Consider the following 142,520-nt stretch of genomic DNA (forward strand, 5'->3'; position numbering starts at 1 on the left):
TTAGGAACCGCATCTGTGGAATTCCGTATCAGCTCTCCCGCAGCCAGCTGCTGCGAGACTCTTTCACTTAAGTTGATATTAAGAACAGATTTGAGGGCCCTCTACCTGCTGTGAGGTTCTGACGTAGTTACCCCAAACTGCAAATGGTGAGAAAACGTGCCTGCAAATCGCTGGGACTGTTAGTCCCATGATGCTTTTGCCTCAATTCTGAATCGGCACGAACGCTCTGACCGAAAGTTATTAAAGATATCTTTGTCATTAACCAAAATCGGCGCACAAGAGTAAAAGAGAAGCCGTGCTGCGTTGAGAACAGGAGTAGGGGTCATCATGGAATTTTCCTCTGAGCAGAAAACCAGGACAGATTGTTAAAACGGCTGATTCCCTGGGAAGGTTAGGGTTTCTGCCGTGGGGAAAAATGAGGAAACCATTCTCTGTGTCGCGCATATGGGTCCATTTTGCACAGATCTGGAAGAGACGCTTTGCTGATTATTAAACTATTGAAAAATTCAGGTATGGCTTTTAAGGTGTATTCAGACTCGGACGCCACGGAGAGGTGAAGAAATCGTCACGGAAGTCTTTCAAACAACACGCAGGTTTCCACCATGACTGACTAAGCCTAAAGCCCAGACAGATTGACCCAAATTGTCAAATTTACACAAAAGACGGCACCAGAGAAAGCTGCTCGGTGAGAAGCTAGGAGAATCTGGACATGGATCACATTAGAGGTAATGGTGTGTGTGTGTGTGTGTGTGTGTGTGTGTGTGTTTAGAAGAAACGTATAGTGTCTATTTCACTACTACAGTATTCATCACCTTCCATAAGAATTAAAATTTAAGAAACAACTGAGATAGTTTCCTACACCACGATTAAAAATATTCTGTTGGTTAACTTCAGATTCAAGCAGCCTGAAACCATTTTGTAAAGACTATTTAAAATATAATCACAACTTTCCCTCTCATCAGGGCAGGGGGTCACCATATGTTAAATTCCATACTGAATCGCTCACGCTGATGGGCTGTTTTCCCTTCCTCCGTAATCTAAATACAGCGGATTCTCTGAGTCTCCAGCCTCTAAGGAAGGGAAAGAGTTTAGGAAAGAACGGCAAGTTAGGACTGCGGTAACGTTTTTGAAACCATCAGTGACTAAATAAATAGCCAATTTCCATTTATACGTGAGATTGCCACCTACTCCAGACAGTATAAATGCAGCAGCAGCTGTGCTGCTCTTAAAACAGCCTTTACCTAGGGATACTGGTTGACAATTTAAATCAAATGTATCCCCAATCCACTCTGAAATCTCTAAATTTAAGTTAGTTCAGAGAGCTAAATATTTTATACCTGGACTTAGGTATATGATGTCATTCTCCTTTCTCAGATATAATTTAGAAAATCCTAAGAAATTCTCACAAAGACTTAACATTAGATATTTACTAATAAGTAGTGCACTTAAAATTTTGCGCATGCATATTTAATAAATATTTTTAGTTTGTCTTCGATTTCACACTATAGTTTAGAGAGTTTCACTTCCAGCTTTCAGACGGACAAGGCCTTTTTTTTGGTATCTGTTTTTCACTTCTAACTATTCTTTAATGGAATCTCTTAGGAACCTTTCTGATCTAAATGCCCAATAATCACACACCATTGCCTGACTTATGCAGACAAGCCATTCAACACTGTTTCATTAAAATGCCATTTTCCTTAGCTTGAAGGGACAGAGTCCCAAATCCTGAACAGATAATTCATTAGACCAGAACAAGGGAAAATAAGTATTTTTTTCTCCAACTATTTCATGAACCAGAATTCTTTTCTGTTATAAAATTATAAATACCCAATGTATATCCAACCATTAATCCATCAGTCTTGCTGATTTCTCTCCACCCAAATGTTGTAATTTACCTAAACATTTCAAAATAGGAGGACTTCTTTTGGGGGATTTCAGGGATGTATATTTTGTGCAGAAGCAGTGTCCTTAATCTCTAATGGGGACTTTAAATGTCTGAAGATATTAAACAGTTGAAATTTTGACCATGCTGAATATATTGTAGGAGTAGTACGAGAACTCATATATTTTGTTTTGATACCATTTTTAAAATAGTGTGTTGACAAACGAACAGTAATGTAAACACATCCGGCTCACGAAGGGTGCTCTCACCAGTAACAAAACCGAGCTGGTCCTCAAGCTGCCATTCCCCAGGATGTAACTCTTACGGCCTCTCAAGTTACATTCTCAGATTCTGCATGCATTGTAGAGAAACAGGGAAGAAAAGCACACTATTATTGTAGAACCCGCGTGGCCCTGAGTGAAATCACATGTGGGTGATAAGCAGGCTGGAGAAAGAAGGCAAGTCATGAAGCTCACAGTTTTATGTGGAGGAGTGTGGAAGCTTTGCTCACCGATTGTTGGTCTAACTTGTCAATTTTCCACACATGGAAGTTATTAGTGCAATCCTGTAGTCTTAAATAGACCTAAGAACTTTTACCATGGACTCAAATCCATTCCAAAATACTACAAAAAGTATTAAAGTTTCAGTAGGCAAATTTTAATCTCTTTGGGGGCGCATACCTATATATGTGATAGTGCGTCTCTATATGACATTTATATCCATGTAATCAGTTGCAACAGGGGCGTACTTTTATTTGTGCATTTTTACTCTGCATTGTAAAGAATTGTGGGCACTTCAATACTTTTCTGTGAATCGGGCTTAAATTTGATTGTTCAAGAATACATCGCACTCAGGCATTCAGGCTGAAACCAGCAACAATCGTCAATGACCTTTACCATGCCTGCTCTCCGAGTTAGTGCAGATCATTAATCATATTTTATGACCAGGAATCCTTCTCGCAGAGGTTCTCGGCCGTCTTGCTCCCTCCCTGTCTCTCTACCCCCCACTCCCTTGCTTCGTGGAACCGCACGCACATGCACACACACGCACACACATCACACCCCCTGCACTCACGTCGCACACATGCAGAATGGCCCACTGGCTGAGAGTCCAGCTTTGCAGACACAACTCCCTTCCTGGGTGCTGGTCCGTAGTGGTTTCTGTTGTAAATGCCCTGAGCTGGAGCGGGCCCCCGAGCTGCTGCAGCAGCCGTGAACATTAGCGAACGTTAGGCTCCGAGAGAAATGCCACCGCGGAAGGTAAGGCCTGGATCGTAGCGCGGCCTCCACAGCAGAGCCACGGCCGTGTCTTGGATGGAATCCATCTCCACTGCAGATCGTCACGAGGTGAGCAGAACACGGCCAGGAGCCTGGTGGGAGAGGGCAGCATTACTCCGCGCAGGCCACCGCTCCCTGGGTCTACGTCACCCCCGGCTCGAGCGTGCGGGGGGGGGGGGGCTCCCGCTCCCACAGCCTCCCCCCTTCACCTCTCCTCCTTCCCCTCCATCTGCCCCCTCCCGCCCCTTCTCCTCTGCAGTCACCCACTCCCCGTGAAAGATTTCTGGAGTCAAATTGGGATTTCCATTCTCAGACTCGACTTAGTGCAACTAACTACGGCCCACGGAGAGTAGTAATTGGGGTGAGAAAGTGGAGTTTGAAAAACAAAAATTAAAGTGGAACTTTTCAAGGATAAAAATAAAAAACAACAGGGATTTTTAAATTGCCAGACAGCAGAATCTTGTTCTGAAGTCTTTCCAGTGGGACCCCATCTTGATTCCGGACTTCATCTGCAGATACCCTGTGTCTGAATACCCCCGGCACCTTTATCAGGAAGTTAGGTGAAACGCACACCCTAAGCGGCTTGTAAACCACGCGCGGCTGGGACCACCGGAAGGATACCCGCCTGTGAATCTGGATTCCAGGCTTAGGGCTCAGGTGCCCGAGCCGGCTGAACATGCATTCCCGGCACGCTTGCACGTATGGATGCGTGCCTGTGTGTGTATCCGTGTGTGCGCGTAAACAGCTTCCCGTAACTGGATCTGCGGCAGCGCTAGTCCTTGGGAATAAGGGGCGACAACTAGCCGCTGGGATCGGGATTCAGTGCTATTAGGGGAAGAATTATCAGTGTCTGAGTCATCGCGAGCCTCCAGACTTTCCCCGCAGTGTGGCAGAACTTTGTGCTGATGAGACAATAGTGGAGCGTGTGCGTTTCCTACAGGGCAGACCATTCCGGGGCTGGGGGAAGCCTCGGGCCTGCGCCGGGCCGCTGGGGCCCGGTCCCCTCCCCGCGCCGCGCAACCCCCGGAGCCCGGCCGGCGCCGGGGTCCCCGCGGGGCGGGCGCGTCCGGGGCGCGCGCGGGCGGCGCGGGGAGGGGGCCGGGCGCGTGGTGGGCCCCGCGCGCCCTCGCGCGTCCCCCGCGCCCGGGCGCAGCTGGCGCGGTCGGTCTAGTGCAGCGCTCGGCTCCGCGCCTCGGGCGCTCGGCTTCACCTTCAGAGGCGCGGGGCGTGCGCGTCCTCCTCTCCGGGCCGCCCGCCTCCCCGCCAAGGTAGGGGCCGGGGTGTAGGCGCGGCGGGGCCCGCGGGAGGGCGGGGGTCGCTGGGACCAGGCCTCGACGTGTGGGGGACCCGGCGTGCGCCGCGGGGGTCGGGGCTCCGGGAAAGGACTCCGGGGCGCGGGGAGGGCGGTTCGCTTTCCCGGTGGCTAGTTGCTCCGCTCCGCAATTCCGGGAGAGGGAAGATGCAACTTCGGGCGGCCCAGCGAGCGCCCGGGAGGTGGCTTTTACCGCAGTGGAGGGGCGGGGTGGGAGCGCGGAGGAGGCTCCGGCTTTGTACACTTCGTCAAAGGCGACGCGGGAGGAGGGGAGCTCGGATGCGCTCTCCATCCATTAGGAGACAAAGAGCAAATTGCCTTACTTTAAAGTAAAACGCTCCGGCTAATGAAGGTGGGTGCTGGGGCCTCGGGGCCCGAGGAGCCGCTTCAGTTATTAAGGGTTTGGTGGATGGGGTCGATGCCAGTGGGCACCGAGCGCTGCTGCCTCGGGGACGTGCTTGCGGGGAGGGGCGTTGTTTCCCCCCTCCCCTGGCTGCGTGCCCATCAGCTGGGAGCGCATAAGTGACCCTAACATTAAAGAAGTGAGAGCCCGGAAGGGAAGTTAGGGCCGGAGTGGGGTTGGGGACGAGGGTTCTCGCAGTGACTGAGGCGGGGTGGGGAGACGGGGTCTGCGTGGCAGGGGCTCCTCGGAGATGCACCCAGCCTGGCGTGGCGGGGGGCGGAGGAGGTATTGATCGCGCTGTATACCCGCGTATATACTAGAAAAGAATACTTGGGGTGTGTGTTTGGGGGTGGTGGTGGTGGTGGAGAAGCGCCTCGTCTGCCATTTCCAGGGGGAGCTAACCTACTGGAGTGTTAAGATCAGTATTTAGATCGAACCGCCTCGTCGAGTTTTAAAGAAACTTTGTATGAATAAGTTTGTTAAAAGACAGCCGAGTTGGGCATTTAAAACAGTGGTTCATGAAGGAAGGTTGGTGTGCGGTGACAATCAGCCGTGGTGGGCTGGGGAGCCGGTGGAGCTTTGCTATTAGGGACCCGAGAGACCGAGCCTTGGATCCGAAAAATGTGGGTCTGTAAGTCAGCCTCGCTTATTATCAGCGTTAATAAGCTCCCCGCAGCAGACCGGGATGTGACCAGGGGCTTCTGGGGTTGTGTGTCTGTGTTTTACTCATTCCGCTGGGCTTACTGATAAAGAATTACTTGGTCTCCGGGTGTGCAAAGATCAACTTGCTCAGCCCTCTTTTAAAATATATTCATTCTGAGCCTTATTTAATCCAGATGCACAGAAAGCCATTTGCTGCTTCATTGTTGGTTTACATTTTTTGAAAAGGCGACTGGTGTAACCTGTGGAATTTGAAATGCAAATAAAAGCCTGTGGGAGTCGAGGCAGAACAAATCAGCGTTTATAAAGTGGAAAAGATTTAATGTCTTTGAGATCATTGCGGAGGAAAAAAACTGGAGAGGGGGAGTGATTTTTCAGGGAGTGAATTGTGACGTCAGGTCTTTTTGGAAAAGATGTTATTTTTAAGGTCTGAAACCCGGGTATGTAAAGTGCTTACAGGAAAAACAGATTACAAGATTAACATCTGTTAACATGATCGTTTATCTCCAGCCAAAAATAGGTCAGTTCTTTCTTAAGGAAACACGATTGCTGGCGCATGCTTAAATAATAAAATTAAAATAATGAGTTCATAAATTAGGACCAGCGTTTGTTCTAATCTGACCTGTGAAGAACATTTTTTAATTTCGAGATCAATGAAAGGTCAGAGTCCCTTTTGGGTGTTGAGAACAGCTTCACCCTGCGTCCATCCCCTCCCGGATGACCCCCTCCTTTTCACCGCGCTCTCCCTGTCCTCCCCCACCCCGATTGCTAATTTCCCCTTTCATCCATTGAGGAAGTACAAAATATATTTAAACGGATATTGTCTGACGCCCCCCCTCGTTAACGAAGGCAAACTCTCTCTCGGCGCAGATGGCTAACTTTCAGACCTCTGCTGTTGTTTTACCAATAAATGAAACGGTAGGGAAGGGGAAAAAAAGGAAACAGCCTTGCGAAGTCTCCCTGCCCCCTGGGTGTGAGTGACGGCTCTCCCGGCCAATCCGCAGCGGCTTTCTCCATCCCGGAGGTAATTTGGGGTGTGAGTGTGTACGCGCGCGCGCGTGCATGCGCCCATGTGTCTGCACACTGTTAAATCCGACCAGCCCCACGCGTCCTCAGGCTCCTGATTTGCACAGTTGAGAGCTGTAGACGTGGACACGCTTTTTTCTGAGTCTTTGAAGCTAGGTGGGCACGCGGCAGTCCAAATGGAGACCCTCCATCCTCCGAGTGTCCCCCCGTAAAGAATGGGCGTAAGAAGTGCTTTCGGATTCCAGTCGAAACCTGCAGACGGGGAAGAAAAGGAGTGATGCGATTGTGCTCCTCAGAGACTGGGGAATCGAAATGTGTGGTTCCTTCCGTCACGTTCCCACGCGGCAGGCGCGCCCTGCGCTCTTGGGGTCGGAGGGAGGGAGCCCACTCGCCGGGCGCTAAGCGTAGCCAGGTCGAGGATTGTTGAAACTGGTGTTAACTGTAAAAGTGAAGGGCAGCGTGGACCTTCCAACTTCACATTTTATTTTCTCACTGGCAGTTGATCCTTAGTCCATGGCAAAGGCTAGAATGTGACCTGCTTATGGTCAGAGTTCTGCTGCCCACCCGACTTATGAATGCGAAGGGCTGGCCGTGGCTCCCGCGCACAATGGGCACATTCACGGGCGGAGCGCGTCACGGGCCGCCACACGTTTCCTACGGGTTTAACCCGGCACCAACTTCCCTAGGAATACTGGTAGTGTTGTGTGTGGACACATGCTACTAGCCATGTAGCATCTCTGTTCCGTATTGGAGTGGCTGTGCTGCTTCGCCCTGGGACGGATGGTAATGCTGCAGGGAACGGGTTAGGGACCCACATGTGTCCCCTGCTTCCCCGAGACCCCTGGGAGGCACCCTGCTACCCGACCTGGTCCACGCACGGTGTGTCCGGCTGCAGAGCCGCGCGGAGGTCTGCCGGAGGGTCCACGGGCGACCCCGGGCGACCTTCGTCCTCTCCCATCAAGATCCTAACTCGGTTACAAGGTGGTGTCCAGAGCCCCGCGCCTCCCGCCCGGGCCATTTCCGCCCCCTAAATCCGAGTACGACTCGATTCTCTTCCCCCCGCCCCCCAATCTCTGTGAGCTCGCGGATTGAGGAATGGGCAGAAGGGGGAGGCGTCGCTAGATTAAATCATTCCTATTTCTGTTTCTCCCGCTGGTGCGGCGCTGGGCCTGGGGCGCCTGGGGAGGCGGGGGCCCGGCGGGGGCGGGGGCATTTACCTGCCCGCCCCGGGGGCGGTGGCCTCTCGCGGCCCGGCTAACTGGGGGAGGGCCGTGGGCGGGGCGGGCGGGGCGGGGAGGTGGGGGAGGGCCCGGCCCGCCCCCTCCCCCCGGCGCCCGCCCCCCGCCCCCGTCATGTGGAGCGGACGTCACACGCCTGCACTGTAACCCAAGAAGTGAAAGAGACGGGGACCCACGGCCCAACTTCGCACCGTAACAAAGGCGGGGGTCCGTGCGGGCCGGAGAGGGTCTAACTGGGGAGGGATCGGGCCGGCGGGAGGGGGCGGGGATGAGGTTGGGGGTGGGGAGTGCAGGGCCCGGGGCTGCTCTGGGGCGGGAGACTGGGGGGCCCGGCCGGGGGGTGAGGGCCTGGTCTGGGGCGGGGTCGGCGCGGGGCGGGGGAGTGCGGGCCGGGCCGGGCCGGGCCGGGCCGGGGCGGGGGGCGGGCTGCGCTGGGCCCCGGCTGGGGCGGGGGTGTGAGCGGCGGCGCGGACCGCGCTCCGGGGGCCGAGGCGCGGCGGAGGCCAGGTAATTGGTTTCTATTTTAAACTTCACTTTGTCCTGGCGGAGGTGGGGCGGTGGGAGAGGCGTGGCCCCCGGGCGATTACATAAGTGTTCATACCTGACCTGGTGCCGGGCCGCGGGCAGCGCGCGGATTTGTGCGCGAGGGGCTGGTGGGCACCGGGCCCGGGCGTCCCCGTGTGGGGCGTCCGCGCGTGGAGTTGCTGCGTCCTGCTCGTGGGACCTGGTGCGTGTCGGCCGTGGGGACCCCGCGTGCCCTCTGGGCTGCGGCTGGAAGCCCCGGGGTGTCCGTGGTTGGGGGCCAGGCCTGCCGGCGGGGTCCACCGCGTAACAAAGGGCAGGGCTGCGGGACCCTGGGCCGCGCACCGCGCCGACCTAACGGCAGGTCACAAAAGTCTTCATTAAACGTGCAACAGACCTGCATTTCCCCCATGAACCTGCCCGTAGGTCTCCAGCCTTGATTAAAGATGACTTAAACATTGAAGTGCTCCCACCCCGTGGCGGTGTGATAAATACCATTAAAGGTCTGACCGGAGGAGAAGCAAGGGTGGTTATTCCCCCAACAGGATCTTCGCCAGATTATTTTTCGTGCCTTCCTGTTAGTATGATCGGAGTATTTTGGTTTAGGAATGTAAGTGCTACTTTAAGGAACTAGGCATGCATGCTATTCGGTAGGATCTTTCTACTGCCGCGCAAAAAAAGAGCTCGTTTTATCATTTGTTTGTTCCTCCTTCATTTTCTCTTGCATTCTTTGATTGTGGCGTCAAAATAGCTGTGTTATTTATATTGACACAGACTGGCCGGAATTAACTATCCCACATACCACTGCCGCGCAGTTTCCCCGCCTGTGTGCGAAACTGGAGGGTGCGGAGCTGGCCGGCCGTGCCTGGGTCTGGGAGTTCGGGTCCTGGAGAAGGACAGACAGTTTCACGAGAGCAATTCCCATGCCGTCTTGAATGGACTCTGGGAGACCCTGAGCTCTGAGCGAGACTCCAGTATTTTGGTAATGGAATTAGAATTTTGATGTGTTAAGATACAAATATATTATGTCTGGTATTTTTCTTAGTTCATTAGTAAGGCTTTATTTTGTTAAATTTGCTAATTTGAATAAAATGAAACGTTTAGAGCACATTAACATTCTAAAAAAATAACAAGCCCCAGGGATGCGCCAGAAAGCTCACTGAGAAGAATGCGAACGTCTGTAAAATGAAACAGAACAGCCAAGGAGCATAGTTGGTAGGTGCAGGATTCAGCAGTGGAAAAAGAGAGAGGAGTTTTGCTTCGTTTCATTTCCGAAAGCTTTTGTTGTCAGCGTAATCTTTCCAAATGGCTTAGTATACTGAAACTTGCTCCATCAAGGACTTTTAACTTTTGGACGTGTAACTGATACTAGTCAGTGATGATTTGAGAATAGTTTTCATCACTGGTCTTAATCCCATTGTTATTTGTAGAGGACCTTGAAAGTTGACTGACTCATTTAGAGACTAAAGTTTCCTTGGGGCTCCGAAGTCCCCACATTTCTAACTTGATGAGACATCTCAGAGACCAACGCAGAGTGAATAGAATGGGAGATGTCTGTGAAAACAGGTCGATGCTGAAATCACCTTGTCTCCACTTCCGTGAATTAAACTTTAACTTCATTTACCTTACTTGCTCCTACGTGGAGATATTTGAGTCTTACAGGTGGAGCGTTCAATGGGGAGATTAAGTTTAGCAACAATTATGTGAAAAAGAAAAGGAGACTTCTTTAAAGAAGAACTCAAAGTGGGGTCAACTCGAACAGATGGTTTTCAGCGTTACTAAACAGGGAAAAATGATAATGTGACCTAGGAATTTAAGTAGAGTTTAGTCATGGATGGTTCTTGAAAAACCAGTGCTCAGTTTATTGGGTTGCTGTGGAGTTTTATTTATTCCTTTTCCAGGATACGTATTGGTCTTATTCATAATTTACCAGAAGGACTCTTATAAAGAATTTTGTGGGAGTGGCTCTAAGTCTGGCTGGAGATTGTGTTTAGAGTTTCAGCTGCATTATACCTTAATGGCATAGAAATAGGAAACTGAAATAGAAGCTGACTCTCTTCAGCGGGAAGGAGCTTGTCCAGACGTGTGTACTTTCCTTTCATAATATATTTGTTTGCAGTGTGCAAGAGACTGCACTCTTTTGGTTTTTATTCCATGTTCGACATTGCTTTCAGTTATATCATTAAAAGTGGTATTTTGCTTATAATGTAGCTGAATAAAGCAACTCTGTTGTGCAGGAAACAAATAACTTTTTCATTGGCGTTTGATGGCCAAATTTAGCTGGAGACAGCTAACCTTTCTCGGTGACAAGGCATAGATTTCAGCTGAAGGCATAGAGCTAATGGTAGAAAGCAGAAGAAAGTGAAATGTATTTGATCAGATATCTGCAGTTATAAATATTTGAACGTAACATTCCTTCTTCAAAAGCAGACATCTCACATGCTGTAAATGTTTATACCTTTTAGCACTTGGATGGACTTATTCTGACGCAGTCAATTCTTTCAAAAAATGCATCTCTTTGCTGCCCTAACCCCTCCCCCTCAAAAGCTCTAGAGGCTGTGGGGAAAGTTCCATTAACTCTCTTCTTACTGAACGCCGTCCAGAGGATACTAGTGGGCCTGTGTGCTGCATTGCCCTGGCCCCGCTGCCTGTGTCCCCCTCGCTGTACTTACACCGGTAGAACTGGCACCCAGCACGTGGACCTGCCTTGGCTTGCTTAGCGCTGGGCACCTTTGATCTTTTCTTCCGGAATTATTAATGTCTAAACAGGAAGAATTCATTGCATCACTGTCTTTAGCTCCCAGACCCTTATGCTCTTGGTAGGAAGCCTCATCTCATTTGGGTTTGCATTTTTCAATGAATAGCGCCGTGTCAGGAGTGGATTTGCTCTGAAGTCTGATCAGGTGGTGTTTGGGATACATCTCCATGTGTGGTGGTGTAGAGGCAGGCTAGCGGGATGGAGCTCTGAGAAGGCAGATGTGAATGTGGAGTGTGGGTGTGCATCCCTGGGCTGCCATTCTGTCTGCTCCGGAGTTTGGGTACCAGCAATTTTTCGACTCTTGTTCTGCGCTGGGCTTGGTGCTAACTGGCGGCATGAGTCACACAGGTGACGGTGGCTCTCTTCTCCTTCTTGTCTTCTCCTTGGGGATGTCACCCCCAACCTTTTCCGTCTGATGACCAACAGTATGTTGGCAGCAGCCTGTTAGGGTTTGAATGTGCCTTGGGACCACAAGAGTGACAGCATTTTTTAGATTCATGCCTTCGCTGCCATCCTCTCTGGACCCAGGAACAAGTGAATTGTGTGTGGGGGGGGCGGTAGGGAGGTGGGACATTTCTCTTTGATGGAGGGGTGACCTCTGCCCTGAGGGAGCTGAGATCCCGCCCTACCTCTCTCACCAGAGGGGGGAGTGACTTATGGGAGGGCATATCCTCTTCATCCTCTGACTCTAGCTATGAATACCTTACAGTTTTCAGAAATTTCGACAAATTGTCACGAGCCCATTTTAAGAAAGGGGTCACATCAAATGTTTATTTAAGAAGAATTTCTTAATACAACAAACCTTATGGGAAAAATAAAGAAAAACTTTCACTATAAGTTTAAAATGTCTCATCCAGTTCTTTTAAAAGCATCTTTATTTTAAAATTAATTTTCTTCAAGAGAGGACTGTTTGAGGGTTATGACTTAAATAGTCGTAGGGAGGATACATATATAGGCACTGTAAATGCATTGCTTGTATTTGAAATTTACACTATCTGCTAAGGTACATCAAGTATATTTCAGACGGACTGGTAACAATTAGCAGTTGCAACTGTCTGTTTTGTGTATTCTTTATCCCTTGCGTCTGGCTACACGTGATTTGAACAGCTGAAGCTTTTCTTTCCAAAGCTAGTGCTGGTTGGAATATTTATGTCCGGAATGAAATGTTTTCCAGTAGCATACATCGGAATCGTAACGAAGTATAATTCTGTGGCTTTCAATATCCCTTAAAAGTAGTTTCCTGAAAAAGAGTTGGCATGTAGTCTTCAGTGCCAATGGTACTGAAAGTTACAAAGCGGAAATCATTAGAAACACAACTATTTTTAGAACCCAAACATGTAAATATGTGTAAAATGATGAGTAAAACACCACACCGGTGAGTCGAAAAGATAAACTTAAAAAGCAGCTCCCTTGGGTTTAGATACGTTTTGCAAATATATTTCAAACATACGTTTTACAAACATATTTTACAAGTATATTTCAACTGTGTGTGTGTTCATTCGGTAGATTTTCTTTCTCTTTCTCTCTGTTCTTTTGTTGTTGTTGATGATGCTTTGCTGTCAGGAATGTAATCAAGTCATCGCATTCCAAAAACTGACTTTAAGAGACATGTATTTTATGTGATCGTGAGGTTCAGACACCTCAATGGAGTGTTGAAAGTCGGTTGAGATATTAATGTATTTTATTTTCAAGACTAAAGTAAGCTGGTGTTTTATTCCTTCAAAAGCAGGTAGGCTTGTCTCTCACCGTTTCTGGCACCCGGAGGACCGCTGTTGTCAGCTCAGCCCTCGGGTGCAGCTGTCTTGTTACTTCTTGCTCATTTAGGGTATGGGGAGCTAGGCTAACTTGTGGTGTTAGCTTTCAGGATGTAGTTGAAGGGAGACTCTGAAAAACTGAGGTTCTCTGGTAAAACTCTAGTTTTTTTCTTAGGCTCTAAGAATTAAAGAAAAAGCTTTTTTCGGCATTACTTGGTCTCACTTGAAAAACCCTCCCGTCTTCACCTCCTCCCATGTGAAAAGAAAGGATATTTGTTTAGGAATTTTTGTCCTTTGTCTCAGAAAAGGGCAGCATGCGCCCGTGTTTGCCATATGGCACTGTTTAACCTATGTTGCTCGGGCTGACTTGGGCTGCATGAGGTACTGATTCATTTCAGCATTCCAGAATGTTCTTCGAAAGTGAGGGCAGTGAAGGATGCAACCAGAGATGTGCCGAGGGCTGTTCCTGTCTCTAGCAGCTTCTCATTCTGTTGATATTTGAGGGCTGTGAGCAAGTGTCACTTTTTTTTCCTGAAATAATTTTTGTGGAAAAGAGTTTGACATTAAATGTTGGCTGACTGTGTTGGTTCAGGAAGACACACAGCCCAAAGTGAGCAGTTAAAACTTCTGCTGGTTGTAAATAGGCAGAAAGTTGGGCTAGTGAGACAGGACTTTCCCTGTTTCGTTACTGATTATTCTGGTGACTTTAACCTAGAGCTAAAAAAAAATGTGTGTTTTTTTTTTTTTTCCCCTTAAAGAATTAGCTATTCTTTTTTAAATGGATGGATGAACCAATGGACAGATGGGTGATCCTGTTGTATAATTTAAACTTTTGTGGTGCTGTTCTGGGATTATCTAGATGTTTTCACCTTGTTTAGTTTACATGTGTTATTTTGAATTTTCAGATAGATGTGGATTTAATCACAAGGGTAGCTCCTCTGCTAGATGCCATGTCTCAGGAAGCTGTGGACGTGGAGAATCAAGATTTCTGCCTCCATTTTTAAGGTCCCGTATGGCTATGGGGTTGCCCACCAAAGCTCACGTGTGTCCAGACAGTCTCCTGCTGAATCTGTCTCATTCGTTTTAACCATACAGTGTTTCCTGTTTTAAGGAGAGGAGTAAACACATTTATACTCATGCATGTGTGTTGCCTGTAAAGCGTATGTGGGCATATGTGGATGGGAAGGTGCCTCTCAGAGAATCTGAGTGGTGTGAATGAAGGCTGCTTTGGGTGACATCATGTATATTGACACCGTCAGTGACCCGGGGCGATTTTTGTGCCAGTTGGAGAAAATCATTCACATTGATAACCATAGTCCCACCAGATGGAGATTCATCATACCGGAGCTTTTTGTGTCTTTAGCATGACCGTTAGCAAAACGGTGATAATTTGTTCCTTTGAGTAACACCACGCGTAATTTAAATTAGTGTTACTGTGATGACCCAGCCACGTGCTCAGATGGCTTCCTTAGTTCAGACGTGGCTTTTTATGTTTTAAAACAAGAGGCAAGGACGATGATCTCATTTCTAAAACCAACTTGAAAAACACAACTATGAGTAAATAACTGAATTCCTGATGTAAGAATGCTTGCCATAGCAACGTAAACTTGGGACAGTTCTGCAGAGTCATGGGATTAGTGGTTTAGTGGTAGGATTAAAATTGGCCTCAGTAAATTACCCTGGTGACAGAAAAGCAGAATCTGTTCAGGGTTTTACAGGAAGATTGGCTTATCAGTTATTTTCTAGGTTGATGAAAGATTATGGGCTGCTTAAAATTTGAACTTTACAAAGGAAGGTTAATTTTCCTAATAGCTACACGTTTTCAAGTATCTGTAGGGATTGGTTAAAAAAAGAGGTTACAGCAGTTAGAATTTGGGATTTTTTGTGCGTGTGGGTGTCCATTGACCATCCGTGTTCATTTAGCTACAGACGTTCAGAGGGCAGTTGAGAGTGTGCATTTCAGCCCCCGGTTAAATTAGGTCTTTCCAGTGTCCATGGAGATAGTAGACTATTCTGGAAAGTGCATTAGATCTTTGGGGCCACAAAGGCACCATTTGGACGCTTACTGAGCTGTACCTTCGTGGCCCGAGCAGGTTACGGGGGTGCATCGCTCCAGAGTAGGGTTTTCATGTCTGTCGGGAGTTTTCAATTGATACTACAGGATGACCATGAAGGGAAAAATTCACTTTGCTGGTTATTTACCTTTCTTTGTACATTTATGTTATTTCTATTTGGACTTGTTTAAAAAGGCTCATACTGAGAGTTATATGTGTGTTATTTGCGGCTGACTTAGAGATGATTTGGGGGTGAATCTGGGCATTTTACAGGTACTGAACGGCAGAAGGACTTAGTGATTCGCTGAGGCCACAGTGATGGAGCTGAGCTCAAACCCAGGTTTCCTGAGTCACAGTCTGGTCTCTTCCTGGTACCCCGTGCTGAGCGCACAGAAGAAAGTGCGGTCGCAGTCTGAGGTCAAGAGGAGCTTGTTGAGAAGGTGCAGGGCTGATGGAGCTCTGCGAATGTAGACCCAGCAAAGTGGTGGGTTATTTAGGACAGGAGGGAGAGGGCTCCACTTCAGTTTCACTTTCTGATGCTTAAATCTGTCTCCAGAGAGAAGAAAAAATGTTGACTAAATTTTTGCAGCTCTCCATGGGGATATCGTGTTAGTGGGAGAACTGGATAAACCGTCCTACTTCAAGGCCACCCAGCATCACCGAACTCAGACTGGGAGGAAACGGGGAAGCCCCGTCGTCACCCAAGACCTGGCAGCTGTGGGCACCCGTTCCCAGCTCGGCACGGGGCCCAGGTACAGATTTTCTTGGGAAACCCAATGGTAACACCCTACTCTCATCACTTTTTATAAGAGAGTAAATATAGAAAGCAAATCACCAGCAGGGGATAGAAAGTCCTAGAAGAAAAGAGCCAGCAAAACAGGCAGGGAAAGGGGTCCTCGAGGACCAGCGGTGGCTGAGATAGACCTGCAGTCTCTGGTGGGCCTCCTGTCTGAGGCCGCGGCAGAGGTGAAGCGCACGCTGGTGCAGAGCAGGGCACGTGCAGGGCCAGGCTCTCATCGCGATGGAGTGGGTAACTGCCAGGTGGGCTGGGGAGAGCCACAGGGGAGACCAGAGCAGGTGGGCACCTTCCCTTGTGCACATCTTTGGTGCAGGTGGACAAGATGGCAAGGAAGAGGAAGACAGGTGGGGGAGAGGGGCAAGCTGACCTCGGTGAGACCACACTTCCCTTTTCCCTGTTGGCGATGGCAGCTCAGACAGGTGACCACGGCACCCATGGGACGGGCCGGCGGGGTCTTGCTCTGCTCCTGGATGCTGTATAGGGGATCCGTTCCCTCTGCCTGCTCCGGCAAATTTGGGAGCTGGGCCAGGGTGCAGTGAATTTGTCTTCATCGTGCAAGAGCCGCTTAGAAAACCTGTCTCCTTTGCGTTCTCCACGTGGGCAAACATAGCCAACATTCTAGGTTTTCCCTTCAGGGGAAAAATCAGTAAACTGAGACCCAGATTTTGCATTTTGTTTTCCATTCTCTGAAGAAGTTAGTGCTGAGTACTTCCTCATTATTTTCCTGACACTATGCCCTAGGTAGTTTGCTACCTTTCTAGACATTTCTCAAAATACGTAACGGCCCATGTAAACTCGGATTGTAGAGGTTTATTTAATCGGTGTATGGACATCACCCTGTATTCCCTTCTGTGAGGATTTTGGCAGAGGCTTGTGGGAGAATCTGGTGATTGAAATCCTGTTATTCGTCTGTTGGTAGGAAGAGTTTGCTTGTTTCTCCCCATTGCATAAAGGGTGTGAGGTACACACTTGAGGTCTACATTAAATATAGAGTAAAACTTAAATAAAAGTCAAGAACAAGGAAGTGGGATAATAGGTCCTGACAAGGGGAAAATAGGATTCCATATCCAGATCGTTGTGTTCCCTCCGGTGGGTATACTTGGACCAAAATTTATAATCTGAGCTTTCTGGTCACTAAAACAAGAGTGAAACAGGGCCATTTACATGTCGAATTGACAATACAGGCAAAACTCACCGGTTCTGTGAAAAAGAAGCCTTTTCTAGCCTGGAACCCTAAAGGAGACTGCTCACGTTGATTTGTGTGTGGACCTCGTTCACAGGCCACGTGTTTTCATGTAGACGGTCTTCAGTGATGCTCTTAGGGTGGGTCTGCGGTGGCTTTCCAAAGGTGGTTCCTTGGAGCTGCCCTGGCACAAGGAGCCGAGGGCATCAGAACGCAGGACCCTGCACTGAGAGCTATTTTTTGAATCACCATGACAATATGATCCCAGGTATTGAGCATTAACAGTTTCTCTCTGTATTAGAAATTGAAGTTTTACTACCAAGGACTTATAGACGTGAATCAAATTGGGCGAATGCCTGAAAAACCAGCCCCCCCCAAATAAATAGCTCATAAATGCTCTACCAAGGCTCATTTCCTTTCCACAAACATCCATCTCACACCCGCTGTGAGCAAGGCTCGCACATTCTGTGTGTATTTTGTTTAGTGTTCATAACAGTTAGGAAGTCATTCTGGTCCCCTTCCCCCCACTTCCTTAACCACTGAGACTCTCGCGGGTAAGGAACTGGGGTTATCTGAGCAGAGCATCTTCTGGGCAGTCACCTTGAGTTTGACCTTCCTCATGCTGTTGAAGCCTAGAGACTTTGAGTCTTGATCTGCGCCCTCCGGAGTTGTGTCACTGTGGAGATCATGTCGTGGAAGGCCAGTGTTCCTCTTCCCAGCCCCTCCCCCTTTCTAGGCGGCCGGGGTTACTGATGGATCCCCAGGAGGAGCTGGGAGCCAGTGTCAAGGGTGCCCTGAGCTGGGGCCGGCCACCTGAGCGTGTGGGCCCCCGCTCAGCACATGGCCATGTCTGCTGTGAAGGTGAGCGGAGGCTTCGAGTAATCAATCCATCAAGAAAGAGAGTGGGGCTTCCCTGGTGGCGCAGTGGTTGAGAGTCCGCCTGCCGATGCAGGGGACACGGGTTCGTGCCCCGGTCCGGGAAGATCCCACATGCCGCGGAGCGGCTGGGCCCGTGAGCCATGGCCGCTGAGCCTGCGCGTCTGGAGCCTGTGCTCCACAACGGGAGAGGCCGCAGCAGTGAGAGGCCCGCGTACCGCAAAAATAAAAAATTTAAAAAAAAGGAAGAGGGTGGTCTGCGGATTTGAAGCAGGGAAACTCCTGCATCAGCATCCAGCAGTCCAGCCAGCTAGCGGGGCTTGGCCCACCTCAGCTGCCTTCTCTCCTGGTCGGCTTAGCGAGCCTGCACCAGAGCCCAGAGGGGCCTGAGCTTGGGAAACAGGGGTCTGTATTTGCAAATCTCTAGGGCAGGTGTCGGCAGCCTTTTTCTTCCTCCCTCCTTTCCTCCCTCCCTCCCTCCCTTCCTTTCTTTCTTTTTTAAAATTTTTATTAGAGTATAGTTGATGTACAATGTTGTGTTAGTTTCAGGTGTATAGCAGAGTGAATCAGTTATACATATATATATATATCCACTCTTTTTTCTTTTTTTAGCTTCTTTTCCCGTATAGACCACTACAGAGTATTGAGTAGAGTTCCCTGTGCTGTACAGCAGGTTCTTATTAGTTATCTATTTTCTACATGGTAGTGTGTATATGTCAGTCCCAATCTCCCAATTTATCCCTCCCCACTGGCAGCCTTTTTTTTGTAAAGGGCCAGATAATAAATATTTTGGGCTCTGTGGGCCAGAACTTCTTGTTAGAGCTAATTCACTCTGCCTTGTAGCAGTTATAGCAGTTGTAGCAGCCACAGACAACACGTCAGTGAGGAAATAGGCTTCCTTTGTGGACACCGAAACTTGAATTTCATGTCATTTCATGTGTCGCAAAATACTGTTCTCCCTTGGATTTTTTTCCAGCTACTTAAGAATGTAAAAACCATCCTCAGCTCACCAGCCACACAAAACAGGTGGCGGGCGGGCTGGCTTTGGCCTTGGGGCCGCCGTAGGCTGACCAGCACGTGAAGATAGTGCTGCCTGGTAAATAGAACGCTGCTGTCGTTTGCAATTTTCCAGTTACCCCATGGAAAATGGTTAAAGAAGTGGGTAAAATGAGTCATGTGTTTTATTTAACCCAGTAGGTCCAAAATGTTCCTTGAACACGTAGATGACATAAAAGTTACTGCTGAGTTAGTCTTCGCTCTTTATTTCACACTAAGCTTCGGACATCTGGCGTGGATCTTACACTAGGGCTCAGCCCGATGTGGACTCGCCCCTTCAGCCCCCGTGGAGATGGCGCGGCTGCGGGGCTGGAGGTGCTGCCCGTGCAGGCGCCCCTGCCGTCAGCCAGGGCCTGGCGCTGAGGTCCGTGAGGAACCTCCGCTCCTCCAGTTCAGCTGTTTGTAGACAAGGACTCTAAGGGGAGATAACGATACTTTGGAAGTATCTCAGTCGAATCCGAGCAGCTTAATTAAGGGAGAAAAAGTTCTTTTTTACCACTCTCAAGCCAGGAGCCGGGGTCGGGGGGCGCTGGGCGCTGAAGGGAGGCTGGGGCCTGACGCCGCATTGTGTCTGTCCCTTGGCGAGTCCCTGGTAAATGGGCCCAGCACGCTGGGAATCAGGAGCCTTCCTGTCTCCCTGTTCCCTGCTGCCGAGCCCCGCCTCTGCTGTAGCATCCAGAAACTCAGAAGTGTTAATCCCGGCTTGCAGGTGTGTGGGAAGGAATTGTAGTAAGAGGCAGCCTCTGGCTTCCAATCCAACATCCAGTCGTGGTGCCTTTTGGCCGGTTCTGGAGCCGGTATGCCTTTACTTGTTCATCTGTGAAATGGGGTGAGATGCTGGCCTCCTCCGAGGGCCAGTTAAAGGACGATGTGCCTTGTACCCAAAAGAAAGGGAGCGGAAAGCAGACTAAATTACAGATGAAGGTCACTTACCCGAGAATTTCAGAACACAGAAGGATGGTTCCAGTGTATTCTCTGTCACATCTAGTGGTAATATGTAAACGTATAAACTTTACATCCAGCATAAAAAAGCATTTGGTTCTTCCTACTTTTTGCACATTAAAAAAAAAATCACCTGTTTATGTTACAAAGGAGGTGAGAATTGTGGTCTCATTCAATTAGATCGATGTACCTTATATGGAGCATATTAAACCTTAAACCTGTTTTATCCTCATTTGCCACCTTTTTGCTTTGTTAGCCTCACAATATAAAGAGCAACTTTATAAAATAGAGAAACTGTTAACTTCGCTTGGGGGCTTAAAGTGTATCTGGAGTGAAAACCCTGGGCAGAGTTCATTGATTATTTTGTACATCGTTGTTGCAATGATGGTAGGACACCAACAAAATGCTCTTTGTTGGAGGAACAGAATATTTTCCTGAGATTATGCTTTTGCAGGGCCTCTCCCTGCATTCTTCATGGATGAACTCGTGCCGATCTCATTTCTGCTCCCAGGTCCTGGGGATGTGAAATACAGTTGTTGGATGAGAGCTCAGTACACTTTGAGCTCTGTATCAAAGCTCGTGAAAGTGCTGACGTAGGGGGTTTTCACTTAGGAGGGCCGTGTGGATGGAAAGGCCAAACTTCTTTTCCTCAAAATGGATCTGGAACCAGCGTGTTTCATCAGTCTTTTTAAAGTAGGTCATTTCCATGTAATACTATTAATAATAAGAAAAATGAAGATTCTTTCCCCCCCAAATGGGTAACAATAATGTTCAGAAAAGGTGTTTCTCAGAGGGAAGAATAAAGTAAGTAACTCAAAGCAAATGATCTCCTTTAAAAGATGCTTCTGGGCTTCCCTGGTGGCGCAGTGGTTGAGAGTCCACCTGCCGATGCAGGGGACACGGGTTCGTGCCCCAGTCCGGGAAGATCCCACATGCCGCGGAGCGGCTGTGCCCGTGAGCCATGGCCGCTGAGCCTGCGCGTCCGGAGCCTGTGCTCCGCAATGGGAGAGGCTGCAACAGTGAGAGGCCCGCGTACCGCAAAAAAAAAAAAAAAAAAAAAAAGATGCTTCTTTCAAGGAGCTGAGGGTTAAATACAGTGTCATGAATTTGTGTTCCTTCATGTCAGCAGTATTTTTGACTATGATTTGTATATTATTCATGTGCTGTTAGGTCCTGCCCTGGAGGACTTTACAGTGGGCCATTTTGTGAGTGTTGCAGAGTACGCTTGGGGATGGTTTGCCAGCCAGCTGGAAGGGGATTTCTAGGTATAAAATTGCAAGGGAGTCACATTGTGTTGGGATATTTATTACCTGCCACAGGTAGGCACAAAAGCCTGCCGTTTTAGAAGACGGCGCAAAGCTAGTCTGTATCCCCATGTGTCTCAAGACTGCTGTTCCGTGTGGTTATTAAGTTTTGTCACGTTTTGAGGGTGAGACCTGGTGGAGTTGCTTCCTCATACTGGGGCTGGCCCTGTTCTTTGCCACGATGCTGCGGTTTACCTGCTATTCCTGCCTGTAAATCCAGGTTCAGGTCAGCAAGTTTTTTATTTAGAGTGAAGGTCACGTTCCATATCTTGCCCTATCCATCACTGAAATGCTTCTTTGGATAGTTAAATGGTGTCGAGACAGGCTAGAATTCTGTTTACTCTCTTGCTTGTGGACTCGTAGTATCAGTGTTCAGGAAACTTACCGGACTTAAAAAAAAAAAAGAAGATCGACTAGCGTTCAGGTAGGATAACAAAGTCCAGATCGACATTGTTCAGCTCTGATAAAAAGCACTGTTTCTCTTTTTCTGTTTCACTGGCCCAACAGAACAGTGCTTTGGAGACGTGTGCACGTTTAGGCAAAGGGATGCTTCCACTCCAAGGAGAAGTGAGAACTTCTTAGGGTCACCGTTCTTTAGTGTGTGGGCCTGACATTCTTCGCAGAGTTTTCTAAATTCACATGCATCTCGAGTTGGATTTCATAAGTTGGCTCTTATCTAGGGAATGATTGAAGGCCCCAGAGCCAGTCACCCCAAGTTGGCCGTACAGCTGGGGCACTCAAGAGCTTAGGCAGTTTCTACCCAGGCACGTGACATTTATGGGTATTCATCTGCCTGGGGATCTGCTAGTCAGATGGACTTCAGTATGACAATAAATGCAAGTGCTCTGATTAAAGCATCCCTTTCTTAGACAAACCATGGCTGGGTTTGGAGGTCAGTGGAAAACAGACACAGGACTGCAGGCTTACATTGAATCACTCAGGGCAGAATTTCTTTCCTGTTCACTTGCAAGTCACTTTGTTTAATTCACTTTAAGATGTCTGAAGTTGGAACTACGAATATGAGCTCTGTCTTATTTTTTTTTAATAAATTTATTTATTTATTTTTGGCTGTGTTGGGTCTTGGTTGCTGCGTGAGGGCTTTCTCTACCTGCGGCGAGCGGGGGCTACTCTTCGTTGAGGTGCGTGGGCTTCTCATTGAGGTGGTTTCTCTTGTTGCGGAGCACAGGCTCTAGGCACACGGGCTTCAGTAGTTGTGGTTCTCGGGCTCAGTAGCTGTGGCTCGTGGGTTTAGTAGGTGTAGTTGCTCCGTGGCATGTGGGATCTTCCCGGACCAGGGCTCGAACCCGTGTCCCCTGCATTGGCAGGAGGATTCTTCACCACTGCGCCACCAGGGAAGCCCTGTCCTATTTTTAACTGAGAGGAATTGTAGCAGCTGAGCACAAGTGGGGTTCCTTTCCCGTTACCCCTTAACTTTGTTTCTTGTGTACCATCCCATTTGCTGGAAGGGAGTTGATCTGAATGTCATTATTCCAGGGAATTAATATGAAGCTATACATTTAAATTATTGAACCAGAATTAAATGTGGACAGCTGGGACCCGAGGTCCTATACTGTATTTCTCTTGCATAAGGGGGTAAAGACACACAGTACTTCACTTTGAAGACAGAGATTTTCAGAAATAAATTATGTAGAAGTTCACAAAATGCTACGAAGACACAGCACTTTTCCGTTAGGGGTGGGTTGTGTGGAATTCACGGCAGATAACACGTTAATTGATTTTCAACCACATAGTTGAGGAATTGAGTTATAGCCAAATACTTAGGGTAGCGTTCCACTTGCCTAAGTTAAACTATTCCTTTTCAGATAAGTATACAAAATGCAAAGTTCGTAGACTGCAAAGACTCCATCATCTTTGCCGGCAAGATATTTACCATCCAAAGAGGAAATTGCATTTTGAGAAAAAAGAACGTGTGAGAGATTTCACAACATGAATGTAATTTTATTTTATGCAGGCTACGATTTGTTGAATGCCTCCTAGATGCCAGTTGCTGTATTAGGCGTTTAAATCCAATAATAGCTTAATCAATATATGTAGATTTTTAATATACATATATAAACTTTAACTTAAAAATTAAAATCTGACCATGTTATGTGAGTTTTCCTGCAACTTAAAAAAAATCATTTTCCCAAATTAGTCCTTTTTTAAAAAGTGTTTTATTTTGTAATCTTTATTTATTATTTTTGCCCACGCTGCACGGCATGCGGGATCTTAGTGCCCCGACTAGGGATTGAACGTGTGCCCCCTGCAGTGGAAGCACAGCGTCCTAACCACTGGACCGCCAGGGAAGTCCCTGCAACTTATTTTTTTTTAACATAACCTCACAACTTACTCTTTAAGGGATGGGTGGAGTACAGATGTTTGCACACCCCGTCTGTGGTTTCCAAATGCCCAGTACCCAGTGTGGTCCACTCTGACCCATCAGAAGGGAATTTGGGGTGAGCATCGGCCAGTGGGAGCGGGCCAGCTCCCGCCAGGTGGATGTCGCCCCGGGGAAGCTGAGCTGTGTTTGTCCCCGTGGGGGACTTTGTGTTGCTACCCATTTCCTAGTGTGCAGTATACCTCTGTGATACACAGTTTTGTGCGCGTGTGAGAATGTTTCTTTGGGCTTAGTTCCCTGACACGGAATTTTTGGCAGGAAGGGGCATTTTCATGGATGGATGTGGACGCATTTCCCAGCAGGATATCAAAATGCCATTTCACAGCCCCGGCAGCAGTCAGGGACCTGTGGCTTTCTCTTTGTCAGCACTTGGTGTTATCAGTCTAAGTCTTGGGCAACTTGATAGGGAAAACACCGCATTGTGTTTTAAAAATTTAAAGCCACATTTAGCGTTTCTTAACGTTTGTTGACTATTATTTCTCTTGTGAACCACCTGTTCACTTACTCGGTCGGTTTTTCCACTGAGTTATTCACGATTTGCTGCTTTGTAGGAACGTTTTGTTTATTAGGACAGTAGCTTTGTGCTTTGTTGTTGCTCCCCAAACATTCAAATCGCCTACATCTGAGTTGTTTCGCAAAAGGTGTGTGACTGAAACTGATTTTTTTTTTTTTTGCATTTGAGTGGGTGAAGGAGTGTGTAACAATTGTTTTGATTTCTTACCTGATTATTGTAATGGTTACTTTTTCTCTTGATTCCTGGATAGATTTTGGGCATTTATATTTTATTAAAAAATTAGTAATTTCTTTCAATATTATCACACTTGTTAATGTTTTGAAGAACATTGTATTCTTTTAATTTTCCTTCCTTTGGTGGTCAGTAGACCTAATTTTCCCCAGCCCCTGCCTTTTTTTCTTTTGACTAGGCCAGCTTGTCATTTTTCTCCTTCATTGGGCTTATCAAAGAGCCAGTTATGGACTTCATTTATCAGTTTTGCTGTTTTTTTCTGATTTGTGGTTACCTTTTAAAATTCAAATTTAAGGATTTTAATTTTTCTTTGTTACTTTTTGATTTGAATATTTCACTGACGTATTTTCTTTATTTTTAAATCCTGCAGCTGGTTATACTTTCAGCTTTCTGTGTGTCCCATAAATTTTGACACAGAGGAGTTTCAGGAGCATTTTGCAATTGCCCCGTGATCTCGTCCTGCCCCAGCAGTTGTTACAGAGAGTTTAAAATTTTCCAAATGGGTGGACTTTCGTTAGCGTTGTTTTTGCTTTCGCTTGTTAGTTTTTGGTATCACAGTACTATGTATGGAGCCTGGGAGATCTGTGCTGTTTCTGATTTAAGGAACTGTTAGAGCCCATCTTTGTGGTAAGCATGCAGCCACCTTACCTCCTATTGTCACTTTAGCAAAGTGGCTGGTGTGGGGTTTGATACTTACATACTAGATTGAACTCTACTTTTTAATTCAAGGCTTCTATTGTTTTTACCTCTTTAATCTGCCAGGTTTAAGAGAGATTTGTTAATTCTCCCAGATCCATTTTCTCTCTTTTGATCTTTCCATGTATTCACTGGGGTGTTTGCTTTGTGTATTTTGTTCTCTGTTATTTGACTTTAAAGGTGTAGGACAATTTTATTCTTTGTGATTTCTTTTCTTTTTTTTTTTTTTTACCCTTAATCATTATAGTATGACTTTTGTGCAATTGAATGCCTTTTGAACCATGAATTAAACTTTTCGTGATATTTCTGTCTTCACTGTTGTTTTTGTTTGCATTTTTCTGGTATATTTTGTCTGTGTGTCCAAATTTTCTGAGTTCCTTCATTTTGGGTGTCTTCTGCACAGGGCATAGAGTTGGATTTAGTTTTTAACCCTTTCATTGAGTCTTCTGAATAAGTAGATTCATTTATATTTTTTGCTGAAACAGATTTCTTAGGTGTTCTTTCCTAATTTTTAAAAAAACTTTTACCTTGTTTTACGCTTTCTTCTTTGTTCTCTGTTTCTAGGTGTATGAATTACGCTTCCTCTCCTTTAATCCTTGAAATCAGAAGGTAGATAGAAAGTCCAATGTTTTCAGTTTTACTAGTGGTTATATTTATAACTTTTGCCTAAACCCCTGTTTCTCAATGTATCCACTTCAGTAACAATATAATTCGACTTCCTCTTTGGGAAGGGTGAAGAAATGAGTACTTCTGTTACCTTCCTCCCTTTCTTTATCTCTTCCCCTCTCGCCACACGGTATGGTAATTCCTTTTTTGGATGTTGTTTTAGTCTGTTGTTAATTTATTAGTTTACATTGTATATGCTGTCTTGCAAGAAATGTAATAATGACATGTTCATATGTGTGTCACAGTTACTTAGACTTGATTCTATTTATACTTATTTCTTTGCTTATTGGGTTTAGTGATCATTACCAGATATTTTTCGTTTTTATTTTTTTGCCTGTGAGTTCTTTGAATGTTCTTTTGTTTGGCCGGATTCCCTTTCCAAGTAGATGGGAAAGGATGGTTCTGGGGAGGACAGGAGTCCTTGCTGGAGTTAGCTTCCTGAGCAGGAGAGGGTGCTGGGGAAGGAGGGAGCCTCGAGGTGCTCGTGTGTGTGTGCGCGCGCGTGCGCACGTGTGTGAGCACGGCAGGTGACGTCTGAGAGGTTGTTAGGGGCTGTGGGTGACCTTGAGGGTGCTAGGCTCTGTCCACAGGGTAGTGGGCGTCCTGAGGGCTCTCACCAGCGGTGAGGTGATGGGTTCTGGGTGACCCCTCAGTGGTCTTCAGCAGGGGGCTCGCCGGCGGGGGGACTGAAGAGGGGGCTGTTTAGGGAAGACGGTGCCGGGCAGTGCAGAGGGAGGGTGGTGCTTGGGGCCAGACCCGTGGCTGTGAGACTGGAGAAGGGGGACCCGAGAGGGGCATTGGAGGGTGTGGTCCTGGAGACGTGGTGACGGATTGGGCCAGTGGGAGATGGAGGGAGGCCCAGTGTAGACGTGGTGAGTGCGGGACCCGGGCTTCCAGGTCTGGCCCTGGTAGAGGCTGCACCCAGACAGTGTGGTCCAGCTTCCTAAGACTGGCAGCGTCTCCTGCGCTGGGCCAGGATCTCCGTCCAGTTACATCATACGATCTGTGAGGCCATCAAATGTTCGGGAAGAGGCCTGACTGCTCCTGCGGGAATGTTTCGACAGCAGTGGCCTGGGCCTCCCGGATCCTAGAGATACTTGTGTTCCCTGCTCCCCCGACAGAAGTGGGCAGGTGACAAAGCACTCAGTCCACACACGGGCACAGTAAGGGCCAGAGAAATGATGCAGAGGCCACACATCCCGGTACAGAGAAGGGGGCTGAGGCCCAGGAAAGCTCCCTGCGAGGGGTTGCTTCTGTCTCATGCCAGGTGGCGGCGGGGATGCAGACCAGCCTTCTCCCCTGTCCCACCAGGATGCTGGTGGCAGAGCACGCCTGCCTTCTGAGTTCAGGAGGTTGAGGGTTTGACGGCTGTCATAACCTCTGAACTGATGATACATTGCGCATGCTTGTAGAATTATCCTTTAAAAGTTCTTAATAGCAATAGTGTTTTTATCTGATTCTAATTTCTTCTGGCCAGCAGGTTGGTGAGGGAGACTGTAGGTCATGTCTTTGATGTGGGTAGAATAAGGCATCTGAAAGTTGTCTTTTAATTAATCAGCTTGCAAGAATACTTTTAAGAAAATTACTTGGGAAGGAGAAAGGAATATAGGAGGAATTTTAAAAATCACGTTTATTGAACTTTATGGAAACACTGTCAAGGGAAGGGTAAGCCGTTGCAGTGTGTAGGATTTACATAAAATCGCAGAGAAGAAGTTCTTAATGTGAATTAGGTCAGAGCTTCAGTGCTTTCGGCCGAGGATGGTTGTAAAATATTTGTTACCAAAAAATGAAGTGGATTAAAATTCTCAGAATAAACCAGAGAGCACAGAAGAGGATTCGTATGGAATTTCCAGCCCAGGAAGAAGTGGGACATTCCAAAGCTGACTTATAAAAGGGCCCCTTGGATCAGAACACTGCACAGTGTCAGTTAAATGCCGCATCTAAAATAACCTGAACTTGGAATTTCTCAAGCCATGAGTGCAAAAAAGAGTCACTGTGGGAAGCATATTGTGCTGGATAGAAATATACCCTTTACGGGGCCCTTCTTTCCATATTCGAATTAGAATTGTATTCTGAAAACTTCTCATTTGCTCCAGAGCTAAGTTAAAATGGGGGGGGGGGGAAGAAAGGGACTCTTTTCTGTAAGTTTTTGGCCCAGACAACTCAGCAGAGAGCATGAAGTGTAACAGGGAGTTTAAGGCTGTCCCAGATTCAGCCCATGAAACCTGGCTGCCTCGTCTAGAAAAAAATTTTTAAGCAGTTGGTGGATTCTAGTGATGACCTCAGACATCTAGAGGTCTAATCCTCATTTGAGATAATACTGTTTCCAGAGCAACGTATTTTAAGTAATTTTAACAATGGATTATTGACCTCATAAGGCCTGTAAATATTATTCACTTATGTCTTGTCTTATGATCTTTAAGCGAGTACAATATTCAAGCATTTTAAGTGATTTTAAGCATTTCAAATCCACATTGTTTTGGCTTTTTACTGTGGTAAAATATATATAAGGTAACATTTGCCATTGTAACGATTTTTAAATGTACAGTTAGTGCCTACGTTGGTTTTTTAAATTAGTGAATATTAGTTGAAAGGAACATAAGACAACACCGTGATGTTTCTAGGTACAGTGTGACTTAACCTTTCAGATTCCAGGACTTGAGAATAAAAGAAGATAAAAATAGACAGTGAAGTCTCTGTTTAGTCCCAACATTAAAATTGTATTTCTTTAAATATTAAAGTTTCTGGCCAGGAGACTAAAGTTACCAAAATCCCTTTTATCTGAAAAGCGAATCTCCTCCCTTGGCCCAACTCAGTAATTTTATTTAATTTCTTTTTACATTGAAAGAAAGCACTTTGACCCTGAATGCGGTCGTGGAAACCATTACTAGGTTTTTGGTTATTTCAGTGTGGACGGGAAAATATGTAACCTGAAATCGTGAGTACTTTCTTTCAACTGTCCGCTCTGTATAATACACACATTCATAGACCTGTACTAAAACTTATTTTTAAAGAGCCCTCCAACTAGAAGGAGGTAATGAGTGTAGCTTTCTTAGTAACATAAAAACAGGACAGCAAATCCCTAATAATAATAAGTTTGGGTGTCGTTTTGGGCCGGTGACCTCACTGTGCTGCACAGTTTACTAATTTTACATTTTGCAGGGAGAAGGTACAAGCTTTCTCCAGGGCAAGGGAACTTCAGCACAGCCTGACTTGACTACATCAGCTATTTATTCAGGCAGACGGAGCTAAACCTGTGGAAAGACTATAACTTCGTTTAAGAAAAACTGTTCAGGAATGAACTTTAAATGCCTCTAAAATCGATATGGGAGGTTGGAGGCGTGAGACCTGGACGTTTTCTTTCAGCGCTGTGTTCCTCCTTGGCAGTGCTATACTCTGATGGTAAAGGATCTTTCATGGTTGAGGAAGCATAGAAAATGTGAAGCACTGCTGAATGCAATCTGTACACCCCAGGCCCTCTGCTGAGGTCTAAACAGGGTAGGTAACAGGGGAGTGTGGATCGAGGTTTCCATTTATTCCCCCGAGTGAGAGTTTCTGTCTCACAAATACCTAGTGTGGTGGGTTTTCTTATTGAGTGGACGTGGGCCTGTCCCCAGTCCCAGACGCTGAAGGACGCCGCCAGTCTTAATTCTGCCGTCTCTAATTTCAGATAAATGAACACATTTCTGCGAAAGTGGGAAGCGGAGATCGATGGCCCGTTTCTCGACCTTTCTGGTCCACGAGAGCAAGTCTCAGTGTCGTCACATATGCACCAGGAGACCTCCTCCAGCTGCCTGTCAGCATGTCTGGAAGTGGCGCTGAGGCCTCTATGTGCAGATGGGCACGGGCTGGGCTGCGTGTACGGCCGTCCAGGGTTACTCAAGGTGTCCCCTTGTTCTCAAGCTCAGGTCTGGAAGAGGCTATGGTGCCTCTTGGGGAGAGGCTGTCCGGCAGGACAGAGGGAGCTAGAGATGACCTGGCAGTGGCCAGAAGCACTCAGACCGCCCTGCATCTGTTCTTCCTTTTCTGTAGTTGCCCTGAGGGTCTGTGATGCATGTGGTTACCTTATCCAGGGAAATGCATTTCTCTGGTAACAGAAAAATCAGGAATTGAAGGTACTTACAGTTTGAACATGTCTGCAGATGCAGGAAGTTACTAAACTTCTGCTTTGAAAACGAGGCTGCCCATCAGATTGCAAAAGACTTTTGAGGCTCAGACTCTAAATTGATTTGACGTGTCGTGTCTTTCTGAAGATCACAGCCAGCCCCAGGGCCAGGACCTGGCTTCACGTCCCCTGGCCAGCACGCTCTCTGAGCCAGTTGTAGCTTGCAGTCCCTGGCGGAGAGGGGTCACTTCTGCCCCCGGTGCTCAGAGGGGTGGGCCTGGGCAGAGAGACTGGTGGGAGATGTTTGCTTTCACCGAAGTTGTTTGTTCTCTGAGGCGAGAGAAGCGGGACCAGCGGTCCTTCCATTCCTCCCGGCCCCAGGTTCCAGGTGACGCTCCCCGAGACCCAAGGTTGCTTCTCATGGACTCTACATCCCGGACCCCAAGGCCTCACGTCTGAGCCTCCGGCAGGCCCTGAACTGGCCTCTGTTTTAGTTTCTCCTTGGAAATCCAGTCCTCGGGCCCTGCCCCGTCTGCGCAACTGGCGTGTCGCTGCAGGGCCCACGGGCCGGGCTCTGCAGGTTCCCTGGGCCTCCTCCCATGGCCGCAGCACATGGTAGCCTCCTGTGTCCCTGAGAGTCTGACCTCAGGTCCTGCCGGCAGGGAGGGCCTTCATCACCTTTGCCTTGTTTGCCCACTTGCCCCCTGTTCCCCCATGGTCCCCTCCCCTGGGGCCCGCTTCCCTGCCAGGGCCGCCTTGCCAACTCCGGTCCCCAGATTCGGGGTGCTCACCCCGAATGTCTCCCGCAGCCTCTGGCTCTGCCGCAGCATCTCCTTCTGGGCGTCTGCGGGAGCCCCTCCTCCATCCCTGCCGCCACGGTCTTGATTTCCCTGGAACCGACCGCATGCACGGCCCCGCCTCCGCCCTCCCGTGGGCCGAGCACCTGAGCATGCAGGTCACCGGGCGGGGTTCTCTTTCGGGTCCTCCTCACGCTGCCCGGGGCTCTTAGGGTGAAGCCCGTGTGAGGGGGAGGGTCCGCGTGTGGACGGTGGCCGTCGTGCAGGAGACTGGGTGGTCTGGGCTGGGCGGGGGCCAGCTGCGCCCTGGAGCCGCAGGGCAGGAGTGTCCCCCGGGTGATGTCACCGTCCCTGAGTCAGCTGAGAGGCAGCAGGGCCCCGGCGGGGGCGGGGGGGGGGCAGCCACACAAACGTGCACTGTGCCCGTCTTTCAGCAGGACCCTAATAGCAATTAATGTAATCAGTGTCACACATCAAGGATATGGAAGGAGGGCTCCCCTGATGGCGCAGTGGTTGGAAGTCCGCCTGCCGATGCAGGGGACACGGGTTCGTGCCCCGGTCCGGGAGGATCCCACGTGCCGCGGAGCGGCTGGGCCCGTGAGCCATGGCTGCTGAGCCTGCGCGTCCAGAGCCTGTGCTCTGCAACAGGAGAGGCCACAGCAGTGAGAGGCCCGCGTACTGCAAAAAACAGCAAACAAACAAAAAGAATATGGAAGGAGCTTGAATTAATATTCGCTCCCAAGGGACCTCGGCAATTTTCAGCAAGGCTTAGACGAGTCACAGGGGACAGGGAAAGTCCGAGAAGCAGCGGTTGGAAGCCCGGGTCTGTTTTGAATCCAGAAAGCCTCTGCGCTTCTAAAGCTGGAATCCGGGGTGCAGTGAGCACAGGAAAGTATAGGCAGAACCGGGTCTCTGCGGTCCTCCCCGCTGCTCAAGCTTGTCACGTGCCCCCAGCTGTGGAAGCCTCTCCCTGCCTGGTCCTCCGTGGGCCTTCGCCCTCCCACCCACATCTGTCTTCTCCGTTTCATCTTCTCTGTTCTGCCGTCTTTATTTCCAAGGTGTCCTCTGCAATATCCCAGTGTGGAGCTCCACCCTCTGCCTCTCCCCAGTCAGAGCGAGACCCCCAGCTTCCCTGCCCGCCCAGCCCTTGCCTGGCCACCTCCGTGCTGTGTGACGTTAGCAATGTGCTTGCCTTCTCTGTGCCCTACTTGCCTTATTTGTAAAGTGGGGAGAATGACCATAATTACAGGGGAGATGGCATATGTGCTGAGCTCATGCCTGGTACCTGGCAAGCCCTCAAAACATGTTAGCTGTTGTCTGTCCACTGAGTGGCAGCCTCCGTGGGGTGGTGTTCAGGTGCCTGCAGGGAGATCTCGGAAAGAAGCCACAGGGACCCTCATGTTGCTCCGTGGAGGCGGGTCCATCGTGTGGTTGGCTGGACCACACCAGGGGTGCTCGCATCTTCCTTTGTTTGGAGGGACCTGTGTCTTCCGCCTCTCACACGCTGGCCTTCTCTTTACTCTCTCTCTAATTTGTTTCAGTTATTTATTTTTTTGCAGATAGACAACATTTCATTTAAATGAGACAGCCTTTGTAACAGCATATGCTCTCTACTAAAATGTTTTATTTTGATTTTCATGGGTGATTAAATGGTTTTCTGCACAGCATGCAAGGCAGTGTAATTTTATTTTAAATTTTGGACTAATTCTAGATTTGCAGAAGGTTGCGACAATAGTTCAGAGCGTCCCATCTCCCCTCCAGCCAGCTTCCCCTGATGCAACACCTTAGACAACATCAGTGCTTTTGTCAGGCGGGCAGGAACTGCGGTGGTGTGTCACTAGGGGCTGACTTCCGGGCCCTGTTGGGATTCACAGTTCCGTGAGTGTCCGCCTTCTGCCCCAGCCGGGTTCCCCGCCGCATCTGGTGGTCACTTTTCTCCGGTTGTGACGGTTCCTTGGTCCTCCTTCGTTTCTCCTGGCCTTGGCAGTTTCCAGGAGGACCCGTCCGCTGTCTCGTAGTTTGTGCCTCCGATTGGGTTTCTCTGATCTCCTCCTCCCCGTTAGAGCTGGGGACGCTTAACATCACAGCACGTCAGGGGTCAGTCTTTCAAAAATCGACTCATGCTTCACGGTCTTTCCGGCTCTGCTTCCTTTGTCTTTTATTGCTTAATGGATCTACAGATGTGGGTGCAAAGCGCCTGCCATCAGGGCGCCGGCCCTGAGATGCTCCCCTCTGACCGTGTGTTCAGCCGAATCTGGAACTTTCCTCCCAGGTGCCACGGGGCATCACAGTCTCAGAGCCGTCCTTGATGTGGACTGGCTCCCTTGGCCCAAGGGAGACGCTAAATAGAGTTTTTAAACGGCCTCTTTCTTCTTTGAGTTTCCTTGACTAATGAATCATAGCCAAAGAGTAAAATCTTTTATGTTTCCTCTCCCTGTTCACCTGCTGTGTCCAGGAACAGGGAGTTGTCTCTGAACACATGTGACTTTGAGATATTCAGTCAAGGAAAAACTGTCAGAAAAAAGTTCATGCTTAGTTTTAAAAACTCAAACGTTGAAGACAAGTCATCCAGCTGGTGTGAGATAATGAAGAGCCTCTGGGCACCTAGAGAGCCTGGTCCTGGCCGGGGCCTCTGGGCGATCCCCTGATGGTGAGGCAGCAGTGAATACACCACCGAATGTCGTTCGTACACCCCGTGCTGCTTCTCTGTATTGCTGATGCTGCTTAGACGATATCATCCTTTCTCACTGGCCCTGCTGCATCGTCCTGAGGGGCCCAAGATACATCTCAGGTCTTAAAACATACGGCCACTAAGTAATTTCTTTAAAAGGGGAGAAAGGAAGGGAAACGTCTCAACCTCTTCATGAGTGAAACGACCAGGTCTGGGGTGCAGGAGCGGCCTTGCAGGCCCCCCATCAGCTACCCTGCTGCGGGGCTCTGCACTCCTGGACCCCCGGGACCCTGGTGCCTCCCAGCAGCCCTTCCTGGACGCCAGCCGCTAGCTTGTGGGATGTAGTCTGAGTTCCGGCTCCTGAGCCCGGAGATGCCAACATGTTACGTGATCATGTAAAGAAAGGGAAATTACCAGGAGCTTTTATTTCCAGGGATCCTCGCCTGCCTTTTTTCATTTATACAATAGTATGTTTAATTTATGGTTAAGAAGATCGACTTGCATGCACTGCTTGTGGCTCATGCAGCAGAAATACCTCATTCTAGACGTTACAAGGTGTCTGCGAGTGGTGTTTTTAAAGCTCGCTGTCAGCCACCCACTGCAGAGGTCTTTTGAATGCAGTGAGGACAGTAGCACACCCCAGTCAGACTCCCGATCCGATGCTCTGCCTCATCAGCACGGACGGGCAGGATGAGGTATGCAGATGCCCTGAGAGCCGAGGTCCAGGACAGGCAGCCCCCCGGGTGCGGTGTTTCTGGTGGGGCTCAACCTGCAGGGAAGCACAGTGTCGCCCAGGAAAGCACGTCCTCGGGTCTTTGTTGGTGATGTGTGACAGCCTGCATCGGCGGACAGTCAAGGTTAGGAAACGAAAGGCCCTGTGCATTTGCAGCAGTTTATTTCTTTCTTAAAGAAAACCAATAGCAAACTTTTCTTAAAAAGGTAATTATTGATACTGTAATACCAACCGTTGATCATTTCAGACTCTGAGAGGCCGGGAGAGTCCTGTCTCTTCCCCAGAGCACCAGCGTTAGATGAGGGGGCTTATTACTTCATTTAACACGTTCAGGGCAAGTCAAATTTGGTTCAATTAGAATTCCTTCCTATTTAATCCGTCGGACTTCTGTTTCGCAGACCTGGGATTGAGGGCAGGCTAAGCACCGAGTTGTTACTTTGACCTTGGTGTGGGACCGCTTTTCCCGGCTTAGCTGGAAACGTGTTAAAAGGAGTTTGATGGTAAATAGAAAAGTAACCGAGCATGAACACCTGATTGCGAAGCCCTTTTATCACCTCCTTTTTTATTAGGACCAATTCAAGAGCAAAACTCTTCAAGACGTTTTCCCTGAGAGGCAGCTGTGTAAGCAGATCTGCAGAGCGTATGAGGACTTTCACTTTTATTATCTGGGAAGGCGTTGCTGAAGGACGTTAGTTTGCATATGAGTAAGATTTTTTTTTTGCCCACATTTCCACAGCTTGCTGCTCCTGGGACGGTATTTTTGGGCAGAGCGCTTCCGAGATGCAGAGAGCTGACCTTTCCCTGCTGGGAGGAGCCATCTCAGTGCGGAAAGCAAGAATGCGATCATTTGTAGACTTTGGGGTGTTCCTGTTTCCATCTTTGGTTTTTCGGGTGGTCTTTAACGAGAGGAGCTGTAGGTCTTTCTCTGCACCCTGTGTGCCCCGACATGCGTGGACTCGTGCCTTTGTGGCTTCGGTGTTTCCACCTAAACAGACATTCTAGACACTTAAGTGTGTTGAGCCTGCGGTTCCTGATAAGGAGATGTGCGGTGGTGACACTCTTTTTCCTCTTTCTCCAGTAATCGTGTGGATTGTCCTTTGATGAAAGTCATGAAATGGTTTGATTTGAATTTGTACGAAGGAGTCTCTGGGTTTGAAGAACGGAAACCTCAGGTGACGTTCCTCCCCCAGGAGGATCCCACGCGGTGCCTGGCGTGGCGATGGGCACGTGACTCCGTGTGGCCACGGCAGGCTCACCGGGGAAGCCTGGATGGCGCTGCTATAAGTTTAGAAGCCCGAAGGAAAATACTAAATGTGATTTTAATATGAAAGATATTACGATGCAAAATAGGAAAGGGAGAGCTCATACGGTTTCTTTCTGGATTTGGGGAAAATCACTGCATTTTCGGTGTCAGAGAAGGAGGGAGCAGACGTGGGATTTGCACGTGGAGCCCTTGGGGGCGGGGCGGGAGGAGGTTCCTTCTGGCGTCTGTGTGCCTGGGGTGAGGGTGTGGGCCCGGAGCGGGGAGCCGGTGAAAGCACCTGAGCCCCTGAGAAAACTGTGGACCCTTGTAACTCAACACGACGCAGATTCTCTTTTTGAAAGTTTCTTTCGGCGTGGCTTTTCCGTAAGTGCTTGTGACATCAGGAATCAGAGCTACAAGGGATAATTCGCTAAATGATCTATGATTGAAGCATCTGGAGAATGCGGTCCTGCACACGTGGAGAAGTGCAGGGTGCACACGTGCTGGGTGAAACTGACCCAACATCAGTGGGTATCCTTTCAAACAAATAGCTGTGCTGAACGTCGGGACTTGAAGGTGAGTGAGAGGTTTACCTCCTAAGAAGAAAAGTGAGATTTCCTGTTTGTTTCCTAGCGGAGCCGTGTTTTCAGAGCGTGACGTGGGGAGGAATTATCCTGATTGATTGCAGGACAGGATGAGCTGTTCTTAGGAAAGGAGCCTCCTTGTGTTAAAACAAAAAACATGTTGATTATTCTTCTGCACATCACTCCTTAAAGAGAGCATCATGGTCTTACTCTCGGTTCTAATTTTGAAGGGTCTCCTGTCACTTACTTAGCTTATTTAGTATAGTTTCCCTTGAGAGACTGAAGAACTAGTTTGAGAAAACGCCCATTAACTGAGAAAGCAGTTAGGTTTTGCTTCTCTAAAATGCAGGCAGGTTCAGTTTAAGGAGAAAAAGCTTAAGTGTTTACAAATCCTGCAGCTCCTTACTGAGACCTTGCCAAGGAGAAAGTTCTAACGTACAAGGAACTTATGCAGATTTTTCTTGGCCCCGCCCCTCCCATGGTGTACTATGCACTTACCTATGAATTCTCAAATATAAGCATCTTTTGTTGCGTGTGTGGCACCTTGCCGGCAGGTCTCCGTAACCTTCCCGTGAGCCCTGCCGGCTTAATTCAGCGGAAGGACAAGTCTAAAGCCCGAGTGTGGTGACTTTACCTCCCCGTGGCCTTTGCAGCCCCCGTAACTGGGCACCCTTAGAGCGGCAAAGCCGCTTTGGAAAAAAATAAAAAACAAAACTCAGAGTAAATGTAAAGCAAACCGAAAGCAGTTTTATGGTGTACATCTGTACGAATCACTTGCTCATATGATTTTAAGTGTAGAGCTGAGAAGCCAGCAGTACTGTAGACTCAGAAGTCACAGCCCACGACTTCCCTGGTGGCGCAGTGGTTAAGAATCCGCCTGCCAATGCAGGGGACACGGGTTTGAGCCCTGGTCCGGGAAGACCCCACATGCCACGGAACAGCTAAGCCCGTGCGCCACAACTACTGAGCCCTCGCGCCTAGAGCCCGTGCTCTGCAACAAGAGAAGCCACCGCACTGAGAAGCCGACACACCGCAACGAAGAGTAGTCCACGCTCACTGCAACTAGAGAAGAGCCCGCGCAGAGGCAACGAAGACCCAACGCGGCCAAATAAATAAAAATTAAACAGAAAAGAAGTCACAGCCCGTATCCACCCCGCAGTGAGTCAGTGAGTGGTGACCGTGTGGGGGTGTGTAACTAGGGTATAACTGGTCCATGGTTCTGAGGGTCCCAGTGAAGATGCTTGCACATCCCGGGGCACCCCTGGCTGACGTCACGATATGCCTCTGTGTGTCTGAGGGCCTCGAGGCCCCGGGCTGGTCCCTCGTTCAGGGGAGCGGTGGTGCCTGGGGCGGCAGCTGAGGAACCTGGCAGTTTACGTGACTCGCCACCAGACATCTAATCGTCCTTCGATTTTGCAGCTGACCAGCTTGCACTCGGCTATTTATGGATAGAAAGAGGCTCGAGCTTTGGGCCTGTAGTTGAACGAGACCCCAAATGTGTTTTGTTCCTCTTGCCTATGAGTCCCATGCGATGGTCCAGACCTGGCTTTGGAGCGCGGTCCCTGAAATGGTACAGCTGCTCGTCGCGGGTCCAGAAGGGTGGAAGGGTGTTTTTTTTTGTTTGTTTGTTTTTTTGTTTTTTTTGCGGTACGTGGGCCTCTCACCGTTGTGGCCTCTCCCGTGGCGGAGCACAGGCTCCGGATGCACAGGCTCAGCGGCCATGGCTCACGGGCCCATCTGCTCCGCGGCATGTGGGATCTTCCTGGACCGGGGCACGAACCCGCGTCCCCTGCATTGGCAGGCGGACTCTCGACCACTGCGCCACCAGGGAAGCCCCTGGCGGAAGGGTTTTGCTAGATGGAGGCTGGCGAGGCTGGCTCAGAGCGGGAGTTAAGGGAGTCGTGCTGTTGGCTGTGAGCCCGCTCCGGAGGGGAGGGGAGCCAGAGCATCTTCCTCCAGGAACGAGGGCCTGTGACTGGCATCTCAGGTCACTGGGACCTGCGTCCTCCTCGAGTGAGGCAGGAGCAGACTTCAGTGACCCGCGTGCCCCGTCTCTGGTCGGGAGACGGGAGGTCAGGGCGGCCTCTGATCATCAGCCGTATTTGTCTGGTGACATGACAGAAGCTCCTTCAGACGACTGAGCTGGAAACGCGTACTTCAGAGCAATTGCATTTTGTTTCGTTTCATGTGAATTCTGTGGGCAGGCCATGCATGTCCCGTCGTTTTCTCCCCCAGGTCTGTGCTCACGGGACACCTGTGTGTAGTCACGTGGCCCTGTTGTGCGACAGACTTGTGTTGACCTGTGTCCTGGGTAAACGACACGAAGTTTATGGGTAACTGTCTCTTTCACCAAACAGGTGTTGGCAGGGTTTGTGTCGGTGAACTCTAGGGCCTGAGTAATTGTCCCTAACCTGGATGTCACAGCCCCTGAGAACACGAGAGCCGCCGCCCTGGCTTTTGGGTCACCTGCCTTCACCCCGCCACCTGTGCCCATGCGGCCCCTCACCTTGTCTGTTGCCGCGATGCCTGCAGGGCTGCTCACAGCACCTGGTGGAACGGGGCAAGAAGGGCTTCTGGGGTTGGATGTGTAGCAGCCCGTGGAGGTGGGGGAGTGAAGGGAGGGAGGGGGCACCGGTGTGACGGAGAGGGCGTCCCCAGCACCCTCTAGTACGGCCCTCGTTCCGGGCCGTAACCAGACACATGATCCAGCTGTGGTCGCCGAAGCGGGGTCCTGGTGTCTGGGTTCCTGGAAAATGTGCCCACTGTTCCCTCTCCATTCACCGCAGGCCCGCCCTGGGCTCATAAAGCGCGACACTTCCCAAATAATCCAGGCTGGGCTGCCGGTGGAGAAATTCGATTTCAAGTTCGATATCTTTTCTCTCCAGGGACGGAGGGGCCAGGAGCTAGGAGCTTTGGAATTCAGAAATGTGCCTGGTTTTATTTTATATTTACTGTTTCCAAAAGCTGTTTCTGGGTAAGATGCTGTGGCTTAGAAAGAGCCCATCCTCTTTTCTTGCAAGATCATTTAGGATCACTTCAGGTGCAGAATTTTCTTAGCTTTAGTAGCTGAATCACACAATAATGTTATTATGGGAAATGAAAGTGGAATTTTGCTTGTTTATTCTTTTATCTTTGCAAGGAAAGTATAGATAGTCTTTTATCTTCAGAAATTAGAACTTGCAGTGATGTGTCATTAACTGTGCTTGAAAATATATTTTTAGACAAGCAAGGCAGAATAAATCCTACAGCCATGTGCTATCACGTTCTTGTCAAGAATTGCTCTTGGTAAACATTCCCTGATAGATCACTCTCCTTAAGAGGCTGAACTACCCAGCTGCTTTCAAAGGCGCTGCTTGGGTTAGTGATAAACCAGGTCATGTTACAGTAGTTATTGCTAGTCAGGGATCTGGAAAATTTAAACTGATTATGGTGTGTGCGCTTTATCTAGTAAAGCATTTGGGGAAGAATTTGTCCTTTTATAATTTTGATCCTCTTACAGTATTGATTGGTGTTGGTACAATGGCAAACAAAGTCTTAAATAACTTCTTGCATGATATATACCTTTCTGCTGTCCTACCAGAATGGATTCAATTCAGTCAATCCCTGTATTCTTACCGGAAATGTTTGGGAAGCTGCTGCTTAGCATTTATTAAAATTGATTCTTGAAGAATTTATCCGCTGTGTCCTCTTCATGAAGGGATTTCTGGGGCCTGAGTTCTCTGCTAAACAGAACTACCTTGGAGGGTAATGTTTAACAGAACGGTTTATGGTTTACTGCACATAATTACCTCCTTCTGTATTCCTGGACACAATTCTTTCTTTCACTTGGTGGTGGGGACTTCTAGGTGCTTTCACAAAAAGCACAGAAGAAAGAGATACTATTGAATAGGTGTTAATTGCGATCTGTTTTCTTATACTGGGAGAGAAATGTTGGTTTTAGGTAAGAGGCTGGAAAAACAGGTCGGTGTATGCATGTTGGAGGTGAATATTGCCCTTTGCTGTTGATTTACATGAAATGAAATACAGCTTATTTCTAGAAACAGATTTCAGTTAAAATATATTTACCGTCAGCTAATACACATTTCAAGGAAGTGTTCCATAGGAAATGCAATGCAGTGTTTCTGCCCATGACTCTTTCGTTTTCACTGCTGGTAATTTCTAAACAACCAAAAAAATTAAAAACAATTTAAATTGGACCCCGAATTGGTGGCAGTTTCTACACGTTTGAGGTTAGGCTGAGTAAAAACCTATAAGCCACTTTCAAACGGGATTTCTCCCTGCCGTTTATCTAAGGCCTTCTGGTGTTCCATGTTTGTTTTAAAAAAGAAATTGATGAGTCTTCATTTTCTCTGGCGTTCCCCGAGTTTTCAGTGTTTCTGAATGAGTGGAAACGTTGGCTTTCATCATCTTCGTGCAGGATGGAAAAAGAGTGAAAGTAAAAACTGGTGCTTCTGTGGTTCCCGTACTGAATAGCAAGTGATTTTCTTCTAGTTTTGTAAAGCCCCTTGGTGACGACAGATTTCATGGAGCCGCCCAGTTTGGGGGAGATGCAGTTCTGAGCTTCTGGAAATGCGGCTCTTAATGGAAATGTTGACAAGATCATTAACTACGCCGGCAGTGCTGGCCCCTCCAGGAAGCTGGATTTACTGGCAGATCTCAGCTCTTTGTGGTGGACCCAGGGCTCCAGCAGGACACCTATCTGCAGAAAATTACAGAGCAAGCCCCTGTTCCTGTGATTTTTCTTTTTTTCAGAGCAAGCCCCTGCTCCTGTGACTCTTTTTCCCGGCTTTGTGAAGTTTCCTTTTGTAAGGACAAATAGATTGATAAGGCCACTACTTAATATGAGACTTAGGAACTAGTAAATAACAAGTGTCAGTAATGTATTCATTTTGGAGAGCAGGAGAAAACGCAAGTAAACGCAAGTAAAAAAAAATCTTCTTTTGAGATTAAACAAAATCCATTGCCTTTATTTTCACGTGGATGCCTCTTCATTAAGTCTCCATACCATTTTGGGTTTTCCAGGATATGGAATCGCACGCCCCCCCGTTTATTCTTGGCCTTTTCTGAATGTGATCAAGAATTCTATTTGTGTATTCATCTGCTTTCCTTGTTCCCCTGTAAGGTCGGATTTGACTACGAGTTTTTGTATTTTAGTAAGGACGTGTGGGCAGCTTATATATTAACGTTAATTTATATTTTCTTGAGCAAGTATCTCGGTATACTGCCCAGTGAATACATACGGGTTACTATTTATACCGTGAGGAAATGTTCTTCTCTCTGGAGCTGAAGATGGCCTCTCTCTCTGCTCAACCAGGAATTTACTGGGTTTTTGACACATTGTGGTAAACAACTTCATCAAAGATAACCAACTTGTGGAATAACGGTTAGGTCCTCTCTGCATGTCTGCTATGTACGGAGCAATGATTCCAAAGCTGTGGTCTGAGGCACAGAATGGAAGCGAGTCTTGCTTTTAAATGATCGCGGAGTTTGCGCAATAAACCCTTATCATGGACGGCTAGTTACATTTGGGGACTCGTGTTGGCACTCGCATCGATTTATCTGGGGGGCTAAATGATTGAAAGGAAACCTTTGTTTCGGAAGATGGACGTTTGTCACCACTGTGTCCGTGCTTTGTTCACATCACCTTGTGTCCTGAACGAAGCCCTTTTGAGGTTTACCTTTAAAATGAGTGCTTCTGGCAGAAAAGTCCAAGCACACTGTTCTCCGGCTGCTGGGAAACAGGTCTGCCGGGTCCACTTGAGCTTCCCCCATACTCTGGGACAGCGGGTTTGTGTCCTTCTGCCCAAGCGAGGGAGGCGGGGCGGACTCCCCCGTGAACGTTGCGATTCTGGTCGCTCGCGTTCGTTTCTCCTTCTGAGATGGAAACGGGGTCTGCGCTATAATGGATTATTGATTGGTGCTGCCGTCAGCGCCCTGGCTCTCCAGGCAGTGAATGCACCACTTCATGGGGCGGCTCGGACCCCGTCTGGGGACTATAAGCCTGGGACTGTTAATCTGGGGCAGATTGGCGAGTGGGGAGAGGAACTCCTCATTGTTGTGGAATTTCTCCCCATTTGTTCACAGAATGGGCTTTTTGTCTCCGCAGTAGATAAGCTTGTGCAGGATGTTAATGGTGCATTTTAATTCATGGCTCATAAGACCACAGTGTCACTGGGAAGGCCCGTTGCATTGTCTGCTGGAGGACAGACGGGCAGTATGTGAAACTGACGGCAGCACCCACGGGCCCTGCAGCCTCACTGCCTCACGGCCGCCCTCAGGAGGTCACTTCTTAAATTTTATGACCTGCCTTCTGGGGCCAGAATATCCTGTAAATACCTTGCGCCTTCCGCCTGCCCTGAGCTGTTTTCTTTGTAAGGGCGTCTTCCCCACAGCACCGATTCCCCACATTTCCCGAATTCTCCTGTTTCCCCCCTACCCGGGACAGTGGCCCCCCTGTGGGCTCAGCTCAGCCCCCATCCCTCTGACTCCCGGAAGCCCCCCTCTCCCCCGGTGACCAAGGGAGAGAGAAGGAGAGAGACCACAGGGCGTCAGGGAAGCTGAACTATCTCTTAGTATCGTGACGTGGTTAATTAATGAGCTAGAATTGAAGAGACATATTTGACAAACAGCACGCGCATCAGGCTTTGCTTCTGTCGACAGAAGGGCAGCAGACCCAGTGTGGGAAACGCCCCTTCCAGCTTTCCTGCAGCCCCTCGTGCCCCGCTGAGGTCTGCAGTCTCATCTGGGTGCCTTTAAAGAAACTTGCACAGTTGTTTTGTTATGCAGATTACTCTAAATATTAGAGGTTATTTCAAAAAAAATCAGCCTTCTGATTCCCTTTCCAGGACATGACTTCGACAGAACTGAATTCGATGGTTTTGAGGGAATCAGTACAAAACCGTTTGGCTTTTGCTTTGTGTTGGTTTACTCTACAGAGCAGAAAATGCCAAGATTTCCTGTACAGTCAGAGCGATGCTTACTGTGTAAAAATACAGGATGCTACCTTTTCCCCCTGACAACGCCACATTTAGTTGGTCAGAAAATGATCGTTTAAACTGGGGAAGATAAACGCCGGCAGCCTTACTGGAGTTTTGCCCTGGGGCGCGATGGGAGGATCTCCCCGAGCACTGGAGTTTTGCCCTGGGGCGCGATGGGAGGCTCTCCCCCAGCACCCACGTCTTCATGGCTGCTTCATTTTGGCTGCGATGGCTGGCTTTGCAGTGTCTGCACCAAGGCTGGGCCCCATGGAGCTCTGGGGAGATCCCTTGAATGTCCCCGGGGCAAGCCTCTGAAACACCAGCAAGCAACCTCTTAAAATACTGCTTTCATGTGGACCGTTTCATATCATTCAGATGATTTTTCTTTCTTTGACTTTCAAATACTAGAATTTAACAAAAGGTAATTTTCCCAAAGTGCATTCCTTAGAGACTTTTGAGCTTCCTGGGGGCCTGGAGAGGGGGAGGGGAGGGGAGGGATGGGGATGGGGGAGGGCCAACCGGGCTGCCCCAGAGCAGCTCTGCTTCCCATCGTGCTACTTACTGGAATTGCAAGTGGGAGTTATTTTTTAACTTCTTCTGTGAAAAACATTCCAAACCCATAAAAATGGAAAGAGTAACTAATGAACGTCTGTACACCCACCATCTAGCCCTAGCAGTTGTCAGCATTATGATATATCTGCCTTCTCCTCTCTTTTGTAAACCACCGCTAAAATATTTCATTACACATCTCCAAAAACTAAGAAAGTCTCCTGTGTTACAGACCTAACGAAAGTAATAGTAATTCTCAAATATGGTCTAATACCCAGTCTATATTAAAGCTGACTTTGTCTGGAGTCTCGGGCTGGGACAGGTTTGAACTTGTGTGCTGTGGATGACGATAGCTGTTCGTGGAATACTTTGTCATTGTATTAGACAACTTCTGTGGTGAACCTTTAGGGCCCAGTGAATACATACGGGTTACTATTTAGCCATTTCTAACATAGCTTCCTAAACTCTTATTTCCTCCTTTTGAGTTTATTAAACCAAACAGTGTCACTGCGAGTGACTAGGTATCTTTGGGTACTGCACTGACGTCTCATTCATTTATTTAGCAATTATTAATTTATAATAATACCTACCATATATTGGCCATTTGCTGTGTGCTCAACATTGCACCTTGCACGCATTACTTTAAATCTCACAAAAATACTGTAATATAGTTCTCATTACCATCATTTACATTTTACATTTTTAAATTTATTATTATTTTTTGTGGTACGCGGGCTTCTCACTGCTGTGGCCTCTCCCGTTGCGGAGCACAGGCTCCGGACGCGCAGGCTCAGCGGCCATGGCTCACGGGCCCAGCCGCTCCGCGGCACGTGGGATCCTCCCGGACCGGGGCACGGACCCACGACCCCTTCATCGGCAGGCGGACTCCCAAACACTGCGCCACCAGGGAGGTCCCATCATTTACATTTTTAAAATGAAGAAATGGACTGGGAAACTGAGAGGTTGAGACACTTGCTCCCAGTCACACAGCTGATCCCAGGGAGTGGCAGAACCGAGTTTGGATCTCAGGTAGCCTGACCTCGGAGCTCACGGTCTGGACCACCCCTCATGGTGCCGCTCCCTGCTTGGCCCTGCGCTGGTGTCAGGACTCAGTGGTACTTGGTGGGTCTGCCTTCACAGAGTAGGATGCCTCACACACGAGTGACCAGTTAAAGAAGCGGTAATAGAAGCATGTCCAGGCATGAGCTGGGACAGGGCCAAGGCTGGGGCATGGGGACCGTGCCTGACCCGGTCACAGGGCCAAGGGGGTCAGGAAGGGTCTCTTAGAAAGGCCACACCTGAGAAGGTGGACGGCGGGTGGGACCCGCATACCTGAGGGTTCCAAGGTGGGAGTGAACGCACGTCCAGCTGGGGTGCGGGGCAGGTGCACAGCCATTGGCTGGGGGCCCAGGGACCCCAGCAGCACAGGGGTTCAGGGCCTTAGAAGCCCCCTCGGGGGAGTTCGGGCCTCACCTTCAGGGTGTGCGAAGCCTCTGAAGGGTTGAAGTCTCAAGGTCGCCCAGCTCTGCATTTGGGAAGATGATCTGGGTTTGAGATGAAGGGGAGCGTGTGGATTCAAGTGTGAATGGAGGTCCAGCCCACAGGATGATGGGGTTACCCCTGGGTGTGGGTGAAAGGGTTGGGGGTTGCTCTAAAGGCTAGTTGGGCCCACACCCACCTGGGTTTCCCTGGGGAGACCCGGCCACCCTTGGCCAGGGCAGGTCATCGCTTCCCTCCGTGCTCTGCTGCTGTCCTCTGTGTGGTTACGTGTTTCTTTCTGACGCCTGGGTCCCTCGAAGCCAAGACTGTTGCTTAGTTATCCGAGCCCTTAGGCCTCATGAGTGGCCTGGCGCCCAGTAGCTCTCAGAGATTGTGATGAAACCCTCGTTAACTCGCCCCACGACCGGGCCCTGGGGCTTCCACCGTGGGAGCCGTCACGGGAGGGCGTGCGGGACAATGATGGACTGTGGTCCCACGTGGGTTCTTACAGATCTGACAGCTTCGTCACAGGGCTTTTCCTTCTGGTGTGTGTCCTGGATCCCAGCCCTGCAGGGCTTGTTCTGAAAGGAGTTACTGTCGGCAGGTGGAGTTAACCGGGTCCTTGGAGCTGTTTCACAAGGTCACCAGGGATGCTGCAGGAAGGGACTTTTCTGCCTTCTGTTAGGTCCAAGACTCAGTTCCCAGGTCCTCACTTACAGAAGTGATTTATTTGTTGAAACCTTTACCCGCAGATTAAATGTTTCCCAAATCCAGTGAGTGTCAGCAGTCTTGAGAAAGTCAACTTTTTTCATTTGTGCTGTGCAGGCATGAAAACAAAGAATCAAAAAGGAAGAATCTCTCTAGGTGTGGCAGTGCCCTTACATATGTGCATTTAGACCTGGTGCCTTATTTATTTATGCCCTCATGTGTTGATGTCTTAAAGTTTAGCTGCATATTTTATTTTCAAAAAGTTTATATTTTGCCCTCTTAAACCCCTCCCCCATCTCCATGATAATGCATTTTATGTTATGAATGCAGATTTATATTTTCTGTAATAAACATCTTACTTTTTCCTGTTGTTATAATTGTTATCATAAAATGATATAGGCAATATATATAAATATTTATGTAATATGAAATTACCTAAATTTTTCAAAAAGAAACTTACTTCCAAAATTATGGAAGGCATTTTACAAAAGTAGCTTCAAACTGTTTGTCACGTCCCTATGAGACACACACACACACACACACACACACACACACAGAGGGAGAGATGCATTGGAAATCTATTTTAAAACCCTAATCCGCAAGCCATTTTTATGCCTAAACAATTAAATTACAGGCTTGTCTGGCAAGTTCCCAATTACAGCCTTGGAAAAAGTTTGTAATATAATAACAAGAAAACTGTGGTTCATTATGGGCAAGATATGATTCAAATGGGGCTGTGCTCTATGTGTGTATATACATGGGTCGTATGCCAGCTGAAACACACGTGTGGATTTTCTCTCCCCTCTACTTCCTAATGTTTGTGTTGCCAGAGACTTTCTTTAATCGCTCTGGTCTGAGTAAAAAGCTAGCATTTACTTACACGTTTTGTGAGGCTAGTTATCTTTAGGTTAACGTGTTTCAGGAGAAGTTGGAACACCAAGTCTCACTCGACGTGCGTCTGCCTGTGAGAATAAAATGGGGACAGCTCGGTACCGGAATGCATTTGGCTCAAACCAGGTAGTGTGACACTTCATCGCGGGGCAGTGTTTGGATGACCACCTCTCGCCACCAGAGACCCCTCCGGGCTCACAGAGGCTGGTGGGCTTTTTTTTTTTTTTTTTTAAAGGATAGCAGAGTCAGTGCTGTGGATTTTGGGGCTAATAAAGTTCCCCTAAGTCTTCTAACCGGGGCGGCTGCCCTGCTGCATTTTCGCATTGGAAGTTCTGATGACACCATCCTTGTTCTTTTGGGGAAAAGGGCTTTTGTCTACAGCTGAAAAGAATCATCACGAAGATCTGTTGATTTGGCCACTGACTAAGGAAAGCCAGTTGTGGGGAATTCCTTTTTGACTGTTTCTCTAAAGGTTTGCAAGAAACTTTGCCAGTCGACTGTGGGCTTCAGGAAGGGGGCCACTTAGTGGCCTCTTTCAAGTGGAGCCGGTTGTGTTGATGTTATGATTTCCTTAAGATAATGGTGTTTTGAGTTTAAGTGGTCATTACCCTTATGGTATTGTTCCATTTTCCCCCTCCAAATATTTTTAAGTTCTTGAAAAATACATCTCCTGTCATCCTCACAGAGAATGACAGCAGGGCTCAGGGTTGAAAGATGGGGGTGGGCAGAGAAGTGGGGAAAAAAAGAGAAAGAAGAGCTGGTTGTGCTGATTCGTGGGCACCCTGAAGGCCGTTGCTTGAGAATTTTCCTATAAATTGCAGGGCTCTGCTGCCTTTGTGAACTTTTAAGCAAGTTTTGCAGGAAGCCCAAATAAGAAATGAAAAGTATATTGTCTAGTGTTCGGGTTTCTTGAGGGGAAGTGTCTAGGCTTTGGCTGGGGGTTTGGGGGTGTTGGGGAATCAGAAATTTTACACATCAAGGCTGTCATGAGGATATGGGATGTGGATTTCTCTAGTAGCAAAGATGGCAGCGCTAAGCCTTTTTAAATGTGCAGAAGAGACTGAGGTCCCCCATGGGAAGAAGGGGGGCTGTGCTCACATCTCATCCTCTTTGCACTTTGCTCTGGGCTCGTTCAGCCGGGCTGCTACCTGGTAGTAGAAGCGAGGCCCCGTCGGGCAGGTGTTTTATTGTCCGTGGACTGTTCGCTCTGCACTGTGACTGGGGGTCTGAGTGGCACTTGGAGGAGGTGCCTTGCAAGGGGTTTTGGTGTCACACGGCTCCCTCATGTCCTTTCCTGACTCTCGGCACCTGACAGGTGAGGGCACGCCTGGGTGTGAAGGACACCTTCTGAAATTCACACGCTGGCAAAAGGGGGACGGGACTCCCGGGCTGGGCTCTGCGCCACACCTGGACGGCACGCAGGTGGGGTCTCTGTGCGGATCCCCAGCGCAGCTTCTTGGCTTCCAGAGCCCTTAACTTTCTACGGCTCCCAGCAGCACACCACATGGCAGGGAGAGTAGCAGAGAAGGAAGGGAAACCCACACAGAGTGCGTGCCGTTTTGTGATTTGAACAACTCTTCTCTCTTGACAATTTCATTTTATTTCCAGGAGCAATTTGTAGGTTGCCTTTTATGAACCTTAGCTAGCTGAGCATTCATGCTCCGGGAATCTTGTCTTCCTGGCGGGGTTTCGGATGTTTAATTCCCGTGAACTGGAGAAGTTCTGACATTTAACATCCTTTATGAACCAAGTTAGTGGTCCAGTGAAGTCTGTCACATTACTTAAGAGACACCAATTTCTGGTGTTGTAGTTGTTTTTTCCTCTGTAAATGTATTCTAGACGGTTCTTTAAACTCGGAAGATTTTTGTACCCAGATGAGGTCACTACGTTAAATGTAAATAGTATGTTTCATTTATATTTTTATATATCAACTTCAACATTTGGGGGACTGAAATAAGCCCTGGGATGGCCCGGGATGCATGCAAATCATTTGTCTTATAAAATCATCATGAATAATATGCAGGTCGTCTAAGACCAAAACAGCTTGAAAAAACAAATTAGCTTAAATTGTCATGAAGAAGTCTTCTTGTTCACCTCATTTGTTTATCCAAGTTTAGGGGAGATTTTGTTTATTTATTTTATTGGGAGTTTCCCGTCTCACTTCTCTCTCCCTCTCTCCTGGGGTGTGGGAGTGGCTCTGTACCCCTCGGTGTAAAGAGTAAGGAATATCTGTGAGCAGCTGCGCTTCCTGCTGCTTTCCAGAGTTTGTTGCTCAGACTGAGTTGGTTTCTTTAGGTGCCTGGGAAACTTGCTAGCATGAGGCTTTCTCGAAAGAAGTTTGAGAATACATCATCTAAATGAGATTTCTGCCTCTGGCGTGGGTCTCTGGGAGGAGGCATTTGGAGAACAGGAGTTGTGTTGTTTTTTCAGAAGGCGTCTGTCCCTCGTGGTGAGTGGAGGAATAGAGTGTCATCTATTGGAACCCCTGGGGATGTTTGGGTGACACCCTCCCGCCCCCTGCCTTCCACCCTCAGCATTCTTCTCTGAGTCTGCTCCGGGGAAAACATGGCAGGTCGGACCACCCAGAGCAAACAACGCGTTGCTGCCTGGCCTCCTCTCTGAATAAACGATGTGCGTTGTACACTGCTTGACAACCAGAAACACATAGCTTCTTCACATTTTGTTGCTTTTCAAACATGAGTTCTTAGTGTGCATGAGGTTGAAACTTTGTAAAAAATGTGGCTTCCTTTCTACATGTTATAGCTTTTTTAAAAAAGAACATCTGTCCATCTGGGTGCCTCTCTGTGCAAGTCTGGAGCCCCCAGGAGGGAGACCCTCAGAATCATTAACTCAGTTACTTCTGTTTAGAGATAAGAAGGATAAACAGACTGGGCCCCAGGGGCCTGTGTGCCCGGCTGTTCTCCCCAATGCCCCACCCCTGCTTGCTTTTTTAAAAAAAATTTTCACTGAAGTATAGTTGAATTACAGTGTTGTGTTAATCACTGCTGTACAGCAAAGTGACTCAGTTATACATAAATATACCCATCAAAATACAGTTCAGAAAGACACTCTACCTCTCACATCCCTTCTGGACTGTTTTCTTTATTCTCCGTATCGCTGAGTCAGATGGAAAGTCCTGAGATAGCTGCTTGTCAGTGTGTACCGTCTTGGGCCTGTTTGGCGTTTACAGGCATCTGGGCTGGCTTCCCTGCAGCCCAGATCGTGGCCCTACCCGTGCCCGGCACAGCGCTGGGCAACCCCGTCCACTTCCCCTTCGCCTGTGCACAGGTGAGGGAGGCGCCCAGGCGTCTGGAGGAGCAGCCCCGGCCCCTCATTCTCCAGGGGGTGGATAAGCATGAGAGCGACAGTGACCCCACAGTGTGACCCCTGCTCCTGCTGGGCTCAGACCCCGCCTCCCATGTGAGGACCTGCCGGGGTCGGGAGGGTGTCTGCACTGGGGTGGGACTCGGCCCTGCGGCCAGTGCAGGAGAGAAGGGACAGGACCAGGTCGGGAAGGGCACGGTGAGGCCAGCCGAGGGGTTTGGGCTTTATGTTGTGGTGGCAACGGCCCGGTGGTCACACACCCCTGGGAGTGGTGTCCGTCGGGGCGGCCACCGTGGGCCGCCAGGTGCTGGAGCAGCAGCTCAGGCCCAGCTCTGGAAGGACCGCAGGGTTCTGCTCCTGTCCTTCGTTGCCTCTCTTTCACTAAATCATCTGTGCTTCACCAAGATACAAAGATGCATTTGTAAAGCGCCTTTTCCGGCTGTGAACGCCCTCCTCGCAGCTCACGTGTCCTGCACGTGCCCCCGCGTTTTGCCATCCTCCGCCTGGCCTGGGTCTCTGTCCTTCATTCTCAGACGCGCTCCTGTCCCGTCGCCCATGTTCCGCACACTCCCACGAAGTCCCTCACCACAGTCTTTCCTTAAACACTGGATATCTTTGATAAAAAATTATTCTAGTGTGCAGTCATTTACAATGATTTATTTTAATGATTTAGCACACAATTATTATCAGTCATTAATTGTTTAATTACTGATTTTTTAAAGGGAAGCAGCTGCTCGTACGTCTGTTTAAACTTTCGTGGGTGCTTCCTTCCTTTAATTTGGACGGGATTGGTTTTCTGAAGGAGGAGCGTGCAGATCGCGGTCCGAGGATGTTACCGGGCCCCTATTTATGAGGGGAAACCTGGTTCCTAAGATCTCCGTGTCTTTTCTGTTCCAGGTGCTTGCTGCCCTCTGCCATGCTCTCCAGGTAAGACATGCCCCTCCGCGGGGCAGGCGGACTTCTGCAGCCGGCAAGCGGGAGGCTCGCCTGAACATGGAGAGATAAGACGCAGGCCCACGTGACCGAGCGCCGTGCCCCGCCCCCCCGGCCGGGCGAGCCCTCGTCGTCGAGATGGACCGCCCCCGAGAGGCCGAGACGGAGCTGAGAAGGGGCCCCAGCCCACCCAGGGCCAGCAGGAGCCCCGAGGCGGACGGCGACAAGGCGCTGAGCCACAGCTGCTGCATCTGCGGCAAGAGCTTCCCCTTCCAGAGCTCCTTGTCCCAGCACATGCGCAAGCATACAGGCGAGAAGCCCTACAAGTGTCCCTACTGCGACCACCGGGCTTCCCAGAAGGGCAACCTGAAGATCCACATCCGCGGCCACCGCACGGGGACTCTGATCCAGGGCCACGAGCCCGAGGCGGGCGAGACGCGCGTGTCCGAGGGCCTGGACGGCTGCGCCAGCCCCACGAAGAGCACCTCGGCCTGCAACAGGATCCTGAACGGCGCCACCCAGATGGACAGCGGCAAGATCCTGCTGAGGAGCAGCAAGAAGGAGGCGGAGGGGGCGGCGTGCGCGGCGGAGGAGGCCAAGGCGGCGGGGGCGGGGCAGTGCTCCTTCTGCAAGAGCAAGTTCGAGCGCAGGAAGGACCTGGAGCAGCACGTGCACCAGGCGCACAAGCCCTTCAAGTGCCGGCTGTGCAGCTACGTGACCCTGCGGGAGGAGTCCCTGCTCAGCCACATTGAGAAGGACCACATCACGGCCCAGGGGCCCCGCGGCGACGCCTTCGCAGAGAACGGCAAGCCTGAGCTGCCCCCCGGCGAGTTCCCCTGCGAGGTGTGCGGCCAGGCCTTCAGCCAGACCTGGTTCCTGAAGGCACACATGAAGAAGCACAGGGGCTCCTTCGACCATGGCTGCCACATCTGCGGCCGGAGATTCAAGGAGCCGTGGTTCCTGAAAAACCACATGAAGGCGCACGGCCCGAAGGCGGGAAGCAAGAACAGGCCCCGCGGCGAGCTGGACCCCATCGCCACCATCAACAACGTGGTGCAGGAGGAGGGGATTGTGGCCGGCCTGAGCCTCTACGAAGTCTGCACCAAGTGCGGGAACCTGTTTACGAACCTGGACAGCTTGAACGCGCACAACGCCATCCACCGCCGGGTGGAGGCCGGCCGGCCGCGGGCCCCGGTCGGGGAGGGCCCGGCGCCCGGCCCCGCCGACTCCCAGCAGCTCTTCCTTCAGTGCCTGAACCTGCGTCCGGCGGCCGGCGCGCCCGCCCGCGGGCAGGCCGGGCGGCGCGTGGCCGAGCTGGACCCGGTCAACAGCTACCAGGCCTGGCAGCTGGCCACGCGGGGCAGGGTGGCCGAGCCGGCCGAGTACCTCAAGTACGCGGCGTGGGACGAGGCGCTGGCTGGGGACGTGGCCTTCGACAAGGAGCGGCGCGAGTTCATCCTGGTGAGCCAGGAGAAGCGCAAGCGCGAGCCCGAGCCCGGCGCGCAGGGGCCCCCGCGCAAGAGGGCGGGAGCGCCCGGGGACCCCGCGCCCGGGCCCCCGGACCCCCGGCCGGCCGCGCGCCCCAGCCGTCGCGCCGCCGCCCCCGCCGGCCACGGCAAGTCGTCGGAGTGCTTCGAGTGCGGCAAGATCTTCCGCACGTACCACCAGATGGTGTTGCACTCGCGGGTGCACCGCCGCGCGCGCCGCGACCGTGACCGTGACGGCCCCGGGGACCGCGCGCCTCGCGCCCGCTGCGGCTCGCTCAGCGAGGGCGACTCGGCCTCGCAGCCCAGCAGCCCCGGCTCGGCCTGCGCCGCCGCCGACTCCCCGGGCTCCGGCCTGGCCGACGAGGCCGCCTACGAGAGCGGAGAGGAGGGGGCGGCCCACCCTGCACCAGGTGAGCGCGTGCGCCTGGGTGGTCCAGGCGCGGGTAAGGTGGGCTCGGGTGGTCCCGGTCCCGGTAGCCCTGTGCCTGGGTCGCCTTTGCCCAGGTATCCCACGTCCAGCTGGCTTGGGCTCAGGTAGCCCTGTGTTTGGGTCGCCCCGTAGCTACGTGGCCCAGGTCCAGGAAGCCCTTGCCCGGGTAGCTCACGCTCAGGTGGTCCAGGCTCAGGGAGCTCTGTGCCCGATGGCTCTGAGCCGGGGAAGTCCAGGCCCAGTAGACCGCTGCCGGGTGGCCCAGGCCAGGTGGTCCTGGTTCGCCCATCAGCCATGCCCAGGTAGTTGAGGCTCAGGTAGTCCTGTCCCCGGGTGACCCAGGTCCAGCTAACCCTTGCTCAGGATCTCATGGTCAGGGAATCTGGGCTCAATTAGCCCTGCCGCCAGGTGACCCGGCTCCCTGGTTTCCCAAGGCCCACATAGTCTTGGTGCTCAGGTAGCCTCCTACGTAGGTGGCCCTACAGCCAGGTAACCCTGTGCTTGGTGCCTTTTCCCAGGCGTCCCAGGCTCTGGTAGACTTGTACTCAGGAAGTCTGCGCCCAGTGTCAGTTCCACTTGAGGCTCCCGTTTGATGACTGCCCATAGTGTTTGCATAAATTCACACCTTTGGCTATGTAGGTGATGGTCTCTCTGGGGCATCAGACATTTCTGAACAAAGAACAGGTGATGGACCCCCTCCAAGATGTGCCCTTCTCTCCTCGCCGTCAGCTGGGCACACGTGCTTTCCTTGCCCCTCTCCTTGCACCAGACAGCCGAGTGAAAGAGGAACTTCGGATTGTGTGCAGTCATAATTAATCTTCTCAGATTCAAGTAACCCTATGGGTTTAGAGATGGCTAATTGGAACCAGATTACGTTCCAAACTGCAGCATGTAAATATTTAAAGATGCTTGGCCAACTTTATTTTCATCATTTTCCTATTTTTTTTTCGTCTTATTTTGAACTTTTATTATCTTTCTAAGATGTTTTATAAAAGGATATATGTAGTTTTGCTTGATAATTTATCTTCAAGTGAGACATCCCATAGGTAAATCAGTGTTTTAGTTCAACATTAAAGTTTATAGAGTTTAATCCATCCTTTCCTATTTTTTAAAAGAAAATTTTAAACATTTTGATATTTTCTTCATAATTTTTTTGTTTTGGGTAATTCTTTTAAGTGTAAGGTGATGTTTCAGTTACAGACTTGTAACTTTCTCTGTCTAGCCAGGAATGGTTTTCTCTTCTCCCTGAAAATTGGTTAATGGATGTTGCTTTTACTGAAAGGTCAGAGGCAATAGCTATCCGAGTGCTTCAGCTGGGCTTTTTATATTCTGTAGTGAGGAAGACTGCCCCTGTGCATGTCTTAAAAAACTCCACAAACATATGTCATCTTTCCCTTCTTAAAGATTTAGCCAGTTGTCCTGAACAGAGTTTAATTATTCCAGGTCTATACAACGTTTTGTGTGAGCATCTGATACACTTAAGTATATGTGGAGTCAGTAAAAGTGTAGAAAAAAGTTGTTTCTTTGCTCCTATAAGGGCAATCAGTCTATGCTGAATCTGCACATGTGTGTATGTAGGTAAATGAAAATAACACGTTTTTAAAAATAATTTTAATTTATTTTTGGCTACGTTGGGTCTTCGCTGCTGCTCACGGGCTTTCTCTAGTTGTGGCTCGCGGGCTCTAGCGCGCAGGCTCAGTAGCTGTGGCGCACGGGCTTAGTTGCTCCGCGGCATGTGGATCTTCCTGGATCAGGGCTTGAATCTCTGTCCCCTGCATTGGCAGGTGGATTCTTAACCACTGCACCACCCTTTTTTTATTAATTTATTTATTTTTGGCTGCGTTGGGTCTTCGTTGCTGCTCACGGGCTTTCTCTAGTTGCGGCGAGCGGGGGCTCGTATCTTGCATTTCGTTTCTTAGTTGTTTACCTGTGGGAAAGGAGCAGTGCAATATACCGTTCTCTGCAAATGCGGTGCTAGTTCTGTGAGCTTTTCTGGGTTCTTCTAGCAGCTTGTCACGTAAGATGTGGGGAACCCAACTGTGACCCCCTGGGTGGCATTTTGGAAGATTAATTTTTGTTTTTCCTTTTAAAAAATGTTGACAACTATGGATTTTACTGGTCACATTCCAGTTGTACTATGGCTACTTTTTGGAGGACATTGGAAATATTAAAGCTGCCAATGATTGTTTTCCTACTTTGAGGACAAATATTTTTAATATTTGGAAAAGCTGTCCTTGCCCTCATCTATCATGATGGCAGGTAAATGGTTAGTAATAAGCTAATTCAGTAGTGCTTCTAATGTCACTGTGTGGGAAAGATCAAATTACGTTCACTGTAAGTTGGCATTTACTCTTTCTGTTCCTTCTCAGGTTCATTAAATTTTAGAGATTATCATTTACTTTTTAATGAGATTGTATCTCTTTTCTCTGTATTAATCAACTTTTTGAGAAATGTGAGATCTCAGGTGATTCCATAACAAGATTATATATGGTGTGGGTGTAACGAGTTGACAACAGAATATTGTAGCTTATTGAGAGACTAGAAAAAGAAATTTATGGCATGACAGTGGCATAAAATGTTGAAGAACATTGTAGGTCTGCACGGGTCACTTTTTGTAGCCCCAAAGGACAGTAGCTTTCCTCCTAAAAACACAAACGTTATATCGTGGCAGGCCTTTAGTGCTCTAGCTGGCATTAAATCGCTGCTTCATGGATGCCCCGTAAGGAGAGAGATGTGTTATACGGATTTAATACTCACAGAGCAGTCTCGTTAGCAGGGATGGGCGAGGCCTTGGAAGCAGTTACTTTGCAAGAGCAAATGGGTACGTTGAATCCTCTATTTTGATCTGCAGTGAGCCTTGCTCTCGTTAAAAAATGCATTCAGCTTTGGAAAATACTTGCCTTTCTTGTCACTAAAAGATGATTTAGATCTTTAAACAGTGACATGACTCTAATAAATTCTCAGAACCTTGGTGGGATGACCGGTTAAAATGACGAGAGGAAACATGTAGAAATTGAGGGACGGAATTCTCAGAGGAATGAGTCCCGCTACTTCTAGTAGCAAAGTTGACCTTAGAGTTCAGATCGTTGTGCCCCTTCCAGTAAATCCCCCATTGTGCCATAGTTTCCCCACAGATTTTTTGACGTCCAGGCGTGGGTTTGAATGCCGCTCCTGGATCTAGAGACCATTTGCATTATCAGGTCAATTGAAAGAAACTTGCTTTTTTCATGAAATAGTCTTTGTCGAGTGTTGCGTCTACTCCTTTGGAAAGCTCTGATCGTCCCATTACCTTTATTTCCCCATAAGACCGGCTCCCAGCAGCCCTCATTACAGACTTAAAATAGTCTAAGAGCAAAGTTGTGAATAAAATCCAATAATTTACAATGTGTTACGGAGCTAGATTTCAATCTTTATTGAGAAAGTGACGTGGCACTGATAGAAAGGACCCTTTTGGAGTTCACAAAAATTAATCCTTTTAATTAAGAGGAGCACTGAAAGGGCATTTAGTTGAAATTTAGAAAAATTAACATTTTCAAACAAAGCAGGGTCATGGTGCTCAGAATTTATTACTGAAGACGGGTCAACGGGCCAAAGCGCAATTCTGCTTATAAAGCGTTAGGATGACTTAGGAGTGGTAGAAGCCGGCTGACTGTGTCTCAGAGGACTCTCTGCATCAAGTCCCTGTACTCTAAGACGTGGTGCCCTTGGGAGAAGCCCTGCCTGGTGCTGGGGGCCTTGCCTTGACGCAGAACCCATTCCTACTGTTTATCTGCATATATGCTGTTTCGGCTAAAAGTTAGGTGACTACCCCGGGTATTTTTTTAATTGAAGTATAATTGTTTTACAATGTTATATTAGTTTTAGGTGTACGACACAGTGATTCAGTGTTTTTATAGATTATACTTCATTTAAAGTTGTTACAGAATAATGGCTGTTTCCCTGTGTTGTACAGTATATCCTTGGTTTTGACTATTTTTTGTTATTCTGATTTCTATCGCATCAAGCGTATTGTCTGTTGAGCCCACCCTCTCTCTATATCTTTGGATACTGATTGTAACTTAATTGATAGTAAAACCCCAAGTTTTGAAATTGCAATATTTGACTTTTTTTTTTTTTTTTTGCGGTACGCGGGCCTCTCACCGCTGTGGCCTCTCCCGTTGCGGAGCACAGGCTCCGGACGCGCAGGCTCAGCGGCCATGGCTCACGGGCCCAGCCGCTCCGCGGCATGTGGGATCTTCCCGGACCGGGGCACGAACCCGTGTCCCCTGCATCGGCAGGCGGACTCTCAACCACTGCGCCACCAGGGAAGCCCTGTTTTATTGTTTTTGACTGACAAACCCTATGGCTCAACCTAATAGAATAAAACGTTCTTAGAGCAAGCGCCGTAGTGTTGCGTGTAGTTGGAAGAAGTAAGGAGAGAGTTTTCGTAATTTAAAAATATAGTCAAGGGAAGAAAAGACAGTTAGAAGGAAGACGTGGATTTATTTCAGAAAGCCTCCACTTTCTCGTATCTCTCCACTTGCTGCCACCAGGCCGCAGTCTCGGACGTTAGAGCTCTTCTTCTTTCTGTCGTCATTGCAAGAAGAGCCACAGTGTTTTGATTATATAAAATGTTAGTTGAGCACGTGCTTTGAGACTGACCGACAGTCCACGTTTGTGTGCGGCGGGTCAGGCTGTGGTCATGCAGCTCTCCAAAAGGTTAACCGGCCAATCTTATTATTTTTTTTTTGATAGGCCGTGGACGGTCATCAGAACAGCTTAGGGAGGAAATGTTACACGTCCTCCCATTGAAGCAGGATTTCGGGGGAATCAGGGACAAAGGTCAGAGTGTGGAGTGTGAGGTGGGCCTGGGAGGGGTGTTCGCAGTGGCGGCCGGGCCTGCTGGGACGGGAGGCTTTTATTGTTGCTTATTCTTAGCGTTTACTTTGCGATCGAGCAGGAGCTCCAAGGGGACGGATTCTCCCCACCGTCCTTCTGGTGCAGGGCGAGCATGTTCTGAGCAGGGAAGCTGGGACCTGTTTGCAGCCCCGCCTGGTTCCCATCTCCGATGCTCAGTGATGGGGAAGGACTTTTATCTTAACACAGGGCTTCATCCATGCCTCCCCCCCCCCCGCACCGCCCAAGAGGCTAAAAATGACACCACAAAGAACGAGGGGTAGGAGACCAAGGAGGAGAGAACATGAATAAAGTGAGAGGATGGGAAATAGAATCCGTGTAACTGGGGGAAAGCAGCAGGCACATCTGGGAACAACCCGGTACAATTACAAACCCTGTGATCCTGAGCGGTGTCAGTCCTACGTGGTACCGGGGCCCCCCACTGAACAGGAGCCTTCGGAATTGGTACAGGTGAAATCAGGCGGTCAGCTCTCCTCGGACACCGTTCAGTCCAGCTCGCCGGGCCCAGTTTCCTCATCACACAGGCGTCTTGAGCGATACCTAATAAATGTCCGTACGCAGGCTGGTCGGCCACTCTGGAAGTGCCCCGGCCGTGGTGATGCTGGCGCAGGTGCCAGGCCACAGAGCTTGGGATGCTCTCTGCCATGTGCCAGCCAGCGGCTGGAGCACAGCACCAGGGTGGGGACCGGTGACAAGGAGAATCCGGACAGCAGAGGTGGAGATCAAGGAAGAGCTGGTTGATTCCAGATTACAGAAGAGGGACCGTAAACGGCAGACGGATGCCTTTCAGCCAGATGTGAGGGTGACACCACCCTTAGTGTTTTCTACTGTCCTGAACATCGAGGAGTTGACTTAGTTGGGAATAAAGAGAGACTTGAAAACCCTCCTATTAAATTCTTATTCAGTAGGAAAGTGCAGTGGATTCTTTACGAAAAGTATCCAGGTGCACTTGACAGCCGACGGCAGAGCGCCCTGTGGTTTCGTCAGCATCTTAGCCACCGGAAGCGTCTCCGTCAGCACGCGCACGGAGACGACGGTGATTATTCACTGGCCCCGTGGTCCCCTGATACGCCTCCGAATTATCCAGGGAGATTGCGTCATGATGAGAATAGTGCCTTAGAGTGCTTACTACATTCTGGTTCTTCAGACATTGGTCGTCTGTGCCTGGCGTGCACGTTCAAATTTGCTGGAACACAGCGCTGCATCCCCGACCTTCCAGAAGGAACGTATTATGCTGTGAAACGCGTGAGACTGTGGAGATTATATTCCGGATTTTCTTCCTGACACTGAGACAGACACGTGGGATGCACGGTCCTCAGCGTCGTTAAGCAGACACCACGCAGACCCTTTTGTTTGTTAGCAAAGTTCCAACACTTGATTCGTTGTCTCTCTGTCTCCATCTCTCTCCTTCACACAAGATAGAATCATAGAATTTTAGAGCTGGGAATGGTCTGCCCCCCCATTTTAACAGAGAGGAAACCAAGGCATAGGGGGAGTCACTGTAATTTGCCCAGAGCCTCCAGGTGTGTCTGTTGCCCGAGGACAGCATGGTGGTGGGAGGCACGTGAGCGGGGTCGCCTAGGTTAAGGTTCTCCTTTCGCACGAAGTAGCTGTGTGTCTTCAGTCCTCAACCCCTGTGTGTCTGCTTCCTGGGTGGCACTATGGGGGCTGGGATCGCCACCAGCAGGGCTGTTGCCACCGTGTCCCTGTTAGGTGCCTGGCATGGCCTGGACATCCTGTCCACACGGCTCTTGTTGGTACAAGAGTTAGAACCAGAATCAGGGTCCACAGGGTCCGTCTCCCAGCCTAGGAGAGGGTGTGTGTCCTGGCTGGTCACTTGAGGGGCAGAAGCGTGTGGTCCCAGGATGGCTCAGGCCCCGTCCAGGGCTCCAGATCCCCAGTCTCCACTCCCACCCACCCTGGAGGCAACGGAGATGGAGGTAGCCCTGCCGAGCTCTGTGGAAGCCCGTGCTTGGCGGCGTGCGGTGCCGGCTTCACCCTGTCACCAGGAGGCTGCCTGCCTGCGGCAAATATCGAGTGGGTGCTGTCTGAAGGCAAAATTCACGATGTTCCTGGAGTCCAGGAAAAACGCCTGCACTGTGTTTACAGAGTCTTATTTGATATGCCTGCTTTCCAGTCTTTTCCGTCTCTGCTTCACATCCTAAATCCTGTTATTTCTGTCCTGTTGCCCCGCTGGACTTAGTTTTCCCCAGTCTGCGGTATGGGTGATGCTGGCTATGATTTTCCGCTCTTTCCCTGTGGTTCACATGTCAGGAAGAGGAGCTTGGTCTCCTCCAGTTCAGACAGGAGCCTGTGACCTCTCGTGTGAAGCATGAGAGCCCTCCTGGTAGATGTGACCCATCAGTGGTGAGTAGAAACAACGGAATTTGGGTCTCTCACCCCAGTCCCCTGAGGTGTGGCCTTCCATGTGAAGAGGTGGGTTGAACTGATTTTGCTTCTGAACCGTCAGGTGCTGATCAGTGGGGGTGTGTCCCGGTCAGCTCTGCAGGGGGATGACCTGGGCTTTGGAAGTGAGGTTCACACCTGCTGAGCCGGGGTGTCACCCCCGAGACGGTGCCTTGTCCCTGCTGTTGTAGACATGTCATTCCAGCCAGCACTGACGCCCCTGCCTGTGTTTGTGATCAGAAGCGTGATCATAATGTTTGTCTGGACCGGTGGTGGGGCACACCTGACAGCACCCCTGCTTCCTACCGTTGGTTGAAAGTGCCCAGGTGGCTGGCTGATCTGCTCAGCCCTTTGATGCTGTCATTGCAAGCAGAGGAGTTCCCGCTCGTGACACTGGCTTCCTGGGACCACAGCCGTGGCCCTGACCTGCCTCCCCGTCTCCCCCGCTGCACCTTCTCTGCGCCCCGAATGCCCTGCCCAGAGCTCCCCACTCACCCTCTGGGGGCCCGAGCAGCCCGTTTCCCCGGCGAGCACATTGGAGGCTGGAAGTCCCTCCCGCCCGGACTCTCACTTCCAACCCGGACCCACTGTGTTCCTGGAATTGCTGCGTCTCTGCAGTTTCGTGGCGTCGGCCTCGTGCCTCACACGGTGGGCACGTCCCTCTCCTGGGACTGTGCTCTCTGTGGGCAGGGCCCAGGTGTTCGTCCTGGCGCCCCGCGGTGATCTTGACTGCGCAGTGGCCGGCAGCCCCACCGGGAGGGGTCGGTTAGGTCCATCCTCCGTCCGCGGTGAACTCCCAGGAGAGGTATGGTGTGTTCCTGGGAGGGGCTGAGCCCTGGGGCAGCGGGGATGCTCACCAAGTTGTCTAGTCGCCACGTGTCCGTAACAGTGGCAACGACTAGTAATAGTAGCCATGGATTAACCAACAGTGTTTAACATGAACTTCTTGTGATCCTGCAAAGTTTTTAAGTTGAAAGGGCCGCTTCAGCGCGAAATAATATCGTGGCCTTTTTGGATGGGCTGGAGTTAGTTATGCTTGGGGTGATTTTTGGTGAGTTCGGTATTCTGCAAGGAGCCTTTCTCACGACTTCTGATCCTGCGTGTTTCCTGTGGGCGCCGTGATTGGGGTCTGCGTCCCGGGCTCTTTGTGAACCTTTATCACCGGAGGAGCAGAAGCGGGCTCAGCGTTTGCAATGCTGGACGGCCGAGTGCGTGGCAGCTGGTGTGCGTGCGGTCAGCTCTGACCCCGCTCACGGTCATGGCTGGCTTCCCAGGATGTGGCGACTCAGGTCCCCGAGGGTTTCCCACCTCACTGCCAGCGTCCCCGTGCCTGGTGGCCGTATAAGGATCGGGAGCTGGACGCCTCGCCCACCCGACCGCCCTGGGGCTCAGGGTCCGCGTGCCGCACGTGCGCTTGGGCTGATCCCTGACCCGGGCCGGGGCTGTGACTGGAGGGTGGGCCTGGTGCGCAGTCGGTGGCGGACACAGCTTTGGCGCTCGAGGGCCCAAGACCGAGGCAGAGCGGGGACCTGCGGACTGTCTAGGGATGGTGTGGGGCGCTGGGACTTGGAGCCCTTGGGCGAGTCCTTGATGTCTTTCCAGGGGAGTCCTCGGTGTGCAGATGCTGAGAAGCTGCAGAGGCCCTGTGCCCTCGCCCCCAGCCCTGGGGTCTTTCCTGCTGAGACAAGCATCCCTTTCCTGCTCCTGCCTTGGCCCAGCCCACGGGGAGTCTGAAGTTCACAGTCAGCGCCCGTGACCTCGGAAGCAGCCCCGCCCAGAGCTCAGGCGGCCTCTTCTTTCAGGATGTACCGTCCTTCCCGTGGCACATTCCGGCTCAGCCGGCTCTGTACCGTGGGCGCTATCCATTTGTATCATCCGTGGTCTGCGTGTTCATTGTGGGTACAGTGAATCATTTAGTTAGCTGAGATTCTCTTTTCTCAAGCATTTAGGTTTTATTCGGTAAGTGTTTTTGTTGTGTACGTGTCTCTGGCACACGTTCTTAATTTTTTCGTTTGTAAGTTTGTTTTTTTTTAAGTTCTTAATTTCCTGTGTGCCTGACCTATTCTGAGGCTGGTTTTTCATGAAACCTTCGTAGGCTACTGATCTGATCCAGTATTTGCCTACACGCTTTGTCTAAGCCTTTGCGTATTAAAACAGATTGTGGTTTCAGATCTATATTTTACTAGAGTTGAAAAAGCTAGGGATAGTCTTCTCTGGATTAAAGATTAGAAGGTCCCACCTTCATTACTGGAATTTTACCGGTATCTGTGTGTGCGGTCAGTGTAGTCGCATCCGCTTAAAGGATGCCTTGTCTTCTGTTTTATTTACAAAGGCAGCCACTGATTTGAGAGACGTTTTTTCACAGATTAGTAAGACATTTGGGCTGACTCTGGCTGCCAAATATGTTCCCCTAACAATGTGTGAGATCTGAGTATTACTCATGTTCTTTTTGAGAACTCCAGAATAATTACTTTCAGCACTGTGACTAAACTGTATTCCGGTTTTACTATGACTACTCTGTTCACGTAATAACCTGATTGGTTACTGAAGTATATCATTTAAAATGATAACCCAGCGGTACCCTCTGATGCCCGGTTGGTCATCCTATAGAAAATGCCGCGTGTGCCTAAACCCGATCTCTGAAACCTGCTGGGGAATGGCAGCTTCCGCCAAAATCACGAAGTCGTGTTGTTCCCGCAGACAGTAACCCAGTGATTGAAGAGTCTGTCAGTGGGCTGGCCCGTTGGAGAACACCATTTTTGACGTTGGAATGATGGTCAGTTTCCCAGTCTGACTCCTAGGTACCGTAATTGCTTTGATTGAAAACTTGTCTGTGATGTTCTTGGTTTTTTAAAATTGATTTCTGTAGAATTCATGAGATATGATTGATACAGATTAATCCAGTATTGGACTTGAAATGCATAGTAATGGGGTGGAGTGAACATTTTCATCTTTAAGAAATATGATTTGGGGCTGTTTTCTCAGAAATGATGAAATTTGGTAGGGCATGGCCATGAGGTTGAAAACAGGCATTAAACCCTTAAAAGCTGTTTTTCTTGTAAAGCTCCTTGGCTGACAGAGGAGTGTCATTACTAGCCTTACAGTGCAGTTAAAATGTGGCACTGGGGAGGTGACTTACAGAGTTCCTGAATTCCAGGTGTGAAGAAAGGGATTGCAAAGTCCTGACTTGGGAAATTTTGGAAACTCTGAACACGAGGTTCTGGACAGGTTGTGTGTCAACACCAACGAGAGAAAAGAGTCTCTGCAGTTTCCATGGTGACAGCCTGCTCACAAGTCAGAAACCAATTCTTGATATGTTTTGAAACCCCGGTTACAAAAGGGCATCGTGCTTGAAAGTTAGCTGGGAAGAGATGAAATCGCTTACACGGAGCTGCCCGGTGAGCTGGACAGCACTGGGCAGACGTGATTCTTGGATCCCTTTTAAATGTCCACATTTCTTTTCTGTTCTGGGTCCGAATTTCTTGGGTTTTCCTTCTTGTGTTGAAGATCTTTTCCTCTGAGTTTAAAGGTCTGGTGTATGGGGGGTGTAGTACAAGTTCGTAGAAGTTTTTGGAGCAGTGCCGCATCTGGGAGCCTCCCAGAGCAGGTGCACAGGGCAGGTGAGGGGCCTTCTTTCCTTCCCGCCATCTGTTGGTCCAGCGTCAGCCGCGCCCACCCAGCTGGCCACTGGTCAGCTTCATCCTGTTCAGGCTCCTCCCCCTCGCTCCTCTTCCTATCAGATGGGCAAAGGGGAGTAAGGAAGTGGGAGGAAACAGGACATCCGCTCGCACCCAGTGCTCAGCGTGCACGACCAGACTTGATGTAGGGCAGCAGTGGGCACACGTGGCAGTCTGTCCAGTCTCCCAGGATCCTGTGCTTGTTGTCTTGGCTGTGTCCCAAGGCCAGAGACAGAATCCCAGACTGTGACCAGTGCGCCCGGAACAGATCGCCGTGACCCTGCCCTTGTCATTCCCACAGGCCTCCTCCTGGGAACCTCCACTGCTGCCATCCCCACCCCCAACTCTGTCCCTCTGTCCTGGCTGCAGGGGGCGTGTCACTTCGCAGCTCCCTCGGATGCCCTTGGTGGGGGGAGGCCTTCCAGGGCAAGGTTAGGGTCCCCCAGACCTGGTCTTCTTGCCTGAGGACTGATCCTACCGCTACCGCAGCTCTCCTGCCCCCCAGTGAGGAGGGGAGAGGCCAAGGCTACCTTTGTCCAGCCCCGTGCCCAGGCTGACGACTGACTCTTCTCTGCTTCTTTCCTCCAGAGCCTGTGTCCCCGGCCCCCATGGGTCACGGGGGCAGTGATGGAGGTGGACAAGCAAGGGCTAACATTTCACGGGCCGGATCCCGGCTGGCACGTGCAACTGATGTTAGAATTCTGTTCATTCTTTGCAAAACGGACAAGTCTTTGGTGAACACGTGGCGAACAGTCCACATTCTGCAGCCGTGCTTCCCCACCTCAGCCACTCAGGAGATGTTTATTTTGTACCCTCAGGTCTTTAAAGAGTATTTACGTACACAGTGTATACACGTGCGCCATTGTTTTTCTCGTTTTGATACTTAATAAGATCATTTTACTTGTTTTGTTGCGTGATTTGCTTTTCTAGCCAACAGCATGTCTTGGGAGTCGGCCACATCCATGGAGTGTCTCCTGACCTGCGTCAGACGGAACGTGATCGTAATTTATTTGCCTGTGGATGGACATGGAAGTTTTTTCCCAGTTTTCATTACAAGTAGAGCCTGCAGTAAACGTGCTGATAACACTTAGGAGAATTTCATGATCGGTTTCTTTAATGAAATTGCTGGTTTGAGGGGTTTGCACATTTCATATTTCAGAAGATTTTGCCAGATAGGTTGTAACATCCTCACATCCACCAGCAGTTTATGAGTTGGGCCCATGGTCCCAGACCTTCAACAATTCTGGGTGTTATAAAGGTACTACAGTTGCTGCCCCAAAGGAAAAATGTTATACATTTATTGCTTTGATCTCTGTTTTCATAGTTTCTGTGAGAATAAGCATGTTTTCATGTTTGTTGGTCATTTGTATTTCTTGTGTGATATACCTGTTCACGCGCTTTGCCCATTTTTATAATGTGTTGTTTGTCCTTTTCTTATTATGTTATAGGAGCGCTTTATATATTGTGGATATGAATCTTTTTGCTTTAAATACTGTCTCCTAGTTTAATAAAAGACTTTTTTATGAAGTCTTTTACTGCAGTAGCTCTACAGCTGCCAGGATTGGCAGTTTTTTCCTTTACGGTTCTTCAGTTTTACACACCACTTAGAAAGGCACCCCCTACCCTACTGTTAACATATTTCCATTGAATAAAGCTAGTTTGCCTTATGACATTTACCTTATTACACATTGCGCTCATCACGTGGGACTTGTGACGTATTCTGTGAGACGTTTGCACATTTTTTCCATATTGCTCTCCAGTTTTTCCAACATAATTTATTCTGTCATCAGTCTTTCCTCCACTGGCTTGAAATATCCTATTACACACGAATGTCCACGTGCTAGCTTCTTCACCCAGCATCTGGAGGCTTGGTAAACCATCCTAACCCAGTGGGGTGTGGGTGTTAGCGGGGAATCTGAGGTGGAGGTTCAAGGACGCTTTCTCCGGATCGTGACAGTTATAAGCGTTGAAGCCAAGTGACTCCAGACGTCAGGAGCTTGTTCTCTTACGCTGCTTGCACTGGCTGGGCAGAGGCAGGTAGGAGGGACCAAGGAGGAGCCGGTGGGAGGCTACCTTGCACCTGCTAGAGCCGTGCCTGTTCTCTCTTTCGCTCTTGGACAGTCCTGAACCTCCCCTTCCCAGCCGCGCTCTGCCCCAAAGCCCAGCCCAGCAGCAGGGCCTCGGGCCGGGGACTGGGGGTGGGATGTCTTGGCAACCTGCCCAGAGAAGGTGCAGGAATGAGGGGCTGCAGGTAGGCCCTCGCTTGCACGGGAGGGACCTTTGGAGTCACTGAGGCTCCGAGAGGCCCCATCACAGTCATTAGTTAAGTGCCTGCCCTGTGGTTTGGGTCCTTTGAAGGTAGTACTGGCTTCTCCTCTGTGTTCCATGCATACATTCAGCTCTTCTCAGTAAATGAGCGATACTGCATCTAGATGAGAAGTAATTTTCTTCATGATACATAACGTTGGTGTCTCCATCAGCGTTCACACGTTGTTTTTGGACCGTGCGTCTAATTCACACAAGTGTTTCCTTTGAAGTCATTCATGTAAATAAAGTATTTGTTTAGTTGAGAACACGTTAGAGGTTTAGTAAATAAAAAATTTAAAAAATTTCAGATAAACATCGAATACTTTTTTTTTTTTTTTTTTTAGTATAGGCACGTCCCACGTAATGTTTGAGACATATGCTAAAAGCTACTTGTCCTCGGTGTGAAATTCAGACTACCTGGCTAGCCTGTGTGTCACCTGGTGCCCGTCTCTGGGTGAATCTTCCGGCAGGTGGTTATTTCAGGGCACCCGGGAAACATCTGGTCTTGTTTCCTGGCCTGCTCGTTGGCCGACCAAGGCCTGTTTAGCAGCTCTGTTTACTACTAGATGGAGGTGCTGGGACCTCAGGCTGTGAATGTTCGAAGGATAATTAGCTGAGGGAGAAAAGGGGAGGGCCTTCTGGTAGAGATACCTCTCTTTCTATTGTTTACGCGCGTTAATGCTTTGAACACGTGCATTAGCCATGTTGAGGGTCAAAACAATGCTGGTGGAAAAAGAGATTCAAGAGAAAACAACAATTGCCTTTAGTCTCTTTGTGTGATGAAAAAAATCTTAGCATTTTCTAACACAGAAAATGTTCAACAAAGCACCTGGAGCCAGAATGACGTGACACATTGGAGTGCACCACACAGCACGGGGAACCGTGATGCTGAAAGCTACTGAAACGCGTCCTAGAGAAGAAGAATACTGCAGGGGTTGCTTCTCTGGCACAGACGTCAGTCATCAGGACGGGAAGTTCCGTTCTGTTTGGAATTTGGTAGCTTCTGGGCTGAAGCTGGCTGTTGTCTCTTGGGTCAGTTCTGTTCCGTGGTGGGGTGTCACTGTTCCGTGTTGGGTGTAGTATGGGGGTCACAGCTTTGCCCTGACTTTGTGGGACCCTTGCAGATGCCCCAAAGAATCTGCTAAGAGTCAAGGTGTAAAAATAGAAGACTCCAACCTTAACCGCTGAAACTTAGCTCACACACACAGGCCTATCTCCTTAATTCAAAGTAAAAAGAGACCCAAGACTCCTTTAGATCCTGCTCTAGACCTGGGCTCTCCAGATGTAGAGATGTGTCTTGTAATCTCAGTGGTCTGTGATCTGTAGCCTGTGATTTTCACAAATAATAGTCAATAATGACCGATGACTGACTACCCCTCCCGCAGAGCAGCATAAGGAATTCGGTTCTAGTCCTGAAGTGGTTTATTTACTGGATGTATTTCTTCTGATTCTGAATTGATTTTGCCTGTGTGTGAGCTACCCTTATTTAGTTTTGGTTAAGAAAATATTGCGTAAATATGTGAAGCAAAATCTGGCAGATCACCACTGCCTTGAGAGTCCTTTGTCCCGGGTTTGAACTGTTGAAGAATTACTGACTTATCAGTTGTAGATTCCACGATGCACATGGAAACGTCCCCAAAGCAGTGGGTTCCTCCCATCCCTCTGACGTCACAGAGTATACAGAGAGCTCTGGAGTTCATTTTAAAAGATCGGTCTGTAATTGAAATGGAAGGTTCTGGAGTCTGATGTCACCTTGAGATGAGGCCTTCCTGAGTCAGCGGAAGGTCCTGACTCACCTGAATGCGGTTCAGAGGTGAGCATCCAGACATCTGCCAACAGATGTCTCGTCCTGTCGTGTCGCTTACCTGGTGTTTGAGGCGAGGTCCTTCCAGGTCACATCAGGGGAGCATTTGTGGGAACGTGCAGGAAGGACGGGGCTGCATCCCTCTCCCGGAGGGACTTGAGAACTGCAGAGTTTGATCCCTGTAACCTCTCCTTTTCCAGCCCGTAAAAGGGCTTGTGGGTGTTTTCCTCCTGGGGATTCTTCCCTTGGAAAGAGCGCACGTGAACCCTGGTGTGGAAACGTGGTTTCGCTGACCTTTTCGGGAGGGGACTCCCGGCATCTCTGAGTGTATCCCAGTCTAAGCCTTGAGATGCGCTCAGCGCAGGGTTTCCATGCCGACGCCAGTCTGCAAGATGACTCAACATTTGGTTGCAGGACTGCGTACGATTTTAAGAGGACCGCTTGTGTTCTTTCATTAGGTAAAACTCAACCAACCAATTACAAACGTGAAGTATCTCTGCGTATCTTCAAGATTTGTGCAGAGGAGAATTATGTTAGATGGTTTTATTTTTCCGGTTTGATGTATTTTATAATCTGAGATTTCCTTCTCGCCTTTACTGCCTGCAATTTAAACTCTTTGGCTTGTTCTTTTCTTGGCAGAATTGGAAACACACCTCCTCTTCCTAAGGTCACCCTCCTCGCTGTGGTCTGTTTGCGCAGGTGTGTCTGGTCCACGACTCCTTTCCGTTTAGTCGCTGTCTGGGTGTCTCCTGTCCTCACCTTGCCATAAACGTGGAGACACTTCTCCTGTAGTCTTAGAACTGCCTCGTACTTAGTCCTTTCAATTTGAGACCATACTTGTTTCGACGGTTGCATTGACCTCCACTTCTGATTCCTCGGTTTCCAGAAAGTTGGTCCCCAGTCTCACGGTCTCAGGGACAGCCCTGCTTGTGTCTGATCCCCAGTGTCTGCCTGGGTCCACAGCCGGGCCCTGAGGGCTGAGCGGCGGTGGCGGGGGGAGGCACGCGTGTGCTTCACCCTTGACTCCTGAAGGGGAGGATGCTGAGACCTGCCACCTGGAGCCGCAGCCCTTTGGGTGGACAGACACCACCTAGGGGGTCGGGATGGCGTCATCCCCTGGCTTCTGTCCACGAAGTGTCTGCCTGGGCCTCGCTTGGGCCGTTTCCCCCACACCCGCAGCTGACAGCAGTGACTTACTGGGTTCCGATCAACGCCACCAAAGACCAGGTTGGCATGATTAGCATGTATAACAGCTCGGCTGAATTGGGCTGGGATTTACTTTATCTTATTTCTTTTAATTTTAAAATTCTGTGGTTTATGAGTTTTTCTCTTACGAAGAAAGAAAGGTATTCATTCAATGATCAATTTGACAGGGTTAATCCGTAGGAGGTCAGGATGCTGGCAGTCTGTCACAGATGCCCAGAGAAATGCATGTCCTTGCTTCCCTATGGCCGATGGCTTTTTCTTTCTCTTGAAAGAGCATGTTCTTCATGCATTTCTGTTTTTTTTTAATTAATTTTTATTGGAGTATAGTTGCTTTACAATGTTGTGTTAGTTTCTGCTGTGCAGCAAAGTGAATCAGCTCTATGTACACATATATGTCCTCTTTTTTGGATTTCCTTCCCATGTAGGTCACCACAGGGCACTGAGTGGAGTTCCCTGTGCTGTACAGCAGGTTCTCATGAGTTATCTGTTTTATACATAGCAGTGTGTATATGTCAGTCTGGTTGGGATTTACTTTAAATTGCTCAAGTAGCCGTACTTTTACTTAAAATAGCAATAAGCAATGATAATCATTGATTTTCTGGTGCATTAATCAGTTAAGAGGAAAATAAAACAACCCTGCCTTCAAAAGGCCAAAGTGATCCAGATTGATCCATGCATGAGACAGAAAGACCCATGATGGCTTGGGTGCCAGACCTGCCTGGTGACTAAGATCTATGGAAATGTCTTCAAAAACTTCTTTTTCTCTTGAAAATACATGTTCTGTGGCGCAATGTATATACTTTTTTACTGTAAGTAAGACCAAAGAAATGTGAAGTGTTGCCAAAATGTAGGCATCCCTCTGTAGTTTAGAGTAGTTCTTACATAATAACTCCATCGTGGGCTTGGGAAGGTTTCATCGGATTTATTTTAGGATGATGTCACCCATCGGTCCTGCTCGGGTGTTTTGAAAAGACACTGGCTGTTTGGAGAGTAGGGAACTCCAGTGCCCCGTGGGTCCTTCAAGCCAGCCCTTGCCTTGAGCTATCCGGCAGGTTTCCGTGAGGGCAGAGGGAGGGACGAGGTGGCAGCTTCGCCAGGACAGACCTCACCAGGGGCTCGGGCTGGATTCTGTTCCGCTCTGAGACGGGGTGGAGCCCGAGGGCTCAGGGCGCGCCCCGGACGTGTGACCTGGCCCTTATATCAGGAAGCCTTGACCTGGGACCTGCCAGGTTTGTGTCCATCCCCCCACTTTCTGCTCCTGTGCAGCCGGCACGTGGGCCAGGCCCTCTGACCGGGCGGCCAGGAAAGCAGTGGCAGCCGGGCCAGAGCTGTGCTCTTCGGGGGTTTGGCCCTTCCTTTGTCTCAGGGCTTATGGCAGCCTGAACGTCACCTCAGGCTACGTCTCCGTCCCCCTTTCCGACGTGCCCCAGCCTAACTCAGGGTGACTCCTAAGCTGTCACCACTTTTGAACATTTCCGAGTCCGTGGTCTCCCTTGACGGTGGGACATATCCGTGAGAATAGTGTTTCACTGACCTTGGTAGTGTTTCACTTGACCTTCAGAATTCGGAGTTCTCCTGCCTCTTTGTTCTCTTCTATTTATCCTTTTTCTTGTGGGGGGCAGGGAATCACCAAGTTTTTTGGGGTCTGTTATTAGCATCTTCAAAAGATCGCCGTAATCTGTGGAAGTTCAGTAACCTTCGGCGATTGTCAGGTCAAGTACCTGTTTGGGGGAGACTCTGGGAATTTAACTGCCCCACATAAAACTTTTTGAGAAGAAATGCAATTTTATTTTTGAACAACCGGTTTATATGTACTTTGTTTTTTAGAATGTAACACTTTCAGGGGGTGTACCCCCCAGCATTTTAAGACGCATAAAGGCATGTGAAGCGTAAACTTTTATAGCTACAGGAATTGCTTTTGTGTCCAGGCTCCTTTGATCATCTCTCAGATTTAGAAATTACTTTCTTTAGGTATCTGCTGTTTTCCATAAAATAGTGTAACCCTTGCCCCTGCCTCCACCTTCCCCACATGTAAATAGTCCCCCAAACAGTGTGTATGCCCTTAAAATGAGAACTCTACATGACCGTAGCTTCAGCTGGTTGGGTTTCTCCCACGTCTAGTATTTTACCGATTCTAGCAGTTTGACAGGTTACTTTTCTGGGACTCGGGTATGTGGTAAGGTGCCCTGTACCGAGATGAGGGGGCGGAATGGTGATAGGAGGGGGGCCGTAGGTGAGAGGTGCTTTGAAGGGCTTCACAGCGTCAGACAGTTGAGCAGTTGTGGTTGGTGATGGGATGCGCAGCTTCCTTAAATCTCAAGCCCAGCAGAGGTCTTCAGGAAATGAGAGCAGCAGTAAGTGACTCCTAAGAATGAAAAACTACAGAAACGCAGGTATTAGACAAATATTAAACAAAAAGCATCCTCGCCCCTGGAGCTGTTGGCCGTGTCAGGGCCACTGCGGTACCTGGCTGCCATCGTGCTGACCTGGCCGGGGTGGTTGTTGTCTCTGCCAGGCTTGGGCACCAGGTTACCGGGCTGTTGGTCCACGGGGCCTCGCACAGCCCCGATTCCTTGGCATTTGGGCACAAACGAATGTAAAAAGACTGTGGTTACGAGATGATTCGTATTTTTAGTACGTATATTCTGATGAACATTCCTGGATCGTTACGTTACAGATAAGGAACAAGGAAAAAACAGTGACATCCTTACTCAGAGGCAACCATGGTTGAGTTTTTGGTCCAGCTGTGCCTTCCTGTGCATCTCCTTTGGCTACACTCTTTATACACGAACACATTTATATCTTACAGGAGTGCGTATACGCATACACCTGCACGCGTCTGACAAATAATAGTTCTGTTACCCGTTTTTAAAAACTTGATATATTATTAGCTTTTGTTTACAGTTTGATGTACAATTCTGGACAGTTGGTGCCCGCGGGGTCTTGGAAGCTGGAGATGTGACTCATTCGTGGCATTCAGAGACAGAGGGGACAGCCTGAGACTTAACGGGTCTTCTCCCAGCTGACGGGCTCTGTTTGTGAGACTGCGTGAGATACCCAGGAGCTCTGTTGAAACGGGGTTCCAGCCCCTCCTGGACACCGGCTCTCCACAGACTTTTTGTGTCTCTTTTCTTACCTGGGAAACGAGGCCTCGGGTCCCATCCAGACCCCCTCTCCGCAGCCCCTGCTTCTTCTGTGTGACATTTCTGTAGTTGCCTCAAGCAGAAAGACATTTGTATCTTCACTTAGTAGCAAACTGGGTCTGTCATCCTTTGTTCAGTTTTTGACACACAACTAAATTCTTTATATTTTTAAAGCGATTGTTCCTTTTTCTCTTGCTTAGCACTATATTACAGGTTTTCAAGAGAAAATAGAGATTACTTACTTTTTTTTTTTTTTTTTTTTTTTTTGCGGTACGTGGGCGTCTCACTGTTGTGGCCTCTCCCGTTGTGGAGCACAGGCTCCGGACGCGCAGGCTCAGCGGCCATGGCTCACGGGCCCAGCCGCTCCGCGGCATGAACCCGTGTCTCCTGCATCGGCAGGCAGACTCTCAACCACTGCGCCACCAGGGAAGCCCTAATTACATTTTGAATGAAATTTTTGCTAAAGCGTTTTTGTTTTCACCTTAACTCTCACATGTAAGGCTAGTCCAAGAAACACAATCTTCTTTTTCCTTTTTTTTTTTTCCACATATGAGGCCAGTTTATTTCAGGCGGGGATCTGAGTGAGTTACTGTTGATGGAGGATGTCCTTCTCAGCGGTGAAACCATGCATTGGGGACCCCAAAAGCATTGGGAAAGAGAAATTCTAAAAGACTGTATTTTACTGACATACTTATTTTATTGATACCAACAGACTGCTTATAATTTACTTTAAAAAATTCACAGTTGTATTTGACCCCTAAGCGGAGAAACTTGCAACTTGAAAACTAGCAAAATTGTAGGATTTCACATTTAATAGGTGAGCACCGTTTTGTCCTTTGAGTGTTTAAATAGCATTTCTCTTTAGAGATGTAAATATTGACCTAGGAACTTCTGAAGCGTATGCAGAAACTTAGTGACAGCAGTAATTCCGTAAAAGGAACTATGCATTTCTTTCCTTTTTAGGAATCATAAAATCTCCTATGCAGTATTTTCTTTCATTGAAAGCTACCAAGTTAATATAATTAATTACATCCAAAAAAGGGATTAAAAAATTCCTTCAAGTTTTATTACTTCTTGGCTTTAAATAGCAGAAAAGTGTCAGATGTGAATTCTGAGATAACAGGTTTTCACTGAGGATTACTTACTGGGATAGGCTAAAGTCATAAAGAATTGTCCTTGGAGTATGCACTTATTTAAATATTTAACAAAGCGCGAGTTAGAGAAATGGAGACACCGCTTGCAGATATCCTCGGTAAAGACAAAAAGTCATGAATGTTTTCAAATTGGGTGAAGGCAGAAAAGTTTTCAGGTCTTGAACGTTCCGGATTCCTGGAGTCGTCCTGACGGCTTTGGTTTCCGCGTGTTCATGGGTTAATAAAATGCTGAAAGAGCTGGGAGCGTCGTGAAGTGAAACATTGAAACTGTGCTCCCAGATCTCTGCCCTTGCCGGGGACAGCGCGAGCCTGTTCTTTGAAGTCAGGAATCAGGGACCAGATGAACCACTGGGTAAGTTGTTACAGAGTGGAAGCATTCAGAGTTCAAAGGCATCTCGTGGAGACCCTGTGCCAAGTTTCATTTCAGAACTTTACAGCAACCATCGGATGGTGGCAAGCTGTGAAGCACTGTGAAAATCTGTTCATTTCTCAGTATCCCAGGCCGTCCTGACCCTGTGCTCTCCAGGTTCTGTATGGAGGTCTTTGGGGCTGTGTTGGCCAAGCGTGGGGATGGCTGGGTGGACATCCCTGCCTGCATACTTCTTCCCTCTTTGCTTGCTGATTGGAAACTGGAGATAAATTTGGAGGAAGGAGAGTGGAGAAATGGAGTACATGTTTTTTTATCTAGACTCAACTTGGGAAGGAGGCAGTATGTAAGACGGAGGGAAACATGTATCTTCAGAAATACTTTTTGCCAAAGATGAAGACTTTCCCCAAGTTTTCCTTCCTATGGCTCTGTAAGCCTTGGTCTCCACTACTGTGGAGGTTCCGTGTGTAGTTACTTCCCATCAAAGATGGCTCTACATTGACTGTTCAGAGATGTTTCAGATGAAATCTCAGGGTAAGTAGTCTAGGAACCGTTGCCTTCTGTTTCTTAAGGGCTATAGAGAATATGAATCGCAATTTCCTAATCTGATACTTGGGCTTGGGTTACATCTTATGATTTGAAACAGGGTTATATATTTGACTAAAGACCAAAAAGCCCCAAACAGTAAGTTTGGAAAACTTGCAGATCTTGGCTTTGGTCACTCATGGGCAAATTCAGGGCCGTTGACGTGGTCTGAAGCATGTGCCGCCTTCCCAGACCGACGGTCCAGGTGCCCACGGAGCTGGGCCCGGGGGGCTTCCCAGCTCCGCCTGAAAGAGAGAAGGCCGTGCGTCTCCTGCGCTGTGTGGGACACACAGGGGACCTCTCGCTGTGGAGCTGGCCTCCTCCGGACGGACTGAAGTGTGTTCCAACTATGAAGCTTTCACACCTTTCATAAAATGTTTTAGTGCCCTGTGGTTTCCATCCTTCAAGTTTTGTCTGTCTTTCCTGTGGGCCTGGCCTTCCCTCTCCGTGAGTTGCAGTGATTCAGCACAAGGTGTGGGAAGTCAGTCTTTCCTTCACAGTGTCCGTGTGTCTGGTATGGAGGGATTATTGCTGGCACAGCTCGCGCTGTTCGTGGAAGTTAACAAGGAACTTCCAGGTGTTGGAGAAGGTTGCTAACGGCGCATTTACTCCTTTGCAAACCGAGCTCCTTGCTGGTTGGAACTGAAACGGCTGCGAAGACCTTACCTTTTACAGTCGGGCTGACGCTGACTCTCCCAGCAGTGCTTTGTTGAGGGACCGGAGCGAGAAGCTCCGAAACAAGCCGTGTCTTCAGGATGCGCTCACGCGGTGCGTGTGTGGGGTGTGTAATGTGTGCATTTGTGAGTGTGACTGGTGTGTGTGTTTGTGTGCGTGTACATCTGTGTGTGTGTACGTGTATCGCTTCTTTTGAGAAAAGGATTCAAGGCCGGACTCTCTGTGTGTTTAGTGTCAAATGTTTAGTGGGAACAGGGACGGACACGCACGTTTATATCATCCTTCTCATGACCCGGCATTAAAAAAATTAAGACCGTTATTTAGGAACAAAACAAGAATTTACTGACTTACTTTACCTTTCACATAATTAAATGATTCTAAGGCAGTTTGGCAAGACAAAGAGCACTTTGACAAGCTTCGGAGCTCATGTAGTAGGTAAACCTTATTTTTGGTGAAGACAATCTAAGAAAACCTAAGAAAAGGTAACTTTGACTAACAGTTCTCAGTAGGTCGGAATATAGGTTGGGGCTCAAACACTGAGCTTTAAAAAAGTCACCAGACCCAGGAAGGCTGTTGGGTGCCCACCTTGCGCCATCCCCTGCCAGGGTACCTGCCGCTGATCAGCTGACTCTTAAAACCTCACATTAAACTTGAGGGGTGCAGACTTTTAAAAAACTCCCTGAATGAAGAAAATCATAGCTGGTATGCCGACTTTGCCTAAGATTATTTTTTTCAATGAAATCTTACTTAAGTACATGCTAGCGTGCTATTCATGAACAAAAAGGGAAATGCCTCGTTTCAGAAGAAACAGGGTTTTTATCCCACAGCGGGATTGTGAGCAATGAGTAGTACCAAAAGCCAAGCAGCCGTAAATGATGTAGTTTATTTAAGTACTTAGGAATGTGTGTGTGTGTGTGTACGTGGAAGTCTTTCAGATTCTATTAGAAGTACAGTTTTAAAGTGAATTGGTTCAGAGTAAGGGCAGAGGATAATGTGGTTTTGATGATACCAGTTTCTTCAGAAAACCTTTTTGTTCAAATATTTAATTTTTTTAAATATAAAAGTTAAATAAAATTCCTTAAGCTACTTGGTAGTTATATAAGCTGTTTAAATAGTGTATCAATTTGAGAAAACATTTGACAAAACCTTTGAAGGGAACAGATGTTCACTAATTTCGCATACATAAATGTTGTGTTGGAACATTTTCGTCCATGGGATTTCATGAAGATTTTTAACTCGTTCACTAATATTACATCATTCTTTAAATACCCGTTTCAGTTTTAGTTTGATCCAGTCACACTTAACCCATGCCAGAAGTGGGTTAGATTGAGAAAACATTTTCTATCTTAGCATAAAATCAGTTTCTGTGGGGTGGAACCATGGGGGGGGGGGGCCAAAGGGGGGGGCGTTTGGGGGCCTGATTATTTGAGAGAGTAAAATCAGATCGTGGTCGTATGATAGAATAAACAACGTAGGAACGCCTCAAAAATAGTAGAAAATAAGAGGAAAAAGCTAAGCAATTAGAAATTCCAGTATTGTACCATTTAATTTTTTTTAGAAATTTGCAGTTTATCTTATTCATACAATTCTTTTTTTTTTCAAAATTTGGCTAGAGAATATTTTATTTAGAATATCAAAATCATGCTATAATCCATACCAAGCACGTAGCATTTTCTTTCTTTTTTTTTTTTTAACATCTTTATTGGAGTATAATTGCTTTACAATGGTGTTTTACTTTCTGCCGTATAACAAAGTGAATCAGTTATACATATACATATGTTCCCATATCTCTTCCCTCTTGCATCTCCCTCCCTCCCACCCTCCCTATCCCACCCCTCTAGGTGGTCACAGAGCACCGAGCTGATCTCCCTGTGCTATGCGGCTGCTTCCCACTAGCTATGTACCTTACTTTCGGTAGTGTATATACGTCCATGCCACTCTCTCGCTTTGTCCCAGCTTCCCCCTCCCCCTTTATTCATACAATTCTAAAAAATGGGCTTAGTTGGTTGATTCCTATGTGGTTGCATAGAAAACACGGGTCCTTTTATTTCTGTAGTCCTGCTATCTGTCTTTCGATTGATGTATTCATTCAACAAACGTTTATTGGCTGTGGGGCTGCAAGGAATTAAAGACCAATAACATGGGATGCTTATTGTTAAGGAGGTTAATGGTCTTGCAGAGAAGGATATGTAGTGTATTTCTATTCAGCATGTTCAGAATTTAGGGATATGTCAGTACTTACCCGCAAATTTTACACACAGACACACACATGCTGTGTGTAAGATTTAGGTACTTAATTCCACTTCAGGTGCTCCAGAAGCAACTTTACATGTTTTCGGCCAGGTTTGGGTGCTTGGGGTTGGGGGAGGGCGGAGAACGGGGCCAACTTCAGAGACAGAAAAGCTTTCCTTCTGAGTCTGAACCTGCCTTGTTTGTGGTCATTTACACAGCACGTCATGTTTCCAAACCACAGCACTTGGCTTCTGCCTTCCGTTCTTCACGGACGAAGACTGGGTTTCCAGGTTCTCTCTTCCCAGATGGGGAATCTGGTGTCAGAGGAGGGACTCTGCAAGGAGGGGTACACGGCGAGGGCCACCGGGCTTGACCGCTGGTGTCATTGGTGGGATGGCGCTCCGGGCTGGGGGCGCGTGGGGATAAGGAACGGTGGACTCGGGGTTTTTAAGATACCATGAGAAAGAAGACTGAGAAAGAAACCCAGGTTCTTGGAATACGAGTGAACTGAGTGTGCTTTAGGCCTCCAACTTGCCTGCAACTATGTTCAGAAGACTTTGAGGTGGAAGGGTCTAGAGCGACCAAGGGGCCACGGGTCACCTCTGTCATTGCGGCCGCATCTTGGCAGTGGGCTGGCCTCTTGCCTTCTCCTCAGGGGCCACGCCCTCCCTGTTCTCGGCTGGTCCCCCTCTTTCATCCCCTTATCAATCCCGCATACAGCAGCTCCGGCAACAGGAGTTTGAAATCCGAGGCCCCTTTCTCGCCCGGGCTGACCCTATGGGTCACCAGGTCAGATTGCAGAGTCCAGTTCTCCTGAAGATTGAGGCAGGGTTACCAGGCCACACACGTGCCGTGGACGGTGGGGTGACAGTCCAGGAGTGCAGGCAGTGGCTGGGCACAGTGGCCCTCCTCCTGTCCCGTTGGGGTGTCCCTCGAGGCCCCCTGCCCCTCCCCCTCCCCCCATGTCTTCCACCCACCACGTGGAGCCAGAGTTCCCTGCCCTGTAGGCACTGAGAGCAATAAGTGTGAGGACCCTGGCTCCCTTTTCCTGCTCTCAGGAATGGGGCCCCATCAGGGGACAGTGAACCTCGGTGTCACTCACTCTGAAAACGATTGATGACATCGCTGCAACGGTGCCCACCTGCCACTCCGCCTGGCACCTCTGGGCTACAGTGTGTTTTGTTGTCTCCGACCCGCTTGGGTTTGACTTCCTTGGGTCTCAGACACTTTCATCTTAAGGGATTTTTCAGGTTCTTTTAAGGTTAAGATGACCTACCTGCTTTGCTAGCTTCGTTATCTAAGTACCTGATAATACAAAGTGATACGTAACATATTTTTAAAAACGTTTTATGCTGGAGGTGGCGCAGGTGTGCAGATGGGTTTCCACTTTGCCTGAGCGCAGAAGATGCCTGGATATTACAGGAGGGCCACCGCCTCGCATCCTCAGAGCAGACAGGAGATTCAGAGCTCTGGAGCTGTCTTCTCCTTTTATGGACGGAAGGTTAACACTGGGTTTCAGGCCTCCCGAGTCCAGAGCGGCCCTTTCTTTGTGACTAAGATACAATTTTAGAACTTGCTGAGTTTGGTGCTTTTGGCTTTTGTATTTTGTCATTACTTTTGGAGTTCCTAACACTTCTGATTTCCATCGTGTCCGGGGGTTAACGGTGCATGACACGTGTTCAACAGTGATGATTCTGCCTCATCTCCTTACTTTTGCTGCCGCTCTCCTAATGTCGGGGAGCACGGTCTTGTTTCTAAACTCTGATATCATGATCCTAAAGGAAGAGTTGAATTTAGAATGAGTCTTTCGATTAAGGAATACTTAGTTTAAGCTGCGTCCCACTTGCTTAACTCTTTGGAAGTTTTCTTGCCTGAAATAAGTGGTGTTTGATGCAAGTCTGTTGTATTCGGATTTGGGGGGAGATTTGTCTAGAATAAGGCAGCAAAGAGGCCCAGGCCGCGACCAGTGTGCTGGGGGATGTCTACCTTGGGCGTATTAGGAAGGCGGCTGAGCTTGAGGTTTTCTCCTTAGAGCGCGTGACCCCTAAGGCTGCTTGGTCCCACACGCTGATCCCCCAGCCACGGGAGGCTCCCGTGCGGGACGGGAAGACGGATCGGGCCTTTGCGTCATTGGAGAAGTTCTGTTGGATGGTGCTGGCCCGAGGGATTCCATGTGCTTCTCAATTGTCCCGGGGACACGGCCTCTAAAATCCAGAAACTGTCTTGGAATTCCAGCTGCTGTTATTTCTTGTTTGACCCCTGAAAGTTTTCTCTCCTTTTAGGATCCCAAGTTTGCGTCACTGGAGGTGAGATGAGCACGCTGCAGCCCTGTAGTCGCTAGAGGGTTGGGTGGATGGATGTTTGCTCTGTGATGTATTTAAACGGATACAAGCTGAACTTGTGATCAGCTCCTCTGGGGGGGTGTTTGCTGATGGGGTGTGAGCTGCATGCCCTGAGACATGGTGAACTGGGGGAGAGGAAGCCTGTGTGAGAATCTGAGTTGAGGATTTCTTCTCCTCCCCTGTCCTGACTCACAGACGGCTGCCTACAGGTGGATGATGGTATCCTTGACTGCAGAAATTCATTTGCAAGAGAAAAGTTTCCCTTGTGTCAAAATGACTTGAAGTCTTCCTCCCTCCCCCAACAAAGCAAGGCAGTCTTACCTGTTAGGGCTCAGTGCAGGACATAGAAACCGCACCAGGTATTTCAAGCAGGAAGGCATCCAGTACAGGGAGTCACAGGATCCTTGGGTGGGCTGAGGGGCTGGTCTAGGCTGGGCCTCCTGCAATGGCACCCAGACATTCCAGGATTGTCTCTGCTGGAAGAAAGATGCCCCCTGCCCCGGGGAGCCGAGACTGGCTCCAGATCCGCCGGGGCCTCTCATTTGGGGACCTGGAGCATCAAACGCGGCTGCAGGGCCGTGTGGCTCCTGGAGACTGGCCCTTGGGGGTGTTTTTGGTGTCATATTGGGTGTGATTCACCCTGGTGTGAATGGTACTGTTGCTACCAGAAAAATAATTTCTCCTCAGGTGGTATTCAAGTACCTGCCTTTTTTTCCCCCTCAAAATACTGTTAACTTCAAAATTATCTTCTTAGAGCTTTTTCCTTTTTTATTTCAGTTGGCGAACGAGTTGTGCCAGTGGTGGCATTTACTATAGTCTTCTGAGGGCAAGGTTAAGAGAGAGAATTTTATTCATTTTGATTATACATTTTAATTAATTTTGATAATGAAATTTTTGTCATTAAATTCGGTCATGAAAATTTGGTCATCGGAGCTCTCCTCTAGTATCCTTGATCTACAAAGCATAGAATTTTTACACAGTGCACACCCATGCGGAGGAAACGGGGGAACTGCCCCATTCAGGAGAGTCTCAGCCTAATTGTCCTGAAATCTTTTCTCTCGGTACTCTCCTCGTCAGGCTGTGTATTTGTTTTGATTTGCTTAAATTGGAAGTAGACATATGTTTATGTATCTCTACTCATTTGCTGTCTATTCCTCTGAAATCACAACTTTTATGAATTTTTTAAATTATTTTTTTAATGGTCACAGTGATGTTTGCCAACTGATTGTGAAAAGCTATCACTACAGAATATGGGAAATTGTAAGACACAGGGTCTGTGGCCAAAAAAATTCTCACTGAATGTGTCATGATTTTTTTAATTTTTTTTATTGAAGTATAGTTGAGTTACAGTGTTTCAGGCGTACAGCAAATTGATTGTCGTGTGTGTGTTTGTGTATATATAGATACAGGTATATATGTACATCTTCTTCTTCAGATTCTTTTCCATTATAGGTTATTACAAGATACTGAATAGAGTGCCCTGTGCTGTACAGTAGGACCTTGTTGTTTATCTGTTTTGTATATAGTAGTGTGTGTTTGTTAATCTCAGGTTCCACATTGGGATTCTAGTTGAATTTTAGTATTCCACAGCTCTCTCTTGTCTGAAGGTTAGACAGATGAGGGTCTCTGTCCCTGTTCATGCATTTTGCCTTGCTTGTGAATGGGTGGCTGGGCCTTGTTTAGCGGAGCTACTCGCAGTGCATTGGGTCCCAGTGTTCATGGTGACCTTATTTCCAGGTGTTAAGGAGATAGATTATCGAACGCTGTTGCTAAATCTTTCATAGGAGAATCTGTCTGCCGAGGTAGCCCCTTACAGGGCTGCCCAGGACAGCTCTTTAGAGATTGTTTTATAGCGATGAGAGAACAGAGACGGTCAGCCTGGAAGCACGCACAGCTGTCAGCTTTGAAGCCTCTTCTCAGACTTCTCTTGTGCCCTGCCCAGCTGCCCTGGTCCCTCTGGGTTTTGGGGGATGACGTTGATGCAGCCTCGTGACCAGTGCCCTGTGGGCTTCCTCGTGGCGACGGCAGCCGTCCGCACCGCCCATCGTGAGGCGTTTTCCACTTCACGGGTTCTTTGACGCCACCCCTTAAATCTCAGGGTGAGCTGAGTCACCCTTGGTCCTGGGTCCACCCAGTTCCCTGGGGGCGGGTCGCACAGGGCCGAGGGTCCCGGTCACCGGCTCACAGCCTTGCCAGGATCCGCCATCCGCTTCGGACAGCAGCGTGTGGTTAGGGACGCACATCCTGACGATGACAGCAAGGTCATCTTGACGTGTGATGCGAAACGGAACGCGTTTTCCCCTCCTACCAGTTTTGTCCCCCAGGACCCAGAGCACTCCTCACCCCCCGGAACACGAGGCCTCGTCTCAGTTCTGGTGACACGCCTCCGTCCTCGTCCCCCCGTGAATTCGTGGGAGAGGCGGCCAGGCCAACTTGGCACCCACGCCGAGGACGGGAGAGCGCCCGCAGGGCAGGGGTGTCCCGGTAGAAACGGGGGTAGGAGGAGGGCGGGGTGGGGACAGCTGGGGGCCAGAGGGCCCGACCTGCAGAGGCACGTGGTGGCGCGGGAGCGAGCGCCGCAGAGCCCGGGGCGGAGGCTCCGTGCGTGTGTGCAGGGGGCACGGTCGGGGCTTTGGGGGGTGGCAGCGCCTGCTTCTTGACCTGGGTGCGGTTACGAGAGCGATCGCCTTAGAGTAACTTATTGAACCGTGAACTGGTTTTGTGTATTTTCGGAATCTCTGATTTATTTTACCATAAAAAGGCTCAAAGAGTTCGGGGGGCATGGCGGTGTTGCCTGGGACGGCACGGTAGACAGGGGGCTCGGCTGGTGTCCGCTGCCCTGTGAGGGGACGGCCGTCAGGGGCTCGTGTCCTGCTGATTTGGGGCTCAGCCCCTCACAACGGAGGCGTCAGCGCATTTGATAGGGGGGCAGCGCAACTCTGAGTTCACACCTGAGCGCCCTTGCTCGGAACCAAGAGAGCCTGGGTTCCAACAGGTGGGTCTCACTGCCGGGGGGACCCTCCCAGGTTTGGGTGTCAGAGGCTGCCCAGGCAGGGGCCAGGTCGGGGCAGGGAGGCGGCCGGGCTGCAGTCTCACCTGCATACTTAGAGCTCCACGTCTCTGACCCTGAGAAAGAGACACCCTGTCTGTTTCAGGATCGTCCGTGGGTTCGGGTGGGACCCGCCGCTGATGGTGAAAAACAGGGTGTTCCTGACACCTGGGCATTTGTACGTCTCTTGGGTTGACAAAAAAGTTTCAGCAGAAGCCCAGAAATCCTCACCCATTTCGACAGGTTAGCAAAACCGTGAAGGGTTAGCCTGGAAAGGGAAGGCCTTGGTGAGACGTGAAAGCTGCTTTCACAGGCTCTGCTGTTTGTTTTAAGAAGAAGAATTCGATTAACAGAAAGGCCTCAGGTGCAGAAGCAGGCAGGCGGTACCCAGTGGTGAAGGAGTCCGGTGTCCACGGGCAGGGATGCTTGCTCACGATGACCGAGATCGGGACGTAGCGGCCGCGAATGTGGGCCCTGAAGGAGAAGCTGGCTTAGAGGTCCCAGAGGCCGTGCTGCCGCCGAGGACGCTGCTGTCCCGTGGCCTGCTCCGCCGATGTCAGCATGCCTCCTCTGTGGACGTTCCGTGGCAGGGCGTGGCGTGGCACTGGGATGACATGTCAGAGCACTGTGCCTGCTGGCCGGCGTGGAAGCCAGTCATCCTGATGGACCCCTGGCGGTCAGCAGACCCCTGGCCTGGTGCAGTACTAGGCTCGATGTGTGCCCACCGCCCCAGGGGACTGCAGGTGGGATTCCAAGCCACGGGGAACGGTCTTTCGACCCCAGGGACGTGACAGGCCTTTTCCTCTGTGAACCCAGTAATGAGTCTCTGCAGTTAAAGTGACACGTGTTCCTCATGTGCCGTGTGGGTGAGTCACAGACTAACAGACAGATATGTAAAAATACGGAAGGATTTATGACTGGGGTTGTCCGTAGTGGGTGGACGCTTCATTGTGGTTTTTAAATGAACCGTGAGGACACAACAGCCTCGAGTGTCCGGAAGGTAAAGGGGACGAGAGGCTGTCCTCGTCACCCCCCCACGACATCTCCCACCCCTCCGGCGGCGTCCCACCCCTCCTTATCTCCAGACCCATCCGTGTCGTACCTCTGAGTCTCTCCTGGGTTTTCTGCCCTGCACACAGGGCTGCAGCGGCTCCACATGCGGCCGGGGTCAAGTCTGAGCTGGGGCCGGGGCCCCTCAGCCTCTGTGTGTGACGCTGGCCGCATCGCTTCGTGGCCAGGCTGTCCTGGGCGCTGGGGGTGCGTTGCAGCCTCTGGGCTGCTGGTCCGTGGGACGTAGCGTGAGCGTCCGAGGGGGGTCCAGCATGAGGGACCGCGGGGGGCTGCCTTTGATTGTGGTGCCTGTGCAGACCCTGCTCCTGGGGGCGACTGCGTCCCCTGTTGCCTAATGGGTTGCGCCGTTGCCGTGGCGCTGGGAAGCCATTTCACCAGGCGCTTCCAAGGAAAGTTCGTATCCGCTGACCCTGTTCCCGCCTGAGCTGTGGCTTCGGAAGATTCGCAAGGAGCAGGTGGCAGGTGTGTATCGCAGAGTTTGCTGCCGGGGGCTGTGAGGGTGGCTGCACCGTCTCCTGTGGCTTAACGGATTCTACGGTCTCCTTGGGACCATGGTGCACACGCATGTACCCAGGGGCACACACATGCACGAGCACATGCACATGGGGGTGATCACGGGGTCACTGGGGTTTGAGGGGGTAGTAGGGACGGTGACCGAGGGTCCCCTGGAGCGGTGGTGAGGCCGTACACGGAGCATCCCCCGTGCCCAGCGGGCAGTCAGGTAGAAGTGGTTGGCCTCCGAGGTCCCTGCTTCGCTCACGGCATTTGCTGAGCTGTGTTGCCATCCAGCTCAGGCCCAGAAGTCGGTCCATGCCTGCTGGGTGCTTTGCAGAAGCTGCTGGGCGGGAGAGGAAGGCCGAGGTCCTCGCCCTGGCCACCTGCCCCCGCGCAGAGCGGAAATGGGGCGATTTCGGCCCCAGGGCTGGTGCCCCGGCTGCGTCCAGGGGACTCGTGGCACACAGGCCGAGCGTTATCCTTGACTGGTGCCCAGAGACCCGAGGTGACCCGTGTGGATGTGTCGCCATGGAGCTGTGGTTCCGAAGACACAGCGACCAGGACGAGTGGCTGTGTAATTGTTTCCCAGATTCTAAAGATAATAGCCATTTCGTGTTTTGCAGTTACGTGTCTTAGGTTTGGTGAATGTGTTTTCTAGAAATCGAGACGTTGATCGACATCTGAGTGGAGGAAAGAAGCGGGGGCCCTGGGTTCCTGCTTGTGCGGCTCGTGGTGGTGCTGAGCTTGGCCACTTGAAGGTTTTCAGGGTGTGGATTGATGCGCTCAGCTTTTAAACTTAGCCCCAACGCACACACACGTCTTCTCCTTTTAAAGAATGGTGTATGCATTGGGTTTTGAATTCTGGACTTTGTAATTGTCTGGCTGTGGGAAAGGGAGCGAGTTCTCAGGACTCGGGGTCACGTGGGCAATTATCTGGTTGGACAGTAGCTGCCCCCGGCGGCCCTGCAGCCCAGATACACTGCCGTTCTCTTGTGGGAAACCGCGTGTGTGCGTGAGCCTGTGTGCACTGCGTACATGCCTGTGGCTGGGCGTGCCTCTGCGCACACGTGACTGTGTGTGGCCACGTCACTCTGCACGTGCGTCCCCTTTGTGCCTGTAAGAAGCGAAGGCTCAGGACGGACGGACACAGACAGGAGAGGGTGCCGGCTGGGCCTGGTGATTCCCAGTGCAGCCCCGGGATGGCTTGGCAGCTCTGCAGATACATCACATTCATGAACACGCTACATCTTTTTTTTTTTTTTTTTGGTACACGGGCCTCTCACTGTTGTGGCCTCTCGCGTTGCGGAGCACAGGCTCCGGACGCGCAGGCTCAGCGGCCATGGCTCACGGGCCCAGCCTCTCCGCGGCATGTGGGATCTTCCCGGACCGGGGCACGAACCCGTGTCCCCTGCATCGGCAGGCGGATTCTCAACCACTGCGCCACCAGGGAAGCCCCACGCTGCATCTTTGAATGTGCTTTATTATGGCTTCAGCTCTGCCGCCAGGATCAGTACATCTTTTCAGTCCCGTATAAACTGTAAGCTGCCGGCATCTGGAGAGACACGGAGGTTATAGATTAAGGGGGCTAGAACCCCAGCAGCCTGTTGAGGGTGTTTTTTAGGTCAGAGAGAAGAGAGAGCGTCAGTGGCTGCCGTTCTTAAAAAGTGGGTTTAGGTCACAGAATCTAGACGTTCAGACCAGTGGTGACTTTGCAGATCACTTCCCATCTTACGTCTTGCTATTGTCCAGTCCAAACTCAGTGTTCTGGGGAGGATCCGGGTCCCTGTCCCCAAGGGGCCTTGGGAGGTGGGTGCAGAGGGAGAACGCAGGTCACAGGCACGGTAGGGAGGGCAGAGCAGAGGACATGGGGGAGCCTTCCGGACCCTGGCGCGTGGCCGGGCCGCTGCGTTCATCACCGCGAGTCCGCTTGTTCACTGGCGGTTTGATGAGCAGCAGCCCTCTCGCCGGGGGAGGCTCTCGTGAGGGCCACGTGTGTGCTCAGCTCACTACTGAGTCCAGCGAGAAGCATCGCAGTCACGCCTGGGTTTTATACAAAGAGCGAACAAGTTAATTAGTATTGACCGAGACGGCACCTTTAGCGAGTGGAAGACACGGGGCTGAGACGTGACTTGTGTCCTCAGAGTATGTCCTCCGAGAGCCATCCCCCACCCCTGGAGTGGCCATCGCCCCCTCCCACGCGTGTACACATGCACAGGCACACGTGCACACACGCAAGTGCACACCTCACTGTCAAGGAGCTGCCCACACTCAGCCGGTGCCCAGAGAATGCCGAGCACGCCTGAGTGCAGCAGGGCCTGTCGTGGGCTGAGTGACAGTGGTGACCAGTCTGTTTGCTGATCCCCCCCCCCCCCCCAGATATCTCTCCAGGCGGGTGGGCGGGAGGGATCCCACAGCTGCAGTTTCCCTTAGACGGCCTCGGATGGGATGCCAAACCCGTGGAAGCAGAGGGGCCGGGTGGAGGGCCTTCCCTTTTGAGTTCAGCTGATAGAATTTGACGGAAAACCCTCTACTTAGCTTTAAACATTTTTAATTCATAGATTCACAGCTCCCACTTAGCCAACGAGCTCCTGGAAAACAGTCACAGAAATACGATATTGCAACTGCTTCTCAAAATAGAAATATGACTAAAGGACTGAGAAAATAAACGTTAGTAATTGGGGCTTTCCTGCGATTTTTCTGTGCGGCATTGCTCCATCGGGGTTGTAATTCTTTGTCTAGACTTTTAAAAAGCTGGATAAATTGAAGGTGAGCTATCAGTCAGGAGAAAAACCAAAGATATGCAAGAAAGAGGAATACAGGTATTTCCTCTTTATTAAAAAAAAGGGGGGGGGAGAAAGTGAAAACCAGAGAGTGAAGAAGTTCGTGAAGAAGAAATGTATGTATGCTTTGTTTTTGCATTTTAATGGAAAACAGTATAACTACAACCCCTTGTTCAGCAGCAGGCCTGGGCAGCCTGCCCAAGAGTCCAAACAGTTTAGTGACGTGATTTGGGAATATTTGCTTAAATTATTAAGTAAAATATAAAGTAATTCTTGCCACTAAATGTCTCTGGGGGAGTGAAACATCTGAGATTTGATATTTATAAAATAGTTTGAACTCTTTATGTGAGCGATACAGAAAATCTCTATTTTATACTCACTTATACATTTATAACCATAAAAGGCTAGAGAAGCAGCTTCTGGTGGGGATGAGATGACTAGGCAACAAGCTGGTGCTGCTGAGTTAACATTCTCCGTGGTTCCTTCCCAGGCTCACGGCTTCCTAGTTCACAGTTAACTCCGTGTGAGGTCAGGACCATCCTTGTTGCACATCAGCTGGCGCCGTAGGAGGAGGGATGCTGGACCAGGCAAGATGGGACGCTTACTGTATACGGTCAGCTTCGTGAAATAATAAAGGGTTAACTTGGCGGGCGTGTAGATGCCAAGTGCTCAGAAATCGTGTCCCCAGAACATGTTGCCCACCCTCAGTCTGAAGGCACATATGACAGTGCCCCACGAATGAAAAGAATTTTGGTTTTCACGTAGACAGAGTTCTGTGTGGAAGGACATCAGGCCATGTGCCTGTCTTGGGCCGGTTCCCCTTTGAAGCACCCCGGTCTTCTGTCCAAAAATTGGACCTTTGTAGGTGCTGCCTGTAATCGAACCCTCACGGTCTAATGGCATAGACAGATCATTTCACCTGAGTTAGCCAGATCGTCCAAGTATATCACTAGCTTACAGCTCTCCACACGTTAACCTCTGAAAATGCTCATGAACAGACACATCAAGAGCTTTTGATGAACGACTCTTACCCATTTCAGATACATTCGGTACTTGCGAAGCCCTTTCAGAGGAAATATGCGCACAACTGTACTGATGCACACTTAAAGCAAGTTGTCGGTGTACCTCTTTGGCTGACACGTACCTGTTGTTCATAAGTCATGCCTCCTCGGTCCGTTTCTGAAACCGGGGACGCCACGCGGAGCGCAGGCGCCGGCAGTGGGGTCTCGCGTTGGGAGCGGGCGCCATCTAGTGGTTGTGTCCGCACACGGCGCCGGAAGCCGCGGTTCCAGGGACAGCCCGGCCAGCACTGTGCCCCAGAGTGGCCTTTGTTCTGCAGGTCAGCACGTGCTTGGTTTTACATGTGAAAGATTGTCCTGATAAAGAGTCCCAGTTTCTTTAAAAAGGGTCATTATAATTTGTTTGTAAATACACAGAACTCGGGTTTTGTATCTCGGGATAATTAAGCAGCAAACTTTCCAACCACGTGAAAGCTAGTTTGTGTCTGTTGTAATTGTTTTTACGTTGGAGATTTACAGGGTGACTTCTCTGCCGAAGTCTTGCTCCGAGCTTGGTCTCTTAAAAGGCAGCTTGTGGGAAGAAAAAACGAAGACGGTTTAAGGGACGTGCGTTTTTTTGTAGCGGTTGAGGAGCTGGTGTACCCGTCCTGCCCGTTAGGAAGCAACAGGGCTGGAGGGTGACGCAAAAGAAGCATCGTGTGCTAAGCTTCCCTGGGCTGTTCCTTGCTGCACCTTTTTAATGACATTTTAAAATCTAAAAGTTATATAAATGCCTTCTTTCAACAATCACTTCGGCTCCAACATACTTCTTTATAACATTCTATTTACTTTCTCTTTGCCTTAGTAAAGTGGAAATGTTCATTACTCTTCAGAGCGTGGTTTGTAAAGTTTTGTTTAATGGTTTCTTTTCATTTTTACATTTGTTTGAATTTTGTCACGTGGACAAGTTTATACTTTCTGTTAGGATTTGGGGAGTGAAGGAGGGTGTATAAAATGGACAGTAGCTGTGAAAATAGACGTGAATTCTGTTCACTTCAGCATGGATTCGATTTAAAAAAAACACACAAATGACCCGAGTGACACATTTTTATGGTTGTATCAGTGAGGAAGCAGTAAGTTCTAGATTTCTAGAATGTGATTATGTTTTATGGCAGGACGGACTACCCTCTAGTTACTGGAAGCTTGAGTGGAAACGCGAGGTATTTGATTAACCTTTAAAATGTTGGTTTTGTACTCTCTGAATAGGAATGTTCTTGAAAACATTATTCCCCAGATTTCAAGCTTTAAGTGTCCTTGTGGAACGGTGGTTACACTGTTTAGTCAGAAGTCCTGTATTTAATCTGTGTTTTTCTTCAGAAATCAAAATCCGGCTTGCAGCGTGCTAAGATATTTACATATTTTTCTATTAACGCAAATAAATTAGTTTTGTGAGTTATTTATGTGAACAGATTAATTACTTAAAATGAAAACTCCTATACTGTATTCAGACAGAAAAACAAGCAGGAACGATTTAGGGAATAAAATATTGGTTCATTTATACAAATTTTAAAACATGATTATTCAGTTGTCACTCATTGTTCTAGTTCTGTCTGGTTTCCTTACTGAAACTTTGTTATTATTATTAATTATTATAGTTCATATTATATGTGTAATGAGTGAGAGAGCTTTGAAACACTTCTTTTAAAGAGATTTTTCTGACCATAGAGCTGAATAGTCCTTGATAGATACTGGGCCATTAGAAGCAGTTTCTGTATTATTCTCTATGGAAACAAAGCCTGTCCTTTTACAAAGGGTGAAGTGGGGCAGAGCTGGGACTTTCACTTTGGTACTGGTGTTGTTCCTGGGCCTGGAAGCCCTGGTGATTTCCTTGTTTGCTGTAACCCCTCCTAAAGCAGCCTCGCAAGTAGGTCACTTGGTCACGTGCTTTTCTGGGTGTCCCTCTGTATACGACCAATAATAAGAGCGTCTTTTGCCCCTTGGTTATTTTCCTTTATTCTCCCAGAAGGAGAACTTCCACATTGAACCAGCCCGGGGCAGTGCTTTTCAGCGTTTCCTTTGCTTCACTTGCACAGAAAGCTTATTAAACCCTGTTTGCTAATTGAAAAGCCCCATGGATATTGCAGCTAAAACGTTTTCTTAAGTCATTTCTACATTGTATCCAAGACATCCTATGATAATAATCGTCTTCATCACATTTCATTGAGGTTCAGTGTTTCTGAGATTCTTTTAGCTGAAATATCTTTCCAGGGACTCTTTCCACCCCCAGACACCTATGCAGTTTTCTTTGTTAATTTCTTGTGTTTTAATTGTCTCAGTTAACTCTCAAGTTTCAGCTAAATCTCGATGCATAAATGGCTCTCATTTCTGTTAAAACATCATACCTTTTATTCTGCCCTGTATCTTTTTTTGTTACCAGCTTTCCCTTTTCTTTAATTTTTTTATTTTTTAAATTTTTAATTTTGGCTGCGTTGGCTCTTCGTTGCTGTGCGCGGGCTTTCTCTGGTTGCGGCGAGCGGGGGCTACTCTTTGTTGCGGTGCACGGGCTTCTCATTGCGGTGGCTTCTCTTGTTGCAGAGCACAGGCTCTAGGCGCGCGGGATTCAGTAGTTGTGGCTCATGGGCTCAGTAGTTGTGGCTCGCGGGCTCTAGAGCGCAGGCTCAGTAGTTGTGGCGCATGGGCTTAGTTGCTCCGTGACATGTGCGATCTTCCCGGACCAGGGCTCGAACCCGTGTCCCCTGCATTGGCAGGTGGATTCTTAACCACTGCGCCACTAGGGAAGTGCCCCAGCTGTCCCTTTTTAAGACAGGGTAAAATAAAAATCAGAAAAGAAGGGTCTTGTGAGAAACATTATTTAAAAACGGATGTTCTTGCTGTCACAACAAGTTTTCGGTAACTGATAATATTTGTTATAAAAGTTACTAGGAACTCACAAATATTAAAAATAACCGCTGAAGTCTCAAAATTACTTTTAATCCGGGAGTTCTTAATGGTGAGAATTCTTCAGGCTTACAGTACTTGGGATATTGTATCTTGGGGAGAGAGTTACTGTTTGTCCCATATAAGGCTCAAATCACGAGAATAATTTGGGTTTAGGCTATTTTCTGTCTCGAGAACCTCCTTAGCCCCACTCCCCGTTCATACACTCGTGTGTGGAATTAGTTTGGTGGGTCTTTTCAACGAAGAGGAGCAGCTAGGAAGGGGCAGGAAGAGACCATCTCACGGTCACAGCCGCTGGGGTTGGGAGAACCAATGACCTGAACGCGCAGATTGCTCTCAGCCTTGAGCGCCAGCTGCCGTTTGTGGTCATCACTACAGATGTTATTACATCCGGGTTTTAATTCAGGGACGGGGCTGCTGATGGAGTCTCATACTCAGGTCGTTCCCGGATCCCTTCCTAGGGCAGGAGGAGGGGCCGCAGGGGAGAGCATCTCTTCCTGTTTCCTCTGCAGCTCGCACCCTTCCTGGGGCCACGCGCTGGTCCTGCGGCCGTGGGGCATGAGGCGCTGGGGGCGGGGAGGCCCTGCGAGGCGGCCAGGCGGCCTCTCCAGCGGGACCAGGGTCCGTCAGTACTTCGCGAACTGCCTTACCTGGCCGTCGTTTTGAGTTTTCCTGCATTACCGTGTTCTTGTGCATCCTCTTTGGAGAGAAGGTTCGTCTTCTAGAATTGCAGGACCTGAAGGCATCTGGGGTCCAATATGAAAAGTTCTAGAAACTTGCTGCACACGTGAGGCTCAGTACTTCACCTTACGAGCACCCAGCCCAAATATGGGTAAGCTTTTGGAAAAGTCAAGTTAGGTTTCCACCACAGCATCTTACATCCCAGCAGTTACTGGACAGGGCCACCTCCATCCCTGCGGACCCTCCCCAGCCGTGGACGCGGTGGGCGGGCGACGGCTGGATGGCCAGGGTAGGGATCGGGCTCCACCAGCCACAGCGAGGCCTTGTGGAAGCTGTTCCCTGCCCCAGTTTCCTTACCTGCAACGCGGGGGAGGGCAGCCTCACCTCCTGGGTGTGTTGAGAGAGGTGATGGTGGGTGTAGCTGGCTCCGCTGGGCTGCTGGCTCCTGGGAAGGGGGAGTCCTCATCCCAGCCCCGCGCTGGGTGTTCCCGGCTGGACGGCAGCTCACCGGCCGGAGCCAAGACGCCTCCTTCCCCTTAAGGGCAACAGCCTTTCATCTTGTGCCCAAGACCGTCAGGAGACACCAGGTCCATGTGTCCTTCTGTCCCCTGAATGACCAGTGTGGTAAGCCTGTCCAAAGAGGGAATCATGGGCTTTTACGGTGCTATTGCTTTTTACCTGTGTGGTTCCTGCTGCGAGCCAGGCCCTCGCTGCCTGGGGACCCCGTCAGGGCCACGCCACCCCTAGACGGGGCCGGGCGATGCTGGCCGGATGGTGAGGTCAGCCATGACCGGGGCACCGCGGCCGGTGTCTGGCATCACATCCCGCTCGCCTACGGGAACCAGGCTGGTGGGCGCCGGGGACCAAGCCTGGCCAGCAGCGGTTGACCCTCCCTGGTGACGTAGAGCCGCGTCTCGCAGGCGGGACTGGTGACCCACATTCCTCCTGCTTCCTCTCGATCCCATTATAGACGTTAGTAGCTGATAACATCCTCTGAGATTTGCTTAGGTTCCTGTCAGAACGAGTCGTCTGTGTTCACAGCGTAACTAACTGGGGTGAGAAACTGGGGAGACTGGTCAGGAATCAGTTGACGGCGGGGACAAGTCAGTCTATGAAGCTTCTCCCTCCATACCCAGGACACAGCTGCCTGCAGTGACCGTAGGTTTACTGAAGGGTCCGTCGGGACACTCGTGCCAGGGGAAGGCCCACCGTAAGGCATGCAGGGTTTTGTGCTGCGTTAGTTTCTGTTTTGTTTTTGTTTCTGTTTTGAGAGTTTCTGTGTTTTTTGTTTTGTTTTGTTTTAACCAAGGGTGGGAAGCGAAGAAATTATAATCAACATAAAAAGAGAGGCAAAGAGCCACAGTCATACAGTAAGTGGACAGACTAAACCAAGATGAGCTGATGAGGTGACATATGATAACCGAGGACTTAGAACTGAGGCTCTTCTTGTAAAAGTGCCTTCAGTCCCCAGACTTGAAACCGTTCCCTGCTGGCCCAGCCCACGTTTATGTGTGATGCCTGAACACGTGCTCCCCAGAGCGAAGTGCTAACTTGCTACTTTGAAAGTTATACAGGAAGCAACGACAGAGCGTTTTCTAAAAAAAGAAGCGTGTTTCCCCTTTACATCACTCAGACATACCTGTGCAGAATCCACCACATCCGAGTCCACTGAATGGAAAGGAAAGCAGTGAGGCCACTGAGGTGCCTGTGAAGCCAACGGTTCATTTCTGGTGGTCGCTGGTCCCTTCTGCATAATCCTCCCAGCCCTGGAGTTGAAGGGAGAGAGAGGCAGCCTGTGGACCCCGGAAGGCCGGCCCCTCCCCGCCTGCTGGGGGCTGACCTCCAGCCCCACGGCAGCTCTGTCTGTCTCGGCCTCTCCTGAAATCCGGTTCTCCGTGACTCCCGGTGATTTGTCCTCTGTCGACCCCAGCGCGCCTTGATCGTGGCCACAGTTAGAATCACCCAAAGGTTTTTTCAAAAAACGTGCAGACCCTTCTTCCCAAAAGGCTGGTTTTTGGTCTAGGCACTGGCCGTGGGTCTTTCTTCCAGCGATGGTTCACGTCCTTTGCAGATGATTCCAGGGGGCAGCTAGAATGCTGCTGGATGAACTAGCCTCCCTCCCTCCCTTCAGGACACAGGGACTGAATGTCAGAGTTTGTGGTGGTCCAGCCAGCAGCCCTCTGTTTCAGGTGGCACAGTCCAAGTTCCTGCAGTCATTCTCCACATTACTTGGTTTCCAGAGACCTCCCTCCATGAGCCTGTCCTGGACATGCTTTTGACTCTCTTAGTATGGGGCTCGGAGCTGAGACTGGGCTCCTCCAGCTAGGTGCGCACCGTTGGTGCCCTTGCCTCCCTGGCTGTGGCTGTGGCCTTACCTTGATATATCAATAAAACCCTGGGCCACGGAGACTCACACTGAGCTTGTGGTCCCCTAGGAGCCTGGACTCTCACAGCACAGCCCTTAAGCCAGACCTTTCACTTCCTGCACTTTGTTTCTTCTCGTTAGTTTTGAGCCTTTGTTCCATCCTGTTGAAAACTTTTGAATCTGTCTCTCTTTTTTTTTTTGGTGAAGGTTTTGGCTCTCCCTCCTAGCTGAGTGTCAGTCCTGGGTCTGATACCTTTGTCCAGTCCCATTTCTTCATCTAGGCTGCCAATAAATGATGGTGGGGCTGTGGGAGGACCGATGCTGTAGCATCCTTAGGAGACCTTCCTCCCTGTGGATTCTGGGCAGGGGTGTCGGGTCAGCTCCCAGTGCGCCCCATCCAGCCACATTTCATCTTGTGCCCAAGACCGTCAGGAGACACCAGACCCATGTGTCCTTTTGTCCCCTAAATGACCAGTGTGGTAAGCCTCTCAAAAGAGGGAATCATGGGCTTTTACGGTGCTATTGCTTTTTACCCCCTAAACCAGAGATAAAATTTTGAAACGGTACCTGTTTTATAAACCAGAATACCGAAGCTCACAGCATTGATCTAATCTGCTTTCTCAGCAGGTCAGTTGAAAAGTGTGTTTTGATCTGTGTTAACATGGCTACACACTGCTTCCTTTGCTACTTGGTGCAATTTAAGACCCATGCACAGAGGTGAGGAGCTAGGGAAGGCGTTTCAGAACCCTCACGCAGGTGTGCCGGCCCGCTGTGCGGTGCGGGGGTCCTCGGAGCCGTGTCTCTCAGTTCCGGTACCGTGACGGAGGGCCTGCTGTAATTTTTCACTTGGTGTCTTGGTCAGAGGTACTGGAGGTTCTCGTGATGTTTGAAATCCTTTGTGGGGGCATAACCTCTGGGGGCTCTGACAGATGTGCTCTGAACACCTGCAGATGTGTAGTGTCAGGTACAGTGGCCCTGTTGTTTCACCTAATAGGCTTTGGTGTGTGTTCTCATAAATCTATATGCCTTTAATGCAGGAAAAACTAGGTCCCCCAAGCCGCCGTCCTGACTCTCTTTGAAAATGTAAAAGTGACTTTGATAGACTGAGCCTCAGCCTGAATTAAACAAAGGCCAAGACAATCCCCTGCATTTAATTCCAGGTTAAATGCCCTTTTTATCCTCAGAGCTTTCCAGGGCCGCCTGGTTTGCTTTCTGAGTAACGCTAGGTTCCCACATGACAGGCAGGTATATCTAACTTTACTTAAGTGTTAGCTTTTCAGAGCCTATAGGATCAGAAAATGTACTCCTCTTTTGTCTTGTTTCCTGAGCAATTCATACACTACATACTGGTAACATTTCTTATGTGGACGTAATCCTTTAAAGTTGCTTATAAGTGGCTGTCTACCTACTAATTGAAAATGAATATTTGTTACTGTGTTCCTTCAGATCTCTGGTAAATGCCTTCTGTGAAGGACACTTTCCTGCTTTCCTGAAGATCCCTTTGGAATACACTTGTTTTTCTTCCTTTTTTTTTTTTTTTTACCAATTTGATGTGATTACTGTCTTAACTCCAAAAATATACTTAGAAAAATTTTGTTTTATTTTATTTTTTGTTTTTGATTGAAGTATAGTTGATTTACAATATCGTGTTAGTTTCAGGTATACAGCACAGTGATTCAGTTATGTGTGTGTGTGTGTGTGTGTGTGTGTGTGTGTATTTTCAGATTTTTTTCTCTTATAGGTTATTACAAAATATTGAGTATAGTAAAATACTAAGTTTAGAAATACAGTAAAACATTGAGTATAGAAAAATTTTAACATTCTGTGTAAACAGATACCTACATTCCATGAGAATGTTAAAATCTCTAAAAAATTCTTATTTAAAAACCAACAGTATTGGGCTTTCTCATAAAAGAAAACCTAAGATTTTAGTCCATCCCCGCTATGATACCTGTAATGAGAAAAAACACCTCTGAGCTCGTACTGATGGGAAGAATCCACGCTCTGTAGTTCGGAAAGGTTTAAGACATCCAGAAACGTTTGTGCACCTTCTAATTGAAATAAACCCAAGGTCGTCAGGGCAGACTTCAAGTGGGTTTTTTGTTAAATCGTGTCGAATCCACTTGCAGCGCAGTCTGGTCGGGGAGAAGCTTTGCAGCCTCGGTGCCCAAGCTCAGGGAGCCTGGCTGCACTTGGGGTGATGTCGCCCGCACTCACCCGGGAGGGTGCGAGGCCACCCCGTGGCAGGGAACCCGTGCCCGGCCAGCTCCCCTGTAGAAGGCTCCAGGCAGACGCCACAGGAGCGGCAGTGGGCGTCCCACCCAGGGAGCACCGTTTCTCCCGGGCATACCCCCTGGGAGGCGTGGGCATGAGGAGTGGGACTCACCCCCTTCCCTCTCATGCCTCCAGAGGAAACTGTTGGTGTCCAGGTTTGGGAGCTGAATGTTGGACTTTACTAGACAGTCACGGGGGCCCATCCTGAATCGGCCCGTAGTTTCTGAGGCAGCTGCAGGATCCCTGCGGGGAGAGCACACTGTTTTCCAGCCCTGCCTCTCTGTGACCATGGGCTGAGGGGTTCTTTGAAAGCCCCGGAAAGCCTTATGCTGTTATAAAGAATTAAGTTTTTTTTCTGGTTTTTGATAGAACTAGTCCCCCTCTGTTGACTAGCAACAGTGTAGTTATATGTCACTAGATAGGCAGCTATGTTATTTTCCCCTGTAGGCTACTGAATCGTCTAATTGGAAAAGAAGCCCCACCCCAAATAGCGCCATTTTGCCCTCAAGGTTGATCCGCTCTTCACAGAGCTTGTTGATCCAGGGCTGGATCGCATCGTTCCTGAGACCCACACGCTTCCCTCCACACGTGCACGTGGCGGTTTGGGTGTGCTTCTCTGTCTTCTGTTCTGAAGAGAAATGGTAACGTCACGTTTTCCATTTCGATCCTCCAGGGACAAAGCCACACCGCTGCTGCTTTCCTGAAGAAGTAGCCTCCGCTGCGCTCTCCAACGGAGACCAAAGTCACACACTTGGAAATAACCCATCGGGAAGAGCTGCCCGGGAGCCCAGCGCGGGGATCACGGCTGCTGTGTCCGTACTTGAAAGCAGTAGCAGAGACACTTCCAAGAGAGCAGAGCAGCCTAGGTTTTCTGTGGACTTAAAGATGCCAGCATTTCACCCCAAGCAAGAAGGCCCCAGCTCCAGGAATGCTGCGGACTTCCCTTCGCATCCCACTCAGACTGCAGACGTGCAGCTCCCCTCTGAGAGCCAAGCCACCCACCCGAAAGAGAAGCTGTCTGATTTGCACAATAAAGAGCATTCCGGGGGAGGGAGACGGGCGCCGGCCCCAGACCTGGTCCCACTGGACCTGAGCGAGCGGTCGACGCGGGACGACCCCAGCCGCAAGGAGGGGGCCTCCTCCCTGCAGGCAGCTCTGGCCGTCCACCCGTGTCCTTACTGCAGCCACAAGACCTACTACCCCGAGGTTCTGTGGATGCACAAGCGCATCTGGCACAGGGTCAGCTGCCACTCCATGGCCCCCCAGTGGATTCAGCCCAACGGCTACAAAAGCATCAGGAACAACTTGGTTTTCCTCACCCGGAGCGGACGCACGGGCCCCCCGCCTGCCCTCGGGGGCAAAGAGTGCCAGCCTCTGCCCATCTCCCGGTTCACCCGCACTCAGGTGCCGGGCGGGGCGCCGGGCCCCAAAGGGAGCCCCTCGCCCCTGGGGGTGCCCACGAAAGCCGCCGGCTTGCCCAGGAGCAAGGAGAGCCACCCCGGGGGGCCCTGCGCGCTCTGGGCGGCCGGCCCCGACGGGCATCGGCAGACCAAGCCCGGCCCCGGCCCCGAGCAGCCCGGGGCTCCGCCGCCCCCATCCAAGCCCAAGCAGGAGGCCGGCCCGAGACCCGGGCCCGCGGCGGGCAGCGGGGGCTTCAGCAGAACTGCCACACCGACGCCCACCGTCATCGCCCGGGCGGCTCCCCAGCCCCCGGCCAGCAGCAGGCAGGGCGACAAGTATGGCCTCCCCCCGGCGGGCGCCGGCCTCGGTCCCCCAAATAAGCACAGTGCCCTGGACCCGCCCAAAGCCAAATTCAGCCCTCAGCCTCAGGGTCAAGCACACGGGAAAGGTGACGGGGGCCCCCCTCTACCTCCCCGAGAGCCCCCCGCCAAGGTCGGCTCCAGAGGGACTGCGGCCTCGCAGGCCCAGCCCGTCTTACACAACATCAAGCAGGAGCCTGCGTCCGAGGGCCCCGAGAAGCGCCTGGACATCCTCAGTATCTTTAAGACGCACATTCCAAAGGACTTTGCTTCTCTCTACCAGAGCTGGGGCGGCAACGGCCCTGCGCTCGAGCACAGAGGTAAGGGCTGCGGGCCCTCTCCCTGCCCGCCCTGGGGGCTCTGGGACCTCACGGGGGCGCCCCTCCTTAGAGGGGCGCAGTGCTGCCCACTGGCTGTGTCTGAGCCCCGGCGCAGTGCGCCCTGGCTGCTGTGCCCGGCCTCCTGCTGACGTCCCCGGCACACCCAGCCACGCCCCCTCCGCGCCTAGCAGGCTGCCTCCGTGGCACTTACCCACTTGGCCATTTTATCTTATTTTTGTTCTTAGTATTTTTGTGGTCACACCCACAGCTTGCGGGATCTTAGTTCCCCGACCAGGGGTCGAACCCAGGCCCTCTGCAGTGAAAACGCTGAGTCCTAACCACTGGGCCGCCAGGGAAGTCCCTCCAGTTGGTTATTTTAAACAAGGATCAGTAGATGTTCATTGTCTCATGCCTCTATAAAGTAACCACTTCAAATGCATTTGAAGTGGTTACTTAAGTTTTATCTTTACACGTATATAATTTTAAAAGCGCACATCAGTACTACAGCATTCGTTAGCAGAGCCTTTGCAGAATGTGAATGTCCCTTACCAGCTTTGGGGAATTGACTCATGTTTAAAATTCTGGAAAAAATTATACCTCAGATCATTATCTTCCTTTCCTCCCAGCACCTCGGTATTAATACCTAATAGGAATAATAATTAGGAATTGTCAGCGAATTTCCACAGGCTCCGTTGAATGCCTGCATGGGATATGATGCCCTCGTTCTTGATTATAAATTGAAGGTAGCTCTCAGTTAACATCCAGAACCCTGGGAAGTCTAAGTATTTCCATTAAAAAGTAAATAGACAAAAACCCCTGTGGGGCTCCGGCTCTCAGTTACCTTACCTGGGTGGTCCTAACCCTTTTTTGCATACAGCCGTACACCAAGCATCTGTAATTTATTAAAGTAGGGTACCATTTCAGATGAGTTGTGAGATCCAGTCCCTCAAATTCCAGGAGCTCAGAAGCACCTTTGGGGACAAAGTTCAGATCGGGGGAGTCACGAGTACAGAGGCACCCGATCCGCTGTGAGGGATGCCTGGTGGCCGTGGTTCCCGGCAGACGGATGTGCGTCTCTCAGTTCCCGGTTTCCTCCTATGACTTGGAACCTGCCCAGCTCCATCACTGGTGCCACGTTGGTGTGGCGAGGAGGCCTTTGGTCCATGTTGACCCTTAGAGAAAAACGAAGGTGTTTTTCGACTAGCAGAAAACTCAGGCGTTCCACAGGCTTAGAGATTTTGCCAGTGGGGTCCTTACCCCAGGTGGTTCTGGGGCTGTGGCTCAGAGACAGAGCTTCTTGAGAATTTCTAGAATGAAGCGGAGGCCTGGCTGCCTGGAGGTGGTGGAGGCTTTCATTAAGATGCGGTGCACAGGGCGTGTCCTGGTTAAGGCTCTCATCCCCTCCCCTGTGCTTCAGGTGCTCTGGGCGCGCGGCCCTTGGTAGGTGGGGAAAGGCTGCTACCACGTAGCTTAGCGTTTCCACCTTTTTGGATGTTGTTAAGTTTAGTGAGCTTTCCATGTTCTCAGCAGTGTTTCCCAGTCATGCAGATTATTTGTTCTGAGATGGAATAAAAGTATATCGGTTGGCCTTTCGGGATCTCACGCCAACCTCAGTTCTCTAGATACAGGTTTTCGTGGACCCTAAAACAGAGAGGACTTAGATATAGATGATGGTGAGTTTCGTGGGCGCCATGCTCCTGGTCACCTTCTCCCCTCCGTCCAGTGCTTCCTGGAGTCTCTACCCGGCTGCAGAGTGAGTGGAGTCTGCACCAGTGTTTGGATGACTTCCACTTAGTAAACCAGACTTGAACGTCATCTGTTACAACCCACAGCTTGCCCGATCACAGCTCTAAACCTACCAGTTCGCACCTAGTAAGCGGCCCCCGTGCCCACTTCCTAAAGGCTCTTTGTGCTGCGTGTGGACCTGCCTTGTTGTTGCTTTTTTTCCCAAAAAAGTAGAAGTGAGTTTTAAGTTCAGATTTAGAGAATTTCAGACGACAGACTTTGAAGTACAGGTAACCTGAAATGTTTTCCTTTTCTTTAAGATTTTTTAAATACATGGTTCTAAGGCTCCCCCCTCCCCTTAAACAGAGGTTAGATATTTATCTTCTAAATGTGAAAAATGCTAAATAGTCCTCACAGCGTGTGTGCTGTTCTTGGATGATGTACTCTTCTCGTGTCAGGTGTAAGTGTGCAGATTTATGGTGTTTTCCCTCACCCTGGTTTGGGTTTCTTAGGGGAAGTGCTTAAAATTTTTTGGCCTTGGTGTGTGAGTTCATAGGTGTGTTTTGAGAACCGAAGCTCTTGGGTTTAGGGAAGAACTGAGGTCAGCTGTGTAAATCCTGGTTAGCCTGCCTCAGTTTACCTTGAATGCCCCGCCAGGAGGGACTTGCTCTCCCCCGGTGGCCCCTTCTCTCCCTCATGGACTCGGTTTGGCTCCTGGTCTGGACTTGGGGGTAGTTTAGAGCAAGCCCAGAGCTCTTCTCATCCCCGGCCCATTGCGTCTTCAAACCCTGTTCTTTGCCTCTCCTGCATCCCTTTCCTGGTCCAGCGGCGGACGGGTATCAGTCCCTGCTTGGCCTACGGGGGGCCTTCGCGGGTTCCTTTCTCCCTTGAGTGTTTGTTTATGATGCTTTGAAAGTGTCCTGGCTGCAGGGAAACCCAGCAGGTGTGGCGAGGTCTGTTTGAGAGGTGAACAGAGAAGTGATGTTTCCTGTTACGGAGACGCTACGTCTCCTGTTGCAGCCTAGAAACTGTGTGCAGCCGCTCCCAAAATTACATTCCCGACATGTTACTGAATTTGCAGTAACTAAACTCTCCAGGTTTTGGTTTCTACTCCTTGCTGAGCACCCATTTTTTTCTTGAGCACATATGTGGTTGACTTTGGCATCAGGAATTGAGAGTCTAGAATCTGAGCGAATTCATCTCCACTCCACGAGTCTGTCAGCAGTTTGGGGGCTCACGCTGTCCTCTGATGCAGCCTTGCTGTGTTTCCCCGAGGGGTGTTGTCTGCGAGTGAAGATCGCAGCCTCCCCACGCGGGCCGTGGGTGACACGTATCGCGGTAGGAAGGCAGAAACGTGCAGAAGGGAATCTTGTAAAGGAAGAGGCACTCACCTGTTGTGGACACGACATCCTTGTGGTGCTGGAGGTGTGATCCTGTGAGTCTCGAGGGAGGTCCTGTCTTGAGACAGAGAACGGTGCTCTCGGGCGATGCCTCTGAGACATCAAGGTTTTATGAGGTTAAGAGAGGGAATCCTCAGAGAGCTTTTCCCCACCTGTGTTTTGACCAAATGATGTTTGTGTAGAAATGAATAGTCTGGAAACTCTGCCAAAAGAGAAAAGACGTTACCTGGAAACGATCATCGTCACTTCCCTTAGGGGCTTGAAGCCTAATCCTTTAAGGATAAAAAAAAAGCTACATTTCCTGGGATCATTCTGCTGTGTAGATCCCAAGTCTGGAAACAGGTATGAGTGTAACGTGAGTGGTTTGTTGATAGAACAGTCATAAAACAGTAAATTATCTGTGTTTCCAGAATTTGTGTCCAGCCTGTAGAGGATGATTTGGATTTTAGAATTTAAAAAATCGAAAATAAAAGAACAGGATAATTCTGGATAGGATAACATATAAGGTTTCTCTTGTTGAGACTTTAAAAAAGTCTTGTATGCCCAAGACATATTAATAGGATGATGACAGAAGATTTGTACTTCCTTTGTGTGCATCTCGGTAGCATCTTTGCGGGATCCTTCAGTTTCCTTCCTCCCCTGGCGGGGGGCAGCGTAACGAAGTCGAGTGCATGTTGGCAGGGCTTTGGAGGAGAGTCTGCAGGTGCCCCCAAAGACCCGTCAAGGCCCCTTCCTTTCCTTTTTGAGCCCACTTTCTATACACAACTTTACTTTTGAGGTCAGAGTGGCAGAGCTGTTTGCTCACCAGGTAGCCTTCAATTCAAATGAAGTTTGTAACCTTTCTCACTAGCTCAGAATTTTGAAGTAGCTTGGGCATAATATTATTGACCATAAAGGGCAAGGGTCTTTTCTTTGAAAAGTAGGGAGAAAACGATATGATAGAATGCATGGGAAGACAATGTGTGTGTGTGTGTGTGCACGTGTGTGTGTGTGCGTGTGTGCTGATGCATACCTAATGAATGGGGAGTGGGTGCAAGGGCTGTGCTTTCTCTGCTGCTAGTTTGGGTGGGAATTACTTAGAAAAAGAAGTATGATAATGGCTTAGTTTTGCATGTTGTGACCATTAGATGCAGAGGCCACATGGGGGAGTCGTCATCATCGGTGGGTGTCCTGGGGGCATCCTTAGGACCTGCACTGAGATGCAGCCCCATTATTCTTGGGAAAATCCAGGCAACCACAGCGGCTGTCAGAGAGGGTCTTCTTAGGAGCCCAGCTGGAGGGTCTCACAGTGAAAAGGAGGGAGCGGCAAAAGCGAGGATAAAGTTGAGATTTTCCTGGACCAGAACCAGAGGAGGGAGGGACCGCCCTGAACGGCTGAGTATGTTAGCTGTTGATAGAAGCCATCTTCACACTGGCTGCCTGTGGTCAGAAGAACTGGGGTGTCCGGCGCACTCAGGAGCCCCGGCCCCCCCTCTTGGGCCCATCGGTCAGGCATCCAGGGACGCCCTCCTCAGCTTTTCCTCCCCCCGACTTGGCCTGGTCAGAACTCCAGGAGAGAGGAGGCGGGTGGTCTCAGCACATGAGCCCGCGGCTCCTGGGGTCGCGTGGCCAGGTGACACTTTCCGTGTTTTACTGGGAAGCTGACACCCTGATCTTTTACTAATGACAGGGCACGAGTGGGTTAAAATGTGTCATCATTCTCCTCGCATCCCTGAAGGAGGTGGTGAAGAAGCTGAGAACTTTGTGGGCAAATTCTTCTCTTTCTCGGAGACTCACATTCATGACTTGTCCAACGAGAAATCCACCATCTGCCCTACAATTCGTGCATTTCTTTGACTGTTATCTCCATAAACAGTACCTGTAATGTAGAAACAATTTTATATCATTTGTATGTGTTGTGGCTTCTGAATGAGGACAAGAGAATGATACGGTCTCAGCTGTTTGGCTAAGACCCTTGGTCATCCTTTCACTCAACTTTTACATTCAAATGTCAGACTTCAGGTGTGTAAATACTCAGCTCAGGGAGCGTCATCTAAAAACATGTGTTGTTATAGGCATAGCTTTTTCTAGTTAGTATTTTTGTTTCCCATTGAGTTGAGCTACCGTTGAGCCTGATGGGGAAGGTTAGGCTCAGGGAAGTCATTTCAGAGCTACTGTTACATGAAAAATGAGGCTTTTCTTCAGAGAGATGCCCTCATCCAGAAAAGGCAGACAGACAGGTGTGAGTCTTCTGCGTCCCTTTTCTAGCAAAAGCCGGACATCTTTTAGGGTCAGGAGGGAACAGGAGGTCGGCACTCTAAGACCGGCCTCCTTCCTAGGTGTCCCGTCTGTGCTCTGCCCGGGATGCGCAGGACACACAGGTAAGGGGCCGGCAGGGGGTAGGTGGGGATGGCGCAGCTCCCAGGCGTGTGGCCCAGCGTCGCCTTGGGGGCAGGGCCCAGCCCTGCTTTCCTGGTCCCTCACTTGGCCTGGCCGCATCACTCCATCGGCCGGATGCGGGCCACCAGCTGCCTGGGTCCCACACACCTGAGGGCGCGTCATGGGAGTGGAATTTAATCCTCTCTGATCTGTGCTCCCTCGCGGTCCTGCGTGTGCGGGCTGTCCGGGGGCCTGGAGGTGCCTGCCATCAGGACACAGCGGAGGGGCTGACGATGTTTTCCTCTCGCCCCCTTCCTCCCTCCCCCGCCCCTGCACCGCTGCCCAGGGACACTCCGGACGCCGGCCCACCAGGGAGACTTGGTCTGCGTGGAGTGTGGAAAGTGCTTCCACCAGTCTAGCCATCTCCGGGCCCACACGCGGGCTCACACAGGTACCTGCCCGGGGGGCCCTGGGGGGAGGCAGTCTCTGTTTTCCATAGTCGGTGACAGGTTTAGATTTCGCCCGGGTGAGGTGAGGGGTCAGGCCCTCTCTCCTGGGATGACACTCTAGGCTGTCCCATCCGGCACCTGCACCTGAAATGATTTTTCCTTTGCATCCAAGTGCTGTGTGGTTTCATCTGAGATAAGCCTGTCTTGCACATGCTCCACTTTAAGTAGAGTGGACTTCTCAGAAGTGCACGGGGTAATGAGTTACGCTGCCACCAGGACGCACTGAAACCCACGTCCCCCATCGGCATGACACCCGGCTGCCTGCTTTCCTCCTCGGCACCAGCTGGCCTCTGTGGACCGGTGGGTGCCGAGTGGCAGAATTGCTCGGCCTGTTTGTCAAGAGCTTGCCTGAGATGGAATCGGGGGAAGCAATGTGTGTGTGGTGGGAACACCACACAGCCAGGGCGAGGCGGGGCCGGGGGTGCTTTATCCCAAGCGTGAAGGACGCATCCGTACCCGGGTCGGGTCTGATGCAAAGTGACAGGGGCCAAACGGTAAGTGACGCAGGAGGAGGGGCCCTCCGCGCGCGCCCGGCTAATTAATGTTGTCACTGATGGGTCTCTTTGGCGCCGAAGCCTGAATTAAAAAGGGCACCGGCCCCAGGCAGCGTTTTCAGTTTCTTACAGTAAGTGTTATGGTAAACTGGTATTTTCCGGCCACAGGCTGGGCGCTGGGTCTTTTTTTCGTTGTTTTTTTTTTTTGCACAAGTGCTTAACCTGTAAGGGATGCGTGTCGCGGGGCGTCGGGAAGCTAGCGTCCCCCTGCTAACGCACGTACTTGCTCTCACAGTGCTGTTTGAGTCTAACGGCCTCCGAGGTGCTGAAGCCCACGCCACCTCCGCAGATGCCCCCAAACAAGTAGGTCTCCCGACTCACGGGTGTGTGGGTTTTCATGTCGCATAGCTGGGAAAAGGGGTGTCACGATGGTCGTCACAAGGGTACCACGTGGTGTTTTACCAGATGTGTAAGTAGCTTTTCGTTGCTGTGAATGAGAGCCCAGTCTTGCGGGACAGTCTGTGGGTGCCTGATAATCACTGAAGGTGGCGCAGGCCGTGAATGACACGGTCGGGGTCGATGCAGCCGCGTTGGGTCTTGTTGTGGGTGACGGAATTGGTAGAGACCAGAAAGTCATACTTTTCCACTCAAGATGTTTTGCTTGGAGGTTAGCTTGAGAACAAGTTAGGCTTCGTCTCTTGTCTTCAGAACCGTATTTTTTTTTTTTTTTTTTGCGGTACGTGGGCCTCTCACTGTTGTGGCCTCTCCCACTGCAGAGCACAGGCTCCGGACGCGCAGGCTCAGCGGCCATGGCTCACGGGCCCAGCCGCTCCGCGGCATGTGGGATCTTCCCAGACCGGGGCACGAACCCGTGTCCCCTGCATCGGCAGGCGGACTCTCAACCTCTGCGCCACCAGGGAAGCCCTTCAGAACCGTATTTTAAAAAAATTTTATTGGAGTAGAGTTGATTTACAGTGTTGTGTTAGTTTCACGTGTACGGCAGAGTGTATCAGTTATACATATATCCACTCTTTGTTTAGCTTCTTTTCCCATATAGGCCATTACAGAGATTTGAGTGGAGTTCCCTGTGCTGTGCAGTAGGTTCTTACTAGTTGTCTATTTTATATCTAGCAGTGTGCATATGTCAGTCCCAGTCACACAGTTTGTCCCTTCCCCCTCCCTCCCCTTGGTGTCCATAAGTCGGTTCTCTACATCTGTGACTCTGTTACCACTTTGCAGATAAGTTCATCTCTACCATTGTTCTAGATTCCACATCTAAGCGATATTATACGATTAATATTTCTCTTTCTCTGTCTGACTTACTTCCCTCTGTATGACAGTCTTTAGGTCCATCCATGTCGCTGCACATGGCATTATTTCAGAACCGTATTTTTGAATCACTCCATAAGAGGCGTTCTGCTGAGTTTGGTGTTTCAGGGCCTCGTCTTTGTCCTGATTTGATTCTCTGTCCAATGCACGCCACCGGCTCGGCCATAATGCGTAAGATACCCGTACGCGTGTACATAGAACGTGGGTCACCGTAGACGTGTGGCCTTAGTGCATTCAATCTACAAAAGGTGGCCAGCTTCTGGGCACGAGTGACTGTGGGATGCGGTCTGTAGCTCTGAAGTAAGGGGGTACACGCCGTCCTAAGTGGTCTGTGCCGTCATCCCGGGCTAAGAGCATGTGGTTGCAGAGCTTTTCTTCCTCTCTGCCCCTGACAGGCTGTCACACCCGTCCTCGTTCTCCCACAAGCATTTTCTCCATAACCTTCTTGCTTTCTGATTGGTTGCCGTAGAAGGTTCTGTAACTGCAGCCTCTCCCCCTTGTAAATGAAGAGGGGAAGGTTTCCTTGCTGCCAGAACAAACGTCCGGGATCCGGTCCAGGTGGTCAGGTCCAGTTAGCACACCCCGCCTGGACACGTGTGGGATTCATGGTCGTTGACAATGATGACGGTGACATAGATGGCAGAAGAACCTCCAGAAATTCCAGTCCGTTTCTCTAGAAGAGAATAGTGAGCGATAAAAACACTGCCCAGAGCCTGCTGCTAGTTCATGGTTGAGCTGCCCTTAGGATGGACGGTACCTGATCAGAGGCTCTCGTTTTGTTTTTTATCGAATTTTCAGAATCCCTATTTTTTTGTTAAAAGCCTTTTCTTCATATGTCATGGACAGAATGCCTTTCCCTTCGTTATAGTTTTTTAGTAAGTGACCTCTCTCTCAATAAAACCCATAGTTTTAGAACGACGGCTGTTATTTCAGGATGCTGTGACAATTGATGAAAAACAGAACATCTCACTGAACGCAGAATTAAAAGATTTCTGGACACATGTGACCTCAGCTCGAATTAGGCAACACTCTCCTTTTAAACAGAAGTAAACCCCCCTTTCGACAAGGCGCACACGGTGACGTGTCTGTGGGTTGTAGCAGCGGCAAGGTCGTGCCGTAATTGGAGAATTACATACTGACGGTACAAGTGAAGTCAGTCCAGAGCATTCCTGCAGACACAGCGGCCGGTTCAATCCGCCTAAGATTCGGCTTTTCCAGAGGAGGGTTTGACGGGGCCGGGAAGCACCAGGCAGGTCTCTGAATAACAGTGAGATTCCTCAGGAGCACACGTCGGTTTATCTGGTGCACAGGGACTCTACCTAAGCCTCTTTGAAAGGCTCCTGGTACAGGGAGAAATAGATCAACAAAGCAAGTCACTAAGACTCTATTTTAAATTAGTTCTTTGTTACTTAGAGTTATGCTGGGAATTCATCACAGTCGTTACCCATTCTTGGGGATGAAAGAGAAAAGATGTATCTGTATTTTCGTCTTTGTCTCTGTAAACCCAGGTTCTGCAGTTTTGTACTTATGACCAGCCCACCTCTTAGTGTCACGTGTACAGTGACTCAATACTGTGGTCTTAGGAGCTATTTACTCCTGTTGCAAGGCCTCCGTGGGTCAGCTGTCCTGCTCTTCAGTCTCCTGACCGTGTTGTCAGGCCCGTGGCACCTAATCTGAGCTGGATGTATACACCTCTCGTGCTCGCATGGTCGAGAGACGGCCTCTGGAAGTACTTTTTGTCCTCTGTCGCATTAGAAGGAGCTTTTGTTGATCAGTCGCTGAACATGTTGGTTCTTGAAGGAAATTCTGTTTTCTTTAACGTATTTTGGAATTCAAGAATTCTCATAGAGATGTGTCTGCCAGGATAAGTGCGAAACATAGCAGTAGTAGCTGTCGGCTTATATCTTACTGTTCTCTCTTATTCTGGAGTTCTCACTGTTTACAAAAATCCCAACTGCTGTCTTAGATTCAGAATACGATCTAGATTCATAGGACAATTCTGTGGTTATTTATGTCTAGAACGGGACTCATTATACTTACCAGCCATGTTCTTTTTCATGTTTAGTGTGCTTTACAAACAGTAACTAATTAATATTTAAATCATTCTTTCCTGTGGGCTTTAGAAGCTGTGGATCAGGGGAGTTTTTAAAATCACACAACACTGTATTCACGCATAAATTACTTGATGTAACACTAACAGTTGATGGACTTTTATAGATATACATAATAGATGTTAAATTATCTAACGGAAACAGTATTTGGGAATTCAGTTTTACAATAATCATTTATTCAGTCGTTAACAGTATTTATTGCGCACCTCCTGTGTGCCAGGCTCTGTCATATTGGTGGAGATAACGAGGATGTTGGGAGACAAGGTAAATACTTTTCCTGCTTTCATGGTTCCTGAGGTCCAGTGGGTGGTTTAGATAAGAAAACAGGGCAGAGAGGTGCAGCGCTGTGATAGGGTGAGGGCCCTGGAACCAGGCTTGGGGCGTCGAGAAGACTGTGCCAGGGTGCGGGTAGCTGGCAGATGCCCCCGCCAATACCCCCCGACCCCAACCCCAGAGGTGGAAGAGATGTCTCGTTGGAGGAATCGTATGGGGGGAGAACTGGGCGGGTGGCCAGGCGCTCAGGACATGAGCCTGGGGAGACACACCGCCGTTGGGTACCAGCGCTGAGATGTGGGAATTCCATCCCGAGGGCAGTGGGGACCCTGAGCCGGGGATGACGTCACCAGTGTGTCTGTAGGAGAGTCGGGTTAGTCTGGGTCGGGGATGGATTGCGGAGGTTCCGGACAGTGAGCTGAGCCCTGCTCTGGAGGTGCTTGGGGTCATCCCAGCGAGCCCCAGAGGCGGCCCGAGCTGGGGTGGGGCTGCGGAGAGCAGATGGGTGTGTGGATGTTTGGTGGCAGGAAGAACTTGGGGGTTGGATGCAGGATGGGAGGGAGGGGAAGGGGATGGAGTGGACCCGGGTGCTGGCTTCAGGCTCCAGCTCTCGGGAGGAGCCATTCCTGGAGCCTGGAACGTGGCAGGAGGAGCCGGACAAAACCAGTTCCAGCTGACCTTCAAGTCAAGTTTGTGATGCCTCTTGGCGGGCGCATATGTGGGTTTGAAGTGGGTTTGATCCTGGTGGAGAGCATATAAATATTTAATAGCTCTCAACGTTGAAGATCAGCCAGTTCTACTCCGAGGGACTCAATAGCCTGAATTGTTAAGATGTTGGGTTATTGAGTAGGAGACTCTAACCTAGACCTCAGCTCAGGCAGGTGAACTTCACCTGAGTTTCCTCATTTGTAAAATGATGACCACAGCAGCACATACTCCTGTACTTGCTGAGAAGATTAACGAGGACGGTGGACTGAGCCTGGCAGAGACCAGACGTCCAGCACGTTAGCTGTTGTCAGTTATTCCAAGAGTGAACAGTTGTCCTGAGCAGCTGGGGAGACACGGGTGCCGTGTATATGTACGGTGCACATGCGTGTAAACATGTAGATGCACGTGTTGATGCCTGTGTGGACGTGCCCATCGTGGACCGTTGTGCTCAGTCGTCACGGCCACTCCCTCTTCTCAGCATCTCCCTGCTTTGTCAGAACCTGGCCGTGTGCTTGTAAACACCCTGGTTTTGTCTTGTTTTGTTTTACAGCCTAGCTGCTAGTCGTGCCTTAAAGGGAAGATGGGAGAGCTCTTAGCTTGAGAAAAGTGTTGTCAACATAAACGTAATTCCCTAGTTTGCTGCCTTGTGTTCAGACGACATCATGCTGGCGGGCAGACGCCATGTCTGTACCCACAGCCATACGGCAGCTGCCCTTACTTTGCTGTATCTGAATTTCCTATGTGAGTTAATCCTAATGTTATAATATACATACGTCGGAGTGGATTAAATTCAGTTAATTTAGTTACTTGAGGAGGAATAAAAGTTTCCTTTTTTGTTTTTGTGTTTACAAGGTCATACATGCAGTTTATTTATTTCTTCTTTTCTATTATGGTTTATTACAGGATATTGACTATAGTTCCCTGTGCTGTACGTTAGGACCTTGTTGTTTATCCGTCCTATATATACTAGTTTGCATCTGCTAATCCCAACCTCCCAACCCATCTCTCTCCCACACCCCTCCGCCAGAGAGTTTCCTTTTGATGTGTTTTTGGTCGTGGTCTCTTTTCTGCACGCACACTGGCTAAGCCCCTTCTGTGTTACAGGCTTGCACTTGAACTCGGAGATCCCAGAGCAGTTTCTTTATCAGCACATTCCTCTGTTGGGTGGGGTGGAAAGGATTACCGACTCCTTGGAAGTTAAAGGTCTGGATTGGGTAATAGGGTATCGGATAGTTTGTTCCTGGGCACAGTATCTATTCTGTGGGCATCCCGTTCCTTTGCATTTGTTGTAAAAGGGTTTGAGCCCTGGCAGCCAGGAGCCCTCTTCATTAGTGGAGCTTCCCTAGCTGTGGGGATGAATCTTCCAGCCCTGGGGAATAAAGGCACCCGCTACTGGCGCCTGTTGTATTAGGAAGATAATTCTGATCGTAAGAGAAGCTGATGTCCCAAGCAAAACTCTACGTAAGAGGAGGAATTCACGTATAGCATCATTTTCAAGATGCTTTGCCATAAATTTAACACAACTGAACATTTAATTTCTAGTAGTCATCAAAATTCATCATTAGAAAGAACATTTTTTGAAAATAATATGCTTTTTAAAATATTGCTATCACTGCGCTATGGATGTTAGAGAAAAGAGTAGGGGGGGTTTCTTTAATGTTGTGGAGAAATTTATTTTTCCAATTGTATTGGTCGTTAAATGTTAGAAATTAAATAATGGTCTTTCTAAAACCAAGAAAAATTAACCCTCTCTCCCTCCATTCCCCTGGTTTTGGGACTTAAAAGACCAGACCGCCTTTTGCTGAAATATGAAATCTGGTGTTACGACTTGTTTGAATTCCTTGCCAAAATTTATAGACTATGATTAATAGTTTATTATTCTAAATGTTATTTTAAAATAGTTAAGCTGGAGAAATAATTCCATTAATCAAAATAAAGGGAACTGAGGAGAAAAATGGCAACCTAATTTGTCTCATTTTTAGCTACGGAGATTAGAATGCAAATGATGGAGAAATCCCATAGGCTGGTATATTTGAATCTATGTATGATCTGTTTTCAGTGTCACTTTTAGATTCTCAATATCACAGATCGCATTTCAAAATTCAGCTGGTTTGTCTCAGTAATTTTCTTACTCATGTAAACCAAATGTCTTGAAACACAGTATCCGTTTTCCCACTCAGCGTAACATAAGGTGAAAAGTCGTGACTATAACTAGTGATTTATCCAAAATGACCTGTCATAACGCGAGTCCCAGCTACCTGTTGGCTTGTTGGGAAAGGTCCTTGCCAGTAAGATGTTCCCTGTACATCGTTAGGCGTTTAGCATCACCACGCATGTCTAATGCAGGCCTTGGTCCACGGAGGCCAAGAGACTCACCTGTGTCCCAGAGGATACAGGCTTTTGTGTGTGGGGGTCACTTACTCCCACACGTGAGCACATATGCATTCCTTTACCTTATAAGACAAAAGGGGAAGAAAAAGTAGGCCTCGTCAAGTTCCGTAAGTCACTATTCATCCCTGGAACGCTGAAGCGCCTTAAAGAAAGATGATATTTATTTCTGAATAAATATTGTTCAGTTTTACTGAAGAGTCCACAATTCACACAGCTGCAATAAAGAAACGCCAAGTTTCCTGAAAGCGTGCTTCTCATTTTCTGCTGCCTCTTTCTTTGTGGGAGAATAAAAGTAACTTGTTTGCGCTCAGATATCATGTGTCCACTTAATTTAAGTATTTCTGTGCCTCCTTTCTTCCATGGCTGCATTTTCCCCTGGGCCTCATTTCTCAGATGAATTTCAGTCATTTCTTAAAAACCCTATATAGGACTGCTGTATTGAGGAGTAAGGTGTTGGTCCCAACGAATCGGAAGTGAAAACAGCTCTCTTAAAAGTGAGATGCTGTGTGAACACATCGCCTCATTTGTAAAGAGAAACTTGGCATCTGTGCCTCTAGATCTGTGGACTGAATGAAACAACCTGGTTATTCGGGTTAGCCAGATTTTTCTGTCCCTCTAAAATACATAGCTTTAAAACTTCCTGAGCCTGCAGTGTAAAACTTCAGTCCTTTACGGACAGAGGGCCATCTTCATGCTTCTTCTCTAACCATCCTTTTTCCTTCTTCCAATACAAGCCTGTGTATTCTGGTCCAAAGGAAGGGAAATCCAAGGAGGTGCCTGGATTGTGTATACAGAATCTGGACACACACAACACACGTGTTCATACACATTCCTTGCCCATTTATGGACTCCCCAGCAAGTCTGTTTGCTACATACTTCCTCAAAACGTTCAAGGCCAGCCACCTAACAGCTAACAATAACTCCTGTTTTTCTGTCCGTAAACACAAAGGCCATTTTCCGTCCTCGAATGTATCTGGAACCAGTTCCAAATGAGCCCTGTCGATGATGGATCTCCCCACGGCGTGATGTCGCTGTGCAAAAATGCAAAACATCCTTCTCAGTTTACTGCAGGAAATTCACCATCTACTTAAGGAAGTTTTATCACCTCTCTCATTCCGTTACTGTTTCCTACATTTCAAATAAACTACTGTCCGTACCACTGTGCCCACTCCCCCCAGCCCCCCATAAAATTTTGTTGAGTATCTTTCTGACTTCCGCTAGATGTCGACTGGTAGGTGTCGTGAATGCAGAGCTAGTTTTACGTAGGAGTTTTCTGAAACTATTAACTAAAGAGAGGCACTTAATTCATTATGTCAACCAGACCCCCCCCCAACACACACTTATTTCTAGGGTTCCTGCAGGCATAGCTGGAAACCAGTTGGAATTTCACACGAGCGCTGCATTTTATGTGTGCATGTTAATTTCAAGCTGTCGGTTTTACTTCATCGGGACTTTAGCTGAAGGTTCATGCAGTTAAGTAAGATTCATCTTGCCCTGTCGTGTCCTCAGATTGTAAACTCCACTGTTCAAACAGCGATGCTGCACGTGTCGCGCGAGAGCCTTCTCTGAAATCTTCGGCTTTCCTTCATGCTCGTTTTCATCTTGCAGTTCCCTTGACTGTAGAATAACCCTTTCTATTTTTCCAACGTGGTAATTATTTACGGAAATGGGTGGACGCTCCCTCGGGTGCTGACAGACCTGTGGGAGTGCTGTACTTCTGGTTCGTATGGCCCCCAAATCCAACCCTGTTCTGGCGCCGTCGTTCACCTGTGAACCCCGCTTTGTATTACTCACGGTGCACTGCTGTTTTGAGTCCTCCGGCCCCATCTGGCCATCTTTGTAACCTTTCCTCCGGAGCTGGTTCAGGCACTATGATTTGCTGTTCTTGCATGCGGAACAGAGACGGCTAATGGACCTCTGTAGATCACTGGGGGTGATTTTCTCAAGCTGCCTTGGAAGGCAGGAAGGCACAGTGCAAACATATTCTGCTCGTATGCAGTGAGTTAAAGCTGAAGCCAGGGGTCTCTGCCGACCTGACTCAGTGGCTCTGTGAAGGTTGCTGTGGGTGCTCTGGGCGTTGCTAAGAAAATTAATAGGAAAAATGCACTTGGAAACCAAAGGCAGAAATGAGCTTTTCTCTTGTCTCTTTTTTCCCCAGGGGAGAGACCATTCTAATGCAGATACTGTCCAAACAGTGCCTCTCAGAAAGGGAACCTAGAGACACGCTTTCACCATCCCTGGTGCCCCGGGACAGCGTCCGCAGTTCCCTTGTGGATGTCCCGACCGTGACCCTGACCGCCCCGTGGAAGAACTCCCAACCGGACACCTCAGATCCTGCAGCCGCTGGGCGGAGCGGAAGCTGAAGGGAGGGCTTCTCCTTGTTACACGTTAAACATCAACAAAGATGCTCGACTTAGAATTACGTGTAGATATTCTATATGCATATATGTGCTCACCGACCATAGTCCGTATTTTCTTATAATAAACGGTGGAGGTGGGAGCCACGGTAGGAGCGCAAAGCATCGATATTGTTCAAGACAGGTTTGAGACACTGGAAGAAGGATGCTCGTGTGTGTCGGACAGAGTGAAGCAGCCAAGCACTGAAACAGGAGCCGCCGCCGCTGCTCAGAGGCCTGTTGGAGGTGACGTCACAACAGACGGCGGAGGGGTCCAGGTTGACGGAGTTTTGACGCTCTGGCCTCTCCTTGTCTTAGTGGGTATTTAAAATAGTGAATAAAAGAGGAAGGATGGGCCTTGAGGTGCTGTGGAAACAGGCTCGATGGGGGGCGGGCGGGTGACAAGGTCCTCCTTCCTCAGTGGTCCCATCGCATCCCCTTGGGGGCCCTCTGCGTTTCCCAGGTGTGTCCCTCTCTCCCATCTGTGCTCAGTGAATCCGGCAGAGGAAACACATCCGTGGGAAGGCTTTTGCTGTGCTTGGGAGAAGAGAGCTGGTTGAGCACTAAGCAAAGCAGGCTTCTTTGTTTATTCTCAGGACCTTTTGGTAACAGGGCTACATTCTGCAAACTGCTTACAACGGAAGACTGCCTGTCTTAACAAATGATCTAGCCACTGAACCCCCCTCGATTTGGACCCTTTTAGTCCTAGCGGGAGGATCCCCTGAGCCCGGGGGGGGCCCAGGTCGCCGGGGTCCTGGTGCTCTGGGGCCTCCTGCGCCCCCCTCCCTCCCTGCCTTCCTGTCCATCTGTCCCAGCAAGTAGGCGTCTTTTCTTCTTGGGCCGGGGGGCCTCCATGGGACGAGTCCCTTCATTCCCAGAGCGTGGAGGCCCCCCGGCCCGTGGGTCGGACAGCTTAATATACCTCTTCCTCAGTCGCGCAGATGCCAGTTTTAGCGGTGGGGAGTTAAGGGCCGTAACAAAGGGTCTTAAACCTTGCAGTGTACGCAGTTGAAATTGTATTCCACAGATACAGATATTTTCTTTTCCGATTACCATGACACCGTGTGTGATGGTGACGTTTCTGAGAGTGTCAGACTTTTGCACATAATGATCTTATGCATTATCAAAAGTTACTGCTGCCTTGAATGAAAATGTTCTGTGAAATTTTTTGCAAAAGCTTTACTAGGTTTTTTTTAATTGTGAAATTTTGTAAAGGCAGGAAATGGATTAAAACGAGCATATGCTAAATATATTTTTCAAAAAAGCAATAATTTTACATGTACAGAAATTATCCTAATCTTTAATACTGGTGAGAGCGACCGTTTACCTAATACAGTAATGGATTAGTGCAGTTTTTGTAGAAAATGGGCTTCTGATACAAAGACTTGTTGAAACACACACACACACACACACACACACCCCCTAAAGTGTGGTTTTCCTGTTCTAATGATTCGTTGAATTTTATTATTATTATTATTGTTGTTGTTATTGTTGTTGTTGTTCTTAGTTAATGTTTGGGTGTGGATTCTCCTTGTTACTGAATTTAAATTACTTGACCGTTCAGGTTACTTTGCAACATTTGCAAACAATGCAATGTAACTGGCTAGCTTCTATCTATAAATATATATATACATGTATATACACACGCATATAGCTGCATGTATGTGTGTGTATATATATATAACTTTTTTACTTATTTTTTCCTGATATTCTTACACCGGATATGTACCAGAATGATCTGTCGTGTTGGTGTCATTAGGAATGTCCTTGCAGATACGATTCAGTGACTGTCCTCTAAAGTTATTTTGAGCAAAGTTTCAGAGCTACATTCCTCTGTTCACCCTAGCAATCGACATGCCTTTCTGTTGACTTCCGTTTGATCACTTCCATAGTCTCCCCACAGTGATGGTTTCTGCATCTTCTAGCTTTTATTTTCTTGGCTGACAGCGAAGGGTGACAGTTCAGGAACGCACAGGGGCTCGTGATTCGGTCTGTTTCTCTGTGTTTCAGTTATTCAGAGGAATTCTGTACCCAGAGTGACACGATCGTGTACGTTCTTACCGTTTCAGAGGCGGCCTTCAGAGCCGCAGGTGTCATCCCGGGAGACCCCTTTGCGGGGAGCATGGTGGAGAGGGGCGCGTCCCGGGGTCCCGTTGGCCGGACACGCGGCCCGAGCCAGTTGGAATACTTGTTTCCACCCGGAGCACAGAAATAAGGTTTTCCCTGAATTCAGCAGACGGGGTCCGGGGCGGGGGGCGGCGTCCAAGAACACCACCCTCCAAGGCAAGCCGTCTGGGGGCCCGACTGTGCTTCCCTTCTTCCACTGAGCATCAGTATTGTATTGGTTTGTCCATGTGTTTATGTCAGTTTGACCATAGTATTTAATACGATATGTGTTTTTCTTATTTATTTAGCCAATGTGTTTTGATTCACTTTTTCTCGATGGATAATTTCCACATGGTCTCTCTTGTAAGTCACCCTCTGACTGTTACAGACTTTCTACTACCTCTACCAATCTGCTGTTTCCTTGTTTCTTAACAGGATTTGACAGTGTTGGCGTCAATGTAACTTAGACAATAAAGGGTTTGGTTGTCTACACTGCAGCTTCTCCGTGTGTCTCCCCGCCCCCGCCTGCACACTCCTGCTGCTGGTCTCACTCCTCCCCCTCCCCTGCTCGCCCTGTTCCTCGTTGTTGTAACACAAATAATGAGCTTAGAGACTCTTTCAGGTTATTCACTCATATTCCTTAACTTGAAGAATGAACATTTAAATTCTCTGAAAACTCAGCTGTTGAAGCATCTTCTCCGGGCGTTGGTCAGCCGTTCTGTCGCTTTTCTCCCCTGGTTCCTGGAAGGCCCTGGGACCATCTCAGATGGAGGCGTTTCACCTCGGTTATGGTACAGTACAGATTTTCAGGCCAAGTGGATTTTGCCTTTTTGGTTTTGAAAAGTATTCAGTGCTTTAAGAGATGCTTCCCAATATTTACTTTTATTTATTTTGTAAACCAAGAAAGACACTAGTTCCTTGAAACGAAGGTGCTCCAGGAAATGGCCCCGGGGATGACATATGCCACTTTGGCAAGCTTACGGAGCATTGGTTTTGCCCAGGATGTCGAGAACCATCTTCAGATCTGGCCGCTGAGTCACAGGTTGTGTACAGCGTCAGGCAGACAGTACACGGAGGCACGTGCACACGCAGGGTCATCGTTTGGCAGGCCTCTGGGATGTGGCCTCGGGCCCAGCAGGTCGCAGGTGACACCTCCCTGCTGTTTCCCAGGCACCTGGCTCAGGTAGCTGCACCTTCTTTCCAGCGGGAGATAGAGTGTAGCCCACAGGGTCACAGAAGGTGAATGGCAGTTCTCAGTCTGTGCCTGGAACGCAGCGCACCTCCTGGGTGTTCACGGCCAGATTCTCTTTACCGACGTGCCGTCTTGAAAACAGGCAAATCACCCCCTGGGGGGTGTGATCGACGCACAAAACAACGAATGCGTTTGTACAACGTTACTTTTCCACTTTCAGAATGTCTCCGTGTCTGAAGCAGCGTATGCTGTTTCACTGCTTTTAACTCGGGTGTGTTCTAATCGCAGGACATTTTATACACTGAGCAAAAAGAAAGAGAATAAAAAGATCACAGGCCAGGACTTCAAGTGATGGTTTAGGTGCCCCGTAGTGTGTCTGTGTGGAGCGACGGAGGGGAAAATGTTCATTCTTCAACTTTGCTAATTATGCTTTGAGGCAGTAAAATGCGAAAGACCATAGAGTTTGTATTTCTTTTTTAAAATACAAGTTATAACATTATATTTTGTACTCTTTATATTAGAATTTGTAACTAGATCGTTGTATTTAACTCTATTTCTGAAAAAATAATTCAATGTTTCAGTTGTGTGATAAAAAATATTTAGAGAAAACATATTCATTCTATTGGAAACTGAAATCAATAAAAACCTCTTGGAGTTCTTGAGATCTGTAAGACCTTTTTCCCCTGTTTCAGGAGGTGGCTTAAATCCTTGGACAGCCCGTCCGGATCTGTGGTTTGAAACTTTCTGTTGGCTGTACACAAACCCAAGTGGTAGTGCCTGTACGTGTATAAGCAGAAGAGTTTTTGGATGATTTACAAGATGGTTCATCCAAAAAGATGCCAAGATGGCCGCAGTATTTTTTTCAAGTCTTCTGTGGACTCCAGGACACGCACAGTTTTTTTCTTTTTTAAAGGTGACTCTGCATTTCTCATTTTCCCCGGGCACCTCTCATTTCCTGACGCCAAATACACACACTGTTCTAAGACTTGCAGTAGATTTACTGCTTAGGTGGCAGAAACAGGACTTGGGGGCCTCAGATGCACTCACAGAATTTTAATGTAAAAAGATAACACGTGTTTTGAAGTTAAAAGATCTGCGTCCCAATTGGCAGGAAAAGGAAGGGATGGGGTGAGGACCTGAATGTGGCTTTCACATTGTGTCGGTGCAGAAAATAGAGCGTCCAGGCCTGGGTCACTGGTGGCCCCTTCATGCCCCTCCATTCTTGGATGAAAACGCCGATTTGAGGAGTTTGTGGAGGGCCTTGTGAGTTTTGTAAACTGCAGAACCAACCTGGCACGGGGGAGGTTTATGACTCAGTTTATCTAGAACCTCTCTCTTCCCGGGCGGCGGGTTCTGAGCAGAAGGGTGCTGATTCTAAATGAGGAAGGGGCAGCGCCAGCCTGGTAGCACTCTTGGTGTGCGACACAACCAGAATAGGCCCAGATCTCTGTGTGTGTCACCAGGTGTGGGGAATTCCCTCCAGGGAACACAGGCGTGGGATGATCGTGGAGTCAAAGCCAAGATAGACAGTTCCCCCGGTTCTGGGGTGTCCTACCGTGACCGTGCCCCTTCCTTCAGGAAAGCGGCTGTCCTCTCTCTCTGTCCGTCCACTGGTCACCAAAGAGCGGTGTAGATGTCCTGCCACATGCCCATGCGATGTCATCCTTGGCGGTGGGATTTAGGTGGCAGACAGCGCCTGAACGTTCGCCGTGGCTGTAACCTACCCCTTGCCCTGCTGGAGGCGATCTGGCCGAGCTGCGCACACAAAACAAATCACTCCACTTGTGGTGTCACCTCTCTTTCCCCCTCGCTGTCTTGCTGTTTGAAAACAACAGCGGTGCATTCCTGATCTGTGCTACTCATGTTCTCAGTCTTACCTTTTTAAAAGGTGAGAGATCAGCAAGATTATTGAAACAAAATGTGAAATGCGCTGGTCTTTGCCTCTGTGACGAGTTCTTGGAATGTCTGACTTCCTTTCTGCCAACTGATGCACCAGCCCTGGCAGGCTTCAAGGTCGGGGAAGTCCTGGAGGAATCTGGAAGCTTGTGATGGTCACACCCCCCTCTCCGGTCAGTTTCCTTTATGGGAAGAGGAAAGATGCAGTGAAATGAAGATTGCACTGAGAATATTTCCTTCCTTCCTTCCTTCCTTTTTTTCTTTCCCTTCCTTCCCCCCTCCTCCCTCCCTCCCCTTCCTCTCTTTCTCTCTTTCCCTTCCTTCCGCCCCTCCTCCCTCCCTCCCTCCCTTCCTTCCTTCCTTCCTTCCTTCCTTCCTCTTTTTCTTTCCCTTCCTTCCCCCCTCCTCCCTCCCTCCCCTTCCTCTCTTTCTCTCTTTCCCTTCCTTCCGCCCCCCTCCCTCCCTCCCTTCCTTCCTTCCTTCCTTCCTTCCTTCCTTTTTTCCTTCCTGTTTCTTTCATTCTCCCTCTCTCTCTCTTTTTTCAACTAAAGAAGACATAATGGAGAGACCCATTCCAAGCCCCCTCTCCTAACGGGATGTCAGATCTGCTAAGAGAAGGGCATCAGAGTGAACCCTTAGCTTTGCTGCCAACAGTTCCAATCTTGTAAGGGCAAGAGGAAGCTGGCCTTTTAGCGTCCTGGGATTTGTCAACAGAAGAGCAGTATTCAGGTCACGAGAAGGGTCATTCCCACTTGACTGTGCTCCACGAGTCTCCTTGTGTCATGTTCTGTTCAGTGTTGGGCATGACATCTAGAGAGTGGTTAAGACAAACTAGAAACATTTCCAGGATGGGGTAACAGAAACCAGAAGAGGGGGTTTCTTTCAGAGAAGACAGGTGTCACAAGAGACAAGTGAGCAGTTCCGAGGTGATTGGAGGTCTGCCCTGAGAAATAGCTCAAGTCAGAACTTGGGGATGTTTTGCATTGCAGACCTGGGACTAGTGGACGGAAGGTACAGGCTGACTTTGACTTAACAGACAGGATGACCTGAGGGTCAGGCCATTCAGCAGTAGGACAACAGACTCCCTGACCCTGGAGAGGTCAAACAGAAGCTCCATGTTCACGTGGGAGGGGATCAGTATCGGGGCCGCTGCACGGAGAGGGCAGCTGGAACCGGATGAACACGCAAGTCTCATCTGATCAAAATACTTCCGGCTTCTCTGAAATTGTGCAGAAACTTTGACATTATACGTTCATTCAACAAATTCTGGGTGCCCGCTGTGGCTAAGTACAGGCAGGCCTGGATACCAGGATAGAAAGAGGAACAAAATAGCACATGCTCTCGGCGCTCTCACAGTCGGGGTGGGGGGGGAGGCAGACGTCAACATGAGTTCTGAGTCAGAGGGCTACAAGCTCTGGGGGTGTAGATGGAAGAGGGATGGGGTCCACCTGGGGAGAGAGGTCAAGGAGCTCGGAAAATCAACCAGATGCCCACGTGTCCCCGGGACCGGGTGGCACCCGCCTGGAATTTTGGCAACAATTTTATAAAATGCTCGGGGTAATGACTTGGAATTAGAATCTGCATCTGGCATCTAAGCTTAGTTGACTTGGATCATCTGTAAGAAGATCTTGACATGAGAGAGAAAAGTGACATGTGAGTTTCCGCGAGGAAGAGCCTAAGGAAGCGTATTCTGCGAAATGCCCCTCGGTACATTTAGAACATACTTTGAATTGTCAAATCTGACAAGAGGCAAGGGGTGGAGATCATTGTCAATTATCCCTTGATGACATTAACTCAAAGTGAGGCTTCAGGCAAAGATACACAACACGTATCAGTGGGGAAGTTGCTGTGACAAAAGCCGGCATCAGCGCGATGGCCCGCCTTTGTGTAGATTTCGTGCATCTGTCCGGAGCTCCTGTGTGCGTCTGCCGTCGTGCAAGGACTAGAGACAAGCCAGGGGTGGAAGTCCAGGGCTCAAGGGGAAGCTTGAACATGAGACACAGAGGGTGAGACCCTTTAGGTAAGAAAGACAAAGGCCAGGAAGGACACGGGTCAGACCGTGTTGCACAGTGAATTGTCTCAGTCTAGGTCTAGGTGATACACCTTTCAGTCTTGAGGTACAATAGCAACAACGAGCTAATGTTTTAAAGGACTGTGTGCTAAGGACTGAGGTAGAAAGTTTTCATCTGTTTTAACTCATTTAAGCCTCACAGCACTCTTCAAAGCAGGCATTATTAGCTCCATTTTATAAGCGAAAAAAATAGGTGGTCAGAGAAGGAGATACAGCCTAGTCAAAGTGACACAGCCAGTAACTTGCGGCCACACCATCAGAGCCCGGTTGTGTTGGGCTTGCGAGCCCCCTGCTCTGTTCTGCCGTGATGCCCTGCATGCAGCCTAGCAACGATGATGAACTTCACGGGACGTGCTACCGCTTTCCCAAGCACTGACACCCATCATCCCGTGGGTCCCCGCAGCCTTCGCCAGGTAAGGGGTGTACCTAGCACGGCCCGTCAAGAGATGGGTGGAGGGCCATCACTGGATCAGAACAAGACATTTTGGATTTCTGCGTTCATATTTCAGAAGTATCAGAGTTTCTCTTGGCTGACCTTCTGTAAGTTAAGAACTGACATACATAGAGATGAAAACACTGACTGCGATTTCTGAGTGTGACGTGCAGGTGGGTCCTACAGTGAACCATTAGCCAATCTTGCCCAGACTCAGTCTTTCCTTCTCGCTCCATTCTTTCCTTCATGCTCCAGACATCTGCTTTCCTAAAACTAAGTTATCCAGGCCCTTATGGTCACGTATTGTGGTTAGTTTTTCCTTCTATTCTACATTTATTCTAACTTTTTCTTAATGGAAAGTTACACACATTCATATTCATCATCCAGGTTCCAACAATGACAACATTTTGCCAAGATTTGTTGGTATCTTTTACTTTTTGTCGTGGTGGTTTTGACTTGGAATCATTTAAGTAATTCCCAGACATCATGGCATTTCAACTGTAAATATGTCACTGTGCATCTCCGAGGGATGTATTTTTAAAAACCACAATAACAGGAATGTTGCATTCCTCATATTCCTTGAGCCTTCCGTGGAATTTCTTCTCAAACCTCGCTCCTCGCTTGGTTTTCCATCACCCAGTGTCTGGGTCTCGGTCCCAAGTCTCATTCTCAGGAGTGAGGTGGTGGATGTTCTCTGGGCGCGCTCTGCTTGGGGGCTGGGTGGTGGAGGGGGGCTGGATATGGGGCAGGGGGGGCGGGGGGCCTTGGCTCACGTCCTGGGATGGTTTGAGTGCCCGTCCGGCGTGGAAGGTGGGCTGAGGTGCCCCGCAGGTACCACCACACCTGGGAGCGATTAGGGTGTGCACTGAGAGTATGGGAGGGTGTGGGCATGGGGAGGGGAGGGGCTGCCACTTCCGAACCCCCAGGGCTTCTTGGCTAACTACCCCCAAGAATAAGATTGGCGCCCATCCCACGTTTGTCTGTGTAGCCTGCGGTCAAGTAATGCCTGGGATTTATTAAAACGCCTGCTGGTGGACCATCGCGGACAGCGATTCTGTTTATGATGCTGTGTTTGGCCACCTGTGTGGCCTGACTCGCCCCGTGCGGGGTAGGCCACGGCTCACAGAGTGGCAGGCCCACTCCCGTCTCCTCAATCCTGTGTCTTTTCAGCTTTCTCGAAGCCTTGTTAGGGTTCCACATAACCGAGGCGCAGGCTAACGTATTAATGAATCATGTAACATTTCATCTGGGATCAGCGCCCTTCAGTTTGAGGTGAACCCTACAGAAACATAACAAACCACTATTCAAGGAAATATTTGAAAAGTTCACACCTGTCATGAATGTACATTAAGGTTTTAGTTAGGGATCTGCCTAGGAAACTTGAAGGTTGTAAAACCCCCAGAGACCACGTCTTCCAAAATTCTTGTTTATACGAAGGAAGCTGGGGTCCAGAGGGGTCACGTGACTCCCCCACGCCCACAGGTACCTGGAGTTTGCAGTCTTACGGCATTTTTGTAATCTTACGTAGTGAGTGTGTGTCGTTCGGGCATCTCTGTGATCCCTAATCCGTGCTTTCTTCACCTTTCCCTCATTCTCATCCTTCCTTCCTTCTCAATTCACTTGAATGTTCCCCCACTGTCTGTAGGTTCCCCAAGGAAACTCAGAACGCAGTGTTGCTGTACTTTTCAGTCAAAACTCCGTACGGATCTGATCTCCCCAGAGTCGGGAGAAAAGCAGATCGTCCCACTGGAGCATCAAACACAACCACGAATATTCGCACAGTCTTACCTGTGGGACCACTGGAAGCTTAATGTGCATTTATCTGGGGTTCCTTTTCTTTTGCATCATTTACTTTGCTGGGGTTTCAACGTGTTACCCACCCTACTCCGCAGTAACGGGCAAGATTTGGCTCCACAGCGGAATGCTCAGGGCTCTTCCTACAGACGGGAGGATGGAGGTGAGGGGAGCCCCGCCGTCGCCCTGGTACCCATAGGCCTTCATCCCTGTTCAGCTCCCTCACTGCTTCTCCCAAGCTCGTCGTCCTGAAGTTGCCCGCTCTCACCACTAGATGGCAGATGGCGGTCACACTAGAATGTAAAGGAACCCCCATTTCAAACTCATTTTATTCATCACTTTTGTCAGCAAACAAGTATTGAGCACCTACTGCATGCCAGACAGTGGGCTTACTGCCTGGTGAGGGCACTGCCAAGATGAAGACATATGAAGGCGCTGGGGGCGCGCAGGGCTTCGCCGTCTGCGGCGATGGCATTCCTTCCGCTGTCCCCGAAGTGAGCACCTGCTGGACTCCCGCTGGGATCCAGGCACCTGGGATGCGGGGGGTGCATCGGGCGCCGAGCGCTCGTCTCTCACGGGCGTTTACTTTCTCCTGGGGGTACACACTCAGTGGTCACAAGGACAAATGCACGCTTTCGGAAGGAGATGAGTGCGGTAAACAGAGAAAGGCCGGGAGTCGTGAAGAGGGCTGCCGGTGGCCGGCAGGGCCTCTGTGGACGTGTACCCTCCTCCAGAAGGACAAATGTCACATCCAGGCCGAGGGCGAGAAGGACAAAGGGCAGGAGGGGAAACCACGTGGTGTGCGCAGCCAAGGAGGCCCGCGAGGCCGACGCAGCCGAGGGGAGGCAGGGCTGCAGGAGCTCAGGCCGGCGGGGGCGGAGCCAGAGGAGCGGCCGGGGGCGGGGCCGCGGGGCCCTAGAGGGCGGGGGTCGCTGTGGGCAGACGTGACCGCCCTCCTGTCTGTCGAAGGCCACTAGCTTTGCTGTTGGCGGAGTGGATTATCGTGCCTGCAGGAAGCGTTTGGGTCGTGGAAATGAAGGACCCTGCCCTCGGGCTTGGAGCAGACCGGGCTTGGACTGGGGTCCCGGGTCCCGAGCGTGGAGGAAGGACAGACAGGCTGTAGGGCGGACACATCCCCAGGCTCCCGGGACGTCCTGCTTCCCGGGCCCTGACCAGGGCTGTGCCGGGCCTGAGGCCTCCACGGGGGCCTGGGTCTCGGGGCATGTGCACGGCGCTCTTTACCAAAACGGCGGGGCCGGGACCTCGCATCCTTAGAGGTTCGGGAACAGGGCAGGGCAACCGGCCCCGTGGTCTGCGCCGGGCGCAAGAGAGGAGCGCTGGGCTGCAGGGCGGGGGCAGCCAGCGTCTACACAACATCTCTGGTCCAGAGTCCGGGGGACGCTCCAGAGAGAGAGCTGAGGAGGGAAGGGGGAGCAGGCTGGCAGCTCTGCCTGGAGGACACTGGGAAGCGCCCACGGTTCAAACATTCTCATGGCATGAGGGGAAAGAGGCCGCCAGCCCCGCAGGGAGAAGGGCCGGGCGCTGTGGCTGTGTGAGCGGAAGGAAGGACAGGACGGAGCCGGGGTGGGGAGACAGGAGATGGGCCGAGGCTGGTGGGGGCGGGGAGGATGGCGAGGGCTTGGAATGCCACGTTCTTTCAGGGCAAGGGGTGCAGGAGGTGTGACTGCTGAGGACACAGACTCTTGTATTCGAGGAATAAAACTGTCCATCTTTTGTAATATAAATGGAATACTGAACACATCTGTCCGCTCAGGCTGTCGTCACAGAGCACCACAGACTGGGCAGCTTAGACAACAGAAATACATTGTCTCACAGTCTGGGGGCTGGACGCCCAACAGCAGGGCGTCCGCAGGACTGATTTCTCGGGAGGCCTCTCTCCTTGGCTTGTTGACGGCTGTCTCCTTGCTGGGTCCCACACGGCAGGGAGAGAGAGGTCTTGGGTCTCCTTTAATTTTTAGAAGGGCACAAGCCCTGTTGGACCCCACTCAGTCACGCCCCTAAAGCCCCATCTCCAGACATAGTCACATTGGGGTTTAGGCATCACCAGTGGATGGGGGATGCAATGCAGTCCGTAACAGTGAACAGCTCCCCGAAAGGAGCCCAGGGAGAGAGGGCGGGCGGGCGGGGGAGATGCAGGAGGAGAAGGGGGTGGCCATTTGGACACAGCGTCCGGGCACAAGGCAAGGGGAGACGGAGAAAGTCACCCCCATCATGCCTGGGGTCAGCCCTCCGAGGACGCGCTCTGCCAAAGGCTGGACCGAGCGGGTCTAGGTGGTGAGCTCTGCCCACAGGCCTTCAGGTCCCAGGGACGATAATAAAGGCCCAGCGGGGCTTGGGGGTGGGGTTAGGCAACTGGGCCCTCTGCGCGGAGCTCCGATGTGGCCTTGGTGGGTCGGTGGCGCACTTGTCTCAGGGCTCCAGGGGCTCGCGAGTGAGTGAATTGTCTTAAAGGTGGGAAGACGGTGCTGACTGTGGAGAAGGTGGGTGGGAAGAAGCGTGGGCACCCGCGGGGGGGGGTCTTTGAGGCCACACCAGGCCAGGCCCAGCATGGGTCACACAGCAGCTCCTCCCCGCCCCTGCCGGCCCCATCCGCGCGGGTCCTGCTGACCCCCGGGATCCAGGTGTGCACACCTGGCGAGGGGAGCGTAAATCCCGGAATTTGGCAAAGATGAAGCGAGAAGCATGGCTCCAGGTCCAAGGCCACATCCCAGGACACGAGCTGGGGGCCCAGGCAGGACACAGCCCCCTCCTTGGAACTGGCCCATTCGCCTGCCCTGAATTGACTCCAAACGACCCTGGGGTTTCCTACTTTACTAAAAATACTGGGAAGGTTCTGGAAAACAGTGCTTGGCGAGTGAAATGTAGGTGAGTAGACTTGTAAGGTCTTTCTAGATTTGCAGATTTAAGCATTTTTCTAGATCAAACTTGTCAGTGAGCTCACCTATAAATACCGTTAGTTTCACTAATGCTGGAAGTACTTCTGCTTTGGGGAAAGACTCATATCTAATGTTTTTGGTCAGCATTTGGAAATATCGCTACAGCCCAACATACACACTGTGCTTTTCCACATTCTGGTGAACAGATACACAGCGTTATCTGCATTCCAGCGAGTGGGCTGCACGTCGTGGTGGAGAAGTATTATTGTCCTTGACAAAACCTTTGTGCTTCTTGGAGGCCCTTTCCCTAGATCTTTGCCTGACGTGTCGCCTCACTTCCTTCCACCCCTTCTCGGAGCAGCCCCCCCTCCCGCGCTGTCTTATCTAAGTGGAACCATCCTCCTTATTCTCTATGCACTTCTCTGCTCTGTTTTTCTTCGTGGTACTTGTCACTGTGTGTCATATATGTGTATGTACATATGTTTGTTGTTGTTTATTTGTCTCACACCCTGGAGTGTCTTGATCTCTCAGGGATCTGCAGATTCATTAGACTAGGTTGTTCTTCTTTCTCTCCCTGTAAATTATCTGCTGAATGACCATGTTTTCCAGAGGCAGGGATTCCGCCCAGGGCAAGAGTGAGGTTCTGATGATGTCATCATCACCATCACCATCATCACCATCACCATCCTGATCACCACCGTCCTCACCATTACCATTATACTCATATGTAAATGACAGCGTCCTGGAATACAATAAAATAGCTGGAAACATAGACCTAAGATTTAGGGAGTAAGATTGAAAATAAAAATTTGTATGCAATTAGTCACTCTTGGCAAAAACCGGGAAAATATGTGTGCTCTTTAAAGAAAAAATAAAAATGCAAAAGAGATCAAAGTACTGCTAGGTGATGATGCTTCTGGAGGAATGAAGGTGGAGGAACTGTAGCCAGTTAAGGGTCAGACATAGAGCTGCCGGGACGGGGAGCATTCCATGCCTGAGTGAGATCAAGGTAAACACGGACCATGATGAGGCTGCCGTGCTTTGGAAGAAGCCCGCCTTTGTGAATGGGGAGGGTGGGCTTTCTGGGGAGTGTGGAGACAGAGTTCAGAGTGCAGGGTGCACCTTTCACGGCGCCAGACGTGGCAGAACTTCTGCCACCCAAATGCCTTTGCTCCTCAGAAGACGTACAAGTCTGGCCCTTGGCTGGACACCTGCTGAGTTTGTAATGAACCAAATTAAGGAGCCTCTTTTGACATGTTTGCTTGGAGAACTAGAATTTAAACTTGCACTATTCATAGAAAACATTTAGAAGCCACGTAAATCAGTTACATAACTATTAAATGGAAGAAAGTGGTCATTGGAGATTCTCAGACCATTTCTTGTATCATAGTATCACTTCAAGAAGCCACGAGGAAGCATCTGTTATAATGTAAGACTTCAGGGGAGAAGAAGAGTGGACTTACTGCAGGAACTACTGTGATGAACTTACAATGTCATTGGAATACTTTCTCATTAAAATAATTTGCAAGGCAAATAGATAAGTGACTATGATATAAAATGTCTGGCATCAATAAAGCTGCTTATTATTTTCAGATAAATTCTAGATTATGTAACCGTGGGCCGATACATTGTAAAACGTTTCTCAAGGGCAGGGACATGTTTATGTGTCTAATACCTTACACTGTGACTGTCACTTTGATGAAAGATGGGAGGGAAAAGAGAGGGGGGGTCAAAAGAATTTGTGGGGTTAAAAAGAAGTGTTTCCAAGATATTTGAAATTCCTTTAAATGTCCTGTACTGGATCAAGTCCATCTGAAGACGTGGAAATAAGTTGCAGATGAGAGCGGTGTCGGTGACCTTAGAGGGACTGTGAAAATTGAGGGAGTTCCAAGAAAGAGACAACTGTCGCTCTAGTTTTTTAAAATAATAAGATGGTAGATTCGCACAGTCCATAGCGGTTTGCTTGAGCAGTCTTCTGGAAGATGGCATTACGGAGACGGTCTGAGAGCACCTGGAAGAGGAAGCAGTTCACTGAGAACTGTGTCACTGGTCCCTCCACATCATCCCCTCCCGGCCCAGGGCTGACATGTCATTGTATTCTGGAAATGTCTATTGAATAAATACAAATTATTGAAACAATCATGCTGAGTCTAACCGCATTTCCTCCTTTGAAAGCTTTAAAAACATTAATAAATGGACAAATTAAGAGAGAAATCATACATCTGGACTGCAGCAAGGGATGGGACCAGCTCTTCTTGCAGAAAAGTGAAAAATATGACCTGGACATATGTACAAATGAAAAGACCTCTTCATGAGTTATTTACTTGTTCACTCAAAAGGTATTTAATGAACCCCTATGCAAATACATTTATAATGACAAATTGATATTAAAAATTTATTTATTTTATTTATTTATTTTTGGCTGTGTTGGGTCTTTGTTGCTGCGTGCGGGCTTTCTCTAGTTTCAGCCACTCTGGGGGCTACTCTTCATTGCGGTGCGCAGGCTTCTCATTGCGGTGGCTTCTCGTTGTGAAGCACGGGCTCTAGGCGCGAGGGCTTCAGTAGTTGTGGCGTGCGGGCTTAGTTGCTCCGTGGCATGTGGGATCTTCCCGGACCAGGGCTCGAACCCGTGTCCCCTGCGTTGGCAGGCGGTTTCTTAACCACTGTGCCACCAGGGAAGCCCCCAAATTGATATTTTTAAAATGCGGGACCTGATCCGGATTTGGAGGAGGGGTCAGGGAACTCTCAACTGAAGGGCTGTGGAGGCTGAATCCTGAAGGATGAGCAGGGAGGCGCCAGGAAAGGTGGAGGAAGAGCTTGCAAAGGGAGAAGCGTGGCTTAGTAGGGAAACGAAAGGGTGCAGATGTGGGAAGAGTCAGGATGTGTAGTGGCCAGAAAGGCGGGACCTATTGCTGTGCCAGGGCCAGGACTTCCCGTCCTGATTTTAAGTGAAAACGTGAGACACGGATGGCTCTCCAAAGCAGATGATGACGTGATCTGAACTGTATTTCTGAAGGCTCGTCATGGCTGTTGGGTGAGGGGAGAGGAGTATGTTGTGATCCAGGGTGGAGGTGAGGAAGGCCAACCCCAATGTGTACCGGGGGGCAGAAGTCGCAGCATCTCGTGATGCTTTGGACGGGAGGGGACTGGATGAGGGAGTGTGAAGCTGCTCCCAGATTTCCTGGAGGAGAAGCCCGTGGGGCCCTTTTCTGAGCGGGGGAGTCAGCGAAGGAGGAGCAGGTACCTGGAGGGAGGGCAAGGGTCAGGCTTGAGCCACGCGTAGTGGAGCTGAGAGGACGCCATCATTTGTGTGCGGCTGCCTCGGGCTCCGAGCTCTTCTGTATTTATATGAACAACTCCCACGAAGACGGAGAAGACGCAGGACACATGCTGAGGGCGGTGAAAAAGGACCCCCATGACCCACAGTATGGGGACAAAACACCTTGCTCCCGGTCCTTTGCTGACTCATCCCAAGGGAGACTCCCAAACAGAATCTTCGCGGACTGCAAGCTTCTCTCCGCGTCCCATAAACATCACCTTACAATGTGGAGAAGGAAAGAAAGAAAAGCACGTGAAGGACAAAGAGCTTTGATCTCTTTTACTCATCACACCGAAGCTCCTCCCCCAGGGGAGGAGGACCCACTGCATTGGCCAAATGATCCAGGCACCTGTCGGTGCCCCTTCCTAAAGCGGGCAGGGGGGGCGGAGCTCGCAGAGGACGCAAATTAATTAAGGCAACCGTTCCAATAAGAAAGCTTCTGGAACTCTCCATCTTCTAAGGTCATGGCCTTTGTGCGTTCCTGTGGACACACCGACGCAGAGTGAATAGCATCGGACACTCGATGGTGCTGTCCTGTGCTCTCACACTGAGGGTTGGGGCCTCTGGGAGGGATGTCAGTGCAATATTTTCGCCTCTGTTTCATAGTTTGGAAACCTGGAGCACAAAAGGGGGTGCTCTGTGGTATCGCCCCTTGTGATGAGCTGGAGCTGGAACTGACCGGTCCCCAGGTTCTCTCCTTCAGGCTCGGCTCTTTCTTCTTTACCGCGCGTCTGCTTTAAACCTCAAGTGTGCCGTTTTCCCTGGGGTTCTAGGATGAACTGGTGGGCTCTGCTGCGTTCCCTAGGGTTTTACAAGCAAACAAGACTGGGTAAAGAGGGTGTCACGTTGTCTGCCCACCTCACCCAGAAACGGACACATTACGCGCTTGTATTGGGTAACCTCTGTGTCCCTCTCCTTGTATAAATGTTCTTCCGGGGCTTCTTTCACCTACAGAGCTGGAAGCAGCACAGCCTGGAAAAAGCAAGGTTGACTAAAAGCTTAGATGATGTTGGGGATTCTTCGGAGAGCGTGTGTCCCCGTGAGACACTCACCTGATCGCAGTCTCAAATAACCAAAAAGTAAGAGTGGAGGTGAAGAGCTAGTTCTAGCCCTTCTGTGCTTTGCATTAAAATGATGCATGCCCCTCACGTGTCGTTGTAAGTTGCTTGGTCCTTTTCCCCACGTGCAAATGATTTTGTGCCACGTTTGCCGCAGGAAATCTCTCTAGCCCTGCCACGTTTGCAGCAGGAAATCTCTCTAGCCGTAGGCTTAGGGCGGAGCTGGGCTGATTCTTTCAGGGATGCGGTGTGTGTCCTTGGCTGACGCCCAGGAGGACGCGCTCAGATGGCACAGAGCAGCACGACGAAGCCCCGTCACGTGGGGTTCAAGGGGAGAACTCACCTCTGGCTGATCTGTAAGAGGTGGTGCTGGCTCTCAGGGGCGTTGACCCAGGAAGCAAATCTATGTCATTGTTACAGTCGTTCACATCCTGTCTCTTTTGGAAAATGACCCTTTTATAGGTTTGTCTTGGCAACAACACCAAAACCATGCAAATTATTTGAAAAAAAAAAAAAAGTAGGCATTTCCAGTAATCTGGTCTGGAGAAAGCCATACAAGGTCCAGCCAGCTTGCAATGAGCTTGACTTCCCCATAGAAATGAGGTTGATGAAAGAAATGCTTTTCACCCAGGAGATGCCATGGGAATGGCCTCGATATTGACGAGGGGTGGAAGTGATTGCCAGGCTGCAGTGTTCTCTGTGGGGGGCTGTGGTCCTGGGCTACCTCGGCTCTCCCTCATCTGTGCCCCCAGGCTCCCCAGGAGAGGGGCATCTTTTCCATCCGAAGCGGCCACCATCTCTAAGCACCTGCCCACCACCGCGTGCGGTGTGTCCCTTGCTGTCCCTCGGTGGATAACGCTGCTGGTACCACTGATCCAAACATCTCCCTCGTCCTGCCAGCGATGGTCTTATTATAGATCTGTGTGTGTGTCTGCTTCCGCATCACACACCCATGTTTATTTTAAAGACACGTCACCTGTCTAACGAATGACTATCGTCCGGGCAGCCTTGCCTGATTTTGGATTTACTGACACTATTCTTTTAAATGAATTAGGAGGAAAAAAAGTCAACGGGTAGAGTATTTTGTGTGCTGCGTCTCTAGCTAATGATGGACTATTAAACTTGGAATGTGCTTCAGAAAGCCAGGCATGTTCTGCCGTCACCCGGGGCTGGTTTTGCAGGCTTTGTTTCTATTACGTTCAGAAACAGAGGAGACCATGACTTGGTCTCACACTTTGGAAACAAGTGGATGGGGCTGATCATAGACAGAAGGAAGGAAGCCTGTCTGTCTGTAGCAATAGCAGCTGCATTTCTGTATCACCCTGCCTCCTCTGCTGTGTGCTTGTGGGCTTTTTCTTTTTATTTTCTCTCTTTATTTTTTTTACTATGTACGACGTCTGGCTATTTCTTCCTTTTCACTTTACTTTAAAAAAAATTCCAAATAGTTCCCCTTTATTATTAGACTAGGGCTTCCCTGGTGGCACAGTGGTTAAGAATCCGCCTGCCAATGCAGGGGACACGGGTTCGAGCCCTGGTCCGGGAAGATCCCACGTGCCACGGAGCAACTAAGCCTGTGTGCCACAACTACTGAGTCTGCGAGCCACAAGTACTGAGCCCACATGCCACAACTACTGAGCCCGCATGCCACAATTACTGAACCCGCATGCCACAACTACTGAAGCCCGTGCACCTAGAGCCCGTGCTCCACAACAAGAGAAGCCACCGCAATGAGAAGCCCACACACTGCAACAAAGAGTAGCACCTGCTCGCCACAACTAGAGAAAGCCTGCACACAGCAATGAAGACCCAATGCAGCCAAAAAGTAAATAAGTAAAATAAATCTATTAAAAAAAATTAGACTAAACATGTTAACTTTTTAAAAGAATTAGAAAAGACTGGTTCTCAAAAAGAAAAAGCAACTATCTGAAATCCCACAGTGAAGAGATAACCACTGCTGTTAGCATTTTGGTCACTATGTCTCCAAAGAGTTTTTATATATGATGCGATAGCTAATATGATAGGATAGAGTATCCTACGTTCTCCAAAATGAGATTATATTTTATGTGTTCTATAACCTGTTTATTTAATCTATCATGTGAACATCTTCCATGCTAATAAATTTTTGTCTACCGTATCCTTTTTAGTGCTTGCAAAGCCAGCTGTTTTGTGGATGTATTATTTACTTAACCAGTTTTGTTTTGAAGGGCCTATAGATTATTTTCTATTTTTGAAAAGAGTTAATATACGGAAAGCTCTGAGAAGCATCCTTGGCTCTCCCATCTCTGGGCACTCTTCCAGTCTTGTACCCTGATCTGAAAAAGCACTTGAAACATTTTGTCAGGGACCATCCAGACAGGCTCTATCGGTTCTCCTCTGCTGTGGCTCCTTTGCCCTCCAACCTAAACATTTCATTCATTTCGTTTTAAAGCAGGCCCCTTTCTTCTAAATTTTATTTTTATTGACTCCCTGGTTCTTGTCTATTTGCCATTCTCGTTTTGGGCCAATTCTCTCATCTCTGGTTAAAAACAAGAAGGTAGAGATTCGGATGCTGAACCAGTCTCTGACTTTCAGGGACCAAGGATGGACCCAGTCCTGTAACCTGAGAAGTATCTCCTTTCCCTTCTCTGTGCCACCCCAGGGCCTTGACACCTCTCCTGGGCCTCTGCACAGAGTCCCCTGCGGTCTCAGCAGTGAGTTGTGTCTAGGCCTGTGGGGTGGGCCCCTGGGTCCCTGAATGATAAAGGAGGATGTTATCCTGACTGCCCTCGTGCTCACCTTTCATCTGTGCTCAGTTAATTTTTGAGTCAATTCCTGAACGTTTCCACTGTTTTTCTCCAGGTAATAAATGCTGTTGGGGAGGTAGACATTTGCCTCTACCCTGTAATTTGTTTAGCTCTTTGTGCAATAGATTTCATTTAAAAAAACAAGAGGTTTATTTGTTTTGACAAGTCCACGTGCCACCCTTGTGCTGTGCCGTGAACATGTCATAATATAAAATGGTCCCTGCAATTAGCTCGGAGGTGCTAAGACTTAGAAAATGGCTGCTTCATAATTTTGGACAATCTGAAACTCAACCAAAGCGCTCTCTACAAACACCCTCGTTTATGAGACGGATGCTTCTTGGGTTTCAATGCGGGGGAGGGCAAGAGAAGCCCCCGTCTCCATCTCTCACAGCAGTGGTGGGTAGAGAACCCCCGGAAGAGTTTAGGCAAAAAGTCCACAGAAACAGTTGGGTCGAACAAGGAAGCGCCCCTCCCGTCGGGGCCTCTGACACCATCATCCGTCTGTCACGAGCCAGGGGATGGATTCTGCTACACGGAACATCAATGGAAGACGACTTTGACTCTCTACATCCTCCATCTTTTGGCCCAGGCTTGGAATCAGATCTAAAATATACACTCACTGGTATTTCTAGTAATTTCTTCCCGAAGAGTAATTATTTTTCATATTTCTCGACATTTCTGGTGCCATTCTAGCTTTGGTTGGAATCTGTTTTTGTTTTTTTTTTTTTATTAAAAACCTTTAAAGTTATGGGATGAAGATACAGCCAACAGTAAGCCTCCTTCTCTTTTTTCCCCACATTTCTGCAGGTGGTCTGGAGGGTGTGTGTGATGCTGTACTTCGCAGACATAAGTCACACACAGCATTACAATAGCACCATGAACCCTACATTTACTTTAAAACACCACCGAAACATCTGACTGAGACAATTAGGAGGCCGGTTTTATGTCTTTGTGATGGTTAAGTAAAAATAGAGACCATGTTATTGTCTGTGTTTGGTAAAATGTCTTACTCATTTAACATGCTTTATAAATAATAACATTAATAATAGTGCAGCTGAATCACTAAATGTCTTCTCAATTGTTTTTTCTCTCGCCAAGTTCGAAGCCAGCCTTTCATTCTCTCCTCTTCCCACTCACCCTGGCTTTTCATGGCAGTTTAATGAGTTATTTTCATCTAAAATATCTTGTTGTGGTCTTCATATACGCATCTTATTTATATCTACCTCTTAAGGATGATTTTATTATTTGTACTTTGGAGAGTCAGAGCTATTAATATCACCACTCTGGGGCTCAGAGAGGTTAATTAACTTCTCAAATGTCGCCCCATGAAAAGTGGCAGAACCAGGATTGGAACTTGCATCTGTCTAGTTCCAAAGACTGACTGTTTTCTTCTCTCTGGAGCTTTGCTGCTTTAATGCTCTGGGGGCCTCGGACTCAACCACTTAAAGACAGCTGAGGTCTTGTCCAGTGCTACAGAGCCCCTGGGGGTCACAGGGAGCATTTTGCACAATGTGCATGCGGCTTTCTTGGAACTCAAAGTCATTGTTAATAAATGCAGCCGCCATATGCCTTGTCCACTTTGCCAGCATGTTCTGTGAGCTCGTGTCAGGCCACACAGCCAGCATTGCACGGTTACGGGTGTCGGTCGCCTGCACGTGATGGAAAGGTGGCCCCGTTCATTCATTAAGAGGCTGATCACACCTGGACAGGACAGATGTGGTTTCTGGTTCCGGAAGCCCAGCACCCAGACGGACAAGCGGGCTGCACTGACACACACGTTGTGATACGTGAGTGGACGAGAGGGCAGGTGTCCTGAGGGTCGGCTGAGCTCTCTGGGAGGGCTTCCCAAGAAGGGATCCCTGGTTCCCGGGCCGAGACTTGAGAGGCGAGGGAGACTGGAAAGGGATTGAATCAGGGGTTTCCGCTCTTCCCACCCAGGTCCACAGCCTGAAGAGACCACAGGGCTCACCTTGTAAAACACTCCAGCGAGATGAGTCTGAGCCCCTGATGAAGCCAGTGCACAAATGCAAATTTGTTTACTCTTATGATTACTAAATTCATCCATTTGAAAGCTTTAAGTAGTTAAATTTTGAGTAGACCTGTATAACGAAGAAGCTAGTCTAACTGTTTTAGTCTTTAGAAAATATCAGTAAAAGTTTTCAGGCAAAGTTCTGGCTTCAATCTTTTGTTCTTTGTGTGGTAGGTTGATTGGGTTTCTTTAAGAAAGAACACTGTAAATAAACTTTTCTTCAAAGTCAAATATGTCTTGATGCTTTGGTCAAAACTCTGGGGTTAATCCAGGATCCTTGAGCTGGACCCATGTTGACTGTCTTTTCCCACATAGGTAAAGGGAAAAGTTCTATACTAACAAGATTTTAGAAGGAAAAACACATACATACAGCCTTCCAGATAATTTTCAAAAAAAACTGCTCTGCAAACATTTTGCTGCCCTGGATCAAATTCCCATCCCGGGACCACAGTCTGTTGCATACCCTTCCTTCCCATCCTGATGAATGTCCATCCTTAAGCCCCCTTTTCTGATTATCAGCCTAAAAGGAAAAAGACGCTGGTCTTGAAAGGTTGTATGGACGACGTTGACCGACATTGTGCCTCATAAAAGCCAAATATGACAGGAAAAAAAGAGACCAGGTGGTGACATCACCACCTTTCAATTCCGATGCCGGATCTTCGTGAGGCCCTGGGCTTGGGTCCTGGAGGCTGCTTGGATTTCTTTTAAGTTCTAATCAGGGGAGTCAGGGAAATTGAATTATTGAAGTAACAAATCATACTAGAAACCTATCTTTTGGACTGGAAATGAGGTTTAACGTGTGCATCTCCTGATAGGAATTTTTCCACGTAGACTGGACCTTGGATTCACTCCTATGTTGTGCTTTACTATCAGAACAGAGGGAATTTTTTAGATATTGCAGGGCCTGCTTGTATCATAGGTGTTCTGAGTGAACGATAGTGATGAGACATTGCTGGGCCTTGTTTTCCTCTCCAATGGGCTGGGAAGATGTAAGGTGCGCCAAGCAGACCTATGGTGGGTATTCTTATTTTTTGACATATCTCTACTGGATCATTTTTTTTTTTTACTAGGCTTGCTACTATGACCACAGATATTTAAATTACGAAGCTAGCAGAAAGGTAACCACATAGATCTCTATCGATAAAATTTACATCTAAATCTCTATCTGTACCTATGCCTTTATCTGTATGGGATTTGTATCTAAATCCAAATCTATATTGTATTTAGATCTGTATTGATGTTCAGAATATGTGTGTTCGAGAGTAACAGAAAGCCTGGAGGAGACAGTCATAAGGTGTTTGGGATGTAATTGTGTTTTTAGCATTTGAAAGTGGAGGTCTGAGCTTCCCTGCTGGCGCAGTGGTTAAGAATCCGCCTGCCAGTGCAGGGGACATGGACTTGATCCCTGGTCCAGGAAGATCCCACATGCCGCGGAGCAGCTGAGCCCATGCGCCACAGCTACTGAGCCTGCGCTCTAGAGCCCGCGAGCGGCAACTACTGAGCCCACATGCAACACTACTGAAGCCGGCGCACCTAGAGCCCGTGATGTGAAACAAGAGAAGCCACCGCAATGAGAAGCCCGTGCCCCACAACAAAGAGTAGCCCCAGCTCGCCGCAACTAGAGGAAGCCCGCGCGCAGCAACAGAGACCCACTGCAGCCAGAAATAAATAAATAAATAAATGTATTTTTTAAAAAAGGAAAGTGAAGGTAAAGTTTTGCTTTTCACTTTTCTTGTTTTCAGAAAAGGATGGATGTGAATTCAGGGGTGACCCAAAGCCTCTGCACCAACAGTGGATTTGTGGAGCGTCACTGACAGGTGAGCTGGTGTGGAGAAGCCTTGGCGATTCTCTGTGTCCTCACCTGAACACAGCCCTGCTCCCTCCTGAGGTGAAGGAGAACAGGACTTCTCAGTGCCTTTCTCCAGGTAACCAACTGCAGCACACTGAGAAGACGGCTGGGTTCACTTCTCAGATCACGCCCCGTCACACCCTCAGGCTTGTGACAAATCTTAAGCTCGTGTGAGAACTGATGAGTAGGAAGACCTGGCTTTATTTTCTGCCTTTTCTCCCGGCATCCTCACCTTCTTAATTTCCTCTTCCTCCCTTTTTTCTGAAAAAGAGAAAGGAAGCAAAAAGATCGACTGCCACTTGCCTATTCCAGGATCAGGGAGGAGAGGAAAGCCTTTGGGATGAGACCGTGAGCTCCTGCCCCGAGGGGAGCGGTGAGTCAGGAGGCTGTGTATCGGGAAAGGGAGGTGAGGAAGAGAGAGATGTGCCTTAATCCACAAAGGAGTAGTAGCGCCACATCCCTTGAAACAGTGTGGAGATGAGTGCAAATATGTTTGAAATGTCGGCTCTACCCAGCACATGGAAAGGCTAAGAGAGTGCGTATAAACGGCATAAAAAGAACACTGCTCCTGGTCTCAGTGCCCGCCGCCAGACCCCGCTGTGTGTTCCGTGTTTGGTCGGAAGGACTAGAATTTCCCGAAATCTCAGTGGGGAGCGCAAAGCCTGATTCCTCCCCTTTTCTCATCTCACCTCTGTGGCTCTCACCTGAGCAGGTCTTACACATACCTGCCGTGTGCAGTATGTGAAACCTTTGCCCCCAGAGAAAACTGCTCCTCTGTGGTAGGTGTTCTACGGAAGTTTGATCTGCCTTTCACTGTAATTTCAGAGGTTTAAGCAGCATTGCTGGAAGAGACTCTTCTAGAAGTTCAGCATCCCAGGGTCTGCAATGTCATCTGGCAGCCTTTCTTAAACTGGCCATATACACCCTGCTCTTTGTGACTTTTGAGAATGCATTCCAAGATAGGAATGAGATCAGGGTGGGGGACTGCTGCCTGAGAATAAAACTGAAGACACAGCCACGATACCAGCAACAAATGATTTTAAATTATTTACGGGGATAAAATACCATTCGTGGCCTTTATCCGATGCCACGGAAACGACATGATTCAGATCCCTAAGGTGGGCCAGGGTAACACTTGAGCAAAGAAGAGAATCAGGGATGAATCGTCTTTTTTCACTCAGCTGAAGGCAGAACTTCCTCTTATTTTTATTGTAGTTTTTTTGTATTTAATATACAAGAATTTGACAAAGTACTACAGTATAATCATCTAATAATATCCATTTTACCCCATAAAATTATTATATCCAGTCTTAAAATGTTAAATATGTCACGATTACAAGTGAGTAACATAAAACTCAGTTTATAATATTAAAGCTCGTAACGTGACACAATGTTATCAATCACATTCCCTGGTAATATCACACTTTCCCCATTTTTCTTTAATTTTGCATTTTTAGTGTAACAAATTGAGATTAAAGGAGCAGCTCTTATTCATAATCTCTTGGCAGTGAGTGGCAGAGAAGTTACAAGTAGAGTGATGACAAAGCAAATCACACGAACCCCTAATATTTAATAATGTTTCAAATAGATTACTGAGATTTAAGATCCTGAGTGGGAATCGGCCCTGGATCGGTGTGGAGGGCACCGTAATTACAGGGTCGTTGCCTTAGACCACTTTTGAATAAATCCAGGCCATTAGAGAAAGGCTTGAATTAAATTGTGTAGCTTGGAAGAAATTGAGATAGTCCTCTTGGAAGGTTTCAGTTTTCTCTCTGTTTTTTAATGAACTCTCTGAATATTTTACTTTAAAGACTGAGTAGCCTGACAAACATGGAGTTCTTTTTTAAATAAGCAGCTTAATACAGCTTAACACAAAGGACTGCCTCTCTGTATCTTCCCCTGGAACATTCAAAAGGCAAAAATATTTTCCCTTGAGTGTTTAAAAATGTGCCAGTGTACTCACTCGTTATGTTTCTTAAGACAACAGAGCTGTAAAAAGTTCCCTGTTAAAATTTTCCTAATAAATGGGGGGACATCTTTTAAAAGTTGTTGAGATTGGTTCTGAATTGAGGACTTTTAGATAATTACGTTTTAAAAAATGTACAGTTAGCCGGACTTTCTCTTGGCCATCATACACGCATCAGTTACTCTGTAATTAGTTACGTAGCATCATCTAGGTCCTCTCGTCAAACTTTTCCACCCAAGTCGTTAACCCAGCAGGATCAGCCTCTGCGCTCCAAGCAACATTTAACCTCTCAAGAAAGAGGTGCTTCCGTTACCGTAGGTGCAATAGCATTTGACCCGATTAGTCACTTGGCAAAAGGAGCATGAGCTTTCCAAACGAAAAAAGGACTCCCTGTGTGCTGTAATTTTCACGTTGAAAATTGCACACATCTGCACACATCTTGAATGTATCCATTTGACCTAAAGTGTGTCTCTGAGAATTTTCATGGCCAAGAAATGGAGACGCCGGCTACCGTGCTATGAGAAGGCCCTGTGAGTTCTCCTACATTATTACCAAGAATCTTTGCTGTTGCCAAGGAGAAGCCTCATCGCATCACAGCAAATTCAGAATCGGTTGCATATGGCTACATAATGCTATTTACCAGGGGGCTCTGTTGTCACACTCCTGTAAACGACCGCGGCCAAGACAAAGTCTTTGCCTGCCTTTCCGGAGAGGGTTACCAGCCATGAGCCCCAAGGGACACAAGTAGGTTTTACACGGTTTTTGAGCGCTGGGTACGAGCCACATTGTTAGAAATGGAGACACGACCATCGTTCACATAATACAAGTACTTTCTGTGTCTGTAAAGAAAATGCTGCAGAAGGGGTTAATTTTCCTTTGGAAATGGGAGAATTGAGGACGTCACGGGGTGGGGGGGGGGTGACACTGGGAGTTTGCCAAACTGTGAAGGAGGGAGGCGGGGAAGGGGGTGACCCTGGCAAGGTATTAGGGATGCAGGTATAGAGCAGTTTCTATAATTTATCCCATGACTCAGCTACCGTGTTGGAAACAGTGGTGACATGTGATGGGAAGTCCTTCCTGTGCATAAGCTCATGGACCCTCACAACAATTTCATAAAGCACATCCTATGATGCCCGTCATATTGATGAGAAAACCGCGCCTTTGGAGCCAGAGCTGATCGCCTGAGTCTCGAGTTAGTGGTGTGGCCAGGAATCCCCCCAGGGCTGTCTGACCCCAGAGAGGAGTTTAAAGTGGAACCTATTCACTGAGACAATCCATAAAGTGCGATTTCAAAATATATTATTTAGGCCTCTTCTCTGTGGTGTTAAAGCAATGGTTCCTGCAACTGAAGATTTAGTTGGGTAAAGGGTTAGTTAAACTGGATCGGCCTCATATGAAGGAAGAAAATGTAAAGGAAGAAATGAAGTTGGTGGGGAAGAGGAACTACATAAACACATATTTAAATGATTGGAATCCGTACGTATGTATATATATTCCAGTTTCCTGTTGCTGCTGGAACAAAGTACCACAAAGTTGATGGTTTAGAACAACACAAATCTTATCTTACAGTCCTGGAGGTCAGAATCTCAGAGGGGTCTCACAGGCTATGGTCAAGGTGCTGGCAGAGCTGTACTCCTTCCAAAGCTTCCGGGGAAGAACCTGTGTCTTTGCCCTCCCAACTCCCAGAGGCCCCTGCATCCTTGGATGGCGGCCCCTTCCTCCGTCTCAAAGCCAGCGGCCTATCACCTTCCAGCTGCTCTTCACAGCTGCTTCCGACTTCGCATCTCTGACCCTCCCGCCTCCTTCTTTCCCTTATAAGGACCCTTGTGATGACATTGGCCCCTCCAGGACAACCTGTGAAAGGACCCGTGAAAGAGGGACAGAAAAGTATTCAGAGAACAGACTCTTTTTATATAATCATTTTGAACTTCAGTGCCTTGGTGATTTTCTCGCCGGGTAGGAGTGTTTTCTAGAGAAGGGGGAAGAAGATAAATGTGGAGGAACAGGGTGTATTTGGGTAGAAGAGTGTAATTGTGTGTTGTCGCTGTGGTTACCCTAGTCGAGCAAACATCCGAGCACACGTGAACCCAGAGGGAGGCTGCCCTTCACTGGGTGTTTGCCTCAGTCACCATGTAGAGAAAAGAATGTGTATTTGCACTTAATTTTAAAAATCGGCCTGACACACGTCTATGTGGCAGGGTGGTTCTTGTGCAGGCATTTTCCCTTTGGACTCGGAGCCTGGTCTTTGATGGGAATATTTTGAAGAGGAGACAAAGTGTTGGTCGAAAACCGAAGTCTGTGCACACGGGCCTTCCTTCAGTGCACACGGCCGAGAGCCCCACCGGCCAAGCGCTCCATCAGTGTAATGGATAAGTGTGGTGTGCGGCTTTGTCTGCTGAAGCAAAAGCATTTGTATCTGTTTCCAAAACTGTCAGGGATCAGTCAAGCACATATTCCCTTGAAAACGAGAAATGCACGTTTCTAAAGCTCCCCCGAACGTAGCCCTCTCTGCCATAAGGAGCAAGTTCACGGCCAAGCCGTGCTACAGCGTGGGGCGTTTTTGAGAGTCGCTCCGACCTGGAGTCCTAACCGACGTGTGAAATAAGTCCTCCTCCGCTTTTACATCAGCACCCAGGCACCTTCATCAAATCCGCGGGCTGCACAGGAAGATCCACTTTTCATCCGAAGGCAAGGCGACCGAGAATTCAAGCCACCGGGTGGCTGAGGGAGCCGGGGTGTCAGGTTCCAGTCTTCCTGCCTTTGCTGTCGAAAGGGGAGGGATGTGGTCACATCAGGCAGAAGATGCCGTCAAGGTGCTGAGCACAGGCCGTCCACAGACCCGGAGAGAACGGCCTCGTCCCAGGTTCTTCAAGGAGCCCACAGCGATAGCCCAGCACTCCCCAGCCTGCCCCTTCCTCCACGTCCAGAATCTTCCAAACCGCCTGGCTTGGAGCTCTGCACGCATCTGCTTCTTCCCCTTTTCCTCTGCAAGCTCCCCACTCATGTGGCCTTTAATGACCAAGATGGAGGTAAAATCCTTCTACAGAAATGGTGGGTGTTTGTTTTCTTTTAAATAAAATGTTAGGATTCACTTTTTGGCATAAGGAAGCAAAGTAACCCAACTCTCTGCCCCCGTGCACACACAGTGAGCTGCTGGGACTTGGAACCTATGTGAAAACGCTCGTGGATGCCTATCAGAGTCGGGTTCTTACCCTCGAAAGAGTGGACAGAGCGCAGTGCTGAAGTCCATTGGACTCGCCTGTTTTAATGAATGATGCTAGTACCTGTGGACTTCCGGGTGTTCTCCCTTTCCTCTCAGATACTATGTTCACAGCCCATCTATTCTGGGGAGGCTTGAGTTGTTCCCAGAGGTTTACAGAATGCTTAGCTGCTTCCGACGTGAGCTGAGGTCTGAGGGCGGTACTG

The 142,520-nt window shown here is 49.3% G+C and overlaps 1 protein-coding gene across 9 annotated transcripts; it reads left to right on the forward strand.

The window, feature by feature from the left end:
• Positions 1 to 4,360: 4,360 nt before the first annotated feature.
• Positions 4,361 to 114,593, forward strand: ZNF516 (zinc finger protein 516). Of its 9 annotated transcripts, none has more exons than XM_079942725.1 (6): positions 4,361 to 4,427; positions 50,510 to 52,442; positions 96,601 to 98,007; positions 103,837 to 103,941; positions 104,789 to 104,856; positions 113,464 to 114,593. In XM_079942725.1, exons 2-6 carry the CDS (start codon positions 50,684 to 50,686, stop codon positions 113,521 to 113,523), a joined length of 3,399 nt encoding a protein of 1,132 aa, XP_079798851.1. In that variant the 5' UTR covers positions 4,361 to 4,427; positions 50,510 to 50,683; the 3' UTR covers positions 113,524 to 114,593. The 9 variants fall into 9 exon arrangements, 8 of the variants coding, with proteins under 8 accessions (XP_079798851.1, XP_079798854.1, XP_079798849.1 ...); XM_079942728.1 differs by lacking the exon at positions 4,361 to 4,427 and adding an exon at positions 4,749 to 4,823; XM_079942723.1 differs by lacking the exon at positions 4,361 to 4,427 and adding an exon at positions 7,901 to 8,005.
• The last annotated feature ends 27,927 nt before the right edge of the window (positions 114,594 to 142,520 follow it).

This window comes from Stenella coeruleoalba (genome assembly GCF_951394435.1).
Source record: "Stenella coeruleoalba genome assembly, chromosome: 14".
NCBI lineage: Eukaryota > Metazoa > Chordata > Mammalia > Artiodactyla > Delphinidae > Stenella > Stenella coeruleoalba.

Bases quoted from the DNA above. Each gene is read 5' to 3' on its own strand.
- ZNF516 (XM_079942725.1), top strand. From the start codon at position 50,684: ATGGACCGCCCCCGAGAGGCCGAGACGGAGCTGAGAAGGGGCCCCAGC. The intron at 52,443-96,600 runs GTGAGCGCGTGC...TCGATCCTCCAG, and splicing joins GGCGGCCCACCCTGCACCAG to GGACAAAGCCACACCGCTGC. The intron at 103,942-104,788 runs GTACCTGCCCGG...TTGCTCTCACAG, and splicing joins CCACACGCGGGCTCACACAG to TGCTGTTTGAGTCTAACGGC.